We start from the raw sequence: 123460 nt of genomic DNA on the forward strand, positions 1-123460 counted from the left end.
TCACTCACACTGAGTGAAACACAAAAAGTCAGCACTATTACCAGTTTACCAGTATTTTACAGCAACTGGTTTGAAACAGGGAACTGTTTTTGCAAGATATTACAATTACATGGTAGAGGAGAATATACTGTTAGACTGACGTTAACCTTTACTTTGAGGAACATGATGACAGAAAGGTGAATAAGTAACATTTCACTGATAAGATAAAGAAAAGCTGTAACCAGTTTGCTATTAACCTGTATTTATAACAGAGTTATATACAGTATGGTTTACATAGAGTACTCACCATTCATGGTACCATATTAGAGGATTATATTAGCTAAATCACTATTTTCACTGAATATTTTGGCCACAGTTACTACTGTATTTTTATGGGTGTACACAAACCTTTTTTTTTAATCTACAGTCATTTCACTGTCAAGATGGTTTTACCATATAATAGAATCATAAATGTTTTGAAACAGCCATAAAAAAAAAAAAAAAATGGTAGGGCCAGTCTCCGGTAAGACCATTGGGGCAGCGGGAGAAGCGATGGGGAACATTGTCCCGCTACAAGATGATTTGTTTCATTCCCGGTTCTGCCCAAAGCAGCAGACAAGAGTCTACCCCATGACCTGCTTTCATTTTGTCTCAAGAATTGGGTAATGCCATGATGATGTCGGAGTCTAGAATATGTTTGAGTTCCAAGCTAAGAAACTGGGTGTGCATCTGCTATAGCTCAACAGTATAATTGCTCTGGTTGTCAAGTGGGTGGGGGAGTGTGTGTGGTGGGGGTCTAATTTAGAGGAGAATGGAGTTGCAAATGGAGTAATAGATAGGGAAGCTCAATAGACACTGGAGGCCCCTAATGAGTCCTGGCTTGCAGCCATTATTAGAGGCACCTGGGCCAATATATGAATCCAAAAGAGCACAAAGAAAACTGAACAGTAATTCAGTAAGGAGGTGGGCTACTTTTTAATTTTCTGTGATACTACCACTGTGTGCTTGGCTTATGACTAATCTCCAGCTATTTGATGTGTTAAGGTATGGTAGTTAATCATTGGAATTGGATGGGGGCATTGACCAACGGTACAACGGAGAGCCTGTCTCCAGATATTTATTCACATCACTCCGTGACTCAAACTGCAGTAGCGAATGACAGTTCAGGGTTTTCAATGTTAGCTCGAAACTATTAGAGATATAGTTAGTGATTCCATTCCAATCTTCCAATCAGAGACAGTCGTCAAATGGTAGGACAAAATCGGAAATAAATTCAAGGCTTCTGTGCAAAAGTAGTGGATTTCTTATTGAACTACATTTTGGGAAAACATCACTAACTGGTAATAAAGACACTTAGAATCTTTTTTTATTTCTCTACTTTTTGTTATGGCATATACTTAATATATACAGTATATAGCTGCATTTTTCATCTTGACAGTTATCCCAACTGTGTGTATCTCTGCAGGTAAAGGGAAAAAAGCAACACTGTGTTTAATTGATAAATAAACTTTAATAAAGTCTGGTTTGACAAATGGTGGTGCAATACAATCATGATACAATGTGACTTTATAATTTGTAAAGAAAGCGTTTTCACTATTACCCTATTGCCTTGTAATTAATGTATACTTTCATCTTCTCTTCCATGGATTCTAGTCATTTTCTACCATGTGTACAGGGAAGTGTTCAAAGTGCATTGGGAGACTGCTGCTTCCTCTGGGATTATGTGCTATCATAGCCAACATTCTTCTGTATTTTCCTAATGGAGAGGTGCTTGATGCAGCTAAGATAACTGATTTTGTCTGGTACTTCCATGGGATCCTAGGAGCTGGGTTAATAGTAAGTTCTCTCATTAATTACTTATTTTAAAAAAGTCTTATATTGCAACTAAACTACTGATTTTACTTTTCTACACCTGCTCTAGGTATATATATTAATATATTTTAATTTTTAGCTTACTAGAAATACATCTAAATGCTTTTTAGCTATAAAGAATCATTCTTTTGAGTGGGGTGACATTGAAATGGGCTAAATTCCACTGTTCTGAAATATACAGAAACTCTGCAATTTGCATAGCTTTCCTCAGCACTGTATACATGTAAATGGATGTTGGTAATTTTCCAAGGGATAAGCTGTACCTGGCAAAGAGGGGGAGTAACAGGTATTATGGTCTTGGTTTTAGTCAGCAGTGGTCTCAAGCCATTGATTCTTGAAATGTATTTTTTGTTTACGACTGTAAGTCGCCCTGGATAAGGGCGTCTGCCAAGAAATAAACAATAATAATAATAATAACAATGCCATCGATAAAATATTTGCAGACTGACTCCTATATCTCTTAGCCGTTTTTCTGTTGTGTCTGAAGACTGTGTCTGGCAGAATGTTTAGTTACCTGACAATTCCCTTCCTAAAGCTATTAGGGATTTAGGACCCACAATATATTTAAGCAATAATACATTGCACATAGGGCATTTGGCAGTAATTAGCCAGAGCTGAATGTGTACATGGTGTTAATTATGTTTTATTATTAGTATTAGTAAAGTCCCAAGGCAATTACCAGGGAGACAATTGTCTTGCTATTTTTTGGCCACAAGTATGTTTTTTTACAAGCTGTCATCATTGTTTGCAGGTCTATCTGCCTGCCTTTTTGATGTTGGGTGCTGGAGGGGATGGGTGCTGTGCAAACAGATGTGGGGTAAGAGCAGGAAAAAGGGTGGGATCAAAACTAACATTTGTAAGAAAATAGATACTAACACTAATTTGTTAGCAGAGTCATAATGCTGAAAAAATATTTATATTTATGCTTTTATTAATTAACCTGTTGAGAATTGCATTGTATTTACAAGGGGCTTGACTGGAGGTTAACATACAGTACTTTTGTATTATGATATCAAAGTATTACATGTTTTTTTCACATAATATCTTTTAAGTAGCAGTACCATAAAAAGCCAATTTTAGAATGTTGAGGGTTGTGGTTTTTAATAACTATAGATATTATGCTGTTGGCTTATCTGCCAAACCTGCAAAACCACTCCTTATCTACTGCAAACATGTATTTCTTGGATTCATGCTGGTCTTCACATACTGGAAGTGGTGGCTTATTAGGCCAAATTTATTCCAACTAAACCACTGCTATGTGGTTTTCACTGATGGGATTTAATTGTGAAACTTTGCCCTTAGATCATACTCATCTTACCTGCATTCTCCTCTCCTGGTTAACAATGCACTTTCTTCTGTCCTTGCATGCCCCTTGCGTTTTCAGTTTGTGTAACTGCATGTTCAGTCCTTAAGTCTTGGCTTGCTGCTATGAGTACATGCTTCTCATTCCCAGGACAAATCCTACTGGATAAATTACATTGTAGTGCTGTCAAAAGAAACCCTCTCATATGTGTAAAGTACAATCAGTACCCCAAACCAGGACCGACCACGGCCTGAATACAAGACAAAATTAGACAAAATAAATTGATTTGACCTGTGCAGCTTGTCCCATAGGATAGAATGACCAGATGAAAGGCTTCGGATCCCAACGTAGTCACAGGGAAAAACATTATAACAAATTGGATGTGCGCGTGACACCAGCTGAACTCATGAAAACGGAACCAAATCAGACAAGATGGTTTGGTCACAGTTTAAACGTTCACACAAATTTTTCAATTGCATTTTATTTGGGCTTCTGGCTTTGCATTTTATTTGGGCTTTCCAGCTTTGCATGAAAAGTGAGCTCCGTGGCACAACATGCAGGCAGCACAGCAATCACAACATGCAGGTAACTATAATGAGTAAAGGCAAGCACAGATTTCAGATGTTTTATATGCAGTTACAACTGGATATGTTGGACGTTTTCTTAAAAGGCCCCAATGAGACTTTACATTTAATGACAGATGGCCTACCGCACCTCACAAGATGTTCAGTATATGACTTCCCCCTTCCCTCTCTGGTGTGTGTCTGTCCCAGATGCTGTTGTCTATGCTCCTGTCTGCGATGGGGTTCTTTGGAGCGGTGTACTGCATGATCATGTCCTCTCTGGGTCTGGAGCAGGGTCCACTCTGTGACACAGGGGACGGGGACTATGTGTACCCCTTCAGAAACCAGACACTGGAGTAAGTGAGCCTGGTGATTGCATTACAGCGCTGTAAATCAATGTTATTTAGGCAACTGATTAAAACAAATTATAATTATGACATATAGATATGTTTAAGTTACTTAGAAATCCTAGAGAACTTTCTCCACCAATCAGGAAGCTCCATTTCATGTCGCTACTACACAGTAGATGAATATTGAAAAGCAAGACAACATGTCTAGCTTTAAAAAAAAACTACACATAAGCAAAGCATTAAAATAACATAAAGGCTGTGTCTACCAGTTGTAATAAAACCCAGATGATCTGGCATTACCTTGGTACTTACTTTCCTGATGCCATGAACTATCAGACAATCATGCCCTCTGATCAGGAATCAGTTGTTAAATTGAGATACTGATCAATCTACGTTATCAAAAGTTAACCACATCCAATTAATCATTCTGATTAATACAACATCCAAAATTCGGTAAGGGTTGGACAATTTTATTACAGGAGAGAGTTGTCTAGATTCCAGATCCAAATGATGGTGCAATATTATATCTGTGTTTTATCTGATATTTCTGTTACTGATAGAGAGAGCTACCTTTTTAATCAGACTACATGGGACATCTGTAAGAAACCTAAAAATGTGGTCCTCTGGAACGTCACCCTGTTCTCAATCCTCCTGGTTATTGGTGCACTTGAGGCTGTCTTGTGCCTCATTCAAGTACTTAACGGGCTCTGTGGATGTTTATGTGGCACTTGCAAGAGGCAAAGACAGGTAAGTGTTGAACAATAAAATCATAAAACAAAACAAAAAACAAAAACTGGATAAAGGTATTATTATTTTACAGGGTTAGGGATAGGAAAAGGGAACAGGAATATGATAGGGGGAGGGTTCGTTTTGGAGTTAAGGATGCATTTAGGGTTTGGGGTTAAAGGTCAAGGTGTTGGAATATGGATGAGGTGGAGATTATTCCTGAACCCCATAATGTGTGTTAATTATATTATAGGAGGGTAATAAGCATGTTACTAACATACCTTGTTTTCAATGCAGACTGATGTCGCGTGAAGGGATTGTGAGGATTCATTCAGCAGTGATGGATACTCTGTCAACAGACAGTACAAAGGAATTGTTTTTCATTGTATTTATTTCTCTCGCTGTGTTTTTATAAACTATGAACAGCATATTCAAATATTCATAATCATTACCCATGTTTTGTAACTTAATTTACAGTTTAATGATTGAATTATGCCACAACATATATATTAAAGTAAATCAATGAAAATCGTGTTGTGTCAGTATTTTGGGGGGTACTGTGCAGGGTATTACTCTCCTGGGGATCTCCTTCCCTACACTGTTCTTGCTCACTAGTGGACCTGCATTTGAACCCCAACTAGTCATACTTTCACTCCAACTACATTTCAACAGACTAGGCTACTAGTTACATTTACCCTATCCAAACGGCAATACATTGCCTCAATATAGGTTGAACAATTTGTGTGTGTGTGTGTGTGTGTGTGTGTGTGTGTGTGTGTGTGTGTGTGTGTGTGTGTGTGTGTGTGTGTGTGTGTTATAAGTAGGGTTTCCACCTCTGACTTACAAAAAAAGGGGACACCAGAGTCATTTCGTACATAAATAAATAAATAAATAAATAGATCATATACTTTGACGTTTAATGTCCTGGGATGTCTTACAGATTTCCAAGGACAGCTGCCTCAAAAAGAGAACAATCCAGGCAAAACCAGAACGGGTGGCAACCCTAGTTATAAGTGAAAAAAGAAGTGTTATCTGAAACAAAAACACATTGGCAATGTGAAAAAACACCAAGTTATCAAAAGTGCCCAGCCATTTAAAGTGGTGATATCAAAAACACAAGCCAAGCTTCAAGAAACCATTGGGGCAACCTTGCCCAGCACAAAGCAAATAGGCACAACCGTAAAACCGATGGGGCCTAGGTTGTCCCAACTGTTTCTTCTAACTTAGCTTGTGTTTTTCAGGCATAATAAAAGCGGGTTGAACTTGCATCAAAAACACACTATAATTTGATGACTACAGAACATACATTTACAAATTACATTAAAATGAGCTCTCCAACTACTTTTTTTCAGGCAGAGCCAGCGGATTTCGGACTGTCGGAAGACTTTTGATATTCAGGGCCAATATGCTTACAGAGTAAAAACAAATGTGCCCGTTGGCTGTAAATGATGGAAGCTGGTAATGTAAATAAACTTAAACCTGCTGTGCCATTGGCTGTAAATGATGGAAGCTGGTAATGCAAATAAACTTAAACCTGCTGTGCCATTGGCTGTAAATGATGGAAGCTGGTAATGCAAATAAACTTAAACATGCTGTGCCATTGGCTGTAAATGATGGAAGCTGGTAATGCAAATAAACTTAAACATGTCATGCCGGAGCAAACCTGACAAGACTCAGGCCATTTGCATAGAAGATGAGCTCCCACTTCTTTACACACACATCTAAAATCAATTGTTAGCGGTTTTAAGTGTCTGGAGGACCAAGATTAAGCACGGTAAAATTCGGGAGAAAATCAGTAAAAAAAACGGTAAGGATAATTTTTTAAAGTGGCAATTCATGGGTGAAAATAGTTAAATAAAAAAAAGAAATGAAAAAACCCATTAAAAATGGCTTGCGCTTCAGATTTGTTTTAGCTCTATGCGCCCAGAATATTGTGCAATGTTTTGAACTGTGATGAGCATATTATTAGCGCACTACTGTGGAAATAAATACTCTGTTTCAAAACACACTGGTTTAGTTAAAAACTGCTCACACCTATTTGTATTTATTGCTTTTGGAATATACAGTAGTTCTTGCATTAGCAACACAATGAGTGGCATTATTCTGCATTTGAACTATATGAAACAGCTGTTTGTGAAACAGGGCTCTAGTTTGTGTATAAAAGTACCCTACACTTTTACAGCAAGGGTGTTTCTTATATGTAAAGTTTTAAGCAGTATTGAGCACATTAGTGTAGTAATACTATTCTGTTTAAACCCTTACATATATCATTCCAATCACTTTATCATTGCAATATAGTTGTGGCATGATTCTGTGTTTTGCCTAAAGGTGCCTGTGGCAGAGCCCTTAAAAATACTGTCAGGGAAGGAGTTAAATTCTCCTCCCTGCCCAGGTTGATTGTGTCAGGTGGGAGCAATCAGTCAATTAATTATTCAATTATGGACTTAGCCACCTGGCATAAAAGGAGGCCTCAGCCTCCCAGTTGGAGGAGAGAGTTCTGTAAGGAGAAGAAGAGTGTTTTTGTTTGTGCTGTGTTTTAGTAGTTATTGAATCCAGTGAAGGCAATGCCCAGCCTGGAAGCCTTAATTTGTAAGTTTTGTTTTGTGTCTATTTTGTGTTTTGAAACCTTTTTGTTTGGCCCTCGTGCCTGTTTATTTTGAATTTTTGTTTATTAAAAAGCTTTATTTTGAACTTCAAACTGTCTCTGAGCTTCAACCTCTGCCAATCCTGTCACAGTACCGTTCATTTAAGACAGCTGTTTTTATATTGGCTAAGGTTACACTGCCTGAATTTCAGTTCATTTAATCCTATATGAAAAGGCTTGAGTATTACAGTGGTGATAATGTGAGATAACACTACTTTTAAAGTGTGTTTAAATGTTAAATATATTGAGATGTTTAAGAAGCTATTGGTAAGTTGTTGAATACACGTTAATAAATAACCTAAAACACGTTGAACAAGTTGCTGTTTATTTGCATCTTGACATAATAAAGTACCAAAATGTTCACATTGTTGAGAATTATAAATACTGAATTTCTCAAACATCATTGAGCTGATTTTTTCCCATGGATTTTCTCCTGGTTTTCAGTTGTAAAAATAAATTCTGGAAAAAGAGCGGTCCCAAAATGTACGATAAAACGTGTGTGAAAATAATTTGACTTGCTTTACAGCAATAGGGGTGTGCCATAACGCGATCTGGCCCGGCGTCATGGGCAGGCCTTAGAGGGTCTGGCCCGTCCAATTTAGATCCAGTGCCCCCCCCAGTTTCAGATTGTAAATTGATTCAGTACCGTCAGCTTAACACCTGGCACTTCCTAATACTTTTTTTTTATTCCCTTGGGTACAGCCATTAACTTTCTTCATGCATGTTATAATCTCTATACTCCTTTGTATTCTTTTAAATCTACTCTCAGAACATGCTGGCATTTAAACAAAATGATTCGTCTTCATTTGTAGGGAGTCTCTGTATTTGAAGATGGCTGTCAACATCCCTGGTCTGATCGCTGTAATTGTGTTTTATATACTCATTCTGGCAACTGGCATTTGGGCTTCAAGAAAAGCCAAGAAAGAAGAGAAGAAATGCACAGGAAACAAAAGCGAGGTGGCCATGGTTGGGGGCCGAAACATGAATCTCTGGGTTGGGATTTTCACTACGACCGGTAGGGTGATTTCTTATTGTTAAACAAACATTGACGCTTTATTTATGAAAGGTTATTAATATTATAAACTGTATCTGTTGAAACTTTCAAAAAGTTAAGGATGAAAAAGAAACTGTAGCAGACACAATTAGATCATATTCATAACATTTGAGGATTACCAATATAAAATGGAAACACAACTGGAACTGGAAACACAAACGCAACAGTTTGCTGACTCTTGCTTTTTTTCAGCAACGTGGGTTGGAGGAGGTTACATCATGGGCACAGCAGAAGTGGTTTATGATCCAGCAATGGGCCTAATCTGGTCTACTCAACCACTGGCATATGCACTTAGCTTGTTTGTTGGTAAGAAAAATACAGTCATTGATATTGTCCTCTTTAAATATGCAGCTTTATAGGATGTGAAAGTATTTTTTATTATTTCTTAGACAGAAACCCTTGTTTATTAAGGACTTGCTCAATAGTTGTGCCTCTGGGGTAACACCTTCCTGCAAGTGATCAAAGGTTTCTAGCTTTATTTCCCTAAAACTGAAAATGTTTAAGTAGGATGCCCCAGGCTTTCCCTGGATTGGCCTGGAAAAATTGTCCGTTATTGGTTATATCTTGATCTTAAATAGCTTTTGATCATTTACAGATTTTTTTTTTTTTTTTTTTTTTTTTTTTTTTTTTTTTTTTTTTTTTTGCTGTTTCTAGATTTGTGGAAAGAGTCCCAAAAAAACATTTTCATTCTTCATCTATTTTTTACAGAATTTTTTTTTTTCTTTATACTAGGTGGGCTTTTCTTTGCTAAACCCATGAGAGACAAGAATTATGTTACCATGATGGACCCATTCCAGATCCGATATGGAAATACGTTGATGAGTCTGCTTTCTGTTCCTGTGTTAATAGCAGAAGTAGCTTGGGCAGCCAACATACTTGCTGCTTTGGGTAAATGCATTTTCTTATAGTTTTCAAATAACAGAATGACAAAGAAGACTGAAAACAGCTGTCAAACTGGGTCTGCTGCCAGTTCCGTCTGCAGATTACAATCTAATCTGCATGGAGACAATACACAAAAGTCAAAGATAACCTACATGTATCATGTTTTTGGTATCATTTATACAACCATTTACCAACCTTCAAAATGTGCTCATTATTTAGATTGAGTTCTGCCAACCTGCAATCCTCACTGGATGAGCTGCTTTGCTGTAAATCTGCTGTTGATGTAAATTAACTAGTCAGGTTACAAATTTCTTTCCAGTGGCTGATGTAAATGTGGCATATCTGTCCATCCAATTATTATCATCTTTTTTGACAAAGTTTCCCTAAGGTGAGACAAGCAAGCTTATATTTAAGTCCCCCTTTTTCGGAGCACTTACACACTGAGGAGCACATTGGTTTACACACAATTTACACGCTGGAAGAAGGGCTTACATGCCCATATATGGTATTGTATTTACCATTCATGGGCATGTAAACCCTTCTTCCAGCACGTAAACCAAGTCAGAATAGACCAGTAAATGCAGCTGAGTTATTCTGAGTTAAGCTAACTTAGAACTTAATCTATAAAACCTACAGTATCTACCCTAAAATGTCAGTGATTCCCTACAGCTAGAGTTTTTTTTTTAGCTGAGACAGTGTAGTACTGGTAATAATGTTTTTTGACAAAACTGTATTCACCTGTTTGCACTGTGTTAACTGTTCCAGGAGGAACAATTTATGTAATACTGGGTATTGCATCCTATCAGTCAATCCTAATGTCTGGTGGAGTGGCAATATTATATACATTACTCGGGGGCCTGTACTCTGTATCCTACACAGATGTTATCCAGCTCCTCTTTATATTTGTCAGCTTGGTAAGTATTAATACTCAATTACTTCTTGAATAGTTTCCATTTTTTATTACCCTCTAGATCTGAATATTTTTTCTCAATTTGAAAGTGAATCACATAAAAAATTGGCCAGAACAATGTATAAAGTGAATTCAATAACACCATGTAACAAATTTTTTATTTTTTTTTGTTCCTGGGTAGTAAGTGTTATTTCCTAATTGCTTATGCCTCAAAAGTATAGAAAATGGCTATTCCGCACAAACTTTGCTTTTGTGACCAGGACAGTGATATTTTGAAATGTACCTATTTCCAATGAGAAAACGCTCGAATTTGTGTCTTTTCGTTCACATAAAGTCCGAAAAAAACAACATATGAATCCAAATTAACATGTATTTATACTAAAGTAATACAAAAATGACTACAAAAGATTTAGAAGTGAGTAGTTTTTCAAGATTTACGATTATACTGTAAATCACTTTCACGAATCAGCCCCCAAATGTAGTCTCCCATCATGTTCTCGTTATACTGTCCTTCACTGACCGCTCATCCAGGAGCCTCAAAGCCGTGCTGCTCCATAATGGTAACAAGTACCCGTCTCTTCCCCTGGCTTACTCGGTGCACCTCAAAGAGGATTACAACAGCATCAAGATCTTGCTGGACGCCTTGAAGTATGATGAGTACGGCTGGGACCCACGGAAGGTGCTGATGCCACCACTGCACATCAAATTGGGCCTTATGAAACAATTTGTCAGAGCTCTAGATAAGGAGTCGGCAGCCTTCAAGTACCTTCAAGACTTCTTCCCTAAGCTGTCTGAGGCAAAGGTCAAAGCCTGTGTCTTCGTCGGACCACAGATAAAGAAGATCCTAGAGTGCAATGAATTCCCCAAGAAGCTCACTAGTAAGGAGAAAGCGGCTTGGAACAGCTTTGTCAGAGTGGTTCGGGGCTTCCTGGGCAATCGCAAGGCCGAAAACTATGTGGAGCTGGTTGAGACTCTGGTGAAGAACTACGGCACAATGGGCTGTAGGATGTCCCTCAAAGTCCATATCCTTGATGCTCATCTTGATAAATTCAAGGAGAACATGGGAGCGTACTCGGAGGAGCAAGGCGAGCGCTTCCACCAGGATATACTGGACTTTGAACGCCGCTACCAAGGACAGTATAACGAGAACATGATGGGAGACTACATTTGGGGGCTGATTCGTGAAAGTGATTTACAGTATAATCGTAAATCTAGAAAAACTACTCACTTCTAAATCTTTTGTAGTCATTTTTGTATTACTTTAGTATAAATACATGTTAATTTGGATTCATATGTTGTTTTTTTCGGACTTTATGTGAACGAAAAGACACAAATTCGAGCGTTTTCTCATTGGAAATAGGTACATTTCAAAATATCACTGTCCTGGTCACAAAAGCAAAGTTTGTGGGGAATAGCCATTTTCTATACTTTTGAGGCATAAGCAATTAGGATATAACACTTACTACCCAGGAACAAAAATTGTGTTACATAGTGTAATTGGGCAGCAGTGTGGAGTAGTGGTTAGGGCTCTGGACTCTTGACCGCAGGGTTGTGGGTTCAATCCCCAGTGGGGGACACTGCTGTTGTACCCTTGAGCAAGGTACTTTACCTTTACCTAGATTGCTCCAGTAAAAACCCAACTGTATAAATGGGTAATTGTATGTAAAATAATATGATATCTGTATAATGTGATATTTTGTAACAATTGTAAGTCGCCCTGGATAAGGGCGTCTGCTAAGAAATTAATAATAATAATAATTGCGTACATTTTAGCTGTTGATATTTTCCAATCATATTATTCCCTATATGGGGTTTAAAATATATAAAGTTCAGCATCAGCTTTACATCAAGGTTGTTTTGCACACTATCATAAATCATGTATAAGAAATCAACTCATCACAATTACTGGTTTGTCAGAATTCCAGTACATCTTTTCCTGTGTACAGATCTCATACTGGGGAAAAACAACCTTTATACTTTTAATAGTAGTTCCAGAGTCTAATCTTCATCGTGTTGAGTATTTATTATAATATAACATATAATTTCGCTCAGCTTTGCTTCACAGTTCTCTCACATGACATCTAGTATAGAATAAGAAACACTCTAGAGTCTACAGGTGCTGTTTAAATGTATATCTTACCATATATACTTGATCTCTTGTTTTCTTTATTATCTTTTTCTGAAACCACAGTGGCTTTGTATTCCATTTCTCATGTTGAATCCAGCATCTACAGATATTATATATACCGCTGTTGACGAATTATATCAAGCTCCCTGGGTTGGGAAACTAGACCTAGTAGACCTATGGAGATGGCTGGATGATCTTTTACTAATGGTAAGATATCCATTGAGAACACAGTTTACCAGTGCAACTCCACAGTAAAGCTTTAGAATTCCCCTCCCCAGCCATTCTCATAATCATGTACATTTACAATAGAGTTACAATATATGTAATGATCATTGAATGCTTTAACTTTTAAGTACCCTGGTTGGGCTGGTTATGCTTTCTACAATAAACTACATTATATCGCAATTGGGAAATTCTACTGCTTAAAAAAACATTGAATAATATTCAATACAAAATACTAGTACACTTTACTCTTAATGCCAGCTGGTACACTAAACACCAAATGTAATGCATTATTTATTTTTTACATTTCTTCTTAGGTTTTTTCTAGTGTTTGTTACCAAGACTTTTATCAGAGAGTTCTTGCAACATCATCTACTGCACATGCTCAGAAAATGTGCTACGCTGCCGCAGTGTTTTGTTTTTTCTTAGGTGTCCCTTCTATGCTCATTGGTGCAATAGCAGCTTCAACTGGTAGGTGTTTGTTTGTTTGGTTGTTATTTTTGCATTTGGTATGTATTGGGTGTGTTGAGAGGGTCTACAGAGAAAATAGCAATTGTTTATCACCCAACATGTTCAAGATATGAGGTCCAGTGGTTTTGGCAAATAAGCAACTTTTGTATTAAGGTTGAGCTACATAGTTCATTCTGCGCTCATTAAAACAATGTTCACTGAATGATGTATTGTAACATCCCATTAATTCCCCATCCTGTTTTGATGTTTATTGTTTCATGTGTATTCTTATATAAAATTTTATTACGGGCTGTTCAGACCATTAGAAGTTTTGAATTATAAATATTTCAAGGTTGCATTTTTTAAGCGAAATAATGTCACCTTGCATGTCAGAAAAAAGATCAAAGGGGAAAAAGGCTATATGTAAGTCTCTATTGTATGTACAACATGTATGGTACAATAATGTCTAAAAGAGATTCAACGTCACATGAACAGGACTGTATAAAAGGAGATGTTCATTCATCTGCAGGCAGTCACCATGCTGACCATGAAACAGTGTGTTGCCCCCCAAAATATAATTTTTCATGATCCATTAATATTGAATTCTTTGAATCTTCCAAACTATTCATCTTTCAGACTGGAACCAGACAAGTTATGGTTTACCCACCCCATATGAGAAAGGGGAGGCAGGTATCATCTTGCCCATCGCACTGCAGCACCTGTGCCCTGTCTACATCTCCATAGCTGGGATCGGAGCAATCGCCGCTGCTGTGATGTCATCCATGGACTCGGCACTTCTAGCCGCCGGTTCCATGTTTGCATTCAACATTTATAAGAACATGTTAAGGAAAAGGGTGAGATCCTTAACCTGGAAGTACGCAGTTTACTATGTTTTACATAAAATGATAGGAGCACGTATTTATTGACATGGGCAATTATCTGAGAGGGTTAAATAGAGTACATAACTTCAACATACACACATGGCATTCAAGACATTCACTTTTCCATGCGCAGGCAATGGAAACAAAAGCTGGGACTTTTCCTCCAGGGTTTATTAGCCTGGCTTGGAAGGTGCAAAGAGGCAATTGACTTGACGGCAGCAACAGCGGCCATCTGCTGATTTTTAATCCTTCTGATTGCAAGTGGGACGCAGCTGAGTTGCAACATTCCATTCGGGCATTTCAAATTGTGTAGAAAAACTGCTAAAATGGATTTTAAAAAATGTATCCAAGTAAAAAAAAAAGCTTTGTTTTTCTACGCTAAAAGTTTCAAATGCATTATTTATCTTAAGTGTTCTGGACACCCTTTAGTGTTTACAACAAATGTAGCTGTGTCCTGTGGAGTGTATTCAGGGTGAAAGAATGGGAGAGAGACGGAGCTGAGAATCAAAACTAAAAGAAAACAATTGCTACGCGTGCTGGTTCAATAGTTAGTGTTTAGTTTTGTCTGTCTATTGTGGCCAACGTGGAAATTGTTTTGGCTGTTTAACTCTTATTTATAATTAAAACATGCTGTAGCGCTTTCATACCCCAGTGGAGTTTGTGTCTGTGTCTATCTACTACCAGCCTGTTCACACTTGGTGTCAGAATGGGATAAGCTCCTGTGCCACATGGAGAAGCCCCACCACCACCAGTGCCACAGCCAGAATACCCCACATCCCTGCCAACAATACGACAGGAGAGCAGCTGAGGGTCGAGAAAGATGTGGGACTGGCTGGTGGACACTGAGGAACATGAGAGAGGACCTCCTGTGATTGACCTGCTGTGGGCCCGAGATTGGGAGAGATGGAAAGCCTGGGAACAGCAACACGACCCAGCTTCCCTCCCAGACACTGGCGCCATGATATTCAGTTACCTGCCTGCAGATATGGGAGGGGTCCCTCCATCTCCAGTTCCATCAGAAGGAGCCACGCCTACTCCAGCACCAAGGCAGTAGGCACGTCCATGCCAGTGCCCAAGGGGGAGGAGCCAGTGCATCCAATGCCAAAGTGGGAGGAGCCCGAGAGTCCAGCACCCAGAAGGGGGGAGCTGGAACCCTGCCGGAGGAGCCTGCCTTGTAGCTGTCAGCCCAAGAGGGGAGAGCCAGAGCATCCACAGCCTATGAGGGGGGGAGGCCAAGCGTCCACAGCCCACGGAGTTAAAGCCAGCATGTCCAGAGCCCAAGAAAGGGAAGCCCGTCTCCAGTGACCGAGGGAGAGCCGCACCAGTCTGCAATGCCTAGGGCTACCATGTCTGCTCCGCCTAGTGCTGCCATGTCTGCAACGCTTAGGGCTGCCAAGCCTGCAACGTTCAGGAAGGCCTGCTCACCATTGCCCGGGGAGGTCAGTTTGCCGTCGCCTGGGGACGCCTGAGCGTCGTCGTAGGGGGATTGTGGTGTCCACCAGCAGCAGTTTCGCTGCCGGAAATTCTGTGGCGGGAGCCCAAGAAGAGGGTGCTGCTGGCGACAGAGAAGAGGGGGTGAGGTCAGGAGACCACCTCCACCAGCAAATGTTTCACTGCCGGAGATTCTCTGGCCAGAGCCGAAGAAGAGGGAGCTGCTGCCTACAGAGGAAGGGGGAAGGTCAGGAGACCACCACCACTTGTTGTTGTTTCACTGCTGGAGTACGACGCGCTGCTGCTGTCCCGTGCTGAGGGCAGCATTGCCTCAGCCAGCTCCACCATTGCTGCCACAATTGCCCCTGCTGGAGGAGCCAGCCTTGTAGCTGCCTGCATTTCCGCTGACAGCATTGCCACTGTCAGCATGGCGGCTGCCAGCGGCGCCCCTAGCAGCATTGCCACTGCTGCTTACAGGGCTGGAGGAGCCAGTCTTGCCGCTGCCAGGAGTTCCCTGGCTGGAGAAGCCAGCAGCAATACCAGCATTGAGCTGCTACGTGCACAGAGTAGGGAGGCGGTGCAAGGAGGCTGCTTGAAGTCACTCCCGGGTGGTGAATGCAGGAGCTGTAGTCTACAGAGGTTGCCACGGACAGGCTTCTGCCTCTGCACCAGTAGTGACCCCTTATCAAGGGATTCAAGGTATTGAGGGGACGCTCCTGGACTAAAAAAGAGATGGGGGTCTAGGGGTGGGAAATTGTGTAACAATTGTTTCATTATTGTTGGTGGGCTGTGGGCTATTTAAAAGGAGCCTGCAAGCTCATCGGGGCAGTGTGTGGAAGCTTGCCGTGAGAGTTGTGTACCACTGCCAACTGAATAAAAAATGGCCATTCTGGACCGAAACTACAGTGTCTAGTCTCGTCTCTTATACTTCGTTTGTTCCTGAAAAGCTGGTACACTACAATACATGCAGCCCAGCTTGCTGCAGTCGAATGAAAGTTACTTAAAGTTATTGTGGTGAAAGCTTAAGATATCTAATAATTTTACTTTTTTTTTTAACCTCCAGGCATCTGACAGAGAAGTCCTGTGGGTGATCAAGATCTCAGTGATTTTCTTTGGAGTTGCTGCCATGGGTATTGCTATGATAACCACTTCAATGTATGGATTGGGGATCATTTCTGGAGAGTTGCTGTATAGTATTCTTTTTCCTCAAACTGTTTGCATCCTGTTTGTCCCAATGTCAAACGGCTATGGTGCTTCAGTGGGACTAGTAGTGGGGTTGACCCTGAGACTTTTAGGAGGGGATTCGTTCCTTAACTTCCCTCCTGTTATTCCCTACCCAGGCTGCACACTCGTAGATGGCGTCTATGTGCAGCTCTTTCCATTCAAAACCTTGACTATGCTGCTTTCTCTGTTCAGTATTATTTCTGTCTCCTATCTCACATCACTGCTGTTTAAACGGGGCCTGTTGCCCAAAAAGTGGGATATTTTTTATGTAAGTAAAAAAACTGACATTATTCTGAAAGAAACTGAACTATCACCTATTAACAATGAAGAAGATGTTGGGGGGAAATGAAAATCAAGCATAAATGGAATGATACAGAGAGCTTAATGGTAAATCTCCTAGTGCTGGTCAGTTAATTTTTTTTTTATTTTGCGTCAACTACATTTGTCAGAAATGACCCAAAGAACCATCCTGTATAGACTGTAATTGTTTCACGGGTTTCACGAAATTCCCATTGCTGAAAGAATAGTGTAATTATACATGTTTATCATTTAAAAAACAAATAAAGCTGTTTGCCTTATTGCTGTACTACCTGTTACACTGCATGTAGGAACCTGGTAGATGGTTCAGTTTGCTTCCAGTAATTTTTTTTTTTTTTAAATTTTTTAATGTCTTAAAAGACAACAAGCTACAACAAAGATTGGTAATATTTCTGCTAAAGATCAGTACTACAAGGGGCCATTTCACGTGTTATTTTTACATCTTGTGTTTTTGTTGTTTGATAATTCACTGATAGTGAAAATAGAATGTCATTAAAAGGGCGACAGAAAAAAATGAAATATTTCACAATTTAGCAATTTCTGTTATTATGTTTAATCATTTTCTAGCCTTTTTTGCTCAAAGGAAGACATTTTGATTTTGTTGCTTGACCTCTGCATGTGATAATTGCTTGAAAATGCTGCCTACACGAATCTTAAAAAAAATGGTGTCATATTTCAGAGCCTTTACAGTTCTTTTTTTTTTTAATTTAGTGATCAATTATTTTTATTTGTTTTCACACAATTTGAAATGTCCAATTGTGTGTTTTTTTTTTCTTTTCTCCTCACTGCAGTGGGACCCCACACAGCACAGACATTCTGAGGGCATGTGAGCATCCTCCGATCTCATAAGCCTAAAGCTAGAATCGCTTTTACATCGAGCAATCGAGAGCAGAGGTGGGCGAGCTTCCGATCTCGGGGAACAGAGATCAACCCTGTTTTTTATCCACTGTAAACGTGCTCAGTGTCTGGCTAGTATGGTTTGCTGTTGCACGATGAGGAGAAGGAATCCCTGCCGGTTTCCCATCCCCCACCCCTGGGAGCGACAGTGCCAATGTGATGCCCCCTTCAGGGTCCCCAGCAAAGTTCGGCCTCTTTACACAGCCCGTATGTGAACTGGCGCCGTCCAAGCTGTGTGACTCGTCCTGCGCTCCCAGCGGCAGTGCTTTAACTGGATGAGTCACTCAGATCTTGTTCATTCATCTGCAGCCACCCTTTCCAGGCATGAACAGTCACCTGGCTTTGGGATCTTGCCCACTAATCAGCAGTAAAACAGCTCTTTCAGGGATATAGCCAAGTAATCACCAGCTTCTCTGCATTTCTGATTCTGTGAAATACACCAACCCCTTGTTATATCGCTTCTCGCTATACTGCGGATTCGGATATATTGCGGGCTTGGAGTTGGCGCCCAATTTTTACAGTCTGCAATATACATAGGCAATTGCATTTAGAATTACTGTTTGTTTTATTTCGGACTGCACATCACAAACAAAAATATACAAAACAAATAAAAACAAAGCATTAATATCATACTGTTATCATATACGAACGCATTGCACAAAAGCACAAAGCAAATCAAATATCTACTTACTGAAGCGGTTTTTATTTTAGCCAACGAGGTGTTCAGTTATGGCAGCAATGCACTAGCAAAAGTCATAGGGCAGTGACGTCAGCTCCCTAGCAACAAGTCTCGATGTTTGGAATGGGATTCTTTCAATGCAGTGGGTTTGTGCATTTGAGAAAGGAGAGGAAGACTCATGAAATTAATTGGAGACTTAAGTTGATGAGAAGCAATTACTCTTCGCAGTACAAATTAAAATGGTGTGCTGCTTTTTATATGAAAAATGAGAAAAAAACAGGTAGATGATTTATACTGGACCCTGACGCACCCGATAAAACGAGGGCGTGGTTGTACAGTATTTGTTATTAGCCTATTTGTTTTTCTATGGGTCTCTCGCTATATCGCGGCCCTCGATAAATACCGGATTTATATTGGACCCAGACACCAGCAATATATCAAATGGGTGGTGTATATACTTGTGTGGGGGGGGAATGTAAGATTGGCAGATTAAATCTGTCCCTGCCAACTGTCACATTTGTGTCCATTTCCCAATTAGGTAATTCAATGCTAATTGTGGAATGGTCACATACAGACGTGCTCAAATTTGTTGGTACCCCTCCACAAAAAACGAAGAATGCACAATTTTCTCTGAAATAACTTGAAACTGACAAAAGTAATTGGCATCCACCATTGTTTATTCCATATTTAATAGAAATCAGACTTTGCTTTTGATTTTTTATTCAACATAATATTGTAAATAATAAAACAAATGAAAATGGCATGGACAAAAATGATGGGACCGCTAACCTAATATTTTGTTGCACAACCTTTAGAGGCAATCACTGCAATCAAACGTTTTCTGTAGCTCTCAATGAGACTTCTGCACCTGTTAACAGGTAGTTTGGCCTACTCTTCCTGAGCAAACTGCTCCAGCTGTCTCAGGTTTGATGGGTGCCTTCTCCAGACTGCAAGTTTCAGCTCTTTCCATAGATGTTCGATAGGATTCAGATCAGGACTCATAGAAGGCTACTTCAGAATAGTCCAATGTTTTGTTCTTATCCATTCTTGGGTGCTTTTAGCTGTGTGTTTTGGGTCATTATCCTGTTGGAGGACCCATGACTTGCGACTGAGACAGAGCTTTCTGACACTGGGCAGTACGTTTCGCTCCAGAATGCCATGATAGTCTTGATTTCATTGTGCCCTGCACAGATTGAAGGCACCCTGTGCCAGGCGCAGCAAAGCAGCCCCAAAACATAACCGAGCCTCCTCCATGTTTCACTGTAGGTATGGTGTTCTTTTCTTTGAAAGCTTCATTTTTTCGTCTGTGAACATAAAGCTGATGTGACTTGCCAAAAAGCTCCAGTTTTGACTCATCTGTCCAAAGGACATTCTCCCAGAAGGATTGTGGCTTGTCAATATGCATTTTAGCAAATTCCAGTCTGGCTTTTTTATGTTTTTCTTTCAAAAGTGGAGTCCTCCTGGGTCTTCTTCCATGTAGCCCACTTTCGCTCAAAAAGCGACGGATGGTGTGATCAGAAACTGACGTACCTTCACCTTGGAGTTCAGCTTGTATCTCTTTGGCAGTTATCCTTGGTTCTTTTTCTACCATTCGCACTATCCTTCTGTTCACTCTGGGGTCGATTTTCCTCTTGCGGCCGTGCCCAGGGAGGTTGGCTACAGTTCCATGGACCTTAAACTTCTTAATAATATTTGCAACTGTTGTCACAGGAATATCAAGCTGCTTGGAGATGGTCTTGTAGCCTTTACCTTTACCATGCTTGTCTATTATTTTCTTTCTGATCTCCTCAGACAACTCTCTCCTTTGCTTTCTCTGGTCCATGTTCAGTGTGGTGCACACAATGATACCAAACAGCACAGTGACTACTTTTCTCCATCTTGACTGATTACAAGATTGGAGACATGTGTGATACTAATTAAAGAAACTAATTAGTTTGAAATATCACTATAATCCAATTATTTATTATCTTTTCTAAGGGGTACCAACAAATGTGTCCAGGCCATTTTAGAATATCTTTGTAGAATAAGCAATAATTCATCTCTTTTCACAGCTTCTTTGCTTTATTCTATGACATACCAAAGGCATGCAAGTATACATGATAAAATAGCTTTTAATTTCATCACTTTTCAGGAGGAATGAAGCATTATTTCAATGAGCTGTAAGGGTACCAACACATTTGAGCACGTCTGTATATAAAAAGGGGAGAAATCTTTTGCTTGGGAGAGGAGTTTGGAGTGAGTTTGTGTTGGTGTTGGTATTTCGACAGCTGTGTAGTGAAGGCGAATGCCAGCCTACACGTGTTTAGTCTTTTGTTGAAAGCTTTTATTTTGGCCCTCATGCCCTGTTTGTTTTGGTGTATTTTGTTTGTAATAAACATGTGTAACAACACTTCAACTGCAGCTTCTGTCTCTGACTCTCTCATTCCTGCCGATAACAGTTTAGGCCATGACACTTCCCTGTCACAACACTCTTGAAATAATTACAGAACATTATTAGTGCAAGATCCAGGAGTTATTATACTGTATATAAAAAAAAAATACGTGACTTGTTTCAATATTTATTAATATGTGTTTCTATTTAAAAAAAATAATAATAATCTGGGATAGTTCTGATAACATCTGTGAACATTCAAACCCCATCTTCTCAAAACCTTGCTGACAATGTAGTGCTTCCCTAAGGTCTACATTGTGTGCTGAGCCGCATAGTGTTACAGGTTAACCATATCAGTCATTACAGTTTTTCTTATTTGAGTTACAACCGAGCATGCAAATGACAATAATAAGCTCTTGTTACACAGGAACACAACAACAATAAAGGTTAATCAAACGAACTGCAAAAATAAACTGAAAAGCTGACAGTGTCTGGTTTCTGTTACAGTAAAGCACTGATAGGTAAAAACATTATAAAGTAAATTATAAACAGTAACAGAAGAATCACAAGCAACACATTATGTTGTCACACTATAGATTAAACTTACGTATAATAACATCACCTCTCCTACACCTAGTCACCCACAATTACTTCCTTTTGGCTTGACTTTGCCAGTGGACATCTTTATTAGCCCAGGGTAGGGCTACCTTTGCTGTCAGGCTAATAATTCAACTGCTTTACAGTTTTCACTTTGGAACCCCACCTCTTACCACAAAACCCTGGAATCATAGTGTGAGACAAGACAAACAGGTACAAGACTCACATCTGATCTTAAATATGCATGTTGTTAAAGAATGCTTATGCTACAAACACATTCCTTCCATACACAGACCTTTACACTACCTAGTGTTGTTATTATGTTTGGGATAACCTCAATCTTTTTAAAAATAGAGGATTTTTTTTTTTACAGTGTAAATAGTAATACTGAAAGTATAACATTCTTTTACAAATGTTTTAATTAAGCAAATTATTAGTTCAATTAAGAGTTTAGTTAAGTAATTGAGAGATCAGTTGGAATGAAAACCAGAAGACAGGGGTCCCCAGGACCAGGGTTGGGAAGCCCTGCCTTAAATGCTTTTCAAGTCTTACTGGAACAACCGGTACTTGAATGGAATGTGGTGATCAAGTCCTGTACTGTCTTATTGGTTTCAGAGGGTCTCATCCATTTGTACTTGAGTGCGTACACGCGAGTTGCGCAAATTAATAGAAGTACAAGCTGCTACAGGTAAGAACGTTATTTTATTTGTTTTGGGTGTGACGTTTTCATAGATTTTTTTAAATGAAAAAAAAAACAAAACATTTTGTTATTACTTATTAGGAGTGGTGTAGTCGTAAATCTGAAACGTACCAGAAAGCCAATTCAAATATAGATTTTTCACAAATAAATTATACGAATTTCACGTTCTATTTGTTTTATTTTCTGCATTTAAAAAAAAAAAATATTTTATATTAATATAATAAAGGTCAAGGATGAGAACTTTGGTAGAATGTTGTGTTTTTGAGTGTGTGAGTTAAATCCATTTGCTTCAAATCGTCAGAAATTCGGGCATAAACTTTCTCATTTCTGCCGCACGACTCCAGATGTTCCTGAACACTTCTATCCGCTCACAGAGAAGCTAAAGCCTTCACTTCTTCAGCGTCACAAGGCTGTACTTTTCTCTCATCACACTCGCTGCCCATGCGGCATGTTGTTTGTTGTTTGTCTGGAGTGCACTGACTGATGAAACGTAAATGACGAAAATCCTTAACCCCACTCCTGGCTCGGCTTGGCTCGCAGCCGGATTTATATGTCTTGTGAGGCTAGAGTTTCACGGTTTGGTTCTCGGTCTTCTCGACAAATAGACAGTTGAGAACCACCCGTACCCGTACCGTATATGCCAGTGGAAAAGGGGTACAAGTGACCCAATCAGTGAGACTTATGAATCTCCCTGGTTAGCAGGGTTTTGTGGGTAAACATATTCATGTTCAGCTATTGAATTGAACAAAGAGCATTCCCAAAATGTACAATAAAACCTGTGTTAAAACAAGTTTACTTGTGTTACAACAATGTCAATATAACTTATGAAGCACTTGGTAGGCCTTTTATTATTCCCATGGTGACAACCATTAACATTCATGATGTCTGTTATCTCTATTTTAATTTTTATTCTTTTTAAATCTGCTCTCAGAACTTGCTGTCATTTAAACAAAATGATTTGTCTTCATTTGTAGGGAGTCTCTGTATTTGAAGATGGCTGTCAACATCCCTGGTCTGATCGCTGTAATTGTGTTTTATATACTCATTCTGGCAACTGGCATTTGGGCTTCAAGAAAAGCCAAGAAAGAAGAGAAGAAATGCACAGGAAACAAAAGCGAGGTGTCCATGGTTGGGGGCCGAAACATGAATCTCTGGGTTGGGATTTTCACTGTGACCGGTAGGGTTTGTTTTGTTTACTACTAATCTATTTAAAATGTGCTTCTGTCTGCCAGTCAGATTCAGAACAGAGTGGTCACTATCCTAGACACATTTTAAACACTATCCTAAAGACTTTACAATCGTATTCAGTCAGCCTAATGTGGTACAGGTGTCAAAGTACCCTCTTCTGTCCTTGACTGTTGCTGGTGTAAACTGTCTGGTGGGTAACACCCTCAGTGAAATGCAACAATAAAATTCATTCTTCTGTAGTTGCTTTGCAAGCAAAGCCCTAAGCTGCATTCAGCAGTGCTAATTCTATATGAAAGAGCAGCTGACTATATCCAGTTTCCATGACATATTTATTGTTTTTCATTCACAAATATGTAGGTGTTGCAATTCTATTTTTTGATGTTTATTCATGTAAGCTAATGAAATAATTTACAGTGCTAAAGCTATAAATTACAAAACAATTACATTGCATAATTTGTATATACCAATTGCAGATGTAATTCTAGGTGGTAACTCCTACAACAACAGATCAATTGATTCACAGGCCTATGGATGATCTGAATGCCACTTACTGGCAGTTTTGTTTTTAGGGAAATGGTATTAACTGCTGTTTAGATCATCAAATTGGACCATCTGTATCTGCTATCACCTGTAGCACATAGAATTCAGTATTGAAATTGGGCCTATGCTCATATACTGGAGGTAATATGTTGAAGCCTTGTAGAAAGTGGCACAATTGTAAAAATTGGCTTACGGGTGATCTGTTTGTCTTTCTGTAAATAAAATAAACTGGAAAACCCATACTGTCTGAGTTAGCCAGCTCAGCAAATATTCTCTTAACCCACACCTTAATATTCGGACTCTTTATTTTTCAGCAACGTGGGTTGGAGGAGGTTACATCATGGGAACTGCAGAACTAGTTTATGATCCATCAAAGGGCCTACTTTGGGTTCATGGACTAGTTGCATTTGCATTTAACCTGTTTTTTGGTGAGATCCATTGGATATCTAGCCACTTCCTTTTAAATATATCCTAATGCGCAGGAAGTTTATTTTTTATTTTTTTTGTTTTATTGGTTCAGCTGGAAAAGTTTTTCAACCCAGTTTACAATACCCAGTAGCACCAACTTGACTTGACATACCTGAAACGTGTAACTTGCAGAAATATAGATTTTGTAATGTTTCACAAGGAGTCTATAGCACCTTTCACACTGGCGTGCTCTACCTGGGTCGGACCTTACCCAGATTGTGACCCGTTGTCATGCAGGTCAGCTATGCGATTTCACACTGCTTTTTGAAGAAGCAGGGTCAACCTGGGTGACAGAAGCGAGTGAATCGACGTACACATGGCCCCAAATGTTTCTTAGAGCAAATGTTTCTTCATCCCTGCTGCAATCTGGGTCATGGTGTGTTTCAATCAACAAAAATATGGCTGTTCTGTCTCGCTCGACCCGGGTCAAAGCATGTCAACCCAGGTACGTGGTTTCACACTACGCGGGATTGTGACCCAGGTAGCCAGAACCCAGGTTGGCATCCGGGTAGGAGCGCCAGTGTGAAATGGACCTATGCTAACAATGTGTGTGTTACTCACTTTACATTACTGTTTGATTACATTACAACACCAAATTAACTAATTAGAGTATAACTTAACATTTAATGTGTACATTTGTAAATCAGTTGTGAATGTCCAGTTTCTGTCCCCTTCTTTGATTTGTAATTTATTAAACTTTCAGCTAAGTTGAATATTCATCTGGATTTTGAATATTAAAACATGAAAAATCTGTGTCCATTCCAGTACTAGAAAATACAAACTTTAATTTAATAATTGGTAAGTTTCAATAGGATGTTTGGGATTCATAACTTTCTTTCTTTTCCTTTTTTTTATTTTATTTTTCTCCACCAGGTGGATTTTTCTTTGCCAAGCCAATGAGAGACAATAACTATGTAACAATGATAGATCCATTCCAGCTCAGATATGGAAATGCATGGACAGTTATGCTTTGCATTCCTGCAATACTGTCAGAAGTATTCTGGTCAGCCTGCACTCTTGCGGCTTTAGGTACAGTAAAGGCATTTAATTTCACATTTATTGTATTGTATCTTCAAACCACCATTCAAGTGTGCATGTTTCTCAATCGCTGTGGTCATTTGTTGTATTTAGTTACTTGGTAACGGTATAATAAATATAGGCTTGTGTTTAGCCATTTTCAAATAATAGGACCTGAATAATGATATTTATCCAGGCACGGGGTCGAGTAAGGTATTGGAAAGCATGTTCCAAGGGCAAAATTAAGACCTGAGTGCCACATTCAAACTTGTGTCCAGCTTAACTTTCTGTATCTTTCTTTCTTTCTTCCTTCCCCACAATCTGTATGTCAGTGATGTTCATTCCAGTATCAGGGAATGAATATCCATAGCTACAGATGGTGAAGGCTCCTGTAAATCTGTCCCTCTTAAGTATTTAGCATCTCTAAAGAACTGCTTTTGTAGTGATTTGGTTAGGATATTCTTGGGACAGAAGTGTCAGAATCCCAGAGATTTATGGAGGTTCATGTTTATACAAATTTAAAATGTGAATGCTTACATAAGGTTGATCTGTCATGGCTTTTTTTCTCTGTGATTGATGGCAGCTTTGGGAGGATGCATGGTATTGGTATAATTGTTTTACAGTAGACATCCAACTATTTGAAACCACTCTGTGTTTATTTTCTAGGTGGAACAATGAATGTAATACTGGGTATTGCACCCTATCAGTCAATCCTAATCTCTGCTAGTGTGGCTATACTATATACATTAATGGGGGGGCTGTACTCTGTAGCCTACACAGATGTTATCCAGCTATTCTTGATAGTTGTCAGCCTGGTAAGTACTGATCGCACTTCATTTTGTAACTTGTAAGGTGGTACTCCATAGAATTCTGACACTGAAAATCTACTAACAATTAAATGGTCAACTACAAACATTCCACCAGTAGTAAACCGCATACTGTGTTTAAAAGAAAGAAATGGAATAACAGGGTTAGAAACTCGCTCTAGTCCCACACCCAGTCCTGGGTTTCTGAACTATCCTCAATTTAAGTGTATTGTTTAAATGATCACGCGCCATGAGTTTGAGCAATTGGATCTGTATCAGATAATTGTTCTCCCCTATAGCTGCATGACAACCTACAGGTGTGGAGGAGACCTATTCATGCTGTGATAGATGCGATCAGTTGAGAGCACATTTGGTGTTTCTGAATTTCTAACCATGAATAATGTGAACTGGTTTTCTTTTCGGTGGTGGTGAATCTCCCCCTGGGGAGAGAGAAACCAAATGGTGCCGTGAATTTTAGTGCTTACTTCTCTACCCCAAGTTCTAGTTGAAGTTGTAATCTTATAATGTTAATACAAATTCAACAATGAACAGCAGTGTATGCTGTAATTGGGGATTAGTAATATTATTATTATTATTTGTATTATTATTATTTGTTTATTTAGCAGACGCCTTTATCCAAGGTGACTTACAGAGACTAGAGAGTGTGAACTATGCATCAGCTGAAGAGTCACTTACAATTACGTCTCACCTGAAAGACAGAGCACAAGGAGGTTAAGTGACTTGCTCAGGGTCACACAATGAGTCAGTGGCTGAGGTGGGATTTGAACCGGGGACCTCCTGGTTACAAGCCTTTTTCTTTAACCACTGGACCACACAGCATTGTACTATTTTCATTTTCATTTAATTGGTACATTGAACTTGTTTGTTTGGGTTAAACTATACTGTCGGTACATGGTGCCCTTGGCAACTGGTCAGTGAAAAAATATGACATCAAGACTCCTTGGTGGGGCTGTAACTTGCACAGTAGCACACAATGGTCAACTGTTGCTTCTGCTTTGATTAAGATTCTTGTACAGTGCACGCTGCCATCAAGTGCCTTATTGTTATAATTGCAGCTCTCATTGCTCTGTCTGTCCTTAACTATTTTTTCCCTTCCCGTTCTTTAACCACAGTGGCTGTGTGTTCCATTCCTCATGCTAAATCCAGCTTCTACAGACATTGTAAACACTGCTGTTAACAACGTATATCAAGCTCCCTGGCTTGGGAAAATAGACCTGACAGACCTATGGAGATGGCTAGATGACTTTTTTCTTTTGGTAAGGTATCTGTTTGTAATGTCCAGGTATTCATAAATAACTGCACTAAACACAACAATCCTAGTACAATTCATTAAATATTTTATCAGAAATAAATCTTAAAACAAACATTATCTAACAGTATACCCAAGACCTGGTCCAATTACGTGGTTTGCTCTATTGAGGGGAGTCATTTTCCAAGAAATGTATAGTGCTGAAATAATGACTGTATTGCAGCATGGCCAGTAATTCACGGGGCGAGAGCCAGGGCTGGAGTGAAAGGTTGTTACTTGGAGAGGTAGTTTGAGAAGTGGCCTCAGGGGATAGGATAGGAAAGGAAAGAGGTTTCCGACCGGCAGGAGCCTTCTTGGTCAGAGGAGAGAGAGCAGCCTTGGGAACCAGAAAACACATAAAATAGATAGAGCCCACGACAGGCTCTGCGGAGCAGCAGTCATGTAGGAGGAATAGGCTCTTGTGCTGAAGAACCTGGAAAAGGAATGATAGAATAGGGAGCTGGAAACAGAGCCCAGTCTCAATTTGAGGAGGATAAAGAGCAGGAGCTGCTAAAGGATAGTGTGTGGTCGGGGGTCCCCTCTGACTCACGCGGTGAGAACCCCCCTCATCGGTGGAGGCGCGGATGGCGGCAGCCATAGAGGTCGGGAAAGTGAGCCTCGTGTACCCCCACAGGTTGGATCCCCTGCTCCCCGCATATCCCTACACCCGTGGGACAAAAAATAGTTCATGTGCCAATGCATACCATTCATGAAAAGGAGGAAAAAAAAGACATACTAGACAAACAAGATGGATTCATTTTTTTTTGTTTCTGTTTTTTGACAAAAGAATGGGTAGAGTGAAATTATGTGTTTACCTGCTGCACAGGTAAACACATAATTCAAATAGGCATTTTAAATGCATGCTGTATTTGTAATAAATCTCTGTTAATCGCAGATCAAATGTTGGGCTTACAAATCAAAACTGTATTGCAACTTCTAATCTAATGAGCGACCAAACTCACATAGCATATTTAAAATGAATGATACAATGGGTAACCCAAATGTTTAAGTCTGTAGCATTTAGTTGTACTGTAGTGCCCCCTTTTAGTTTGACTGTGAACTTTAAACAGCCATTGTACTATTCGTTAATAGGCAAGTCTAGTCATTTTTAAGTAGAGTAAAACACTTTGTTTACAAAATGACAAACCCTGGCATATATTTGTATACTTGCACTAAAATAATATCTATCTATCTATCTATCTATCTATCTATCTATCTATCTATCTATCTATCTATCTACTTGACAATGCATTTACAGAACACAACTTATGAAATCTACACTAACCACAAATATGAATCTTCTTTTTAGGCTCTTTCTGGCGTTTGCTATCAGTGCTTTTATCAAAGACTTCTGGCAGCATCTTCTTCTGCACAGGCTCAAAAAATGTGCTATGCTGCAGGAGTGTTGTGCTTTTTCTTGGGTTTCCCGTCTGTGCTAATTGGTGCAGTAGCAGCTTCAACAGGTACTGTATGATGCATATGAAATTTGTTTAACATGTCATATCTGCAAGTATTCTTTCTTTGCATCCTGCTTCTTAGAAGTCAGACCATGGAGGTATTTGGAAACACAAGGTTCTGTAAAAAACAAAACCTGTTTACTACTGTTGTCATTCTAAAATAGTAGTTCTGTAATGACAAAGTCTACCCCCAACGCTGTCCTCAAGACCTATTCCAGTCCAGCTATTTGTTCCTAAATTACGTACTGTATTCATTCGAATTTAAGACACAGCCCAAATTTCCCACACTCAATTATGATGACAAAAATAAAGCCTCAAAAATAAAGATGCATTTACAAAGATACAACCTCAATTACGCATAATAGAAAACTACGTCTGGAGGCAGTTTGCGGCCATCTCCAGGCACACAGAGCATTAGTGGTGCGTTGCTTCCCTGTTTTTTCTTTCTTTTTGTTACCTGTGGTATTGCCTGCATTGTCAGTACACCCTCGCTATAACGAACCTGCTGGGGTCTAAGATTTTTGTTCGTTATATCGAGGGGTTCGTTATATCAAAATGACAATCAAAATGAACAATAAACTGTTGGAGTAATTAATAAAATGAGATTGTGAATACAAGTAGAATTACATGTACCTGTCCGTCTCATGTCTGCAGTATTCTGCCGTTGCTTTATCCTATTAGTTAAAGAATTGAAACGCAGTACAAAAAGCAAAAATCCAGAATTATTGAAGCTGAACTTTTATTTAAAATCAGTTTGCCATTAATTGTTAAAGTGCACCAAATCTTAATCTAACATGCACAAATCCCAAACTGATCTTTTATTCCAAATGAACCCCAATATGAAAAATTCATCAGATCCTCAAGTTTTTTTTTTCTTCATTTAATCAATTTTGCTTTGCAGCATGGTTGCTGAACAAGCCAAAAAAAGTCAAATGATCAATATGGTTTCCAGCTTTGTTGCAACATAAAATGGTTTTTGTTTAGGAGGCATAGTTACACAGCGCACGCTTTTTATTAAGACAAAAGAGTTGACTTCACTGCGGAGGTGGCATCCCGTGCGTACAGGGGCCAGGTTGGTATAATAAAGGGCATTATAGCGAGGGTGTACTGTAATTCCTCATGCAGTCAGTCGCGTTCCTGTTTGTGTACTCGGCCAGTCATGTCTTTTGTTTGCGATTTTTAATGCGTGCATCACTATAGTCTAATTTAAGACGCAGGCCATTTTTGAGAAGAAAAAGTGCGAAGGAACAGAGTAATTTTGAATTGGGTTACCAAACTAATATATGACTTGAGGCCAGTTTCAGGAACCACTGTTCTAGAAGCTAGAAGCTAAATACAAAAGGAACCTTTATTGCTAAATTGAGATTTTGTTGCTACCTCACCATGTCCCAAGCACTGAATGCTACATTATTAGTTATTAAATCTGTCACTATTGTATTTTTTTTTTTTATAACATATCAGGCACTTATATCTGTCATGAAGTATCTGACACTGACTTTTCTGCATAGTACTTCACTGAACTGCTTTACTGTTTATTACCAGTAGTTTACTGCATTGAACTGTAGTAATGCAGCATGAATATTACTGCATGGCCTGTAGCAGTAATGCTGTAAGAATATTATTATAATGAATTCCCCTCACATTTCAGACTGGAACCAGACAAGCTATGGTTTACCCTCCCCATATGAGAAAGGGGAGGCTGGTATAATCATGCCCATCGCACTGCAGCACCTGTGCCCTGTCTACATCTCCATCGCTGGGATCGGAGCGATCGCCGCTGTGGTGATGTCATCCATGGACTCCACACTTCTGTCTTCCAGCTCCATGTTCACCCACAACATCTATAAGAAAATCATAAGAAAAAAGGTGAGCCTGGTTAGAAGTTTGGATAGTCGTGGAGTACAGGTTGTGTCATACAATCAGCATAGGTTTTGTGTCCTGGCAGTGTACTTGGTGGTCTTTTCAGGGATACCAGAGACAGAGCTGACAGAGACTTTTCTCCTCACTGTGCTGCAATAGACCATACTGGTGAGCTCAAGCCAACATCTGCATGGCTAGCCTTTGTCCATCAGAGGCCCACAGCTCGCCACAGCTTGGCTTGGTTGTGGGACTGGAGGATGTTCACTGGTCTTCAGTTTTCCTGAGCTGTTGTGGGGAATTGCTGCAGTGTGTAATTTGGTACTTGATGAAAAGGAACAGATGGGTTGATATTTAAGGTATATTTTAAGTATTAAACATTTAAGAGTAACTGATACATGCTTTTGTTTTCATAAGAATGTTTTTGCTCAAGTGTGAAGTTGGTAAAAGTTTACAAATTGGCTTTGTTAAAGTCTGTATTGATGGATAGTAAAGTATGATGTTCATTAAATTGTTTTCATTTCATGGTACTCAAGTAATTTGAATATAAGTATTGTGAATATGGCTCTATGGGTCTTTGTTTTTGCAAACCTTACTCTTTAAACCTCTACCCGTATGATAAAGCTTTGTGAATAGACCCCACTGTGCGGCTGGTGTCACAGACTCTGAAGAGCATGAATCTTGGCCTTTAAGTACATATTATCACTTTGAGATGGGCAGCCGTATGTCTCTCACACACAGACTGATGGCACTAATTTTGTATTTACAGTTGTAGGTATATGTCACCGACATCATTGTTTATAAATATTTTATTTGTAAAATAACCTGTTCAATGCATTTCTGTGAAGAAGCCAACATAATATCCAGTAGTTTGATTAGGCAATTTTTCTTGAAAAATAAAAGCAACCAAAATAAAACAATTTACTATTTCTTTTGTTTTTCTTCTCCAGGCATCTGACAGAGAACTTGTGTGGGTGATCAGAATTTCTGTGCTTTTCTTTGGAGTTCTTGGCATTTGTCTTGCTATGACAACCTCTTCAGTTTATGGATTGATGTTCATGAGTGAAGAGCTAATATATTGTACCATTTTCCCTCAACTTGTTTCTGTCCTTTTTATCCCAGTGTCAAATGGCTACGGTTCACTTGTGGGATACGTGGTGGGAGTGACATTGAGACTTTTAGGGGGTGATTCATTCTTCAAAATCCCTCCTGTTATTCCCTACCCAGGCTGCACACTGGTAGATGGCGTCTATGTGCAGCTCTTTCCATTCAAAACCTTGACTATGCTGCTTTCTCTGTTCAGTATTGTTTCTGTCTCCTATCTCACATCACTGCTGTTTAAACGGGGCCTGTTGCCCGAAAAGTGGGATATTTTTGATGTAAGTAAAAATACGGACATTATTCTGAAAGACGTGAAAGAATCAGACAAAGAAACTGAACTATCACCTATTAACAAAGAAGATGATGTTGGGGAAATTGAAAATCAAGCATAAATGGAGTGATGCAGTGGGCTTAATGGTAAATCTCCTAGTGCTGGTCAGTTACTTTTTTTTTTTTTTTTTTTTTTGTCAAAAATGACCCAAAGAACCTCTTAAGGCTGTAATTGTTTCACGGGATGTTCTGAAAAATATCATATGAAGAGTCTGTTTTGGATTCAGTAATTACAATAACGATGTTTGTGAGATGTGATGAAAAATAAAGCATTAATGGACAGAAAGAGTTACATGGGCAATTCCATGATATAGTGACTGTGACCATGAAGAAAAAAGTTTCATATTTAAAAAAAGACATTCATCTCTATTTTTACTAAAGTGTGTATTTATGCATGCTGTGTTTAGTTTCTCGGTTTGTACTTTCTTTACAACCATTTAAAGGTAGTTTATAAAAAACCAAACCAGACATTCGGTAAATACACCTTTTATTCTGTAACTAGACTACAGATCGGCTTCCATGTTGTTGCAAATGTACACACCGTTCCAGCTATATATTATGTTTTAATTGTTGGTAAAATACATGGGGTTTCCATGCAAGTGTTTTTTTTTTTAACTCGAGACATTTACACAAGAAATATCTTGTGTAAAATGCTTTTTTGGGTTTCCATTCGCTCAGTTTATTTTACTCAAGTCATGCAAATGAATGGGAAAGGTGGGGGTTGATTTGTAAATTAGCTATTCGTAAAGTACTCATGCTGTTTTTGAAGATTACTAGTGACATTTTGTGAACATGTGGTTTCCATGCGCAGAGAACTGGTACACGAGTGAATCTAAGCTGCTGTAATAAAGCAAAATCCCCTGTGCCTGCTTGGTTAATAATGTGTTTTAATGCCTTGACCAAATTGTTTTTCAAATGTCAGGTGGGTTGGCTTGTCGTTAGTATTGAATCTGGTTTCAACTAATTTATCTGACGACTCATTAATTAAAAATTAACTCTGAGGTATAAAATGAATCTGACCAACACAGGTATTACAGATATACCATGGCTGAAAACCAACAATACAGCATATAGGGGATCAGGTGATGCTGCGTATACTACCCTGGCTTAGAAACCCTACCCATCTGGACGGCTGACAGCTGCTGAGGAAGCATTCAACACCACGTCGGTCAAGAGTCCAGAGCCCTAACCACTACACACTGCTGCCTAATACTATAACAAATGCATAACACAGTTCGTGGTAAATGGTTTTATACAGAACTGTAAACCCACAAGATATATACAACATGACAGACCAGACACAGCAAAAAACATTAAGGTGAACTACTCCACTGCTAACCATAAAATCGCCCATCAGCCACTACTTTCTGCCATCTTGGAATCCACAGTAACAACATGGGTTTGTTTTAAAGGTTGTTTGCATATTTCTGAGTTTTTGCATTTGGCCACTGTAATTTCTCACTGAAAACTATTGTTGATTTCTTATTAGGGTTATTTGATGTTTGCTTGTTTATTTTATCTTGAGCACTTACTATAATTGATATCATGTGGTATCACTGTTGGCTTGGTATGGGTCACCCTGGGTGTTCCCTCCCTCAGTGATCTAGTCCTCATCCTGCAGCCATCGTTGTTTCATCACTATGTCTGAATAAATAACCCTTCTCAGAATAGAGCAATAAGTGTGCTCTTTGTCTCTGCTTTTCATTTAAATGAAAAGGCTTGCTTGTAATTCCAGAGGTCACATTCCTCTTAAAACCATAGTGTGGCGTAGTCAAAGTTTATTGGTCAGCAGTTTGCCTCTTTTGGGTGCGCACCCCACTTGCTACATTCAACGTCACAATTGAATAATCCATTTAGTGGAGAAAAAAAAAGAAATTTAATTAACACAGTTTTTAATGGTCTCTGGATCTGTGTTTTATGCAGAAGCTTCAGAAATCTTAAAACACTGTCAATCCACTTAAAATGGAGGGCTTAGGTCGGCCAGGGTGTCCTCGGCTCACCGCGCACCAGCGACCCCTGTAGACTGGCCGGGCACCTGCGGGCCTGCCTGTAAGTTGCCCAGAGTTGCGTTGTCCTCTGACGCTGTAGCGGCCTGCAGTGTGAAAAAGAAGCGGTCGACAGACCACACACGCTTCAGAGGACAGCGTGTGTTTGTCTTCGCCGCTCCCGAGTCAGCGCAGGGGTGGTAGCGGTGAGCTGAGCCTAAAAATAATTGGCTATTCCAAATTGTGAGAAAAAATGATAAAAACAATTGGCGACTACTAAATTAAAAAAAAGAAAAAGCACAATATATAAATAAAAAAGTGGGAAGTGCAATCGAATTCTTAAACAGAGTGATCAGCCAATACATTCATTAATTTGAAATTCATTTTACAACTTAGTTTAAAAAACTTATGTGCTCAATGTGCTTAGTGCTGCTGGTGCATACGGTACATAGGAAGTGAAAAATGGCTGCCATTTCCACATATAGTTAAAAAAAACAAAACTGAGATTCATTGGTGGGTCATTAAATAGGGCTTCTGATTTTCAGTTTCAACCGATAAAAACACCCCTGTTTGAAACATTATTGTGTGGTAATATATTCTGAGCCATATATTATTCTATTTATATATCTCAAGTATTGGTTCAGCGTCCATGTTCCTATAATTTAAAACACCACTAACAATTACAACAACTTTAATAGTTTCACTGTTATTAACCACTAGAGGGGTAACAGTTCCAACCAGTACATGGTAAGTGTAATTGGGTACAATTTCAGTTAATGGAAACTCAACTGCCAGCTTTGAGTCCTTAACCTTTTGAAAACCATTTAGGGTTTTATTGTGTGTGCTCAATAAAAAAAAAAAAAAACCCTATGACTTTTTTAAAAGATGTATTACTCTTTTATTGATTAGGATACATGTTTAATAATGTATTTTTTTTATAAATAGGCACTTCATACATTTGTCAATTTTGCACAATCTGTATCAATGAACATGTCGTAATTAACAAGAATAAACTTTTAGTGAATGCCTTTTTTATACATTTGTTGAGAAACTTGTGTTCAACTACCCCCATACAACCCCCCCCCCCCACACATCCCCTACAAATATATATATATATATATATATATATATATATATATATATATATATATATATATATATATATACGTATGAATTTCTAAGGTCTAGTTTATTAACAATAATACTGTATATTTTTAAAGTATTTCTTTAATTGAAAAATGTGGTCAGCAAACATTGCAAACCTTAATTAACAATGTTAAACGAACATACAATGGTATATATATATATATATATATATATATATATATATATATATATATATATATATATATTACATCAATCATATATTTACATTCTAATATATACAAATCAGAAATCAAGAACTGATCTTTTAATGGAGCACATAGGGGTAATTGCATCACTTCCTGGTTTTGATTGACCCGTCCAATTCATATTACATTACTGGGTGTGACACTGGCAGCTGTCCTGCCACTTATTTGCTAGGCATGGTCCCCTCCCACTTGTCAAATGTACAAGAGGAATTCAGAGAAACCTGTTTGGATTAAGACTGTAAAAGCTGCAGGGCGCACTGACAGTAATTTTATATAGGTGTTTGTAGATGGACTGATTCTGATGAGTAAGTGGGAAAAAGACACTTGTGTACCGGTACTGCTGTTCATCCTGTTCATTGTGGACTACTCTTTACAAGGTAAGTGTATATGCTGTTCTGTTGAATATGCTGCATATGCATTCACATGATAGTCTTACCAAACCAGTCCTCTGCTATAGAAGAAAACCTATAAAGTTGCAATCTTAACTGGTGATTGCTGAGTTAAAAAAACAAACAAAACAAAAAACGATGCCTAAACTGAAGACAACCTAGCATTACTTGAAGATCAGCTTTAAAGAATCAGCCATTCTATAAAGCAATTACAGAATTTACAGTAAACTAGAAAAGAAAAAAAAATGCAAGTAGGATGAAATATTGATTAGATGTAGTGCCGTCTGTAACATTTTAAAAAGTATTCTCTATAATTGGCCACACTTTAATTTTGGTGCTGATTCGTGACAAATTAATGGGGATAAAAGTTAAACTATAAAAAAAAGTAGGTAACAATGAGCAATGAAAAGATGTTTACTTAATTTGTAGATTATTACATTTGAATTACTGCCACCTACCAGTATTTTATAACCGCTATCCTTTCAATAAAACCTGCAGGTCTTTGGAACAAAATTAAATATCATGTGTAAGAAGCTAATGAATAGAACTGTCAGAGTGTATAAATACAGAAACTAATGTCTACTGAAGTTAAAAGCTTCTTCGCTTTTAATCTTATAAAAACTGTGTGTGCACTGTAATCGGGGTTAATAATTAACCTCTGTGGGATTCACAATATTTAATTCAGCCAATTATCCACTCCCACATGTCCAATTTCACCAAACAGCCTACAGCAAAAACTCAAAGATTCTGTTTTTTTCATCTACTAAAATATAACAGTTTTTTACTGTACTGGTATACTTCAATGATCATAATATGATGCACAACTTGGTACTCCCCTTGTCAATATATTGGTAACCAGCACTGTTTGTTTCACTAAAGTGCAGTACTTTAATATAGAGGTTGTTTGCTTAAAGAGCTAGACTCATGTAAAGAATGTTTTTATTTAGAAACAGTACTCTCCAAGTAAAATACATTTACTATAATAACAATCAAATGTAAAAGGTCCAAAAGGTGCTGTTGGCCTCTTGTTTGTGCAACTGTTAAGGAGTGTATTAGAGAGACCATATCTGTTTAAAATTCCAGCGATGAAACCTATTTACCTATACTGTATTCCAGTGTTACCGTTGACAGGTCAGAAGATTTACATAAAAAAAAACAAAAAACACCCATGCTTCTCATTTGCTTGTTTGAAGATTTCCATGTGGTCTGCAAATATTATGTTTCTAACAACAAACAAACATTTGTGACTAAGAATAAGCTGTTGCTAAGGAAAAGATTTAAAACAAAGAAATATTCAATAAATGAACAGGCATTGTCATACAAGTCTTCAGTCCTATACATCTACGCTGTTTGCTTTTGCAGGTTAATAACAGTGTCTATACTGCTTCTGTTTTGCAGCCCAAGGAGTCACTATAATAATCCCTAACCAGGTTATCAATGCCACAGTGGAGGAAAGTGCTTTGCTCTCTGTTGAATACTTATGCCAAGGGACTCCCACAATCCAGTGGAGCGTTCTGTCAATATGGAAGATCCAAAACATCGTTGTCTGGGAACCAAAAAAACAACCGAACATCTCGGAGTCTTATAAAGACAGACTCTGCACATACAGTAATGGCTCCATACAGATTTTAAACCTGCGTGAAAACGACTCTGGTTACTATGTGGTAACTGTGACAGACCATTTTGGAACAAGCAAAGATGCTGCCATTTTTCTGAAAGTTGATGGTACGTCTGTTTCATTATAAGTTAATAACATAGACTTTTAAACATAAGTCGCATCCCCACTGGAACCTATTTCGCTGAGAGTGTAGATCTCACACTCAGAATATCACTGGCATTCCAAACATTTAACCACAGCAGGTTCTGTATAAACACATTTAAGTACGTTAATATCATAGATTTAATGACTTATAAGTCTAATCAACTTGATTAGAGGTAGCCACCGAACACTTATAGACATACAAAATATGCACTATTTCTATGAAGAAAAAAAATCATTGTAAAACTGAAATTATTGATGTATTTAGTTTGGGTTCAAAAAAGACTTCCAATGGAGGCCAAAGTTGTTTATCTTTTACATTTTTAGGTGAGGGACAAATAGGACACTATGGGTAGCCTCCGACTATGTTAGCCTCCAAAGTGCAGATAAATGACAATACACTGAATCCAGCCCTATCTATCTGACTTTCTAATAACAGTATCTGTCAATCATGTGAGAAAGCGTGCATAACAATGGTAGCCATAACCAGTAATAAATAAAACATTTTCTCTTTCTCTCCCTAGTGCACATCTATGAGGATTTACATTTTGTAGCTGTTATCCTTACAGTTCTGGTAGCCATATCAGGATTTTCTATGTTTTTAATTTGGCTGCTGGAAAAATGTGTGCAGATGATTAAGAGGAAGAGATGGAAACAAAAAATAAGAAAAGGTATTTTGTTGTATTTTGGTATTTTCAGCTACAAACAGGGAAGATTTGTTTTTGAGAGAGGCATTTAACCAGACACGCATTTTCTTCACCAGTATTGAAAGGTATCCATGGGTTAATGTCCCTGCTGTTTTTGCTGACCTATAACTTGCAAACAACCCCATGGAGATTTTATTGGATGACCTGGATTTTAACAAACTATTCAATTTGTCTGAAGACATTGAAAAAGACTGCTAGTCGAACGGTCATTGAATTTAAGTTTCCTTGAGTATTTCAGCCTGCAAAAAAGCACAAGGTACTTCCCCTCCATACCCCTGGGATCAGTGCCTGAAATTTCAGTATTTAATAGTTATGCCCAAGACTGGTTCAAAATTTAAATATTAAACAGTATTATCTGTATTCACTAACATCCTTTTAATGTTTTCTCCATTATTTTCAGAAGCTGAAGAAATAGAGCTGCAGTCTCTTTGATCAAACTGACACACTGTTTGCGTTTTCAAAGTCAGCAATGTTTTTTATTCCTCCAGAAGTGCTTACAAAGACAGATAACATTAATAAAGGGATAGTATTGTGAAAGACAAGAGCTGGAAGAGACAACACACAAGCTGAACTAAAATAGTGGGGCAAAAAGAAGGCTGTTTAACCATGACAGTGCACTGCATTACATCATACTGATTGAGTTCATTTGCCTCAGATGAGAGGAGGGAAGGGTTATTTGTTGGACCTCAGAAAATGACAGAAAGAGAATGAATTACATGCAATTTGAGGACAGCTAATATTCATTAGTGGGTCACTTCCTGTTTCGTTTCTGATCAAGCATGTTTAGTTTAACACTGCTGTTTTGTAAACATGTACACTTCGTTCCTGGTGTGGATATGCTGGATGTTTACATTCTTTTTATATATATATATATATATATATATATATATATATATATATAAAATAATTATTTCACTTACCAAGATATAGCATGTAGAGTTGTCAATACTTTATGCTTGTGATGTTTCATATATAGCTGTGAAGTAAAGCTTTACAGCTATATATGAGTTTGTCTGTTTTGATTTTTTTTACACAACACATTTTTATTGTATGAAATACCTGTTACAATTATTGTATGAAATACCTGTTACAATTAGCTAAATAAAACAAAAGTTGTGTGGAAAAAGAGGAGAAAACAAGAAATGTGGAGCAAAGAAAGACAAGATAAAGAGAGTAATGAGAAAAAGAGAGGGAACAGGGACTATGAATAAGGTCAGGTGCCTGACTGCAATTCAGAATCAGGAATATCAACAAGTGGGGGGACTAGGTGGGGGACTGTGTAATCAGGTAAGCAGTATCAAAGATGGGCATTCAAAATAGAGTTGTACTGGAACAGGACCAGTACACATGAACAGGGAGGCCAAAGCCTGCTTGCTTCAGTTTCTATTCGTTATGTAGGCGATCAAAGTTCGGATCCTGTTCTCACACAGTATTGTTTGCAAAGGAAAGAAAAAAAAAATAGGGGCATAGATTTTACTGTAGATACAATGCCCATATTGTTTGGATTAAATTCCAAAGGTAAGGTCTGCAGGTGAGTTGGGTAGCAACAAGTAAACTGGGCCACTTTGGTAAATATAAAGTCCCTAACTTGCAAATATTAAAAACAGGGACAGTGGAATCATTGTTGTTTCTAAGGTAAACTGTTTGCATATCAGCTGCTAAAAGCCAACGGCCACTCTGAATACAGGGGTTGGAGAGCCACCAAAGGCAGTTGCACATTAAGTATTTAGTGAGTTTTGGGAATTGAAGTACCTTCAAAAGGAGAACCAGCTTTCAATCAGCGGTAGGTTACCAAGATCTAGATTCTAACTTTGTCAACGAACTGCTAATCAACGTCCATTGGTTTGTGAGAGTTGGATGACCCACCTTGTAGGGGATGCTTAATGAACAGGACACAAGCCTGGAGGCGGCTGTGGAGCAATGGCAACCCCCAGGCTTAGTATTTCAACAGTTTTGAATATTCTGGTGACCTCTCACACATTGATGCAGGGGCCTTCACCCCTGGTCCTGGAGAGCCCCTATCCATCAGGTTTTATACGTGTCTTTACATCATCAGTGGCTAAAGATCTGGAACACCTGTTAATCTTGACTAATTAAACCAACAATTGGTTCAGTAAATTGGTTCAGAGATTGGTTGAAAGAAAAACCAGCAGCCACAGCAACTCTCCAAGACCAGGGTTGGAGATCCATGCATTGGTGAATCTTAAAAACCCACTCATGCATGGCTTTAGAACAATAGGGATCTTTTTCTGAGCAGGGCACAAGTTTAGACTTGTAAGAATAAAATAACTATGGAATGATAAATGCTGCAGTAAAGGTCAAACTGAACAAACAAACACAAGTACAACTCCAAATATCACTTAACTATGGTCAACTATACAAAGGTTAGGTAACATGGCCATTCCATTCGTTCTTTGTTCCACCTATGTCCTTATTTTTTTTTAATTCAATCATCTAAACACTGACCAGGTTTATTAATCCATGATACCAATTAAACCTTGAGTTAAATGACCCTCCAGGACCAGGGTTGTTTTCCTATGCTTTTGCTGGAATATTCTACCTACTTGGTTAATATACAAGGTAGTAAAAAGGTACAAAGTAATTGATGGCAAAGTATGCACTGTAAGGCAATGAAACATGATGGAAGGTTGATTACATGCCAATAAGAGATGTTTGTCAGAATCTTTGAATTTAAGGGATTGCAGTAAGAGCTTCTCAAATAATTGGCTGGTGAATGAAGGCAGGACCAGAAACCGCTTGGAGAGCTGCCAGTAAAATATTTGTTTAGTGATAACCAATAGTTTAAATATATTCTGATGTGGGGTGTGTAAAGGGTGAAACTGAACCTCACCAAAGGCTTTTGTGAAGTTATACATTACTTTTGAAATCATCATGACACAAATCTTGAACTCTTGAATTATGTTTCTGTGGACACGGCCCTTAACCAAACACTGTACAGTGGCTGCAAACTACATCTGCCAAGAGACCCAACCATATAAACAGCACACAATACTGTGCAAACAAATGAACTACCCACTCGAATACATCTTGCAGAACTCTTTGCTTTGTGATATTTATACTGGTAGAAGGCATGTTTTACACCAGTGCTGTATTTGCAACATTAAAGATCACTTTACAATACATCTCAGTTTTCAGCCTTGAATATGGACAACACAGCTAATATTTGTGAAGGCTCACTATTTGCCTTTTGAGTTTTTAGATTAAGCCATTACATGCATTGGGCACTAATGGGTTAATTGTGTTGCCTTCTTGTCAATACACAATATGTTTCAGTTTACAAAATGTGCCCGTGAAGTAAGAATTTCAAAGCTTGGTAAGTTATGTGGAGTAAACCTCCAATTACAAAACTAGAAATTGGAAATCACATTTTCGAATACATACTTAAATAACATCGCTTGAATGAGAAAATCAGAACTTTAAGTTAATATCTAGTTTTGAAAAAAAAACAGGCCCTATGAGGAAGAATGTGGTAACAAGACAATATGGAATTATATTAGAATTATTAAAATTGAGCATGATTTGGTAAAATTGCAGCTTCACACCTATGTCCTGAACTGTACCGTTTAAATTGTGACATTGAAACTGAAAAAAAATAATTTAATACATAAAACACCAATCACTGCCATATGAAAAATCTGATTTTATTCTGTAGCTTTTTAGAAAAAAAACAAAGTTACTTTTCTTTCAAACACATCAGAACAAAAACTAATCAAGTTATTTATCACCTTGCAATGCATCCCTGTCTGGAGTACAAACCAAAGCACTGCATGGTCTACAGGAGACTGAAATATAAGCCAAAGAATCAATCATGAGGAGTTTATACTGCCATTAGTAGGAGGTATTTAAGTCCTGTGTGATTTGCTTGCTTTAAACATTAACCTCTTTACATCTGGATCTTCTCTGTCCAATAGTTCCAGAGTGTCTCTACAGCATCAGGAATCATCAATTTCCAATACTGCACCGATTCAATTTAAATCAGGGTTAGATGGCAGTTTAGGATCTTCAGTATCAAAAAAACAAAATAAAAATGCTGTAAATCCACACTTAAAACTCCATGTTCCTTTTAGCATATGAATAATCCACCTATATTACATTTTTATGGTTTTGGGTGTAAACAACAGGTGCTGTGACCTGCCAGAGTAAGCCTGCTTTAGGGGCAAGGGGTAAGAGCCGCCATCAAAAGTTCCATTTTGTACACAAAGTTGCGTCCTTCCATTTTACTCCAGTGCACTTCTTTGTGTGGTCCGCGCAAGTAGTTCCATTTGTTATCTTGGATGACGTCACTCTTCAGAAGGTCTTTGCACTGGTTTCTAGGAAACTGCACCATCACTTTGCAGCCACTTTCAGGTCCGTTCCGCACTGCAATCGGACAAGTGTAAAATGATGAGGATTAGTTAAAGATAAAGAAAACAAGCATGGTTGATAGCCAATGTACATTAATCCAATAACAAACTTCAATAAATAAAATCACGTAACATCCCTTTCAGTCACTGAGTGCATAATTGTACCACATTAAGTTTCCTATCTATGTATCTTTTATAATGCATATGGCATTATAAAAGGCAAGGCAACTTCTCGAACTCCATAGAGTTCACACAAACATTTAAAATGTCAGGAAATGTTATAAAAAGCATTACCAAAGGGGATCTAGCTTGGAAAGATAACTCCACTCACCATGACTAACTGGTAGGTAATCATGTCCTAGGTATGCCTGAATAGAATATTTGTAAGACACCAAAACTATCTAGTTATCTAGGGGTTTTCTTTATATTCTCTTCCCTTACCTGAAACAGAATACTCTCCATTGGATGAAGCCACTGTTATTGCTGATGCATTTCCAATGCTCTCCACTGAACCCAGACCCACATGGTTACTGAAACTCAACACGTGCCATCCCATCACTTTGGCCAACTGCTGCACTGCATGAACCTGATGCTGTGACATCTGTGCAAAACATACATTTAACACATTTGTGTGTGTGAATAAGTTTGTTTGGGAGATTGATTTTTGTTGCTGTGCGCATAATGTTTAGATGTTTCTTTCCCTTTAAAAAAATTAAGTGTAGTTACAACACTCAGCCACTCTACAAAGAAAGACCATTTACATTATATAATGAACACGAGTCATGAGTTTTGATGTAAATACATTACTCCTCCCTTATACCTGCAAAAATGACTTCTGTTGGTAAAACTACAGACTCAGGTATGACCTATGCATGATAAGTTCAGAGCAGGTTTACTAGGGGCCTGATTGTTCAAACTCCTGGCACCTGGTCATTTCAATTCCATGCTTAAATAAGGGAAGTTCTGAAACCCCAGACTGGGTGGAGTCATGTACAATGCAGCCAAGATGCAAGTGTGCTTACCTGGGAAAGGAGGAAGTCCTGCAGCTCCTGCTCCTGGTGAGACAGTGTGATTACCCGTCCATCTCTGTGCACCACCCTGATCTGCTCCACTCCAATGGTCAGCTGCAGCTGAATGGACCTTCCAGAAAAAGAATTAGAAACAAGCTTCTATTTAAACTATCTTGGAGAGAACCCACGACACAAAGTCTCTTTTTAGTGTTGATTAATTATAATGCATTGTTTGGGTTAATTCCTTTTAATGTTTTTTTTTTTTTTAAGACATGTTACGTGCCCTGGATATGTGAACACATAATAAAAGTATACGAGGTGCATAAATAATCTGTATTTCTGATAAATGTGTGGAATGACTTAGTCAAATGCCAATCAAAATACCACCCTTTTCAAACCTGATTAATAAAGTCTTGGCTATTCACTCATGACTTACTTGCATATTTGCTCATAACCCTGGGAAGTAATTAACACTTTGACACTGGATTCGTACACATCGTTAATGTTCGACCAGTGGGCTTGGATCTGGGGATCTTCAATGCGGCTTGCCAAGCTATCAATGGTACGGGCAGTTCTGAAAATAAAACAGCATTTTAGTCATCTCAAACTGAACTGACCACCATGGAGTCCATTGAATTGAAACACACTATGGCAGAACTAAATTCTGCAGATGCTTAAATTATTAAAAAACTTTACAGGGTTTTAAAAGACAGTAATCCTCTCAAGAGATTCACATGTACACTTAGATATGTGATTTACATAACCTGGGTCTAATTTGAAAGATCTAAACTGTGGTGGTATTTAGATCCTACATATGTTGGATCCACTGAATCACCCATGTGTTCTCTTTCTATAATGCAAACAGCAAATTAACTGCAAATCTGCAGCGCTGACCTGCTCCTGAGGAAGATATGCTTTGCCTGCTTGATGATCTTCTCCAGAAGCCCTTCACTTTGCTGTAGAGAAGTGATCTCAGCTTTATCGTAGGCCATGGGCCCCGCCAGACGCATTCTCTTATTTCCAAAGGGGGCGCTTGCAGGGTGGGGCATCACTACTGAGCTCAATGTCTGTTTGTGGAACTGCAAGGGAAAAGGACAGGCAGTTTACAAATAAAAACCAGAAAACCTTCATGTCAATGAAGTGTGGATTATGTCTGAAAGGAGTAACTAATAACACGAGGAATGTAGATCTGACTGTACCTATCATTTGATTTTATTTAGGGTTCTGGAGAAAATTTTTTTTGTGGAGTAGTGGTTAGGGCTTAGTCGTGGGTTCAGTCCATGGTGGGGGACACTGCTGCTGTACCCTTGAGCAAGGTACTTTACCTAGATTGCTCCAGTAAAAATCCAACTGTATAAATGGGTAATTGTATATAAAAATAATGTGTAAAAAAATAATACCTTGTAACAATTGTAAATCGCCCTGGATAAGGACGTCTGCTAAGAAATAAATAATAATTATAATAATAATACAATTTTTTCCAGCTGAATAGAAATGCTTACCTCTCTCATTAGCTGATGAAGGTTGTGTTCAAGCACATAAAGGTGATCGTCTGGTTTGTTTTTGTCTGGAGTTGATTTCTGATTCTTTTTATCCCCAGTTGAGTGGCACAAGGAAATGGAGAGCTGCAAACCTGAAATTAAAAAGAAATAAAAAATAAAAAAAATCAATCTGCAATTGCTGAATATGGTTTTTAAAGAATGTATTTTAATATTGGGTCAAAAAGAAAATCCTTACATTTTTTCTTGTTTGTTAAATGATGTCATTCCATTTTCAGAAGTGGTTAAGCACCTTTTCTCTTGGCTTGGGTAACAAACGTTAATCTGGTCAGGACCACAAAACTACCTAAATTGGTACCACCAACTTGCATGGAAACTCTATGGGCTCTATGGAAATTTAGATTGGGATTGTCTGGTCCAGGAGTAGTAGCACTTTTTTATACAGGTTGCTGGTCCAGTACTCTCTTTAGTTCTGACTAGTGCACATGTATGTTGGGGATTCACATTTTTTTAAAGATTATTTTCAATTCCTCAAAATATTCATGTTATTCATATTCCTATACTTATTAATGAAAGCAAGCTTCCAGGCCTACGCATTTTACCTGGAAAAGGCTGGGAGATGATCTGATTCTTCACAACAATGTGAGGGATCTGGGATTTGATCTGCACAGCTTCACGGGAGAGCTGTGCAAATATCTCTTTACAGAGAAGGACATTCTGAGCAGCCTCCAGTTTCAAATGCCAGGGCTGGGTACCTGCCGAAAAACAATATAAAAGCGTTCATGAATGGAAGCACACTTTGCATGTCAGTATTATAGTAACAATGTTATTTATCTCAACTCAGGTGCAGAAAATTGTACAGTTTGATTTTCAATAAAGCCTTTTTAGATTTTAAATTGCAAACAAAACAAAAAAAACTATTTCTGATGTTTTCATTTTTAATTTACTTATTTGGTGGTACGAAAGCTCCACAAATTACCATTTGTTATTAAGATGTCAAGTACTTGATGTACCCTATTAAAATTGATAAATAATTAAAAAATGTTGATTTTTTTTTTTGTTTCCTGAACGTTTTGTGAGATCTATATTTTTCTTCGGGAGCTTTTTATTCTTATCCCAATATTGGTGTGGATCCGGGATAGATCTTTCCATGGCACTATGTGAACAATAATCACATTATACTTACAAAAAAAACCTAAGAATTAAAAGGTACACACACTATGGCTGGTTACAATACCTGATTTAGGTTTTAGTTGTCTTCTGAAAAGGTTAATGGTGCCAAGATCCCCAATATCAGGAGCTTGTTTCTGAATGGAGACCTTTAAATAAAAAAATTACAAAAAAAAAATGTACATCTTAAGACTCGATTCCTGAAAACTACTCAAGATTAGACCCCAGTTCCCGATCTCCAAACCCCTTTAAGTAGCTGCCCTTACCTTAATATAAGCCGATCCCTCCAGATCACTAGGAATCTGAACATCAAGTGGACAGTAATCTTCTGGAATCTTCTTATCAAGGTCAATGTCTGTATTCTTTATTACTTCAAAAGTGCCCTGGTGAGGGAAGAGCGACCCTGGAAAACACAACCATACCAAACCTTCAATGCCTGCTTTGAGCATTTTTACATTTGCATTTCAGCAACGCTAAAGAACCTGCAGTAAATTACTACCTGCGCTCCTGTAGCTGAGATCCCCAAGGATTTTGTCGCTGACCTTCCTCAGCTTCCACTGTGATCTCAGCCGGAGCAGCTCAGAGTTGAAGTCTCTTTGCCGCCTGTTTTCCTGGTTCTCAGCGACAGACTTGTTCAGCTTTTCTGCTCCTTTCAAAAGAAGCTGAGCAGCTGTTGCTAAGGATTTCTTCTTACCAAGGAGCTGCAAAACTGGGGGAGTCTAAAATAACACAGACCATAAATTTTATGCAGTAAACTCAACAAACACAAGGCTAGTTATTGCAATATCTCATTATGAAATGATAATACTTAATGACAACCTTGTATTATTATTTTTTAAACACACACTTGTTTATTCATGCATTTGTTAAGAATATCTATGTATTTTAAGCTTCAACATTAACTTTTTAAACATGTTACAAGAGAACAGAAATATGGTACCTTTCCAACAGTGCTGTCTTGGGAGACAGGATCCAGAGTCATGTACTTCTTTTCCTTAACCACACTGAGCACATCGTACAGCACACACATCTCAGTGAGGGCACTCCTTAAGTTGTTTCTCACAGAATCCCAGGGCCAGAGGGAAGGCTGGAACTTTACTGTTGCTGGAGAAACGACAAAAAAAGCAAGACTTCACTTTCGGTCTAGGAATCAGAAGGCGTAAGGCGGCAAAGATCTATTGAATTCTGAAAATATAGCAGGCAAATTAAGTTAAAGAAGTGGTGACGGAGACTTAAATAATGGCTAAGTGAGATGGGAGCATATCAATGTTGCGCAGACTAGTGCATAATGCTTCACCGATGAGCTTATGTGCTTTCTATATCAGACTTCAGGAATAGTTTTCTGGAATTGTTAGCAAGCATGGCAGAAACCCCTATAAAGAATCACCAGAAAGCACATCATTAAGTTATTAAACAGGTAGCGCGTAGCTTGGCAGTAGTTCAGGACTAAATTGAGGTGTTTAGGAGGTAGGAGGACCAGTAATAGAGAACTGCAATTTTAGAAAACTATTAAACTGACAACTCTCACCTTCATCCTCTTCTTGTTCCTGTTTCCCCCATTCCTGTCCCCTTGCCTCGCCCTCTCCTCCCTCGTCCTCCGAGCCGGATCCCTGTCCAAAGTCAATTCGCTGGGCAAGCTTGGCAAGGTTCTGAGACATTGACAGGGGCTGGACATATGTCTCCGTCCCATCCAAAGCCACCTCCTGCACCTGCTTCTCACAGGCCGATTCGATACTGATTTGAACCGCGGGACCCCCAGACATCTTCAACCAGTCTGGTGATTATATAATTATACTTTTAAACTGTAAAAGAAGACAGAACAGAAATCACACTATGTAGTCTTTAAAGCAACAGAAACAGGACTACTTCTAACGTAACTAAAGAAATAAACAGCCCCACACAAAACACTATATTTACTGGCATAAATAATATTTGTAATGGCACGAAGGCAGCTGATTTCGCTGCTGCCAACAGCTGCATACTTGTCTTTCTTCAGTCCTGATGTTAAGCTACTTCGCCCTGGATAAGGGCGTCTGCCAAGAAATAAATAATAATAATAATATTGACAGCACAACTTAGTCCCACACCACACAGCATGCTAACAACTTTGTAAGAGGTATTGTAAAGATTAATACATACATAATACTGTTTCCTATAATCAGCTCAATAGAGTGTAAAGTGAATTTGCATCACTATTAAATGCTTTAATTTCTTGTATTTGCATTCTTGCTCCTTATAATTTTAGAACCAGTATGAAATAGCTGATTCGACCATACCACAGCGACATTTCTCAGCGAAGAAATGCAACGACATATCGCATTGATAAGCAAAGGATAGTGGCAAATATTATAGTATATTTTTCTTTGTTTGCTTTTTCTGAAATTGTATTCTACAAAACATAAATATTTATTTGTAAATACATACAGCCTAAGTTTTAACATGCAAAACATCAGAGCCAGATGTGCAGTTTCGTCGTATATTTAACATCAAAAAGGCTATCGAAAGAAATGACTCGCATAATGTTACCCACATAACTAAGTGCAGCGCAGTTTACCCTTTGTATGTTCCAGTTTTTTTAAACTTTTTTATTCTAATAACATTAATATACTGTACTCACATTAAATTTAAACAACAATCCAATTCACATTCTCACAGCCACTCAGCTGCTTAATCTCACGAGATGTTCGTGTAACACGTGAATTCTGTTTCTCGCGAGATTGGTATATTTAGCGGTTTTAATAGAGGTTGTTGTATAATGTAGGAGTTTGTTCATTTCTTTTTTGAATATATATATATATATATATATATACTGTAATCAAACAACCATTTCCAAACTATAAAATTTGATGACCAGATGATATAGGTAATAACAACAGGACTACATTTCCCATGATGCTCTGCTTTTATGATTGTTCAGTCATTCGCGCTCCGTGCGAATTCAATCAACAGAACTTTAAAGTTCCAGAATTATTTTTACAAGCTGTGCATGAATTCAACATTTCAGATTATTATCGACAGTATTTTGTGAGGCAGAAAACAAACCAACAAGTAAAATAAAATCGAATACACTAAGAACATGCAAAATAACTATATTGATCTTTCTTTTGGGAAAATAATCACTTCAAACCCCATTCAAATGCAAATGAATTTACAGGAAACGACTGCAATAAACTGCAGTGCACATACAGTAACTTTTAAATACAGTAAAGCTACGATGTCCAAACTATTTAGCGGAACAGTCAGTGCCAGATACACCTTTTCCTTCTACACTACAGTAGTCACAGACACATTTAAATTATGATCTCACAACTACGGAACAGTTTCAGCGTCCCGCTAATTTCATTGCCATTAGCGGGCTGTTTAAAATGCAGGATGTGACATCATGTCTCCCCGACAAACTGCCGTTTAAAAACTACGTAGAAACAAGAAAGGACTGAAAGGTAGAGTATGTTTGGACAGTTGTAATTCACATTGTGCGTTTGGGAAATTCTGTATGTCTGCATATTGTTGGGCTGAAAGGCATGAGCTGCACATTGATGTTAGTGTTTGGTTGGATTTGACGAAGCTGAAAAAAAAAAAAGTCTTGGTGAGTGGGTTTGTAAAAAAATAAGAACCAATGTCTGTTTTTCTCTTTTTTTAAAATCTAGCTTGAGATTGGAATTCATTTTCATTGTAATGTGTAAAGTATGTGATTTAGAAACGGTACGATGACAATAAAAATAATAAATACAATATTACAGTAGAAGTTTGATACTTTACTGCTCTTGTACGTGGTAGCTATACGGTTACAAACCGGTAATGTGTATTATTTCAATGAAGTTGTTATCGGATCTAAATTACTGTTTTTATTTTTTTATATTTGCCTCACTGCAGCAACAAAGATGAAGAGGAAAGTGGCGAAAAAAGTAGGTAAATTACGCCTGAGTCCCAACGAAGAAGCACAGATTTTAAAAGAAGAACTTGAAAGACGAAGGAAACTGAGGTTACAACAGGTGAGACAGATACATCGAAGACAGAGTTATACAATTATGTAATTTATTAAAATATATATATACAGTAAGAGTCGTTGTCACACACACACCGACATTTAAAAAGCAGTTGGTTACACTGCACGTTCCCCATATTATTGTTGTCGGAATCAATATTCTACAGCCATGGACTATACAAACTAGTATACTGTATTGTCGATAAGACCAGTATACACATACAAATGCCTTGAGGTAGTTCTCGATTAAATGATCAATATAGCGACGTGGATGTAGGCTTGTTGTTGAGATGTTGCTGGATGTGGTCTAGCAGTTAAACAGTTTGGGAGTGTGGCAACACCAGTGGTACAGCGGCAGCCACGTTTTGGTATGTTCCATCCAGCCAAGTTGGACTTGGTAACACAACAGGGGTGACATTTTTCATAAAGTCTTTATGCACATACAGCATACAGGTTTTTTTTTTTTTTTTTAAAGTTAAATTCTTTTTATTCAACATGGCAGGCAACCCTTGTGGAAGGTGGTATTATTCTGCATTTCGCTACAAATTCAGGTGGTCTTTAAAATATATTGCTAGTACAGATGTTGCTGATGCCCCAACCAATAAAGTGAATGTGCATGTTTCCAAAAACAGGCATGCTGCCACCCTAATGTAAACCTGAAACTGCAATGGTGGAAGGAATATGGTACAGTAAGTAGGCATAACAGAAAATAACACTACAGTTTTAGGTTTGTTTAATGTTTGCAGCACTGTAAAATATTTGTCTTTGCTTATGTTAGTGCTGTAATACAACTGAATGTTGGCGCTATGTCAGTGTACTACAGTTGTTTAACATGTCCATGTCCTAGGTTCGAGAGCAGGAACGGTACATTGCGCTGCAGGTCAGGAAAGAGGTCAAGCAGCGTCGTGATCGAGAGCTCCAGAATCTAGCAGAGGAGCTGAGAGTGGAATGGCAGAGAGAACAGGCTGAGAAAGCCAGGGCACTGGAAACCCATTATCTGAACAGCCTGGAAGCTGTGGGAGAGGGTCACAGGGGAGCCAAAGAAAATGTAAGCAACGCTCTTTTATTTTGATGCACTTAAGCCAGTAAGCATAAAGCTAATTTCACCTCTACTAGCGGGCTGTTTAAATGCAGGATAATAAACCGAAACGGATGGATAATTAACATGCTGATTTTATAAAAAAAAAAAAAAAAAAAGCCCTTTTGGTAAAAAGTAAATCTGTTAACAATCCTGTAACCTTTTTTTTTAAATAGAAATTTGGTCGTCAGCAGTGCATTTTACTCCAATTATCTGTCAAATTTGGAATGCCCAACAATTGTTTTTATCCCGGTTCACCGCTGCAACCCCCCGGCGATTCGGGAAACGGAGGCTGAAACACGCGTCCTCCGAAATGTGTTCCTGCCAATCCGTCATTTTTTGCATTGCGGATCCACAGCGAAGCCACCAGACTTATAGTGACGGAGGACAACACAGATCTGAATGGCTCCACTGCAGACCCGCAGGCGCCCAATCAGCCACAGGGGTCGCTGGTGTGTGGTGAACCGTGGATTCTCCTATCGACCTAATCCCTCCGTACCCAGGCGGCACTCGGCCGATTGTGTGCCGCCCCCTAGGAACCCCTGGTCACGGTCGGCAATGACATAGCCTGGGTTCAAACCAGCGATCTCCAGGCTATAGGATGCATCCTGCACTCCACGTGGAGCGCCTTTACTGGATGCACCACTCGGGAGCCTAACAGTCCTGTATTTTAAGTCCTTAATGCTTTGACTAACCCTGCAGGAACCAGACTGGGCAGCCATTGCATGGAAAGTGGCAGCCAGCAATCAAAAAGCAGAGGAAAGACACAAAGAAGCACTAAAAGAGTTAAAAACACAAAGGCAAAAACAGCTGGAAGAACAAACTCGGTGAGCTGGAATATGCACTGATAAAATTTCAGTGTTTTTATTATTTTCAATGTTCTGGAAACTCCTTGTGCATAATGTAATCTTACTCTTTACTTTGACCTCCGATCTACGATGGCAGCCATATTGTGGTCATGTGACATTTTGGTTTCCAGGTGATGCACCTTGATACTTGTTGCATAACTGTATTCCAGTATTCCTGGGGTGAAGTCTGAGTTACATGAGAAATGCATCCTTTTGTGGCATTCATTTTTACAAGACTGCTGCCATTGCACTGTCAAAACCTTGATATTGACCTCCGAGCCAAAATGGCTGCTAAATTGAGGCCCTGCAACTTTATGCATTGAGAACACACTTTAAGATAGTGCCTTCTATAGCCCCTTTCACACTGGCGCTCCTACCTGGGTCCCAACCCGGGTTCTGGTTACCCGGGTCCCAATCCCGTGTAGTGTGAAACCATGTACCCGGGTCGGCAGCGACCCACAGGTTGTGGGTCGACACGCTTTCACCCGGTTCGAGCGAGACACAATGCATGATGGTGTTTGTAAACGGACTAAGTAACAAACAGCCACGCTTGCGTGAAGGGTTTCACTTCAGCAAGGAACATTTCTGTTTATTCTCTTTAGCCATATTTCTGTTGATTTGAGACGCAGCATGAGCCAGATCGCAGCAAGGATGATGAAACATTTGCTCTAATCAACATTTGGGCTGACCGATTTATCCAAAGAAGCTGAGCATATGAAAGGATGGTCATATGAATGTTGCTACTTCGCATTGAGTATGCGCATTGTGTACTTGCATCTGTCACCCAGGTCAACACTGCTTCTTTAAAAAGCAGTGTGAAATCACGTAGCCGACCCGCATGACACTAGGTCATGACCCAGGTAGAGCGTGCCAGTGTGAAAAGAGCTTTTGATTCTCTGGTATCATCCAATTAAAAAAATAGTTAGACATTGATTTATGTTTAGACAGTTGGCCTTTTATTTTTCCAAGTAAAACATGTATGAATATGAACGTGTTTGTTTTTTGTTTTGTAATTTTAAAGACACATTAAAGCTTGGAAGCAAGCATTACTTCTGGAAAAAGAGAGAGCTTCAAGAGTTGCAAGTCTACCAACTCCACAAGACCCCTTGGAAGTAAGTTTTGTTCATTAAATAAATGCAGAGAGTTATGTATTATTTATAGAATCCAGTAATATCTGAAGATTATCCAGATGTTTGTGTAGTTTGTAGTGTGTTTCGGTTGAAAAGTATTTTATCTCAATTCTAAACAGTAGTTTAAAGAAAGCCTTGAAAATGTTGTATTTTAAGAACGATTACCTCTTTACGTGTTATTTCACTGTAGTCGGTGCTGAATGTGTTTTGTCCCCAGAATATTGAAGTAAAGAAGCATCCTGCAGTAAAAATGTACGATGTCAACAGTTTCTCTGTCACACACTACCATCTGCCAGAGCCTTGTGTTAACAGGGAGGTTGACACAGAGCAGGTAATGTCTGTTCTTTATTAAATATTATATTGTATATTAATCCTTTTTGAGAATTTCACTTTCAAACTTTCAATTTCATGTGTTGGAGTGTCACAATTGGGACTTCTGGTTGTGTTAAGTCAGACTTTTGAAATCATGTACTATTGTTTTTAAAATTATATATATATATATATATATATATATATATATAAAAACATTTTTTGTTGTAAACTCAGTATCTTATATCAGTGCATCTCTTCTAAACCATTCATCAGCTTGATGAAGTGCAGTTAAAGGTTTCATTTTCTCCCTCGTAGTTGGATGCTCGTGTAGCAGCAGAAGAGGAGAGTAAACGCTTAGATGAGTTGCAGAAGGAAGAAGAGCAAGAGAGGCGAGAGCAGCTGGAGAAGGCCAGGCTAAGGGGTGGTCATGCCCTCCGAATGGTCCATTTGGCTCAGGTAAACGCAGGGATGAATCTGATCTTTCTTAATTTAATCAGGGGTGTCCAAACTCAAGTGGCCGTCTAATGTTTCGGCTTTGCTCAGCTGCATCTGGCTACCACTTACTTTTATTGTATGGATGGTCCTTACTTTCATCTCTGTTGTAAATGCTGTTGGACCAAAAAGCCAAAAAGATAAACGCCCAGCTCGTTACCAGCTCTGTCGGCTGAAATGACTACTAGAGCCTCTTTGTAGTAAAGTGATTAAATATGATGTAGATGTTTACTAACTAGGCCTCAGCAGTTGTGTAGGAGCGGTTGTGATGTTATGCCCTCTGCTGTTTTGCCTCAGGACAAGGAGAGGTTGATGAAGGAGCTGGAGCAGATGCAACATGCAGACCTGAACCGGAGGAGACAGGTTGTGGCACAGATGCCTCTACAACTGTTTGAACCACCGTACAGACGTCTGGAAATCAAAGAGGACTGGCAGCGAGACCTGGAGTTTGCCTTTGAAGACATGTACGCTGGGGACAAAAGTAAGAGCCCATTTAGTTTGATAACAGTATCAATTTTCTAAATATTTCTTATGATTTATAATGTGAAATGTAACTGGTAAATGTCTGTTATAATAACTGTTCAACTTTCATGCTACATGTTATTTAGCTAATTGCATCTTTTCAGTTAAAGTACTCCTAAATCCTTGTAGTACAGCACGTTGTTTCAGTGTTTTTGCTTCCGACTTGTTAACAAACTTTCTAAACTTTACCTACCCACCCCCCTCAGAGGTGAAAGGAGACCTGGTTCTGCGGTTGGAGCCCGAGCCTTTGCCAGCTCCTTCTACAGGATCACAGGATGAGGACTTGGATCTGACACTGGAACCTGAGGCAGCAGTCAGTACTGAAGAGGGCAGTCAGGAAAGTGAACCTGTCAGCCTCCCGGACAGAACAGAAGGTAGAAAACAAGGCCTGTTAAACACCATGCAGTATTACTGCAGTCATTCAGAAACTAAACATTTTAAAGCAATCAAGCAAAACTTGTAAAATCTTTCAAAATATACAAAATTGCATTGTTTTTTGGGCTTTATTCCAGACTTAATCATGAATGTAACCTTCACTAAGTATTTGTTGAATGGGTGACTGTTACAGCACACTATAAGCTCTATAATTCTTTTACCTTTCTTTGTTGATATTATTGTCTGATCTAGGTAATAACTTGTTTCTGAAAACATCATAAAGGTTTGTTCATTTCTTTCTGTAAACGTTAGGTCCAGACCAAGATCTGACTCGCCAAGCTGCTTCTAAGCAAGCATTGAAGAAACTGTTTAGCAAGATCAGGACCCAGAGAGACCAGTGGACATCCAGAAGTGAATCAGAGACGGCAAGTGAGGCCATGACAATTGATTCTGGCTCACTAGCTAGTCAAGTGGTACAACATCCAACTTCCAGCGTTCTGAGGAATGATGATCAGCTGCAGCATCAGGCTCTTATTCACCATCCTGAGGGTAAGTAGCCAGGGGTGATGGGAATCGGTTTCCTGAGAATATAAGCTTGTGTTTTTATATATATAGATATGTAATCTCTTGCCTGAGTACAGTATTACTAAACTGCATTTGCACCCAATCCCTGTTTCCTATACAGTTATTATACAGATCCAATTTTGAAGCCATTCTGTGGGTTGCAAACAGCAAGTTGTTAAATTGTAGTCTGTCATTAGTTATAGGATAATCATCTTCAGAGTGTAGTTTATAAAATTGTACATGTCTGCCATTGTTGTTATTTTATTTCAGTGCCTGAAACAATGATGGAGGAACCTATTGTTGCTGGCAGTACAACCCTGCTGCATCCTAAAGAACAAGCAATTCAAATCCAATCAGCTGCACAGAGAAAAAAACAGGTAAACAAAAAAAAGGAATTAAGGACGTGTAACATCAAATCTGAAATGGTTGTCAAACTTAAGCCTATAACTAAATTGAGACTATAATCCATTAATAGCATTCAGAGTTTAATAATGCATTTTATTATTTTAGGAGGAAGAGTTAGAATTGAAGAAGCAACAACAAATTGCTCTTCTTCAGCAGCTAGAGGCACAGAAACGAAGCCTGGAGATTCATTTACAGAAGGCTCAACTGGAGAGGGAGCAGATACAGGCTCAGATGCAGGATAATCGGAAGACAAATGTTAATTCCCAAGCTCCTTATGAAGAGGAACACGCCCCTTCTGTTGTAGTTCCTGAAGTATGTTGCTGAAAGTTCTATGAGTGCTCGTAGAATGAACAAAGGTGTGCAATTAAGTTTTTTAAAGGACCTTGTTGGAACAAGGTCCTAAATTGGAATGGACTGAAAGAGCAACACTCGGTACCTGATCTAGGCTGTCTTGAAGTTTAAGATCATCCTTTTATGCAAGGACAGGTTTTTCAAGTTTATAACCAGTAATTTCAAAAGCACAAGTGAAACTGTTTTGAAACATTCAATACCAAAACATTATAAAAAATGACATTCAAAACAGTGGAAAATATTCAACACTAGAAGGCACTACTTGCAGTAGAACAGACACCACTGCAGCACTCTGCTAATCATTAACTACAGTATAGCTGTGTATATGACTTTGTGTAATACACTGTCAAAATATTAGTTTTTGTTTTGCAAAATACATTATTTATTAATTGTACATTACCCTTTTAGCAAATGCAGGCCTTCCCACCATCTTTAGAGGATGACCATTTACAGAAGATTCATCATTATCAACAGCGTCTCTTGGAACAAAATCAGTTAGTATATTTTACAAAGGTGTTTTTGGTTTTTTTTGGGGGGGTGGGGGGTGAGGTTGTGTTAAAATGTTAATATTTGAAAGTATGTTAAGAAATACTGCTGAGCGAGCCGGTTTAGTTGGATTGAGCTCAATACAGAAATCGGGTCCTGACAAGCAGGTGATGGTGATTGATGTTGATTGGGCTAATTTACCATTACAGTGAAACAAGTAAAGAAGGGGATGCACAATATCTAGATTTGTAGTCTTTTTAACTGTAAATGTTGGTTCTTTGTATTGTATCTGTACTGGCATATACATGGTAATTAAATCCAAGTAGAATTTTTTTTGCCTCAGTGAGGTTTTGAAGACTGGTACAGTGCAATTGATGTGTTGGTTGAACCTTCTTAATTCATAAAGTAAATGTAATAATATATTAAACTATGAATATATTAGACCTTTAAATAACAGGTGCCACTGGTTCTTTTTGTTTTTGATCCAAAATGTAATTTATAACTTTAAATAAAACAGGTTTTCATGCCTCTCATTCCTTTAATGTAGGTCTTCTAATGACATCCTTAAATAACTTAAGTTATGCTAACAGGTTATGTTGGTTCTTATTGTATGACTTGTTGAATGACTATTAATGTAATGCTTTGATATTTTTCAGGCTGCATAAACAGTCAGTCGAAGAAGCCCGAAGGCGACTTGAGGAGTACCAGATAATGTTGAAGAAAAGGTATCCATCTTTGTCTACAGTACCCTTAGATCTCAATGCTGCTTATACTAAACCAGAAGTAGAACTGGCCTCAGAAAGAAAGCAGCCAAATTGGCCGGATTTTATTGCCGGGACAAAAAGACTAGATTGTTTGCCTCCTGGCCCTCTCAATTTACAGAAACCAGAATGGCAGGAGCAGCGAGAGGCGCTCCACAGCAGGCTCACAGCACTTGGAGAAAAACGTTCTGAATATTCCTTAAAAGGTGGAGAATTAAGAGGCATTCGCTTATCTCAAACAGAAAATCATTTACAGCCAGAAATGCTAACTGTACATCCAATTCCCACACCTCATTTTAACAATAGTGCCTTGGGGTCAGATTCACAACAAATGCAGACCCAGCTGTCTCGCTTAAACACTGAAAGAGCCTTGAAGGATGTTGGTACGGAGCAACACACAGAGAGACATTTAGAACCAGCCACGATTCCAATATCCCAAGTAGAACCAGTGCACATGGCCATACAAGGAACATCTGACAGTGGGATGACCGAGGTAGACATCAGACGCTTTATTGAGGTTTCAAAGAACGATGTGGTGCCTCTAGAAGGTCAGTCGCCTAAATTACTGATGGGTACGTTTGAACCTCGGTGCCAGAGAAACTTGATAGTATATCCTGAGGACAGTTCCTTCCCCAAGCCTTCGGAAACTCCCTGTGATCAAGAGAGTCGGCTGGCGTCCTCAGTGGAGATCCAGGCTCGGCAAGGGCAGCTCCGGGAGTTACAGGAGCAGCTCGATAGGCAGCGAGAGGCGCTGCAAAGCAGGCAGAGAGTTCAGGAGGAATCGCTGACCCACAAACAGGACCAGCTGAAGGAGCACATGAAGAGACAACAAGAGGCCCTGGAAATGTTTCTCACCGACAAGCAGGTATAGAAAACCTGCATCTATTTCCATATGTGTTCTAGATATGAATATAGATATATTGTAGTGTTATTGCAATTTTTAAAATTCTGATTATACCCTGCTTTGGTACACTCAGATTTAATGGGCCTTGGTATCTTTTTAAATAGTGTATATTAAAAAAAATCTGGTCCTTAACGGATTATGGCATTATAACTGAAGGTTCTATTATAAATGCAGTTTTTTTCATTTTTATTTGTGGGATTTATACATGGTGCCATCTGGCAGTAAGGATCTAAAAGGAAAATCTGATCTCTTCGACACTTGATTTAGAAAACTTTTCTATACATGTGTGCTGCTTATATTTTTTCAATTTTAGATATGAATCTTGTAATTTTGTCCTCGGCATTCACTTGCCAATATATCACAAATGTATTCATAGCCAGGTCTGCTGCTGTCAAAGCAATGTACTGTTGCATGCTCCTTTTTTATTTTTTATTTTATTTTATTTATTTATTTATTTATTTATTTATTTATTTATTTATTTATTATCTGCAAGCTGTGAGGGATGCACAAGGATCAGCGGTAATAACTAATTTCCCCTAGCTGTTTGGGAAGCGTTCACCAATTGCTTGTGCAAAACATCTGGTGCATTGCTGATCTTAACAGGACCTGCAGCGCTTCAGAATTATTTTAAATAGCCCTTTGATTTTGAACTTGTCTCTTACTGTGACTGAATTGGTGTTAAGGCTGTCTAGGTATAGTTTAGTTGTAGTGAAATATGTAAAAGTGTATGGGGGGAAAAGCAAATCTTCTGGGGCATACTAAACCTTTCTTCTCCTCTGTCTGGTTTAGTTTGAGCAGACGGCAGTAATGCCAGAGACCAGTAAAGCAGAACAGTTCAATCTGATGACTTCCCTACTGCAAGCATTAGAGAAATCTGATTGCACACTTGATGAGTCACACAGTACTGAGCACCAGTCTAATATGCCTTCACAAGAAAATGAAAATAAAATGCCTTCATGCTACCATCAGACATTTATGCAAAGTGGTAAGTTTATAATTGCATTTAATACATTCATACAATATCAATATCATTAAACATAGTTTGAATTTGTTTGATAGCCGTGAACTGCTTTAAGTTACTGCATTTGGATATATATATATTTATTTATTTCTTAGCAGACACCCTTATCCAGGGCGACTTACAATTGTTACAAAATATCACATTACAGATAAGAGCAGTTGTAAAGTACAATAAAATCAGTAGCAAATAAGATCATATTCAAGTAAGAGCAAAATAAAGAATACAGTAAATAATTGCATTGAAGAGCGAGTTCGACTAAGAGCAGTTAACTTATAGTAAAAATATTTGCTTATGGGTAAAGTCCAGTAAGAGCACGCAGTAAGTACGAGAAACGGATGAGAATGATTTCAAATAAGAGCAATTACAAAAACGTGAATATGGATACCTATAAGAGTAAAATAACATACAAGATACCGTAAGCAGTTCTAGTTAAGAGCAGTAGTAGAATATGGCAAGGTACGGAGCAGTTCAGTGCAAGTACAAGCTGATGCAAGTATATCTTAAGCCAGGTTTAAAAAATAAATAAAGAAATAAAACTGCTTTAATGACAGATAGGTTGGTTTCTTTGTTTGTTTACCTACCTGCCAAGAAGATGTTTCAGGAGAACTCTTGTGTGGTTGACAGTCTGCATTTTAAAACCATTGCATGGAAGTGAAATGTAATAAACCTTTAAATGAATCTAAATTTGGTTGTTTAACCCTTTCAGATTTTCACAATTTGTGGCACAACTAAAATCGGCCTTTTGTTGTTGTCTAGGTTTAACCTTTCTTTCTTTACAGGAACCACGGCTCAGAATGTCCGTCATGGCCAAGACCACCAACTCTCAAGACCACTGAAACCACCAGTTGCAAAACCCAGGCTAGGACTTCTAGGGGTCATTGAACAACATGAGCTCAGTGCAATACAGGAGGTTGAAACGCCTATAAGTGACAGCCTTCTAGGTAATACAAGGTGCAAACAACGTGTGTCTTTTTAGCTAGGGTTATCATTTTATGTATTTCTGGTTCTGCAGTGGTCACTAGTGGAGCTTCATAAATAATTTCCCTGGAAATTCACCATATTGTCCTGAAAAGACCACCCATCCATCCATTCCTTAACTCCTGTTAGATTGAAAGCTTTATAGTTAGTTTTAAAACTTAATGTGATCTAATCTAACAAACTTAGCATGCATATCTCGTAATTTTATCTTTATTTTGATACACTTTACAGTGTAAAACTCAAGTCACAGACACATATAAATCCAGGTAGAATAAGCATTCTTAATTATACAGTACGGAAAGGCATATATTGACTAAGTGTATGTGTTTCATTCATCCTTTTTGGAACAGAACTGGAAACAATGGGTTCAAGCAGTGACAAGGTTGAAATTATATATCTGTTTACATGTTTATGATGGTTTTTAATCCTTCTTTTTTTTTTTTTTTTTTTGGATTGATGAATCGGACTATACGAAATAAAATGAGTGGACCTACAATATGTTGTGTTGTGTCCGATTAACCTCACAGCAGAGATTATAGCTTACTGTAGCTCTGTCCGATTTAACTGGAAAGGCTGTTAAGTTCAACACAGGAAAACAAATTAGTTTTGTTGGTTCAAGACTGTAGAAATTAGGTATTGTAGGCAGAGTGCACAAGGTTAAGAATTCTTTTAAAAATAAAAACTGATGCACGGAGTAGAAAAAATTAAAAGGGATATGTGTGCAGTTAGATTTATAGCAGTATGTTTATAGGAGTAAGTGGAATAATGCAATCTTTAGAGAGGAAGAACAACTTGTTTGCATTTCCATTTATTCACCCCAGTTATCACCTGTCTATCGGAGAGTTAATGATGCAACAGAAACAAATGCACCCAGCTTTTACACATTGTATAGCAAACCAGGATTGTAAATAAGTGTTCATTGTATCTGCAATGAGTAATATTCCCCCTCACTGAATCACACTTAATTGATTTGAACAGGCGGAGATGATGATGATTTCAGTGTTGCTATGGATGGAGGTATGAAAGAGGAGAATGGAGTCTCAAAGCTTTCTCTCGGCAACAAAGAAGGAAGCTGTAGCGAGAGCAGTAAAAGTACTGGGCGCTTAAGCAGACTGTCGTGGAGGGAGATGTTGATGATGGAAACCCGCACGTTCTCAGAACAAGGTTAGAGGATAGAATGCTATAGTGTATTTAAAACCCTTGTTTGACCTAATGCTTATGGTCCAAGTCGCTGTACTGATCTGTTGTGTTTTTTTGGAAGTGTTCCAGGCCTTCTGGCATTGTATCCTTGATTTCTTAGTTGGGATACAGATAACAAATTTTCCCCCGTAAAAAGTTCAGATCTTTCCTTCTAAGAAATGGCTTGTATCCTCCACAGGCCTTAAACCAGTAATACAGTTTCCCATTAAACTTTATCCAATGCTATTTGCTTTAATGTTTCAGCTCCTTCTAGTGACCCCACACATTCAGTGGCTGTGGATCTGCCGTTTTACTCCGCTGATATTGGACGAGGTGTATTAAGCTACCCTGGACCAGTCATTTTAAGGTTTAAATCAAGTAATAAGGTCAGCAATTGCTTTTTGGTTGTATGTCTGGCCTAATGTTTGAAATCAATAATTTTGTAATGTTTTGGTTTTCTCTGAGATCTACTTTTTTGAATTGTGGATCAGTGATGAGAAATAGCCAAATCTGAGCAATGTGCATGATTCAAAAAGAGCCTGAGAAGCTTTGTTTTTCCTTTTATCTCTGTGCTTGTGTGTGTTTGAATTTACTTGTGCTTGAGCGTGTGTGTGTGTGTGTGTGTGTGTGTGTGTGTGTGTGTGTGTGTGTGTGGTGTGTTCTTGCAGTCTCATCTATACTGAGCTAGGATGTAAATAATATTGACTGAAGTGTATAGAAAAAAATATATATACATTTCGTGATGGTCTCTACACTTGAACTGAGCTCAGTGTTTATTTTTTTTTTCTAGTTGTGTTGATTAGAAGGTCAATGTTGTTATACAAATCTTGTTTGCTTGAAACCCACTGTAGGTGATGCATCCTCAGTCTGATCTGGATCCTCTTTTCATACCGTTCCATAAAACATCTGAGCAAGATTGCATGTCATCTACTACAATTTCTACTGGAAGTCTTTCCACCAATGAACAGGATGTCGGCTCCACTGGTAAAGTTCAGTTTGTTCTGGAATTCCAAAATGCACTTTCCTATATATACAGTCAGTTCTCATTAAAACAAACTCAGATTAGACAAATTTCCTGATCTATTTTCTACAAGGTCCCGGCAAGTTGTTATATTCTTTATAATACAAATTCACTTAACACAAATTCTGCTTGTGAGAATTATTCTGGAGCCCTCCCAGGGTAGAAAAATGTGAATAAAACTAAACGCCCTAGTTAGAACAGCCGAGTGTAAAGGATATTGGGGAAATGTATTGACTTGCATCCACATTAGCGCCTCTGTACTGTATTGTAGTGCTATTTGGAGACTACAGATCCTATGATGCATTTCCAGTTGCCGTAGTGGTCATGCAAACATGTGCACTGTCCTTGCAGACAAAAGGGGAGGTTTTGGAAACAATGGATAATGCACCACCGTACAAGAAAAAAAGGTGTTGCTACAGATTTCAACATTCCCACAAATACTTTCTCAACCATTCTAAAAAAACGGTTTATAATAATCCAGGCTTTTGAACAACAAACTCTGGAGGCAAGTTGTCAATGTGGCTGATTTGCTCAATACCATGATGTTGAGGACTCCTTGCTTGTTTTAAAAGTGCCAGTGAACAGGATGTGGCATGCAGGTTTCAAGTGCAGTTCATTTGCAATGTATGCTAGTTAAAAAGTTCACTTACAGCCGTATTTAATAAAACGCACAGTACTTAAATGTATAATGCTTTTCATTGTTCTGTAACTTCAATAAAAACTGACGGTATGCATTTGGCTTTAGATTTTTTTAGCTGGTCCCTTGATTGTAGTGCAATAGGAATAGTCATGTTTTGTGTTACAAATCATACTTGTATCTGGAAAAAAAGTAAAAAAAAATTAATTGTCAGGTATAACTCTTGCATGTATGTTTTTATCTTTTATTAGATGTCTCTCTTCAATCTTCACAACGTATGCAAGGCAGGTACTTGGCGGGTAAAGCAGGAAGCCACAGCAGCACTTCAGTATTCATGACTCCCTCTCCTGAATGTCCCGGTGTCATAGAAACCTCTGTTCCTGTGTCGCATGGAGCAGAATCAAGCCTCAATGGGAGTAGAATTCAGCGCATTATTGACAAATACACCAAAGAACTGAATCAATCCCTCGATGATGGGAATGGTAATATTGCTCAAATATTACATAGGGGGAGGCAATGGTGAAAATGGTACAAATAAGTACATTGAAAACCTATGGTGGTCATACTGGGTCAAAACTACCTAATTCAGCATAGCACCCAGCTACTTTGTATTATATTTTGTCAACAAATACAATGTAAGTTCACATTTAAGGTAGAGCTCCTTAAAATAGGCCGGTCTTTGCTGGGGATTCAGAAGGCAGCATCGCATTGGCTCTGGCGCTCCCGTGAGTTAGGGAGGTAAAACTAGCAGGGACTTTCTCCTCATCACTCAACAGTGAACTCTGCTGGCCAGGTACAAAGTGAGCTCGGAGCAGACACCTGCAGGGCTTGACTTTGTCCTCCAGAGGTCGGTAGCTCGCTGACATCTGCTCTCGAGTTCCTGGGTGAAAAAGGGAGCTGGCTTGGTCGTGTGATCGGAGGACGCCCACTGAACCTACGGGTCTCCTGAGCCATGTGGGGAATTACTGTGGTGAGGGGAAAAACGATTGGGCATTCCAAATTGGGAGAATTGTGGGGCTGGGGGGGGGGGGGCGGGGGATTATAATTGGGCACACTAAATAAAATAAAAAAAATATATATAATTTTAATGCTGCATGGATTACCAATGGTAACCATAAATTTCTTATGTGTGGTGTGGTGTGTGTGTTTTTTTTTTTTTTATAGGATCCCCAGCTGGAATGGATATTTCTGACTCTGACTGTCATCTTCCACTGCGGTTTGAAAAACCTGACTCCAGTCTGCAGTTTCAGGCTCTGGAACCAAGACCAGATTATAGTATTTCAATGTCCTCTTCATCTCAACAATCTAGGATGTTTGAGAATCATTCTGAGGTAGAACTGTTTTCTGAGCTTACATACTCCAATCTTTGGCATTTTCCCTTTTTTGCTATATATATCTCGATCGCCTCGAATATATCTAGCTCTATATCTATCTTCTTTACTCTCATCATTTATTATAACTTTTCAGGATTCAAATACCTCTACACAAAGGAATGTGACTGGCTTCAATGCAGAACAGTTGCACATTAACAGCCCCACTGGGCCAGAAGCAGAGGCCCCTGATGTAAGCAATGAAATAACAGTGGGGCGTATTCAAGGAAATATTACTTTTGGTAAGTTGTAAATTTTATATTGTTTGACAAATTTGGGAGGGGGGGTGAAGTGAAGAAAAGGGTCAGGGGCCAGAAGTTTATTATGTGGCCCCTTATTAGCAAATCACAGTCATTGATAAACTGTTGAACATTAAGCATAAGTTTATCTTCATGGCAATTTATTATTTGTTAATATGGACAGTAACAGTTCTTTGTTTAATAGCACCCCCAGCTGGACTGGATATTTCTGACTTCGAAGACTCACATTTTCATCTCCCATCTGATGTCAGACGAAATTTCCAGCCGTTGGAACCAAGACCTGATTTTGATATTTCAACCTTCTCTTCATCCATGCGATCGCAAAGGCACTCTGTGGTACAGTACATTATCTCAAGGTCCAGTTTGCAGTATTAATTTCACAAGAGTTAGAATGAAGTGTCTTCTGAATAATATCATTCAGTACACGAATATTGTACTGGAAAATGAACACAACTTTCTGTTCATGTTCAGTCTTTCATTGTGTGGTTTCTCTTGGTTTACTACTTTTGTTGAGCGTACCTTAAAACAAGAATTCCCTGTTTTGTTTTATAATCCTATTTACATCATTTTAAGTACTCAAATTTAAATAATGGTCTCCAATTGGTTAATAAAACTTCTGTATAGCATTTTCTCTTTTCGAATGTGTTTGAAATCTATTTTGTTTTTATTAGGTTTCAAATACCACTGCTCAAAAGAGTTTAATTGGCTCCAATACAAAGCAGGCAACCACAGAGTTGACAACAGAGACCCCAAATGTAAGCAATGAATTGACATTGGGCAGTATTCAGGATTACAATATGCTTGGTAAGTTGAACATTGATTATTTGACACATTTCTATATTTAGGTACCAAGATAAGCAGTTATTGGGCATTCCTGAGTTATGTAAACAGTATCACTGAAATGATATACAGTTATCTACACTTGAACTGAGCTCAAATTGTAGTGTGTGTCAGACTTGGGGTCAATTTAGAATTATTATAATTATAGCTGAATTGTTTGCTGAAATTACATTTGCACCAAAAAGTAACAAGCAACTACACACTATCATGTTTTACTCTATTTATTCTAAATGACCAAGCAATAATCACATTTACAAATACAGAAACATACTACATAGCTTCTTTTTTTTTCCCTTCCCTTCAAACAAATGGTCACCAAAAGTGGTTGAAAATACAAGAATGATCGAATGACAAATCAGTGCGTAATTGAACTGTAATCGTATCATTTTATGGTATAATTTCAATTACGTGGGTTTGTCAAGTTTCAACTACAATTGCTTTGTAATTGCAATTGTAATCAATTGTAGTTGATCTCGGATCTGATGTGTGTTGTATACTGAGCTGTGATGTAAACTATACTGTGACTGAAGTATACTTTATATAAGTATATATTTCATGATGGTTTCTACACTTGAACTGAGCTCTCTATTACTATGTTTTTCTAGTTAGAATTAGTTACTCACGAGATATGTCTATACTAATGTTATAAGAACAATTATGGAAAGACACTAAACTTATTTTGAGTCAATCTACACAATGTATGCAAGGCAGGTACTCAGTGGGTAAAGCAGGAAGCCACAGCAGCACTTCAGTATTCATGACTCCCTCTCCTGAATGTCCCGGTGTCATAGAAACCTCTGTTCCTGTGTCGCATGGAACAGAATCAAGACTCAATAGGAGTAGAATTCAGCGCATTATTGACAAATACACCAAAGAACTGAATCAATCCCTCGATGGTGGGAATGGTAATATTGCTCAAATATTTCATACTGGGGAGGCAATAGCAAATATGGTACAAATGAGTACATTGAAAACTTATGGTGGTCATACTGGGTCAAAACTACCAAATTCAGCATAGCACTCGGAAAACTTTGTATTCTGTAAACAAATACAATGCAAGTTCACATTTAGGGTACAGCTCCTTAAAATAATATAACAAAATATATAACTGCATACTTTTATGTTGCATTGATTACTGATGGTAACCATACATTTCTTATGTCTGTTTTATAGGATCCCCAGCTGGAATGGATATTTCTGACTCTGACTGTCATCTTCCACTGCGGTTTGAAAAACCTGACTCCAGTCTGCAGTTTCAGGCTCTGGAACCAAGCCCAGATTATAGTATTTCAATGTCCTCTTCATCTCAACAATCTACGATGTTTGAGAATCTTTCTGAGGTAGAACTGTTTTTTTGAGCTCACATACTCCATTCTTTGGCATGTCCCTTTTTACTTTATAGATCTCTCTCTCTCTATATATATATCTATATATATATATATCTATATATATATATATCTATATCTTCTTTACTGTAATCCTATGTTATTATTTTTTAGGATTCAAATACCTCTACACAAAGGAATGTGACTGGCTTCAAAGCAGAACAGTTGCACATTAACAGTCCCACTGGGCCAGAAGCAGAGGCCCCTGATGTAAGCAATGAAATAACAGTGGGGCGTATTCAAGGAAATATTACTTTTGGTAAGTTGTGAATTTTATATTGTTTGACCAAAAATTGGGAGGAGGGGGGGGTGAAGTGAAGAAAAGGGTCAGGGGCCAGAAGTTTATTATGTGGCCCCTTATTAGCAAATCACAATCATTGATAAATTGCTGAACATTAAGCATAAGTTTATCTTCATGGCAATTTATTATTTGTTAATATGGACAGTAACAGTTATTTCTGTTTAATAGCACCCCCAGCTGGACTGGATATTTCAGACTTTGAAGACTCACATTTTCATCTCCCATCTGATGTCAGACGAAATTTCCAGCCGTTGGAACCAAGACCTGATTTTGATATTTCAACCTTCTCTTCATCCATGCGATCGCAAAGGCACTCTGTGGTACAGTACATTATCTCAAGGTCCAGTTTGCAGTATTAATTTCACAAGAGTTAGACTGAAGTGTCTTCTGAATAATATCATTCAGTACACGAATATTGTACTGGAAAACAACAGCACCCCCAGCTAGACTGGATAATTCTGATTTCGAGGACTCAAATTTACATCTCCCACGTGACTTCAGCCAGAATTTCCAGACTTTGGAACCAAGACTTTCTTTTGATTTTTCATCCATGCAATCGCAAAGGCACTCTGTGGTACAGTACATTATCTCAAGGTCCAATTTGCAATGTTTTCAGAATAATATCATTCAGTACACAAATATTATATTGGAAAATGACTTGTGTACACAGATTTCATTTCATGTTCAGTCTTTCATTGCGTGTTTTCTCCAGGTTTAGTACTTTTTGTGGAGCATACATTTTAAAACGTAGAACTCCCTGTTTCTGTTATAATCTTCATATTTACACCATAAGTACTCAAAGAAATTGGTCTCCAAATGGTCAATAAAACTTCAATTCTGTATACCATATTTTTCGAAAGTATTTGAAGTCTATTCTGTTATTTATTAGGTGTCAAATACCACTGCTCAAAGGAGTTTAATTGGCTCTAATGCAAAGCTGGCAACCGCAAGCAAGATCCCAAATGTAAACAATGAAGTGACATTGGGCAGTATTCAGGATAACAATATGTTTGGTAAGTTGAAAATGTTTTTTGTTTATTAATTTGCCTTTTTTCTTTTTAAATTTTCAGGTATCAAGATTAGTAGTTATTGCACATTCCTGAGCTGTGATGTAAACAATATTGTCACTGAAATTATGTACACATAATTATCATGATGGTCTCTACACTTGAACTGAGCTCAAATTGTAGTGTGTGTGTGTGTGTGTGTATGTATGTGTGTGTGTGTGTGTGTGTGTGTGTGTCAGATCTGGGGTCAGTTATAATTACAATTACATCAAAAAGTAACAAACTAGTACCCACATTAACATGTTTACTATGTTTATTCTAAATAACCGAGCAATAATCGCAGCTAAAAATACAGAAACAAAATTGTGTAATTACAATTGTAATTGATCTCATGTCTGATGTGTGTTGTATACTGAGCTGTGATGTAAACTATACTGTGACTGAAGTATACTTTCTATAAGTGTATATTTCATGATGGTTTCTACACTTGAACTGAGCTCTCTATTACTATGTTTCTCTAGTTAGAATGAGTTACTCACAATTCCGTTAAAACAACTTGTTAAAGGTTTTAAATCTTTCAACATAAAATCCAATGACTAGCTATATCTAAAAGAATGTTATAAAAACAATGCGTCTTGCTTCTACCCCCTCCAGGTGAACTGCATATTTCTGATTTGCATTGCTCCAATCTTAATTCCACTCCTGACTCGAGAGAGCTTTTCCAGGCTTTGGAACCAAGACCAGATTTTGATATTGCAACCTTCTCTTCATCCCAGCAGTCACAAAGGCACACTGGGATGCACAGCTGCGAGGATCACTCAGAGGTATGTTTACATTAACCCCTCATGTCAGTCATATTTGAAGAACTACAGTAATGTCACTAGTTTAGAAATTTTGTGTACATCAATATTATGTGTGTGATATAATATTATTTATATATTTATATTATATTATATTATATTATATTAATTATATATATATATAAAAATAAATAAATAAAAAATGTATTTTTTTTTTGGAGAAAGGAAGTTTTACTTGTCATCACAATTGTATTTGTTATACCTAGGATTCAGATATCCCTATACAAAGACGTTTAATCTGGTCAAATGCAGAGCAGTTGCCATCAGGGCCAGTAACTCCAATCCCAGAAGTAAGCTGTGAATTAACAGTGGGGAGTATTCGAGATGACTCTACTTTTGGTAAGTTTTAAATATTTTTAGCTAACATTTTTATAAAAAATTCTTGAACTCGGTTCAATAATTGTGTTGTGCGTTGTGTTGTGTTAAAAATTAGATCGTTAGATGGGCATTTCGCGTTTTGCAAACCTATGAAATGGTTTACGCATTGAGAACAAATGTCTTGTCATACACCACATGCTTCTGACACACCCTCACCATGAGGGGCATTGGTTATAAAGCTCCTTTACCTTCACGGGACACCTACCCTGGAACCCTTACCTCCATGTGGTTTTATGTATCTAACACAGTGTTATTATCTGCTAAGTCTGTATTATCTGTTGGATCTCTTTTGTTTGTTTTTTAGTGGACCAAGCTTCAGACTCCTCCAGTCTGCAGCCAGACGCCCCTCTAAGTGAGAACAGCCAGAATGTGGAGTGCCCTGCTCCTGCAAGACTAACCGCAGAAAGATTACCAGAACAGGTTCGGCTTGGAAACATGATGTCTTCAGCCAGCAATCAATACCTTCAGCAAGGTATGGTCCAGGATGAAGAATTTGGTGTGCTGGCAGCAGTATCTCAGGATGATACAGAGTTCTCTCGGCTTTCTGAAACATCTTTGGAGCACCTGAGACGACAAAGTCTGGAACACCCACATGACCAACAGCAGGAGTCTTTCTACCAGTTGGCAACAACACAAAGTACAATAAGTGATTCAGTTCTTTGTGAACCCCAAATTGCCGATTCCTTGAAGTGTGGCTTTGCAGAGAAAGTCGAAGATGAACACCACTTGCATAATTTAAATGGTTTACAGAGTGACCTGTGTGACCTGCATGCAAATGATTACAAAAAGCCTGTTTCTCAGCAGAGTGTTCCACAGATAACTAGCTCAGAGAACACTGTTGGACAAGCTGCTAATCAAGATGAATTAAAACTCGAAGCCTCTGTAAAGCAACATTCCATCACGGAAACGTCAAAAGATTTAGGCACTTTCAAGTCGAACTTCAGCATACCTGTGTGGGTAAGTATTTTAATTAAAATCAAAAAAAGTTTACTACATAGTTTAGAGAACACGTACCAGTTGAAGTAACATTATACCTAATGAATTATTAGATGGCACAAATATTACAAACTGATTTTTTTGTTTGTTTTGTTTATGTTCATGACTTTAATACATGTGGTCTAAAACCTCAACATCTCTCAACTGAATAGCCTGAAATTTGCTCAACACAGTTTGTAGTTCTTTTGTTTTATAAGCAAAATAACCATCCTTACCAAGCTGATGTCCAGTTCAATCAATGGAGGCTCCGCCTCCCCTGTTCAAAGCAGGGAAAAAACAAAAAGCATTATAATATTATAATGTTCAATAAAATAAAATAGAATTTATTGGCTAAAATGTAAGATATTTTAACCTAACCGTAGATTCAACATTCCTAAATGAACAGCAATTCTGGCAGCTGAGAGACGCGCATTTACAGTACTAGCAGTGGCAGATGATGTTCTGGTCCTGGAGGAGTGTTTTATTTATGTTTTTTACAAAGGGAGGCTAGCCTCCCTTCTCCCATTTAAACACATGGTTAGCAGTGGCAGATTGTGTGATCTGAGCATGGGTTTTAATTGGAGGAGACCAGAGTTGTTGTTTTTTGCCTCCGATGACTAACTCCTGTCTGTCTGAAACACTAGTAGATTGGGTAAAGTTGCAAGGAAGTTAGGTAGTTCCCTGTTGTGGTTTTTTTTTGTTTTTTATTTACCCGTAATGACTGACTTATACAGAGAAACAAAAAAAACAATTTGTTTTGTTCGAGTGGAAAAAGAAAAAAAGTGGTGTGTGGTGTTTATTTATTTTTACTTATGCAACCCATTTTTAAAGTTTAACAATACTATTTTTTTCAATAAAAAATGACTCTTGCTGTACTCCAATGCACACAAACTCAAACCAAATGGGTGGAAAAAACATACAAGCCTGTAGATTTACGGTTTTGTGGTGTTCGCTGCGCCTGCGGTGTACATAAGTTCAATTAAATCAACCTAATTACGTTTTACAAAGGTAAACACTGAAATCAGAAAATAATAAAACTGATTTCATAGTGCCCTAACTTATTTATGAACCTGTTCTTACTTTAACTCTCTGTCAATTAATGTGTGATATTAAAGCTGAAAATCGTGTTAGAAATCCCCATTTCTGTAATGCTGATAATACTGAAAAAAACAACTTTGTTTAAATGTTCAATATTATTGCAAAAAATATAGTTATTGCACATTCTGTGAAAGTTTTAAATGGATTACAACCCCCACTTGTGCTTCCCCTGACTCGGAGGTCACCAGCCGCCGCCACTGAGTTCAGTTAATATTAGTTTATTACAGATTCTGTTGTCTAATTTAGATGTACTGTACTTTTTATAAATCATTGGTTCATACTGCATTGTGCCAGCTTTCATCAGGGTTCCTCTACAACCATTTAAACTGGACAAGTTTTACAAAGCATTCTAGTAATTTCAATTGGACTCATGGGACCATTCCATAATACTGGTTTAGAAAGCCATATGGGAGTAGTTGCTATATATGACTGTAGCTTCATTTTATGAAATTGCCCTGAATCTGTTTAGTTTTCCATGATGGATGGCAATAGTCAAGGGTAATTAACATAGCTTGGATCCTTTTTCTTTTTTTAAACCATGTGATTGTATGTTCCATTATAAACAGGCTAACCTTACAACCACCCAGCAGTTTCTAATGTTTACTATGAATGAGGACACCCTCTGCTACGTGTGTGGGTTTGGTGTGTGTGTGTGTGTGTGTGTGTGTGGATTTCAGTATTGGAAAAACTGGCAAGTTAAAGGGTGTATTAAATTGTTGTCAAAGGTCAAATATCCAGAGTCTGGGACTGGAATCATGGAAGAACCTGATCTGACTCTAATGAGCCTAAATGAAACCACTTTGCTAGAACAGGAACTATCCAACAGCAATAGGGAAGAAACCACAGGGAATAGAAGTGTGAAACCAACATGCATGAGTGAGAATCTACAGTTAGAAAATACTGAGGTATGTATCTCTTCTTTTGAGATGGTCTCTACTGTGGTAGTTTTTCACTTTTATTTTTTTTCTTTTGAATACCACCTTATTCTTCCCCCCCCCCCCACATAACATTTATTATTACCTAACAGTTGAGGAATAATGTTTTCAAATGATGGGAAGTTGTGTAGTTTTCTGTCTATAAAGCATTCACATTCTGCAACATTCTCAAATACAACCATTGTTGTATTTGATCTTTACAAATTGCTCTAAAAAAACCTTAAAGTTCACCTCGCTTTGATTTGGCTCATGTTGACACTGTGTCTAGTAGCGGCAATATTACTGGGTTTAATTTTTATTTTTCAGGTAAACAAATCTAAACCTTTGACAGAAGGATTTCAGAGTTCACAAAGCAAAACCTCTGGTAAAGACATTTTTGAAATCTTTGACTTTAGGGAATGTAGGAAATCGTATCTCTTCAAATACAAAACTTCATGTTTTTTTCTGTTTAGTGATGCTGCTGGAGTTCAGTTCCTCACCTGGAAGCTTGCAGAAGTTTTTTCTCAAGAAAAAAAAAGGCCTCATTCAGAAATCATCTAAAAGAGTAGAAATGATTAAAACCCGAGAGACACCACTGGCTGTAAAGACTCCTGAAAGTCTCGCAAAGGATCAGAACTCTCAAAACAGGGCAGAAGTGCCTTCCTCTGGTACAGTTCTTTTATTTTGCTTCAATGTATCTAATATTTGTGTCTATGCGGGGAGGGGGAAAGGGTGTCAAGTTTTCTTGCCTCTCCATTGTATTTTAACTTGGTACCCTTTTTTGCACAAGGAGCAGAAATGTGCATATACTTTCAATTTTAATGTGGTTTTAAAGATTGACTCAGATCTTTGTTGCTCAGGTCTTTGTCTCTCACTTGGTGCATCCTTAAATGATCCAACTCTTTCCAGACTTTGATTTCAGCTTGCTATTATGTGCTAGTCATTAATCTACCATGGTGGTTGTACTTCTGACAAGCAGCACTCCATGGATCTTGTAATTTTAATCTTGGAAACAGCTGTTGGACCCTTGCTTTCTGTAAACCGATTTGTTGTCTTGCTGTTGGCACTGTCTGAATGCAGGGCGACAACTGTGATGTGTTGTGTTGCTTCAACTTTTATTTTGATAAATTGCCAGTGTAGTGGAACAAATTAAACAATGTGTTGTGTTGTGATTTTATAATATGTTTTTATATTTATTTACATCATCAGTGTAGTGACTGCTCATCACTTAACTGACTTTCTGATGTTTTATTATTTTCATGTTAGCTCAGGTTTGTCTGTTGAAGAAAGTGGGGGAAGTGAAGGTGTGCACTCCAGAACAAAGAAACGCGAATGAAACAGAAATGTACCAAAGGACAGAAAGGTAAGGGGCTTTGGGAGTTGTGTTTTGTTTTTTTTCTGTTGCGGTTTTAAAAATGTGTATTTCAAGATCAAATAATTTTTACCACCTCTTAAGATAGGGCTGTTGAGCAGATTAAGAAAAGAAAGAATGTATTTTCTCTTTGGAGCTATTAAATTCAGTTGCAATACTTGGAGCATACTGTATTGTCAAGACAATGATGATAAATCAACAGGGCATATACCCAAGAGACACACATTTTACTATGCTAGTCTGTGTTCAGTGCATTTGCTGTACTTGCCAAAGCCAGAGAAGTATTGTTCCATTTTATTTACAGCCATTATAATCAATTTCTCCTGGAACTGAGTTATCCCCCGGGGGGGGGGGGGGTCGGGGTGTAGGGGGCCCCCGACTTGTGATTTACTATATCTGGTGTCCTGCTGTGAGGTTTGTGTTGTGTAGGCTTAATACAACAAAACGATTGAATGGCTGAATCAAAACGAAAGAACAACCTCAGTCGCTTTTTAGGGCTTGGCGTGGCCATTACAGCACTAGTGTCAATATGGTTTTTACTCTTGAATTACTCTCAAACACTAACTTGGTTTTCCAGCATCCCAGTGTTTTTTAAATTTTTTTTTTTTTTTTTTTTTTTTGTTTTAAACAAATTTTGTACCAGACTTTACCCTGTGAAGTGCTTACCACTTGTGCGGCAAACAGACAGCTGGTACATACAGTTTTTAGTTTTATTTGAACAGTAGTCGATCATGTAAAGGACTAATAGACCCGTGGAACAGTTAAGCGTCCGTAAGCAAAGGCACTAAAATAGATGAAGTCATGCTTGCTGCATCAGATATGTAATGCTGAAATCATTAGCTGCCCTTTTATTTTAACTTAATGTGTTCTACTTAAACATTATCCACTAAATTCTAAAGTATACTGACAGACTGAAACCAATGGAGATGAAATGTCGACAAAGAATTAGTCGCAATAGGATGGCCTTGTTGTATGCCTTAGAATTGGATGTGAATTACTAGATTTTGTGTTTTTTAGATGCTGCCTTCCAGTAAAGGTTAATTGAGTAGCATACATACTTTTATATTGAGCTAGCCTTTTAACCTTGTGCACAGAGTAAAGATGTAAGGGACATGTTTTAAAATGTGTCATTCATTGTGCGTTTTATAAATAAATGTGCAGTAAGATCAGTGAACTGTACAATTGTAACTCTGCTCATGCATGTACTGAGAAAATATACTGACTATTTTTTTTTTATTGTATTGTAGGTTGTATAATCAATTGGATGAGGTGAGACACAGAAAGGACATTAAGATGAGACAAGAAGCATATGCCAAAAACCGTGAAAAGGCAAAGGAATTTCAAAAAGTATGTGTTTAATATATTCGCTTTAGAAATGCTCCATTTATTTTTATTTATTTATTTATTTATTTATTTATTTTATTTATTTATTTTTTTTTTTTTATTGTAAATCAAATGTAAGAATCCCTTTTTATTCCCAAAGAAAGTGAAGGGACTGTGAGATGACAATCCTAATGGGTCGTAACACTTGTTGTAATAAGTTTGTTGTGTGTTATTTGATAATCAGGAGTTTTTTGACTTCATGTAAATCAAGTTTATAACATTTATTTTTTCCTCCCAACAGAAAACTCTACAGAAACTAAGAGCTAAACAGATGAAGTGTTGAGGATCAGACACTGAACTGCTGTTGCTAAATACTGAATCTTAGTTCTATTTTTTTTTTTAAATATCTATTTTGATCGTAAATTATGTTTGTGTATAGTAATGCATTGTAAATAACTATTTTCTTAAGTAATATTTATACTAATTCTCAGTATTGTATGTAGACTTGCTTGATAAATGCCAGTGTGTACAAAATTAATGTGTTTAAATCAGATTTTTGTTTGTTTTTATAATTTGGGTACATATTTATAAATTGAATACGTGAGAAGGATATTCTGAATATTTTCTCGGGTAATGTGGAAGTGTATTTCTACTCTAATTTTACAAAGTAGAATAACTACTGACAAAGTTGAAAATGAGTCCTATGTGGGTTTTTATATATTACAACCAAAAAAGAGCCCACACCAGCCTGTCTGTTTTGAATTCTCCAAAAATTATCAGCATTTTGAATAGTTTTAGTTAAATCGTGTCTATAACACTCACTTGTTGTTGTTTGTTTATATATATATGTTTATATATATATTATACACACACACATATAATTTAGTTTGTCTGCTTGACCCTGTTTGGTTCACTATCGTATGTCCCAAATGTATTTGAACTTTAATTAAACTCTATCATGTTGTCACAACCCCACCTCAATTAAAATACAGTGACGCTCACCTCAGGCCACATACAAGTTTGTTGTAAACCAGGCAAATAGGAAATGTATCGTATTAAAGGTACGCCAACAGTGTACCATTCCATTTTTCTGTTGTAAACATAGCCAGTGCCCTGCCAAATATATCCTCATTAAGCCAGGAGTGATTAACCTGAGGACCAATGAATCCAGCCATTTGGACCAACTCCAGGATGAAAAAGGAAAATCCAATATTACAGTACTGCGTGTTTATACATGCCCTTTTCAAACTGTCATTGGATGTAGCTTTAGGTAGTACAATAAAAATAGATGACTGTATATATTAGTTGTCTTCTCAGTGATTTGGCATAATGTAAAATTGTAATTGATGCCTATTATCCCAGTGGAACATCAGTCATTAGTTTTTGTCTTGGATACACTTTCTATCCAAAGTGCCGCCATGCAGGAATGTTTAGATAGACTACTTTTTTTATTTTACTAAAATATATTTTAAGATCAGTTGTGTTTTGCATTTAGCAGTGGCTTAATGCATTAGACAAAGTTATATTAATAGCTTAAACATTAAAGATAAGGACCTCATTTTGTGTGGTTTGGTATTGTGTAATAGATTTAATGGTGTTTTAGCTCTTTTTGAAGGTGAAGTGGGCAGCTTATCAAATCTAATAACTAATTTGCAGTTATTCATACCTGAGTCATTTTAGTTCAGTACATTATCACACTGTAATCAACTTTCTACTAGGGATAGAATGATTACTATCATTTGACACTTGTCACCACTTTTAAAATAGCGAAGCATGTATTTAATAATGTCTCATGCTCTATTACTAAAGCTACTGTTTTTGTAACACTTTCGTGTTTGTGCACTATATTTGTGTTTGGGCTTTTTTTTTTCTTTTTTTTTTTTTTTTTTTTTAAATATATCTATTAAAGTTCTAAATTGCAACCAGAACTGCACTTATGTCCGTCTTAAACCGCAAGCTTACATTTCATTTCAATGAAAAGTTGAATTTTTTTTAATCTAATTGCTTTTGTTTTGCTTATTTTGGCAAAAAGAAACCTGCAAAAAGACGATGAAAGTGAACTTGGCCTTCTCGCAGATTCACTTTTCTATTTGACTATTCGATACTACCCCAGCTTTTCAAATAACCAATTTAATTCACAGATTTTGCCATTTATATATTGATGGTCTTTAAAACTTGCAATCTGATTTGAAATCACAGGTCATGCAGAAGGGGATATTCCTAAATACACACCACAAGAACAGGAAGGGCATTATCTCCCTTTCACCTTGCATAAGAATACAAATCCTGATGTGAACTGAAAATCAAAGTATAGTAAAAATAGAATTAAGAAACATCAGTACCTTTACATCTAGAATTATAAACCAACCACATATTGACCTTCAGTATTGTAATGATTTTAGCTTTGGGAATGACAGCGGTGTAAACGGGTAGTGGCAGCTATAGCAAAGTATGTGATCTGTGAAAATAAGTACTACAACTGAATTTATTTGGTTTTCTTCGTTCTTTAAAGCCATGTCTTGTTAGTAAAACAAATGTAGGGAGTGGTTCATCATTTTTACAGTGTGGGCTCAACAAACTAATATTCGTTACAACAGTGTATGGCACATTTTAATTATCTAACACAAAAAGATCAATAGTAAATGTATACGTGACTTGTATAGTTTTTAAGAAGAAAAAAAAAAACAATGATGCTTTGATTCTTTATCAAGGCCAAATGGCGGATTGGGGGAGGGCATTAAAAGCAATTGCGTGTCAATGACCCGAAAACTCACAAAGCAACCCCATAGCAATTTGAGCCATTCCAGATTTTCCTGCGAGTTTTAATTGTATCATCTATACAAAATGTGAGTGGTGTATCTAATTAAACTCGCATTAAAAGTTAGAATGACGTGTACTGCTTTGAAATGGCAGTCAGTCCTTCATCCTTGATAAACCCTCTGAAATCAGAAGCTGGAAGAAATATCAAATTTTAGTAACTTTTTTTTTTAATACTTTCTGTAAAACCTAAAATACCATAAAAAAAATTAAAATGTACATTTTATACCTTCATTCACATATAATTTAACATGGGCAATTTCTTGAAATTACAGACTAGTTTGGCCAATAAATAAAAAATGATCTGTAGTCTCAGGTCATTCCTTTGTTTCTTTTGACATAGAAACTGAAATATGGGATCTTAAATACAATGGTGTTATGCATTCCTTTCTGATAGAAAGGAATGCATAATAAGAAAGGTGTAAGGGACGGAGAGTTTGATGGATGCTGTTGTCTAGAACCATTGATGGATGAAGCATTAGGTGACTGATTTTGGAGGGTGAGCATAATACAAAGTGTGTGCTTGAGTTTATGGAGGATGCTGTGGGTGTCTGGAAATCCTAAGCAGGTGTGTGCAGTTATATGGTGAGCTAAAAATCTTCCAGCATTAACGGTGTAATTCCCTAGTGGTTATTTTTATACTGGCATCATGACGACAATCCAGCTCAGGCTTACTCAGAGCCAAAAGTAAAATATGTCAAACAGACATACGTGCACAAACTGTAATAACAGGTAGTTATAATATATGTAAATTCAGACTGTATAACATGTTCCTTTAAGATTATAAGATAAATGGGGTTTAGATTTTATATTTTTCTCTAAAAAAATAAAAATAATTTTAAAAAGTTGACTGCAATTTGGATGGCACAGTGCAGCGCAGTACTAGTGGTAATTATAGTTACAGTAGAAGATTGAGAAAAATGTCAGTAAAATGTCAGTCCTTTCGTAACCCACTACCCACATATACCAAAAATAAATAAATAAGTAAGTAAATGGTGTGTACTTGTTGCCTAGAATATAAACAACAACATATTTTTAAAAAATCAAGGTTATCTACGCCAATATTGTACTGCCAGATACATCTTCAACACGCATCCCAAACCAACCTGTTGGTATTTTTTAAAATTGTTTATTTATATTTAACGCCCAAAACTTATCAAAATTAATTGGTAAATTATACCTGTGCTATAACTAAAAACATTCAGACACTGGCATCACTGTACGTTCCTCCAACTTTTATGCCATGTAGGGAAAAGATTTATCTAATAATGTTCGCTGCTCAGTATAACATCTATACCGCTCCTGCCCGGTAGACAGCGCTGCTCCGGTGTCAACTTCGGCCTCGCTGCGGGTGAGACTGGCTGCTCGGCTGCCACGTAATCCCAGAGACCAGTGATATACGGGGCGGGGGGGAGGCTGCAGCCTAAGGAAGGCAGACAGAGTGAGCTGGAAGAAGACATAGAGTACAGGGTTTCTGGAAACTGGTGTAAAAAAAAGAAAAAGGAGCCTTGAATACATTTAAAAAATATAAACATATCGCCCGCTTTTACAGCTGCTGCAGGTGAGTAGAAATGTCTGGGGGTTTTATTTCAACAACAATAGTTCCAAGAATTAACTATCACTGATCCGTCTTGTGTTTTTTTTTTTTTTGTGTATTATTGTTTGGCAAAACACAGGAGCTGCGTTTTACATGCCAAGCCTCAACTTTTTTTTTAACAGCTCTTTAGATTTCTGTGCTTATGTCATGTATGGGTGCGATACATTTAATTTTGAATTAAAATTCTATTCACTTTATCATTTCGACTTTTTCAAAGTCAACCAACAAAAAAACACGTAGTAGTCGGGGATTCGTTTTTGATTAACGTTTTCCAAACTCAAAAATATTGCTAACAAATGATGGTAACTCTAGTTGATATAAATCTCTTTCTTTGTTTAAACTACTTTGTGTATAGAAAGACATTACTGCAACAACAACGAACGAAACGGTCAGTGAAACTAATTAGAAAGCTTTGTGTTGCGAGTGTGGGTTTAGTTTTGTATTTACTAACATTAACGGAAAGTGGGTGGCTAAATTGTGAATAGTTTTAAAAATATACAGATTAACATACTGTCGATTTAATCGGTTTGCTTGTTTGTGGGTATAGTGTAGGTAATTTCCCAGGGATGAGAAATGAATTATTTGCAGCACGTTGCTGAAACGAAGGAGTTCTATTGCAAGGGATTGCATTACTCGCCTTGTTGCACTGCCTGACGAGGTCTATTGCAAGGAAAGCTACGATTGCAAAACTCGCCTTTGCATTGCTCAGCTCAGCTGTCAGGATTTAGTGCTGACAGCGACCGAGAAGCACGACTTATGTATTTTTTTTTTTTTTTTGTAACCGTACGTGTGCATTTGTTTATTTAAGGTAGTGACTTATGTGTAACTCAGGTTAAGATGCCAGATCTAGCATTTTAATAATAAATAGTGTGTGTGTGTTATTTGTTTGCCTTATAATCCCATGTTTAATAACATTTGCTGTTCTCAGTAGTATCACAAGTATAATTGTATATATGTACTTCACTGTGGGACAGTGGTACTGGAAGTCAATGGAAAGGATAAAGTTGAATGCAAGGCGCATTGTGTAAAACAATATGATTGGAATGCTGCCGGTTTGAATCACTCGGTGACAATGAAATGATTCCAATGCCACCAGTGTTGCCCTCGAATTTAACTACCATATTCTTTCACTTTGGTGCAAAGCAGACTCGGTATAAAGGTTTTGGCAGGGTGCCACATTCCCAGCAGCTAGTGTACTTTGTCATATCATTCACCCAGATATGTAATAGTTGGTCAGACTCAGGCTTTTCTAGTTACAAAAGTAAATAAGATAAATAAAAATGAATAGCGGTCTACGACCGAGATGTAGATAGTAAGGTAATATTTTGGCTTGGGTTTGAATCGAACATTAACCCCCCCTCAATGGATAACTCTTTTTTTTTTTTTTTTTCTTTTTTAAATTGAAATCTTCAGTTTTACAGTTGTTTGTGAAACATGATATGAGCAATGTGCCTCAAGCAAATCTGATGAAAGGCAAACAAAGGATCTATTAATTCAGTGAGACACTTTGAATAACTGATTCATAAAGTGTGATGCTGGTTCTGTTTTTTACAGGAACTTTTAAGTGTGTGAATTGGGATCTGCTGGGAACTATGTCTAGATTTGATTTTGTTTCAGTAATGAATGTTAAACCAGGAGAAACAGTACTACCCTCTTCATGATAGAATGATGAAGTTTTATTTTCTGGAGCACCTTTCAAGAGCAGAGCCCCTCGGGGTGTTACATAACAGCACATTGCTGTTTTCAAATGCAAGTTTGCAGAAGCCCAGTAAACAAAAGGATAACACTTAGACATAGAATAAATCTGCATTTCCTCATCCGTATCCCACAATCTGACTGCTGGAGGTGGCTGAATATGATTGTTAAAAGACATTTGGACAGAAAATGAAAAAAAAAAAAAAAACAATATTCTTAACAGCAGAGTAACACCATATGACAGCCATCAAGTGTTAAACATAGAGATGGGAAATTACCTAGGAAGGTGCTTGGAATCATCACCTCCACCATTAACAATGAGAGAGAGGTAGCAATTTTAATTTTTTTTTTTTTTTTTTAACCAATGCTTTTTACTACAGCAGTTCAGTTTTAATAACTAATAACCTCCAGGAATCCAGGTTTATTATTAGTCACATTTCCACATGAAATAGAATATAGAAACAACAGTATGTGGAATGCATTCATTTTAAAAATATTTAATTTAATTGCTCATAAAAGGTGAAAGACCAATAGTGCTTACATTAGTTTAGGTGCAGTTGAAGGCACAGAAAATACAATACTGTTTTGGCTTGAATGCTCACACCTTTGTGTGAACTGCTGTCCAAACTTGTTTGAATCAAACTGTAGTGTTTCAGCTGCATTTAGTGTTATGGTACAACATACTGATGAAGGCATATACTTTGGAAGGCATTAACCTTGTTCAGTGCTCTTGTTGATGCTTCAGGAACTGAAGGTTAAATTACGCATTAATGAAGGTCAATTGCTTTATACCAACCAAGCATAAGGGTAGTTGACAGAATCCTTTTCTGAATCTAATAATATGACATGAATCAGGAATGCATTTTTTATATAGGCCTTCACTTGAGAAAATAAATGAAACCCAAATCCATTTCTGTTCTACTTATTTGACGCTTTCCTTTCAGTTTAAAAGTGATAATGACCTCGCTTTCTGAAAGACTCTCCTTCCTTAAACTGGGTAAAGTGTTGGAATTATTTGTAATTACCTTCCACGTGTGACCTGGCATCATTACCGGGGCATTAAAAAACATCGGTACACCAGCAGTGCTGCAGTCCATTTAGTTCAATTGCTCTGAAGTGCTATCGCACTGTTAGGCAAAGCAAATACCTCTTCTGCTATCATGTTTCCAGATTTGAATGTCTGCAATTGTCTCCCGCAGTACAGCACTTCCTTTTGATTCCCCCCCTTGCTGATTATGTCAGATTATTGTCTGTGGAAGTGATATTAGCCTACTCCATTGTCACAATTGATATTCCTGTTCTGGAGACATTGACGGTGTTTACATGGATAAGTCTTGACAGTTTTCATCACAATGTTTTTTGCCGTACTTTTCAGGAAATACGTTGCTATGCTGTTGTGATGTTGGAAAAAAAGTCGTCCGTACCAATGCAGATTACTCAATTCATAGTCATTTAGGGGAGGGGATATTGAAATCTATGTGTCTGCCTAGTAATTAGGAAAAGAATGACTGAATATCGTTAGGAGAGCTTCGTACGCTGCATGAAGATTTAAAAAAATTAACAAGAGAAAATAATTAACTTGTTGTCACGCACATTAGGAATTATCACACATTACTTGTTTGTCTCGTTACCTTTCCAACACGCATGCGCACACACACAGAAAAGTATATAAAATAAAACTTCTAATAAGTACAAGTTTTTCTACTTAAAAAATAGATATGCGTAACATCTAAAAGTTTTATTTAATTAAAGTATATAAATGTAGGTTGAAAATATGGGAACACGGAGGGTTACACTATAATACAGTAAAAAACAGTATGATCCTTAGGCCTACATGAATATAAGATTGAGAATAGGGGGATATGTTAAAATACATATGTCTGCGGTAGAAGTGCCAAGCGCAGAATCCGCTTAACACACGCACATTATGATGAAACGTGGATGTCTTGTAATATAAACATTCAAACAAAAGTCTTTATTTAAAGCGATACAATACATTTATGTTGTTTGTTAACTACATCTGTTACTTATTGCACAATATGCCAATTGATGCTAACAGTTCATTCCAGTTGTGTGGTGGGAGAAGAGGTGGAGCTCTGTTGTTCCTGGGACATCTTAAAAGAATTATAGAAAGAAAATACGACTACCACTACTAATAATAATGGCTAAAAGTTCATTTAGTTGTGCTTAACAACATGCATTTATACAAACATTAATAATAGGCTATACGAGAGGTTTACATTTGCAGCGTCTTGTGTGTATGTGTGTGTGGTTTGGTACGGCTTTACTGAGGAGTAACGTGAGATTCCGCCAGTTAAACGGGATCTTGCCTGCTGAAACCTCGTGAGCCACAAGCACGATTCCTGCTCCGGTTTACATGGGGTTTTACAGCTGTTTTTATCATGAGAAAGCGATTGACCCTGCCCTTAAAGTCGCGCTGACCAAAAGACGTTTTTGCTGTTTCACGATGTATTCACGTGACAACGTCACACAGTCATGACTGTTGAGTCGGTTTTTCACATGCATGTAAACCCAACCATTTTCAGTTAGTCACCCAAGGCCTATCAGTTTATTTCCCATAGACATCTGTAACCTAGAACTGTTTATCAAAACTAAATTAATAGTTGAATATTGCAGGTAAACAAGTTGTATAGGAAAGGTAACTCCACTTAGGGTGCTCACTGTAGAAATATCATTTTTTGGAAAATAAAGATGTCATATGAATACAGTTGATCATGGCTAGGACCATTTTAGTTAGTTTGGCAGTACTGTAATGACATCATAATTGTGTGTAGTATATTTAGTAGTTACCACAATAAACAATTATACTGCCAACTTTATAGAAATAAAAAATATGCTGGACTTGTTCAAGTTAAAGTACCATTTTTCAATTTGAGAAATCACCTTTAGGAGCCAGAGTAGCTTTGACTGCCTATTCAAGCTGTCACTATTGCGAGAATTGCCATTCAATTGGTTTACTATCTGTTCAAGTCCCAGGGCTTATGTAGGTTATAGCTGTTTGTGATTGCTGCTTACTGGCACTTTAAATTAAAAGAAGTAATCTTTTTGACTGAGAGCTTAGAACCTGTTAACTGAGCAGTGAGATATATTGCATTTCATAGGAAGGTTATTAATAACAGGTTTCATCTGTGTTCCCTGTATAATGTAATAAAATCCACCAACAGTAGGTACTTTTGTAACTGCATCCCATAACTTTAACACCAATCATAAGATTTTCAGTAGTAAAAAAATTATGTATACAATTTGACCTGTCTGTGACAAGTTGGTCATTGTATAGGACAGCACTGAAACCAGTATGCGAATGATGCATACACTGTATGCTGATAAATCTAATTGCTACCCAGTGGATAGGTGTTTCGGTGGAACTCTGTGTGTGTTTCGTCCCCTTGCATTATGAAGGTATGCAGACCCCCTACACACCTTTTCAAATGAATCCAACATGCCATTTACAAGTTGTATAAGTCTCAAACACCTAGACAAGGAAGCAAGCACATAACAAGTAGTGCTAGAACATACATTGAAGTACTGTTTTTGAATAAACAAATATTGAGTGAAATGTTTTTATAGGCTAAAATTGCCTTGCTAAAAGTGTTAAATGTGACAAACACATACAAAAAGATATAATAGAACAAATGTAATCGCTGCCTTTCAATCACCAGGTTTTCTACTGACATCTCAAATAAATAATACATTTTACAGTACTGAAGAGTGTTTCTTTGTTTTATTGGGTAATTGGGGGGCATTATAATAATTGGTTTATTTTATTTTAAAAAAAAAATAGGTCACAATATAGAGCATAGTCCAGTGACATGCCTATCTTTGCATAATATGATCATAAACTAGACTCGGTCTTTGGCACAAATGTAAGGGTGGTGCTTGAATATGCATTAAGTGAGATGAATTTCCTTCCTTTTGTGGGTAGTGACCTGTTTAGCTGTAGTTAAATATAGAATATGTTGCCATTAAGTTGAGGCACCCTTTGGGAATTTGCTGGAAAGAAGCAGGAGCTCAGAACCCATAAGCACTGCATTGCTTTTTGTTCCTTTCAGTAACCTTTTTTTTACTGTTTTTGTGGTGTGTTTTAGTGCTCATTAAAAACCAAGGACAGGATGCTATCAGCTGTAGTTCGTGAACTGACCGTGCTTGGGATACCTTTTCTGGTATTTCAAGGGCAATGATCTTTTCTTTTATTGAGTTCCCTCTGCTGCATCAGCTTGTACTGTTGACACAGGTGTCTGCCATTTCCAATTGTCGTTTTTAGTTAGACGAGAAGGAGGCTGGTGACTTGTACTCAAAATCGTATACCCCGCATGGATAAGTGATTAGCTGTTTAAGACTACTGGCCTATATCTTTTAAACAAAAGCTGCATATTTAAGTCATGGAGCTGGCACCTGTATTATGAGTTCATGTATTTGGCAAAGGCAGTGTGTGATTATTAAAAAAAGTTTTCAGCTTGACTGACAGGTACAACGTTGTCTTGCTGCGTATTAATATCTAACCTCTTGCAAATTGGTACTGAAGTGAATAGAGTCGGTCCACGACACTGTACATCTCCCCCAGCAGTATTTGTAGGCTGTCGGAGAAATGGCTTTCTCATCTCCTCCATTCAGCAGAGCTGACCCCAGCAACCCTTTCCTGTTTGATCTCTTGAAAAAACACATATATACGACCTATGCCTGATTTAGTTATTTTAAAACTCAAAATCTACCAATTCATCATTGGTACATTACATTCTTGTTTTTTGTCTAAAATATGAATAAAAACAGTAAGAACAAAATCACAAATCCTGAGGCTGTTTTAGAAAGATTGCTTCAGGTTAACGTGACACTTGATATGTCTTTTTTGTTATGTTTGAGAGATCTTTAAGGGGCTTTAGTAGTTTCTAATTCCATTTGTATGGTTTCTTTTTTTATTGCCTCCTAGCATTTTTATTAAGTTTGAAATCCTTCTAGGCAGTTTTGTGTTCTGCTGTTTCAATGGCTAGTGTGCCATCCATTTTTAAGGTCCCCAGCAAAACTGTAAGTGTTGTAAATGTGTTTTTCACTGTGTCATTCATGATCATATGTATATTAAGATGCTTTTTTTCCCCCCCTGGCTCAAGGTAGAGTCCAACAGATACAGTTAGCAACCTGTACTTGCTGTACATTAAGCCAGAAAGAGAATACAGTATAATGCTTTTTTCTCTGTATTTCCAGCAAGAAGATTATTCAGTAGCTTTCAGATATATAAATGCTTATAAGAGAAACTGTGCCTAAGTGTCTGTGTATTCTACTCTAGTTTTTCTGCTTTCTAAACTAATAAGACTGTATTAGTCCACTTTGCTTTTGGTTTAAATCGCTGTCAGTACTGGTTGAGTGTCCAGCTCCAGGACTATCTCTATATGCAAGGGAGTAGTTCACTGTTTGCAAGCTAACAGACTGTATTTGCATGTGCTTTCCTTTTTTTTTATAATTATTTTTGCCAGCATGAAAATTGCTTTGAATTTATGGCCATCATTTACAAATTATTCCTCCCTCAAGTGTAAGCATTTTCTCTTAATAAAATGCTATGTCTGGCAATAACAGCTGTATTCAGTACGTGTGCATGATAAAACTAGACTTTTAAAAGAGTGCGTTGAATTTGCATAGTTTTGATATACTGTTTTGAGGTCCATGTTTATCCAATTAACCACAACCCAGTGAATTACCACACATTACAGACTGCTTTTTGTGGATGCTAATGGTACGACTATCTGGATACCCAGCTGCCAAAATGTATTACTATAGCCAGGTTTGCTTTTGATTAGGGGTTTTAATCTTGGCATTTTCTTTTAATGGATTAATCACCCCATCTGGACGATTAATCACACCTGTTTGCTATAATATGCAATTGTAGTGAAAGACAACTAAAAGTAACACTTGGTATTAATGCTATTTTTTGCAAGCTTTTCTTAATGACACCTAATGTTTTGCAGGCAACTTTTAACAATTTGACAATCAATGAATGTTTAATTGCATGTAATCTGAAGCCAAAGCAAGTCTTTTAATCTAACACACAAAATGCTGTGCCATGCGTTGCTGTAAATTAGCAATGGTACTAAAATGAATACTGTGTTGAATATGTTGGGCCATCTTTCGTATGAACTTGAAATTAACAGGTAATTTATTGAATTGAGTTAGTATAATTTAGTTAGCTGAATATGCCATATGACTTGGACCCTGTAAATGAAACAGATTTTACTATTATTATTAATGTTATTACAGTATACCTGTGACTAGTCTTTAATGTTAATGCAATTATGAATAGTAATTGTAATGTTTGTTCAGTTTATTTTTTTTATTACAACTTTAAGATTGTATTTGCAGAAAATCCTGTAAATTTAAACTAAAAGCTAAGCCCCTCCCTATTTATAAACTGAAGCTGTATCTAAATCTAGATTTTTATTTTTTAGAAATGTAAAATGGTCGTATCGTCCCCAAAAACTGAAATCCTGCACTAATGGTATGGTACAAAAGTCCAGAGCAGCTGAGAAATTGGCATTGCACCACTGAGGTTTCCCTTCCTCTTGATGAAGCTTGCAGTATCTGCCCCCATGAGAATGTAAATGTGAAGAGTTACAGAGCTCTCTCTGACCACTATTTCACATTCTGACAGCACTGTAATGATCTGCAGGGGTTTCTTTTTGCCTTGTTTATTAAATGCAGTAGTTGATCTCTCCAGGCTTGCTGAGTTTACAGGTTCCCGCTGTGATGAAATAACATGCCATGTAGAGAGGATCTGTATATTTTTTACTTGAAATAAAGAAAATGAGATTTTTTTTCTAGCCCAACAGTGTAGTGTGCTACATGTTCATCACAGACAGATTGACCAGTACCTATGAATTAATATTTGTGCAGTAATATTTTCAATACGTACTGTGTAAGCGTCTTACATCCAGTATTTCTCAAAATAGACTATGAGAAATGCATTTTATTTGGACTTTTGCTGAAATGCAGATGGTGCAGTAAAAAAACACTACTGAATAGATGTCTCTGTTTATTTCAGTATATTATCTTACTGTAGAGCTACAGTAAAATTAAACTGTACCCCAAGGCGATGTTTGTACAGCACTCACATTTGCCTCTTGATTTGCATGATGCCCTAATTTTATTTTTGCTGGGCTATTAAATTAATTGCGGTAATTAATGTAGGTGCAATATTTAGTTGTCCTGAGATTGTTGTAGTAGGTGACTACTGAGTTAATGTACATTGAAGTAAATACTGTAAGTAGTATACCACAAGTTTAGGTGCTGTGTTTGTGTGTGTGTGTGTGTGTCTGTAGATGATTGACCTGCTCATCAGTGTATTTCAGTGGCACGGATCCATCTTAAAGTAGCAGGAAGAGGGGTGGTGGAGTCATTATAGTCACTTGCTGCCCACACTAAACAACAATGCTGTCTATAATGATCAGGTGATCATATGTGTGAAATCAATATTTTACATGTGCTGCAGGTCTGGTTGAGAGGTCGAGCTGCAAACAGAGAAGGGAGAGGAATCAGTATTAATGGTGACAGTAATCCTGGGTGATTTATTATCTGAACAGTATCCATTTCTTCAATTAGGAGTACTGTGGGCAAGCAATGATTTCCTTGGGACTGACAAGAGACTTCAACTCACTTTAATTATGATTACATCAGCTTGATATGGTCATGCTCATTTTTAGGTAGATAAGCATCCCAAGGTGAGGGCAATTCATTTTAATTACTGATGCTATATTCCCCATATGATTGTGACCCCTGGAAAGGATCAATACCTGTAGAATGCCTGGGTTCAGAGCTGCCACCTGTTAAATAAATCATTTAAAATGTTCTCATTATTAGCTGGGAGATCAGTTTCATGAAACTGTCATTTCATATCTGCGATTACAATGTAATCCTGAGGTAGGCCTAAGGCTTCGAAGTGTTTAATAATAATAATAATAATAATAATAATAAAAATAATAATAATAATAATTTTCTGTGCTAACTTTAGTGTTAACATCTTGCGTACTGCATTGTCGCGACGGTGAAAATGAGTTCTCGAGGAACTGAGCATCTTGTAATTGATCCTCAGAAGCAGTCAGCCGATGCAGTGCAATATGTCAGTTTACTTTAAGACTTTTTTTGTGGATGCTGACAGTGATAAATGACTGACACAGTCTGATATGAGCCCTGTTACAAATGTGTAATTTTAACAAACACAGCCTAAACCCTCACCCATCCTTTGACTCGAAGGTTGTCTGGATGCCAGTTAACACAGAAGGCTGTTCTATTGGACTAAAAAAGTTCTGCTGACAACTGGCAGGGTCATTAATAAATTTCCCCACTCCTTGAGAAAATGGAGACCCATTTTGAATTAAGGGGAACAATATATATATATATATCTATATCTATATATCTATATATCTATATATATATATATATATATATATATATATATATATATATATATATATATATATAATATATATATATATAATATATATATATATCAAAGTGAATTCACAACATGGCGTTATGTTTCTTGTCCTTTTTTTCATATTCAAAATATGTTAAACTTCACTACAGTAACCTCCCTTACAAATTGTTTGAAACACTACAGAATTGGACAAAACACATACAATGTTGTGGTTTTAATTACTGTATGAGTAATTGTCAAGGTAGCTTTTAGTGAAGTGGCCCACCTTCCTGACCATTAGTGCTTAATTATAACCATAAAACAAGACCTGTACTATTATGAATGAGTGACACCGAAACACTGCTACAGTATGAACCCGCACCACTTTTGTCTATATTACATGACTCGGTTAACAAGCTTGTTTTGAGTGAAATACATAATCATTAATTCAGACATTGATTTTTTTTATTTTCTATCATTTCATTGGGAGTAGCTTTAATGGATGCATAATCTATTAATAGACCTTTTTATTTTGTTCTTACAGGCTTTTCAAAATGACACAATTACAAATGTTTTGTTTTTAAAAAATAATAATAATAAAAAAATAAGAATCATAATCTAGACCAATTAAGACAGGGTTGATGTTGCACAATAACGCTGCACTAAAATGTTAGAACTACTGTTGAGGCAGAGTTTTTTATTAGCAGTATTATTGTTGTCTGTTATTCACTGAGATTTGTTTGTCATTGGCAGGTGACAGAAGTGACAATTCAATCCTGCCATACACAAGACCACCACTTTGCTCGGTTGACAGCTTTGCGTGCCTGGTCACTGTTCTTTTAGCAGAGGATTCTTTCCAAGCCCTTGAGAGAACAATGAGGCAGCTAAAGGGAAAGGCCAAGAAGGAAACCTCGAAGGACAAGAAGGAGAGGAAGCAGGCGATGCAGGAAGCCCGCCAGCAGATTGGCACTGTGGTGCTTCCAACGTTGGCTGTGGTGGTGCTTCTGATTGTGGTGTTTGTGTACGTGGCAACCAGACCTGGTGCTATTGAGTAACACCAAGATACTCCCAAAACATAAACTCATCATTTCCCTAAAAGGAGCAATTCATTACAAAGTTCCTATACATCTGAATGTTTGCTGAGAAAATATTTCAAATGCTTGAAAGCATTAATATTTCCCTGTCATCTAGCAGTCTTTTACAACTATGCTTTCCTTTTCTAATTTGATTAAAAAATAAAGAAGAAAACAACCAGGAGTTAGCAAGTTTACCACACAGTATATCATTCTGTTCATACGTGCCTTTTGAAATTTCCAGTGAATGACATTGTCTTCGGGGAGGGAGATGGGGTGAAGAACAAATCTGTGTTTTGTGCGAAGAATGTATATTGTATCCCGTGTTAACATTTTGTATAGAGAAAATCATCTTGCCTGTATTAAACTGGCTTAATGAATGGTAGAATTGTCAAATTCATGCTTGCCAAAGGATTCTTCCTTCATTATGCGGCCTCTCTTGAAATATGAGTGTAATCTGAAATGTTTATTTTTGTGAATAAATCCAAAGTTTTCATTGAAGACACTACGTGGTCACTTTGTAGTCTGTGTATTTAGTTATACAAGTTTTTGTAACATTAGATTATTACAACTGGAAATTTACACACCAGGGATGTACCATTATATATAATAAATAAAGACAATCTGAAAATTTGAGAACCGTTTTATTCTTGTAAGAAAAAAAAAAAAGGTCCTGAAGCAATCTAACAGTTTATATTTCAAATGACAAAAACTACATAGTAAGTGTTACAATTGCAACATTAAAATAACATTAAATTAAATATGGTAAAAACATTATACTTTTAAAAAATAGATTTTTGCTGTTTTCGAAAAAAAAAAAAAATATTCTGGCTGAAATAGCTTTTGCACCAATTGTGATTTTACATAGCACATAATGCCACAAGGTGGACGAATACTGCATTGGAGGTTCTACAACGGTAAACCGTCAAATCTGTGTTTTTTTTTTTTTTTTTTTTTCTCCGTGCACAATTACAAATAGAAAGGAAGTAATGGGATTTAGTTACTGGAACATACGAAATCTGGAAAATGCATACTGCATTATGTTCACACTGCATATGTTTTAGAGGTATAAAAAAATGCCATGGCTTACTACGGTGCTTCTAAGAGGCTCTGAGATGTGCAGTAAAATCCAGTGCTGGGATCTCTCCAGGGAGCGCTCTCCTTCAGAGAGCTCTTTGTAAGAGGAGGTGTTGCTGCAACGTCCAGGCTGTCAGCTCAGTTTAGGCACAGTATGCTTCTGCAGGGCTTGCTGCGTGTTGCTGTTCAGTTTAGCAACATAGATGTCAAACAGCCGCTCAAGTTCTTTCGACTGCTTCTCTTCTTCCTGGAGGAACCATTCAGCTGCAGTTGAGCTCCGACATGGAGACTGGAAAACAAGTACACACATTATATATATATATATATACAGTGCCTTGCAAAAGTATTCAGACCCCTGACCAATTCTCTCATATCACTGAATTACAAATGGTACATTGAAATTTCGTTCTGTTTGATATTTTATTTTAAAACACTGAAACTCTAAATCAATTATTGTAAGGTGACATTGGTTTTATGTTGGGAAATATTCTTAAGAAAAATAAAAAACTGAAATATCTTATATATGTATATACGTGTATGTGTATATATATATATATATATATATATATATATATATATATACACAATGTTTTTGCTCAAAGCGCCAACATCCCAACGTTTCAGTATGTTTAACATACCTTTGTCAAAGGAAAGTGTGTTTGAAAATAAAAATTGGCTTTTGATGCCATGGTAACCACACATTCTGAACCCTCTCTTCCCTTTTCTTATAATCAAGTAGTTCATTCCTATTGAGTTTGTCAAGCTTTCTCAATTCTCTCTCAATAATTTGTTCTTTATATCCTCTTATGATTTATTTGTGATTCTGTTTTTTTGTAGTCATTTTCATCAGAACAGATTATTTTTATCCTTATACACAGTCCTTTAGGAATGGCTCTTTTTGTATGGATAGGATGTGCAGATGACATATGTAGGTACTGATGCATATCAGGAGGTTTCGAATAATGATCTGTTTTAAAAGATCATTGATCAAGTTTAACCAAAGTGTCCAAGATTTCAGATTTTGACCTTAAATCCACCAAAATGTTACGGTGGATATAATTTGCTAATACAAGAGATTCTTCACGTGTCCATATTCCAAGTATGTTATCCATATATCTTATGTATTCTAATATTTTCTTATATAGTTTACACAATAACATTTCCTCCCATTTACCCATATACGTGCTTGCAAAATGCATACCTAATTTTGAGCCTGTTGCTGTTCCGTCATTCTGTTTGTAACTTCTATTTCCAAATGTAAAAAACTATTTTCTAAAACTATCTTGATCATATTTATTATTTCTTCCGTAGGTATCATGTTCTTCTACTGTATTTTCCAGTGCCTCTTTACGTGCTTATAATTTTTCACGCCTGGGAACACTGGGGTACAAGGATTTTACATCCATGCAAAATAAAATGGTATTCTGTGGAAGTTTAACCTTTATATTATTAATCCTTTTCAGAAAATGTGTTGTATCTTTAACATAGCTAGGTAAACTTTCAACATGTGGTTGCAGCTCCAATCCTGAACTAGTAACAGATTACAAAGGTACAGATACAGCTGTGGGCTTAGTAACTGCCCCCTGGACATGTTTCTTCGTTCTGACCCCAAATTTGACCAGACAAACCCTTTCTACCTTCTAGCTCACACACCTCCAGATACAGGCAGACACAATTCTGCTGCATTCCAGTTCCACTTCGATGGGCTAAAGACGTGTAAGAAAACTCACCAGCAGCATGAATTCCTCCTCACTTTCTAATGAGCCCTGCGGATTTCCTAACATGTACACATCAGGCAACTCTTCATCAATGAAGCTGTTGCCATGGAGACCGGGCACACCCACAGCTGGAGACTGCCTCTCACAAAGTATTGACTCTTTCATGGCCAAGTTCCTGCTGGGCCTATCCGTGGGCCTGCAGGTATGTGAGTGTCTGGAATTGGAATCCAGTGCAGTGGCACTCCAGGTCGGTATGCTCCCAATCTCCCCTTCATCCTTCCTCAGTATGCTCTCCTGATTTAATTTTGACTTCAAAGATGTTGCAATCTTCCTTTCATTTTCATTCTCCTTTTGGTGTCCTGTGTCTTCACTAATGGAAAAAAAACACACACCACAAAATCAAGGGTCACAGAATAGATAAACAATGTATTTTGTTAAAAGAATACAGCAGTGTAATCCATATAAATATAGCAGGCAAAAAATCTGACTAACATTGGGTAGGTAGGTAATATATTTTCCCACTTAATGAAAGAAAAAATATATATACATTTGGGTGGAAGGTATCATTTCAAGGAGCCCCCCCCCCATGGTTGAAAAATTAAACCTTTGTTGGTTAATGATAGTTAGTAAGCATGGTAAATACTTATCTAACGTGAAACAAAAGTACTCTTGAGAACAATGTCTGACCAGAACTTTGACCTTTTTAAAAGACAGAAAATGCCAGTACAAGGTTCCCCTCATCCAAGTCTCGTACTGAGAACAAAAATGACTTCACTGTGATCTGACAGCAACCATCTGCTGCTGTTAAGGGATTAAACACATTTCCTCGCCTGCCGCTCTGAGCTTTCTTCTATTGCAATTCGGGAACGTGTAAACATTTACATGAAATGTCTGCAAAATGTGTTTAAACTGAGAAATGACACCAGATTAGTTGAATAGCTTTAATAGAACTGCCCTGCTGTTATTCATTTCTGAAGAGTGTTAAACTTTTTTTTTTTATTAGAAATACCCAAACACTGTGATTAAAGACTTAATTTGCCTTGTATTTCTTTGTTATTTTAAAGGAGTATGTGTGAAAGGTTTCTGTGACTGTGTTTCTTGCATTATCAGGTAGTGCTGTGCAAAACGATTATTTGATTGAGCTCTCCACATAAATCAGGTGCTGACAATCAGGTGGGGGTGGTTGGTGTTGATTGGCCAATTTACCATTCAAATTAAACAAGTGAAGAAACAGCTGCTTGTAATTGTGATGCTTGCTGCTTTTCTTAGACTGTTTGTGCAGCTCTGTTTTCAGGTATGGATTTGGAATGTATGTGTTTTGTTTTTTTTCTCAGTTTATTTCCCCAAGGGAAATTTTAGCTGAAGAGACACCTCCCCCCTCCTTTTGAAACAGCATCACTCTCTTGCTATGTGCAGCAGAAGTCTAACAGATTAGGTCTTACATAGATACCAAACTTAAAAAAGATACCTGTCACAACATTTGGTTGATAATTTAATTTCATAGCTCCACCGGACACTAGATCCAAGTTATTTAAGTAAAAGAGGACTGCAGTTTTACTGAGATATTTTTTGACTCAGGGAAAAGGTTTGGTATACCACCAAGTTGTAAAACCGATTGATTCTAAATTCTTGTTATCTTTATTAGATATTTAGTATTCATATTGTTGTCTGGCATTCTGCAATGATGATGCACAGCCTGCAGTTATTTAATGGGAGTCTCATTCAAATTCCACTCAAATAAACGCTTGAAGGACAGGATTCTATTTTCTTTCTTGAATAATATGAATATTGTCTCAGTTAGAGTGGAGGTTACTTTGTTTCTTTAATAGACCAGCATGTACCATTAGTGTAGGAATATAGAGGCCACTCCATGAATGCTCAAGGAGTCCTGTAGACGAGACCTTGAAGGATGCAAGTGGGTTGTTTACGACCTTCTTTTATGAGTGAAATAAACACAGCTCTCCATGCATGTTCATGCAGAGTATTCTGTTTATGTAGCAAGCAATATGTATGAAAAGGAAAGTACGTTTAAACCTCAATGAAACAGCTGATTTAGGCCATTACTTTTCTTAAATCGCATCTGCTTAGTAAGGCAGAAAAATTTGAAACAGTGCGATCCACCCAGTTATTGTGATGCTGGATTTGAATGAATGCAAGGAGAGATTTTTGAATGAACTCTACTGTTAGTATTAAAGCTATTAGGAAATGTTTCAGCTCACACTTCCATCAGTGACACAGTAGCGGTATTTGGGATGTTTTTGTACATTAGGTAGGGCAAGAATTGTTATTTTGTTTGTTCTTAAATAGATATTATCAGTCCATAGCTGTGCTAGTAAATTTGTTTTCTATTAGAGTTTGATTGATTTTCTGAGATGAACAAGCTTGATATAGAGTGTGAATGTTACTGTGTCAGAACCATGGACCCTTTAAACTTTGAACTTACCGGTCCTGTTGTTCCCTCCTCTCCATGGCTCCCTGCTCCACACTGTGTTTCCCCTGGGTGGCTCTTGAAGGCGTGTCCAGTTCTGCTTGCAGCAGCGCCTGGTCTTTCTGTAGTGTCTTGTTTTGCTTCTCTGCGTAACTGGTGGCAGGAATATTGCCCCAGAGTTCATTCAGAGAGTTACCCAAGGTCTGCTATTAGGAGGAGGGACAACAATTTTTTTTTTAGCATCAACGGGTGTGCAGATTATGATTTCAAAATCAACTTTCAAGATCCTCGTAGCATTCACAACAACATTTTGCACAGTTCTTGACAGTGCTTTCACAATGCTTTTACTGTGCTTTAATAAACTTTGCCAAGCTTTTTTACTGGTATAACGCAGTAAACCTGTGTAGAGGCTTTTGATAAGAAGTCCAGTATTTTAGCACACTACACTGTCGAAAGGACATAGCATTAAATGGAGACATTCAAAATGTATTCTACTGCAATTGATGAATGAATTAATCTTAAGTGTTCAATAAAACTCCTCTAGACTGGATTCATCAAAGCACACTTTAACCTAAAAAAAACATTTCAACCCAAAGATCTATACTAAAAATAATATGCCACCCTCTGGATTCATCATGAATCAATAAAAGATGGGTTCTCCTGCTGATGGTTACTTATTACTTATTTGCTTTACATCGGCTTCAGTCCCAACAGGTGGTCAGGCACTACAGACAGAATCAGAAGAACAAACTGGTGCAATATTTTTTTCAAAAATGATCAGATTTGATACCACTGTCAAAACATCCAGTACAGAAATGTACTAAAATAGATGAAAACCAATATTCATCACATTATTATTTTCCATACTTCTGCATCTGTACTTAGATAAGGTTTGCTTACTATGGATCTTACATTCACAATGTTCACAACAAGAACATTACAGCGAATATAATACTCCTTCCTGTAAGCTGAGCTAAACAGTAACAGTGACTTTCCGTAAAAATGGGAACTTCATTTCATCCACAATATATATCCCTGGTATAATAGATGTCTGAAAGCTTTTTAACTTGCTTATTTTTTTTAACTGGACACAGAAAAAAGAAAAATACACAACACTGTTGCATTACCATGTCTGTCTTTGCCTCCATTGTTGCAATCAGTTCCTTCAAATGCTTGTTTTCCAAATTAAGAGCCTCAAGCTGAATTTTGGCCACCTAAGGAGATGAACGTAGGTAGGTTAGTAAAATACAGGTCCATGTATGCCAAAGCATAATTTGCGTATCAAAACCAAGACAGGGGGTTTTCCATGACAGACTTCAATAGCTCCGCCAGACATCTATCACGAGTGAAAAAAAAATATGTGGGGAGTTATACCAAAAAATGACATCACTGCATTGTGATGATGTCATCTCATTCTACTCACTGTTGAATGGTGCAATACCAACAGTTTTTTGCACAGATACCTCCCCCATTGCCTTCTTGTATCCTACAAATACACAATCCATGCATTTACAATGCTTTTAATCCAATTACTAATCTGATATTAAGACCTCCTTTGATAAAAGGGGAATATATAGATCTGAGAGAGCTTTGCGCTGTGAAACTGATAATAAAATACATACTTGTATAAAAAACTAAATACAGAAATCTTCTTAAATCCCCAGATTCTGATACTCTCAGATACCTTGGTCCTAACCAACTTTTACCACAAACGAATAAGCACTTCTCTAGAATTATGTAAAACACATCAGGGCAATTCATTTCAAACCACACTGCCACATGTCGTTTCTCTACACCTGATAGTCGGTTGGTTTTCCTTTGCTTTGCTTCAGTTCATTTTCATGAGAGGAAGTTCTCTCCACTGCCGTCTGTAACGCAAACTCTCTCTGCTCAAGTTTCGCTGCCAGGTTTGTGAGTTCAGCCTGCAATCCTCCATTATGTAACCTGTGTGACTCCTCCAGCTGCAGCACTCTATCCCTCAGCTGTATAAGCAGACACACAGTTAGTTGCATGTGGCTGTTGATTTAGACAAATATCTCAACATTTTGAGTACAATGCTATTATTTGGCCCCTAATCAAACACTAATACAACTTGCCGGCTATTGTTTTAAGTAATGGAACCATGATTAGAGAGCACAGTTCATTTAATTACTGTGACAAAACACCTAAAGAGATGGTGTTTTGGTAGTGGTTTGAAAATGGGAGTGTCCTTTAGTCAATTATTGTTGAATTAATCCACCTGTTAAGATATATAAAGAGGGAGAGCTGGAGTGCTAGAAAGACTCCAGTTAAAGAAAGAAAATAAGAAGCTGACAGGATCAGCTCTGAACACAGCTGTGTTTTTGTGTTTGTTTTGCTTTTGTTTAGAAAAGTGTTTTGTCTGATAAAACTTGCTTAGCAAAAGCAGCCTCCGCACGACAAAGCAGCCTGGAGGTTCACAGGCAATTATCTTACAGTCCGCAAGGCCACCTGCCATTGAGCTATTAGTATGAAGTATGACTAGGGCTCACTCTGTCTCCGGTAGCACACAGACAATGTATTTTTGTACCTTGATAATGTCATTGTTCTTGTCCTCTTCAACAGCCTTTAGCCTGTGGACCTCCTTCTCGGTTCTTCTGAGACAGTCTTTGAGCTGCATACAATGGGAGTGTGATGCCTCGAGCCTTAGAAAAAAAAATATATATATATTTTCACAATTCAGTTTTACAGGCATGGCTCCTGTCGTCTGGCAGGCACTGCATTGCAAAGGTTTGTCCTTTATTGTGCTGGTTGTGGTGCAATGATCACATTTGACAATTAGACTTTAAGAGGCCAAAGAATATCACAATTATGCTTGTTACATAATTTTGCATTTGGTTAGCATCATTTTCATTGTTGTTTTTAATTTGCTGGTTTCGAAAAAAACATTGCATGTTTAAATACATTTGGCTTATTTCACAGGACATGAGAGCTACTCTGCGTGTGCTGCGTCCTGTTAGGCAGCCAGGGTTTCTGTTTCTTGTGATCCGAGGAGAACGAAAGACACTAGGCAATGGTGGGACAAGATCCCACAACAGATTTCTATCCTTCCTGTTGAGGGATATATTCCCTCCATTTAGTACAGCTCCTCTGTGACTGGTACTTGTTATTGCTGCAATAAGTTACTTACTGGAGGCTGTTTTTGTGAAACAATCACAGAATGTGTTGCACAAGAATAATGCACAGCTGTTCACATCATTTCTGGATATTTTATTTCTTAAAAAGTACACTTTCCCTGGCTTAAGCGAGTGCTGAACCCAGCTTAGTTGAAAAACTGGTCTTGATTAGGGCGGTATTTTTTTCACAGTAAAAAAAATGCTTATTTGACAGCATTTCAGTCTAAAAATAGGTATTTCAAGATGTTTCATGATTAAACATAATATTTATTAACGCAGAAAAAATACCACTGCACCATTCTGAATGTATCATGTTCTCTCTTCAACAAATGTTCCTAAATATTTAAATGCATATCTGAAAAACAGTTAAATGCTAAATTGTAGAATATTTAGTTTTTTAAAGACCTTCTATTTTCACCATCAGTGAATTATCAAACAAAATAAAAACATAACTAAATGTAAAAACAACAGACACATGAAATGTCCCCTTCTTGTAGTGGACAGAGGGATCTATAGCAGTAATAAATATGTATATTTACACTATTCTTTCAGAAATTATAATTTTCATGGGGAACTACATATTACACGGCAATGGGGAAATGTCATGAAAATCGTGAAATCTGTGATAACTGTGATAAAATACAGCCTTAGTCATGATCACAGTCCAAGGCAGTAACCTAACCACTATTCCATTGCTAAATGTGTGCCCTAAAACCCAATTTTCTTACCCAGATTGAAGCCTTGTCATCTCTGCTCTGAGTATCTGTTCCTTATTTTGGCTAGCTTGCAGCTGCTGACAAGTGCTTTCAAGGTCTACTTTCAGATTCAGCATCTCGGTGGCCATCATATTCTTAGAACTCTGCTCCTCCATCCTGCAATCAAATCAACACTGAAGATGAGACGTCTTTTTTTTTTTACAAGCACAGTTTGCCACCTGCGCAATTACATAACATAAGAAATGTTGTGAACGACATGAATATCAGTACCAGGCTGCAACCAGCAGAGGACAAACATTCCAACAAAGGAAGGGAGGATAGGTTGATCTAGAATTATAACAAAGATAAAAGAGAACTGTGATTTCTTAAAACTGTTCACACTATAGCCCCACAATATGGTGACATGTGCTGCAGCTGGAGAAGTCACACAGCTCCCATTGTGAGGAATTGCACACTGACCTTTCAAAGCAGACAGGTGCACTTGAGCAGAGACAGTATGTTTCACAGACAGCAGAGGAGAGAGATTCCATTCTCAGATTGTCTTGTTTAATCTGTCATTACTCACACCACCAGTATTACATTTAGTCACACTCCCAAGTACAAAGTCTTAAAAGTATTGCCACAGAGGGTCAGGAATATCTCTATTCCAGGATTGTAACTGCCTGTTTGTGCATTAGATTTCTTGTGCTCTGCAATTTTTTTCGCAAAGATTAGGTTTTGCGATCATATCCAACTTGAAAATCAATTCTAATGACAGCGAAGCTCCCTGACTTTTGAACGACTGCGGGTCAGCTAAATGGATCCCCATGCTTTTTGTAAGGAAAATAAATGTTTTTCATTTTTGTTTATGGAAAAAATGGCAAAATTAGTATTCACCAAAAATAAAAAATAAAAAAAAACATGACAAATGTTCAGGAGACAATCATATGGCATATTGGGGTACCAATGCTAGCTTTTGAGATTTCCATTATTGTATACATATTGCTGATGCATTAAAAGGTGTGCGGTAATATCCGTAGCAAACCATTCAACAGATCTTAAAATCCGTCTTACCCTCCCTGTGTTGGGCTAGCTGGCTTACCTGATGGCGCTCACCTGCTTGGTGAGCTGTTCTCTGAGTTTTGCCCCCTCCCTCCTCAGCTGCTTCTCCTCCAGGTCGGCAGCCTTCAGTAGGTCGTCTCTCGTGTGTAGCTCCTGCCTCAGTTCTGAGAGCTCTTCCTCCATTTTCTAAACACAAGGCAGAAGCAATGTGTTGGGATTATGGGGTAATTTATTTAAAGACTAAAGTTTTAGGACCGTACTAGAGTTCTGGGTAACGTAGAATTGGATCTCCTGTATTAAGCACATGGCGCTGTACCTGGCGCTGTGTGTGTGACTGCCGCAGGTCCTGCAGGAGGCGCTGTGTCTCCTCGAGATGCTCTCTACTCCTGGAGGTCAGCTCCTGCACATCGTTTCTCAGTTGGTCAATTGTGACCTCACTGCTCAGCAAGGTTTTCTGAGCCGTCTCCAACTCGCTCCTCAGCTGCCTGACCTCACACTGCCGCTTCTGCTCCGCCTCTTCCTGTAGCGCCACCCGATTGGACAGCTGGCTCTGGTAGTTCAGACAAGTTTGCTGTTTAAAATAAAGCATTGGGGTTCAGAAATAACTATTTTTTGAGACTATCAATTCCACTTTAACTGCCTCATGCTCAACTCCCTTAAACCATGGAGAGAGACAGTTTCCATGGTTTCCAAATCTTAAAACCTTGGGACACAGACAAGGGAGGTGTCTTTGATTTAAAGTATGTGTGAGATCAGGTTACAATCCTCAAACAACTCATTTGAGGCAGCCCAATATTCCCCTTTGTGCTCTGTGTCCCACTGGTTATGTTATTTCTCAATATAGGTAGGATGTGTTCTTCTTTATTGTGTTACACCTTAAAACTATTGACTGTTCCTAACAGTGAGGAGTTCTGGAGCATGAAATCCAATGCCCTGATATTGAAATGTGGTTTTCTATTATTAAGTATTAAGACCTGAAAAAGTTCACATTTGTCTGCCAGGCTTCTTCGATGGGACTCCAGCGAGGTCAGCGAGGTCTGATATACGGCTCTCTGCTTTTCCCATTCTTTTGCTTTAGCCCTGAATTCCTGCAACAACAACAAATATATTAAATCAAACACATTAATAACATATTTTCTTACACTTGTTCTTTCAACACAAAAGTATTGAGTATAGAGAATAGTTGACAGCCAGATGCATTCCAAACAAGCAGCAATGCTTTTAATAATGCAGCCACTTTTTTGTATAGATGTGCACTCTGGAAGATTTGCTTGCTATACAACAGAAAAACATGAGAAATTGAATGCTTTTCAATACTACAGCAAAGGAAAATAAGAAAACACTTTAGAACTCTCAAGTATATAGTCTTTTTTCAGGCCTGTACTTCACCTAAATAAAACAACCAAGGTCACACCTCTGCTGTATGATTATTTTTAAATTTGTCTAAAAACTAAATAATAATACAACATAGCACTCAGAAATGACCAGTGTGCATTTATAATATATACATTAGTATGCGTGGAAGCCTCAAAGTCTATAAAACACTTGGGCTGTGAATGCCCATGCACTGCAAATATGATTTTGAGGGATGGAAAAAACATATGTTACTCATGTAGCTCTTAACGTAGGATGCTGCTAGAGATGCATCCTAATGAAGGCTGGTTAGGCTTAGTCAGATTGAAACTCAGACAAGCTGTTTGTAATATGAGCCTTACCTAATACGCTTGCAAGGAAACATGGATCAATTCTTAAAGCTCCTTCACGTAGGATTAAGCTGCACTTGCCAGTATTAACTACATTTATAAGAAATATGAGAGAAAGACAATGACTATACTCTTTATTGTGAGCAGTCTTGTTTGTAACTCTTAGGAATGCCTTGATTTAGATGTTTTAACCCCTTCTTTTCTAGCCTGCTTCTTCTGGTTTGGCACCACCTGACGCTATATGTGTGGTGAATTGTCCATATAAATGCAAATTATGAATATCAAATTTTTTTAGAATTTATGATCCTTTATTTTTGAGTGAAACAGTGTTTGAGAAGTCTGGGAGTCTCTCCCTGGCTCAAGGATTTGGAGCGTGACATACGGGTATTTGATATGTCAAGGTGTCTCTTCATGGGCAGGAGAACTGTGAAGCACCAGCAGAGTCCAAAGCTGAAAAAATTCTTATACCACAGGAGACACGAGTAAGGCATTTAAATACTTGCACCCTCTGATTCTATATTAATACCCTTTATCTATTTAAATCAGGTTTCAAGAGGCGCTATGCTTCAATTCTGTTTGCTTTAGAAGGCATCTACTGGTGGGACATTGACCGCTCTGCTTGGAACCTCATTAGCTGAGAGGATCGAGATCTTTCATTAAAAGAGCAAGGGCTAGATTCTCAAAGCTATTTACTCCGAATTGAGATTATAAGTTTTTAATAAAAGAAAAACTTGCCTAGTAAAGTAGCCACACTAGAAATAAACAGCTCAGGCATTTCATTTAGGGTCTTGCAGGTTACAATTGATGTTGCGCTCATGACAGTTTGGAATAAATAGCTTTGAGAAGTCAGCACATAATATCCAAAATGAAAATACCTAGAAGGAAAACAGAGTGATTTCTGATCACACTTTTTCATTGGACATGTATATTTACCTCAAGCTTTCTGTTTAGCTTGCTAGTTTCAAACAGAGAATCCTCCTCCTCTGTTTCCTTGCTGGTCTCTCTCGCTTGTCTAATGTGGTGCCGCTGCAGTTTTTTATAGCTGCTCTTCAGTTTGCCAAGCTGTATGGAGAAAACACAGCCGTGCATAATACTGTGTTCCTTTTCTCTAGCTTAAAGAAGAAACAGAATATCTTGGTAACAGCTGCGATTATCGTTTTTAGCTTTAATTGAAACAAGATTATCAGGGATACTATGATTAACAATGATTTTTCAGTACAATAAATAATTAAGACACCCCACATTAACTGAGAATACCAAAATGAATGATTAATGTTCCAACTGAATTACATTAGTAATCAGATGTCTTTTCAATTTTATGAATTGTGTTGTGCTTTATTGACCTATAATAGCGCAGAGGTACTGAAATTCACCCAGAACTTCAAACCCTCACATCTCAATCTTATTACACAACACACAATTTTTTTTTTTTTTAATCAATTTAGTGAAAGTTGAGTTCTTCTGCGTCTGTCTGTGAGGTAACAGAAGATGCACACGTTCTTCTGTCACCAAATACACTTGTCTTGCAACCAGTCCTGAAAACTAAAACAATCAGGTCTCACCAATAAAAGTCCTCTTCAATTCCCTGAATAGTGTTAATAAGGTGAGGTATTCATTTTCTATTGTGAATCGTTTATTCCAGTTTCCAGGTTTTACGAATACTGAAATTTGGAATAGAAACCTAATTCCCCTGCTGTGTAAAGGTACTATCTGATAGACTGACTGACTGAAATCAGTGGACCTCTTGCAATGGGGATACCTCAGACTGAAGCCCATTGAGCTGCTCTTCATACTTCTGCACGGTCGCTTTATTAGACTTGTCCATCTCTTCCAGCAGATGGTGCAGCCTGCCAACCTACGAAGACATAAGCACAAGCAATTACAAATGGCAGATCAAAGCAAATGAGGTCAGTACAGAAACATATATGAAAACTGAGTCATCAAAGATATCGAGTCTTGCAAATAAGTTGCTTCAATAAGCAGGAATAAAACATTTTTGTAAATGATGATTTCCAAAACTACCTTCTGTGGATGTAACTATGGTGACTTACTCAATTGTTAGTTGGACTTATCAAGTTGTTAGTACTGTATTATTAATACAATTACCTAAGTGAAGGCTAATCGGTGTTAATTGGCCTACTTTAATTGTTTCAAATGGTTTCTCAATACCAAAAGATCATCTGATAATCCTCAGCTATACTTGGTTGAGGCTGAAAACAAGCTCACCATTTTTAAAACTAAGAAGAAGAAAAAAGGTCTGGATAAAGTGCCAATCCACCAAGGAAACAGACAAATGATTTCTTTTCAACAAAATAAAATAAGTGCTTGAAATTCCCCACGACTCTATCATTGATATTTGTTATGAATGGTCCTTACTTTACAGCCTGAAATGAAAGATGACAAAGGGGCTGGGGTGTTCAAGGACAATACTGACAGGAACAATAATGTTTCAATAAACTAAAGAGAACTGGCCCCCTGGCCCTCAAGAGAGGGCTACACTAACCAGCCCCTGTGGAATAAGGTGGCATTGGATACAAATATCAATTACAGCTGCAATCTAAAGGCCAATACAGAACAGCTGTGCCCGAGACACAAAATTGCTTCCAACATCACAAAACAAAATAGGGATGTACAATTCAGTGCCAATCAAAAGCCCAAAAGAACACTGCAACATGATGATTTTTTTTTCTAGCTTCATCCCCAGAGGCCTGCAGTTTTTACTTGTAAATAGATGAGCTCTGAAAACCTTGAGCTCAATGTCCCCTATGGTTTTAGAACCAACTCCTGGTAAGTGGAAGCTTATTTTTTAGATATCAGAGTGTCTTAACCCTTTGAAACCTGGCCCACACTGATGCCCAATCCTTTTTTTTTTCAAATGTTTCCTATTGTGTAAGTGCTGTAGGATGTCTGGAAGACTATATTGTGAAGCGCAGTGAACACTGTAAATTCATTAAAGGTTAATGGGCCTTGCAGCATTGCTCTTCCCCATTAAAAATAACCATACTGGTTTATAAAACACAAAAATTATAAAGCACTTTCCCTGTTTCACTTTTTTTTTATTTGGACACACCTGCTCCTCACTATTCAAGGGACATTACACAAGTATTACAAGAAGTTCATAGATCAAAACCTGGCAGATTATGACATCTGAAATCTGTTATAGAAAAGAACAGAGCCAGCTTTGAAGAAATACTGACAGGGGTAAAAAACATAGGGCCCTATCCATGAGCTAAACAGGCTGTTTTAGATTAATTCAATGTATTGAAGCTGACATGGTGAGCTGTTTATGTGTACTGTAGTATAAGCACAGAAGATGCTCCCTATGTTTCGGATGTTTCAACAGCAGGTAAATGCATGTGTTCAAATAAAAGAATGCATCATCAACTGCAAAATGATCATGGTCAACTATAAACAGGGCTGGAGAAGTGCATTGATAAGGCAAAACCTGACTGAGTTTGACCACAATTCATTTCACGTGAAACTGCTGATAATATTCAGCGGAATCAAATGGCAGGTTATGATATGAAAATGAGGTCTCCTTCTTCCTGGCTTTTGATCGCCCCAGTGAGTAACCAATAATGTTATTCTGGAGATAAGAAGTGTTGCCTGGTTTTAGAGGGATATACAAACGTGAGAGTATTTGCAATTGCTGAGTTTAAATAATACATATGATAAACTTTGAACCACTTCTGGGAATATGTGTTGAATCGTTTTTACTTGGGCCGTTGAAGGGTACCGACACAAGCGCTTTGCCTCGGGGTTCTAACCATTGCGTCTGAGCATTAATGAGCTCGGTAATCACATGACAGAGTGACGTCAAATGAGTGGCCGAAGTGGTCCATAGGGATTTGCTAGATTTCTGTATATCTTTGCACATAGCGCTCTACATAATTAAAGCTGCGAGGCACAACTTTAAAAATTAACTCTAGTGACCTTAGGGTTGGTGTCGCCAAGTTGAAGTAAGCATGCTAAAGTATTTGTACGTATCTATCTATAGGTGTGTAGTCTGTATGCTGATTGCTTTACCTGGCTCCATGGAACTTGCTTAGGAAGTCAGCTGGTCAGTACCAACCTACCACAGAAATAAATATCGTCTCATGAAAAAAAAGTTTTAATTTGTGTCATAAAGTCGTTTTTTTGCTGACATGTGTTTTGATATTTTAAGCCTTACCTACCGATATCGTACCTTAACTTGCTGTGATATTTGTAATGCTTCATGCTAACCTCATTCATATAAACTGAAAATAAAGTTATCACTGCCTTTACCCAAGTCATCGCTTCAGCAACCATTTAACATCTGAATTCAGCATACTCATTTAATATGTTTAACTCAATTATTAATATCAAGTAAATTAATTAAAACATGTCTTGTTACTATGTGAACAAATATAATTAATAATAAATGAAATAAATACATTTGAAATAAAGTTTGCCTTGCTTTTCTTGTGCATATGCTGTACTGTTTTCGGGTCTCTTTTTTTCCCAATGCTGTGTGGTAAGCTTTATACTTTGTATTCGGTGACATAAATTCAGATACTAGCATTTTTGTTTTTACAGTAACTTACTGTAGTTTTTCTGCTTTCTTTAGACTTGCATGTTTTCTTGTGTCTATGTTCACCACTTTCTCGGATTTGTAAGCTTCTTTTGATTTGTATACTGATATATTAATAAACTTTGTTCTGTGACCGTGAGGTTGGTTCACTGCACAATTAGGCATATTTAAGAACATTTTTTATATAAAAAAATAAATAAATGCTGTTAATTTAGTACTCTGTATTTATTCATTCATTTGATCGCTTGTTTGTAATTCTAGAGTACTACAAAATGAATATAATGCATTTGACATGGAGGACAAGTACGTTTTGAGTAGCCACCGTAGCCTAACTGAGTTCAGGGAGTAACTCAACCAGAGATGCAGTGACAACAATACAAGCTCATCAGTCAGAACAAGGCGACGTTCAATGCCTCAAGATGGCTTCACGTGTACACACATGGACCTCTCAGAACTGCATTTCCCATCATCCTCCTGTTCACATATTTAACTGAGATGGATTTACCAGTGAGCAGGAGGATGATGGGAAATGTAGTTCTGAGAGGTCCATGCGGGTACATGTGAAGCCATCTTGAGGCAGGGAATGCAATTTAAGAGTTAAAAAACGTGGTCAAAATGTAAAAAAAAAAAAAAAAATGTAAACAATACACGCACCTTACGTAAACAGTTGTAGCAACACATGGGAACATGTAACACAATAAAATAAAAAGGTTAATCTCTTGGCACAGAGGTACCGCTACTCAGACCTTATTACATTACAGATTTACAAGGGATAATTAATACCATCTGCATTTTCAAAATCTTATTTTAGTAGTGTTTTATTTAATTACATTGTAATGACTGAATTATTAACAAATGATGTATTCTCTTACACAGTAACTGATGTGTAACTACATCATATCTGACTTGTGATCAACTTGTTACCTGATGTAATATCATGGTTACATCATGGTGCAGGCCATTTCAATGTAATTATAGTAACCATTGGTGGCTCCCTCGGTATTACCATGTTATGTCTGACGATGTGGTCATCGCTAGCTTGATAATTGAATGTGGTGACTGTTAGGCGTACTATACCGAAGAAAATCCATCTGAACTTTGAAATAATATTAAAAATAAAAAAAATAAACATATTGGTCATGTATACAGGCCAGCTCATGTCTCACCTCCTGGTTTTTGCTGTCGAAAGAGTAGCGGGTGTTCAGCAGCTCCTGCTCTCGCACCTCCAGCCGGGCCTCCAGCGTCTGTCTCTGCCGCTCCCACTCACACCTCTTGTGGCTCACCATGATGTCGATCTGGTGCATGAGCTCCTGCAGCTCTGCCTCACAGGGGATAATCCTGGGGCAAGGGGAACAGGAGGCTTGAAAAACAACTGGTTTACAACAATGCACTGGAACAAGTGTTCAATTGACCCTACCTGCATATACAAGTTGATTGTTCATGAGTTAAAGTCAATCTATCTCATATATTTAAGGCACATATCAGAAACTCTGTGAGAAGCTGGGTCAAGTTTAATGAAAATATGCTGCAAATCTTATCAACACTAGAAAGGAATCATTTTGTTGTACGAGGAAGCACATCAGTATCTACAATTAACTAGAGCAGAAGTGTTGATCCTATTCAAACCAGATGCCAGTACTGCCCACACCTTAAGGGCTGTAATGTGAGTGTGTTAGCTACATCATTACAATGGCAAAAAAAAAGATGCCAGCACAAAAACACACATCGAATGGCCTACACAGAACTTTGGAAGGAGCAAACACCAGTACCACCAGTATAGTAATCGCTGCTTTCAACAATGAACTGTTCATGCCAGTTTTCTGAAGCTGCACAGGATTGTGTTCTAAAGTTCTTTCTGACCTACTTCACTTTTGACCCAGTTTAAATTTCCCTCCCCTCGAAGGCCTTGTGTTTTCTCTCCACCTGACTGATGGTCTATCTCTCCCCCTCTCTGTATTTCCTTTTCTTCCTCTGTCTCATTGTTAGATTTGGGTTCAATGCACGTTTTACTGTTATCTGTTCCCCCTAGTAAACAGCGAGGTATAACAATACATTAGAAAGAAGCTGAGATCCCCTGGTCTAGGTGGCAGGGTGCGATGCCTGCTCAGTACCTGTCTTGAACAGCAGTGCAGCATATCCTTCATGATTACAAATAGGGCCGTGGGAGCTACTGCTTGCATCAAGGACACTAACTCTGTATTGGAAAGCCCTTTGGTAGTCTATCTACATATGCTGCTGGTTCTCTTTGCTGCAGAACAGTAATAAAACACACATGCGTGTTTCATGTGTAAAAGAAAACAATATATAATGTGTAATACCCTTGAAGGTCACGTTGTGCAACACCTTCAACCAGAGGGTCCATGTCAGGGGCTGTGAAGATAACAGGGGAAAAAAATAATAAAAAAAAACATTAGATACGGACAGACTTTCTGTAATTTCCCATTATTATTATTATTATTATTATTATTATTATTATTATTATTAGTATTATTATTATTAATAATAATAATAATAATAATAATAATAATAATAATAATAATAATAATAATAGTATTGCTTCTCAAGCAATACTTCTCCACTTTCACCCAAATATTAGGGACAATATAAGCCATATATAAGGCCAATTCTGCGATGTCGTCACTCTAAATTAATTCATAAAATAGAAAACCTTCCAACTACAGGAGCAACCGAAGCAGATTTACAACAGTCTTTTTTTGTGGCAGCCAAGTGGCCACTGTACAGATTGCAAGAGAACCACACAAAGATCTATGAAATTGCCATGGACCTGTGCACAACGGTATACTTTTACTGCGCCAATAAACCAAAATATTACCCGGACGTACACTTTACTTATTGTGGGTATTGATATATAGCTCATATTTCTGTTTAGAATAAACAGCCAAAACAATATCAAGTTATAATATTTGTTAATTTGCCGACAAATGCAACTTTTTGTGTTCGGTACTGACAAGAGTTTGCTTTAGTTTGCCACGATCGCAGCATAACAATGGAACCAAAGGAATTTGAAATAAAATACAAAACGCGTTGTTTCAAACTGTAACACAAAGGTGAAACAAAATATTAAACTTCCACAGTTTCACTGGTACTTACCAACCAATACCCTGCAGCAGAATTTAAAGGACAATACAGTGAAGCTAGTATCACTCAGTAAATAATGACTTTGTTATTTCTTGAAAATCTTCTCGTGCGCAGTCATATATAGCCTTCGTATTCGCCTCTGAGAGGCAGACCTCATTAAAGTTTCCAGACTCCTGGTCAGTTTAAACTGATGTGAGAATAAAAGTCATCTGTTTGTGAAGTTAATAATACGCTACCTTCTTTCAATTTCCCGCTGTTGCTGCATTTCTTGGCGCTGCCACTTTAACAAAAAAAAAAAAATACACAGCACAGCGTGAGCAGGTGCACATAATCCACAGCAGATGGCGCTGGAAACAACGAAGCATCGATCAATACAATAGCTCGAAAAAAGCCTCAGTATTCCGCGAGGTCCTAAATGCCAACATTTGCTGAATTGCAATCTGGCAGTAGGGTCTAGTAAAGACATGTTCTATACCAGCTTCCTAGCATTCCAGTATAGTTAACATCATTGTGACGTAATGGGCAAGGTAAAGCACCAGTGCTATTGGTGGATGCAGGTAGGAAATTCTGACTTGGGTTTTATACCGCAGGAAACTCTGTTTTTCTATTACTTAGATGCATGGAACAGCTGGTAGCCAATACAGTTTACGTGTGCGCCAATCCCTAACACTTGCTGTTCACCAGCAGTTGCTTGACTTGCCAGAAAATGTAAAGTGTTACATTTCAACTAATGCAGTGAAAAACACCTTCCGTCTTGTCTTATTCTAATCTTAACCCAGTCAGAACAGTTAGTACTGTAAATCACACAGAAAATAGACAATGACTTATTCCTATTCTAATAATCAAGCTCTATTTACCTAAAACTGTCTAATTTACAGTGGAACTTTTGAACACCTTTTTTCTTGCCTACTTAATCGCAAGCCTGACAGAAAGCAACTGATTTTAAGCTACTACTTAGGATCAGTGCAATATTGCACTCTAGTGGTGGACTATGGTACTGCTAGTGTCATTTTTAAATTCAGTTTTCACACAAATTATTAGGTGAAGCACTATTCTTACTGGGCTTTTTTTGTTGTGTTGAGGATCTTTTGTTTTCTTGGCCACTTCTTTATAATTCAGGGTATACCGATTTTAACTGTAGATAAAAACAACAACATGGCAGTTTCCTTACAGTGGTGCAATGAACTCAGTTATTAATACTGGATGACAGGGAAAAGTCTGTGGTAAACACTGTTCACTGTACGACGGTAGGAAGAATCAGAAGCAGAGGCCTGAATTTTCCCCTTCATTTGGGTTAAATAACCCAGTTTAATGGACATACAATATTAAAAGAAATATAAATAATAAAAAAGGAACTATATAACTATGTAATTACAGACTATAACTTCAGGTTTTCACATTAATAAGTGTAATATGTCATTCTTTAAAACTAAAACATAATGGGGCCCTATATTGTTTATATCTTGATCAAAGGATTAAAGTATGGGGATAGCCACAGCTACAGTAAACAGCTTGCCTTGGTTGTCTTATGCCAGCTATCCATGCTACTGAATAATCATTTGGGCATGTTTTTGTTAGCAAGGTCCTGGCGAGATATTCCTTTGCATCATGCAGTGATTCACTTCCACTGCTGCACAGCCTCCACATCTCAATCCAGCTCAGCATCTGCGAGAGGAGCTGCAGCGTTGAATTTGCCAGTGACTTCTGATGTAACATAGTGTAGGCTAGGTAAGAATCAGCAACTCCCCCATTCAAGCGTTCTATCCACTGCACAACAGGCCCATGGTGTTATAGAGCACACCACCTCATTTCACCAGCAGGGGTCAGCAGTACATCACAGAACACTGCATCTCTGACACACCACCACAGAGAGTTGAATGGGGTGGTGTTCTCTCCCAAATCTGCTCAAAGGAACCTTGGTGGATCTAAGCCTCACTATTTGTTCAATTTCAACAAAAACTGGAATGTGCCCAGTCCCTGACCACATTCCGGCGCCTCCTTAAGACTCACCTCTTCAAAGAGCACCTGTAGAACTCCTCTGTTTGTATCCTGGGACACTATCACCCTTCATGTAAATGTGCTTTATTTTGCTCTTATCTGCCCCTATTTTACTGCATTTAATCCTGTACTTCAGAATACTGTAATCTGCCAAGTGTTTAACCTGTAGTACTTTGTATTTAATCATATCCTGATGTAACTATCACTATTTAATCATACCCTGATGTAACTATCACTATTATCTGCTGTATTATTGAATTGTGGTTGTCACACTTATACTTTGTTTGAACAAAAGTTATTGTATTTCTTGCTCTTATTGTATTACTTGTATTGTAACACTTGAAATGTATTTGCTTACGATTGTAAGTCACCCTGGATAAGGGCGTCTGCTAAGAAATAAATAATAATAATAATAATAATTGTTTTTACATACAGGGAAGCACTATCTATCTCCTACTTTTGGATTTATTAACATCAACACACTCAATTCTCAACTGGTTTAATTAAGCAAGACTGTTGCACCCCCATTACATTTTAAATCAGCCATTTCAAAGCCAGGGGGAGTCTTTGAAGAGACTACTTATGCATGGAGGCATTTGTATCAAAGTAATGTGAATTTTATTGAGCTGACATGTAACAGTTATGTCCTAAACCTAAAGAACAGCCTAGCTGTGAAGCACCAAAAGATATGGATTTTTATGGTGTTAGCCTAAAGACATGGAAGCGTACACTGCAGATTAGACTTCTAAGCATCCGTTGGCTTCTTTTATTATTGGAAACATTCAGTTCGTTTACATGACAAAGCGTTTTCTAATGTTTTCGGAAAACTGAATCAGAAAACTGATTTTCTGTATTTACTGTAGTCTAATTAGAATTCAACTGTATACATGGATTGAAGTTTTCAGAAAACGCAGGATATTTTCGCACGCAAAGTACTGTAGTACCCTAAGTACGACTTGAACAAACCAATGCAATTAAAAGCTAAATTGGCGTTATACAACGGAAAGATTATCTTGTATGTACTGTACTGTGAACATGAAATGCAATTTAGTTAAATTGGCAATTCATATTCTACAGCCGTTCTTGAATTATATTTGATTAATAAATGCAGATTACTTTTCTCTGGCTCAGGTCCAAGAAAATAATTTTGTATCATTACCCGCCACAACATATATTTTCCTAAAAAACTGTAGCTGATACCACCTTCCAGCGGATGTCATCAGACCTCCATTGTTTCTGCTGCAATCTGCAGCAAACACCATGACATTTATGACCAGGAGTTTAGAGAAAAAATAAACACATAAATAAATAAAAGCAAAAGATAATAGAACAAACGAGAACAAAATATAATTTCCTATTGAAAAGTCAAGGTCAAAGAGGTACAGGTCCTCTAGCAGGTAATTAATGAAAGTTTGGCAAAACTCTAAATTGTTGCCTTTTATATGTGTAATTCTGAAGAGTGGTTTTACATACAGAATGTCCAATGCATTGAAATGTTTAGAATTTTTTCTTGGCAAAATGTAGAAGTGTACTTGCTGCCAATAGGTTATAATGGTGACATGATTTAAAATTGTCATTTATTCCAAGGCAAAGTACCTAGTCTCTGCTGTTGGAACTGAACGAAAAATTTGACATTTCGAAATGTAACATGAAATATTGTTCTACTTTTATGGCTTCTGGTAGACTTTTGCAATTTCATTTTGTAGTTTCTTTGATTGCATTACTTAAATAAAATATCTCAATTATGTTCACACACACACACACACACACACACACACACACACACACACACACACACACACACACACACATATATATATATAAATCCTAAAATTCTAGGTGATGCAAAGCTTTTGGTCACAGCTGTAGTACGCCTTTAATAATAAATACAAAGGAAATGTGACATTTCCTAGAGAATTCTTTTGTTCTGCATGTTTTTTGGAACATGAAGTCCCCAAAAGGTGATTGTATTAATTGTCCTCTAAAAACCCAATCACTTGTAACACATGAGATGCAAGCACAGCCTTTATTTCTGACTGATCATCCCTAACATAGGTAAAGGTTGTTTTTTTTATGTTTTTTTTGTCCATTCTTCCAGATGCCACATGCACATGTTGTTATTCAGATATTATGTGTTGCTTTTTAATATGTAAAAGGTACTATACAGACACCACAAAAGAACAGGATGAAAAAGGCATTTATATTTATAAAGCTGGAACAGCATGAATTATATGCCAGGTTAGGTTTGGGCTGAGTATGTCATTACTGCTCAAGGGTAAATCATCTGTCTTTTTATTTCTAAATGCAAGAACAACAAACAAGGGTTTCTCTCAAAATTATCTCTCGTTATTTTGCTAAACACAACAAAAGGTACTGCAATGTGCTGCACTATTTTGAGCTGTAGGTTTTGTGATGCAATCTAAGGTTCAAAGCATTTGATAAAATACACAATAAGAAAAACAGTATGCAGCTTTTTAAACTATCATCATCAATGCAAGTAATTGAGTCTCGTCATTTATTACATGTACTGCAAGCTACACAAGTTGAAAGGTGGGGTGTGGACACAGGGTGTAGCACTCTGTAGCACTCAAAATACGATATGAAAGGACTTTAACCTTAAAAATGGTATATAATGCTAGAAAATGATATCGTAAAAGTGTACCGGAAGCCACTCAAGTAGTACACTATTTCATGTCAGATTTTTAAATTTGTGTCCGCTTTTCGTTAAGTATATGGAAAACCACAAAGCGGTATGTAATTCAATATGTTAACGTAACATTATTCAGCAGGTTTCATTTGACTTTATGAAGCAAAATGTGTTAATTCTATAGGGTGATGCAAAACTTTCAGCCATAGCTGTGTATTATATTTGATGCAACAAAATTCAAAACAAAGTAACTTGAATTGTTTTTTCTACTTGGATTAAAAATATATACATACATACACACACATATAATTGAAGTGCCAAGATGAAATTTAACAACACATGTTTACATAAGAAGGGTAAACTATGGTTGCAGGGGCTGCATTGAAACAGTGAGACATTGTAGAGCAATTGATTTCCAACTACTACCAGCTGTAAGAAAAAAAGAAAGAATGATGTAACTCCCATTCAGGAGCGTGCTGATAGCATAACCTCAATTCCACACCTAATTAAAAGGTGGGCAGACTTTCAGGGCAGCTCTTAAAGAAGCGTGGTTGTTGTAGTGAGACATCAGTGGTCATTGTAGTTAAGTAGACTTGAATGGGCAGGGTGGCGTAGCTCCATATTGTGAAACCAGGTCATTGTCAATTGCATTGACAGTCTAATGCTTAACCTATGAAACAGCATGAGCCAGCCACACACCCCCGCTTTTCGCACAGACAATGAGGAAACTATTTCTAATAGATCAGTTGTCTCCTGAATATCAGCTTGCGATACAATAGCTCATTGTAAGCAGTGGAATCACACATCATCAAATCATCTTATTTATCAAATCATAGATGTGTCTGAGATAAGATATGACCTGATTAATTATGCAGTAACGATAGTGTACTGAAATGCAAAAAACGCAATTTTCATATAGATTTTCACGCCTACCTTTTTATAATGTTATGTTCTTCTAATATTGAAGTGTTTTTTTTGTCTTGTTTTAATAAATTTTCTCTATTGCTTAATCTGATCTGAATCTAATTGGCTCTGTTCAATTAATCATACAAAAAAGAACTGAATAAAATGAGTATTATTTTTACTTTTTCAGGAAATGTACTATTTCACTAATTGTATCAAACAATGATGCTCTTGGGGTGTACATTCTTTGAAGCTAAAGACATTTCCAGCCAAATCTACTGAGGGTTCCTTTGCTTTGAAGTATAAACTCGGAGATGTATTTTAAAGCTCTGTTTTGAATATTAAAATAATTCAGTTTGGTTTGTAGGGAGAGCATTGCTAAGTCTAAAACTTCAAAGGCATAGATTTCAATCAAGCTTAGGCACTAACTCAGGATTCGTTTTAACCCCTTTACTTCTAAAAATGCTATTTTTTAGTACCACTAGTGTGTAACACATTTCACTCCAAGAACAATCTGTTTCTGGTAGATGAAAATAATAGATTATACTGACATATATATCCCAATTTTATTGTATTCATAATATTTGTTTTTTGCAGTCTTTGGGAGCCCTTAGTCATTTCTGGGTTACTTTTTAAATCCAAAATAAGTATAATCTCTTTTTATAATATACAGTACATGCTTGTATTTATAACTTAATCAAGTTGATTTGCATACTTCTGGGTTGACAAACTAATTAATCTTTAAATGGATGCTTTTATAGGTGAGAAATTTTGATTTAGTGTGGATGGTAGATGCACAATACTTTGCAGATTAAAAGCCTTTTTACTGTTGATATTTGGCTCTTGGCAGACCATTTAGGGGTTAAGGGACAAACATCTTGTGTCCTTCAGGTGGCATTACATTGCCTCAAACAATACAAAAAAAACCTTTGCTGTTGAGACTTTATTTATGCAATTTATTATTTACTTTTAGTAATTTTAAACACCAATGAGTCCAAAACCAACCTTCTGAGTTGCTTGTTACTTGTTTTGTTATAATATTTTCTTAAATATTCAAATTTCACTTTGATGTAAAGACCTTGATAAATCTGTGCCATTGTGACACAAATACTCTACAGCTTAACCAAGCTAATCCCAGGCAGAAATGACATGCAGAAGGATCGACAAAGACACAATGGCACTCCCCAGTCCTGAGGCTGTGCCAAAAACAAATCCTCCTACTCAATTGAAATTCTTTTTTTAAGCAACAAAATGTACTGCTAAATGATCATTTGACCTGTTATTGATATGTCCATCATGCTGAATGCTGTGACACACAGGGTTAATTGTGTCTTGAAGTCTCCTGCTTTGTAAAAAGGGTTCAATTCCTTCACACCCCCTCTCAGACCTACAGATTTGCCTGTAATAATGATCTGAATCATGCACACAACACCTACTGTAAGTAACACTGTAGGAAGAGATTCAATGCAAAGGGCCAGGTGCTTTCAAAGCATTTTATAAGACGTGTAGATGGGTTCTTAATTACGAAACAACTACCCAAATGCTTCAGTGTCATTTGTATGTTTCAGGGGACATAAGATAGGCCTACTGGTCTATCTTATTAAAGTTGATGATTCAAATAGATTATCATCTTCTGATCTGCATTTTTTCCCCTGTTCATTCCTTGAAAGAAGACTAGTAAAAAAAAAAAGTGATTTAGAGTATATTTGATTCACCAAATGATCTGTGGTACTGTGGTATTATATTTATATTTTGACATACTGTAGCAATGAATAACAATACACCCTGGAATTAAAATGCAGTCCCATGGCAGAATGGCAACCTGCACTCCAGTATTCAGACAATATGTGGAATATTTGCCATTGCTGATAATGCTGTGTTCGGGTCTGCTAAGGTTTTTCACTTGTATTTTAAAAAGAGTTTTCTGATTATATTACTCAAATTGATTAATGGTTGTCAGAAGTAAGCAATATGTATTAGCTGTACTTGATAAAACCCTAATCAAATCATCACATTGAGAAAATATATTTTTTAAGATACAAAATAAATTAATGATAAAAAAGTGAATTTGCCGAAATAGTATAAGAAGCCTAACAGAAGCAGCCAAGCTAATAAAAGTTAGTAGTAACCCAACTTTGATCCTGATATCCTCAAGGTCATAGCTATCGAAACAGATCTTACTCCTATCTGCTTTGTACCTTCTCTAGACGCATACTAAATAGAATTTGTGATAGTTATCCTGGACTGTTTGACCCTCTCAAGAACATCAAATCCACATACAAAAAGACTACATTTTATTAACCCCTGCGTGACTTTGAAAGAGCTGGTGGCTCCACTCCCAGCTTGTAGGGTTATCGCTGCTCATGCAGTTGTTGTAGCGAGGTCCCGCACTGTAGCTCAGCTTCTGGGATGGCAATGGCTGATTCAACTCCCAGTGAGATAGTGGCACTGATGGCTGCTCCAGCTCCTTAAACAGGCACCAGCCGGGGCCAGCATGGCTCCTCTCTCTCGGACCGCGGCAGTGGCAGCACTACCCCTGGCTTTTGAGATAGCGGATCTTTTCAAAATATTTTGAAAAGAAACTGCATTTAAACTTGGTCATTCGTTTACTGCAACTTTAGCTGACACAACGGTGTCACTCATTATGCCCCACTTCCAAGTGGTATGGGTTTGTGAAGAATGCTGCGTGGTATACAATGGGCAAATGGAAATTAAAAAAAAAAAAAAAGTTATAGTGCCACTGATTGCAAATAGAAGAAAGTAATCAATTAGAAATGATAAGCTAATTTTGCAGTTCACTGGTATCGACAATTTCTTTGAAATCTAAAGTGCCACTTTACACAATCTAAAAAAAACAACCTTTTTAATTAAAATCCCACCAGGATGAACAGAGCTGAAGCATTTTTAATCAAACACAATTCATTTTGTATGCAAATGTGATTCTGAATCAGGCAAGGTTTACAGCATGTCCTATTTACTTTTTAAATTTCACCTGCCTTTGGGATGTAATTAACTACTATTCAAAAGAAGAGACAGGTATTGGTTTGTCTCCGGGGTAAATATAAAATCCTAACACCATTTTTTGAAAGAAACAACAAGAACAAAAAAATTAAGAAAAGAAAAGTTGCTTTGATGTTATGAGTTTTGTAACATAGTGCAACAGCATTTTGGCTTAAATATTTTAATAAATCTGCTCTATAGTCTTATGAATTTAGTTTGGCAGAACTAAGACCACAGAGAACTAACCATGTTTGATTAAACAAAGGTTTGAATAAATCAAAGCTTCAAGAACATTGAGGCAAGTTGTGTTTGTCTCATATTAAAGACATACTATAAATACAGCCACCACCTCTCCCTTTTAATATCTCAGTTTAATAACAACTGAGCATCAGTCCTTAATGTTCTTGGGAAGATTAATTCATTATCCATAAATACTAAGAAATTGCTATTAACTTGTAAACCATGCAATTATATTTTTGATGTTTTCAAACAGTGATTGTTTTCCAATTGTTTTAGTTTTTTTCAAATGTCATGTACACTAGCTTGGTATCCAAATGCATCTACCCTCCAACACCTTACCACCAGAATTTCTGCTTGATAACATGAGCCTTTTTCTAGGTAATATGATATGTTCCTCTGAAGACAGAAAGAAGCTATACACTACAGGGAATAGGAACCCTTCCTCACAGGCCACTTGACGAGTCACGCTAATGTCCTGCCCATATAACACCTGTTCCTCCGCTGATTCTAAAGTTATAGCATAGCATCTAGACAACACTTACAATTACAATAAACTAAAATCAATACAAATCATTACATAAAGTTTAAAATATCCCATGGCTTTGGAGAAGGGAATCTCATTTTTTTTTATTTCGAAAGTTATTTTTTAAGCTGACAAAGGACTCCTAGTACTCGTTTTTAAAGTAATTGTAGCTGATAAAATACTACCATTAATTTTACCTGTTTTGTACTTCCATCAGCTACAAAGAACTCAGCTGTGTAGTTTTGAATCACACATACTGTAGCAAGCATGTATTACCAGCATCTGAAAGATTACTATAACGTACTTCTTTCAAAACTGCACATTTGAGCCTTGAATAACAAATGCAAGAGTACAACAGGTGAGATTTATGGAATTCTTCTGTTGGCTGCGATCACTTTTAATAGCTTCTTCGAGCAAAGTAAGGAAGGAATTGTCTGTGTACTCTTCTTGCAGTCACTTATTCCCTCTCCTCCACCCTTCTGCACTTATCTTCCTAAATGGAGATTAATTTATTACTAATCTGAAGATGGTCACATATAAAAACCTGCAGTATTTACTCATCTGTGTGGGTGTTTTTGGAAGGAGGAACGAGAGAGACGTGACAAAATGACAGCGAAACAGAATGTAAACATAAAAATAATACAATTGTGCTGGAAGTTCCAGCATGGTACTTGTTGGTGTCAGTTTGTGTTTGAGATTTGTTTTGGTTTGACCATTTATTTTGCCCTGTGAGCAGTGTTTTTAGTGTTTTGCTTATTTTTGTTTAAATAAATACGCGCGCACCAGCGCTTTTCAACCCCGCAAGTACCTGTCTGCCTCTGTGTCAGCTTCCTGGTCTCGGGACGTCATCACTCAGTTGTAAAATACATTCAGTTATATCATTATGCTAAGTTATTCAGTGACATTTATGTAAGTAACATGAGTAGAGTAGACCAATGTAATTACATTAACATTTCCAGTTAAGATCAATCACTGGCTGGTATACGCTTTTTAAGATTCTGGACGAAACAACTCTTGAGTCATTATTCAACACAAAATACTGCATCACTTCCCTTGATCTTCATGCTTGACTTTTTGGAATAATGTTTGTACTGGCTCAGATTCAGATTAATTAATCACCAACAAATTAGCACACCTTCTGCTTTTTAGATTTTAGATGTGAAAAAGTTGAAACGTATATAATACATTTAAATGGCTGATCCAGTTTTTTGTATTAAATTATGTTGCAGTTATTGAAAATAGCCAGTGACTTTTTCAGCCAGTTATTCCAAAAACAGCAGATTCATCGTGAAAACGCTCTTTAAATAGCAGGCATCAAGACAGGCTTTGGTCAAATGGAAATGTACTTTAAATATACTTTAATGTAAAATGCTCTTATGTGAAATCCTAAAAATATTACACAAGAATGAATCTTTGAAAAATCCTATTAACCGTGCCAGTCAACATGCATGGTTAAAAAAACTGCATTAAGGGGCTGACGTAAGGATAGCCGTAGTACAAACAATTGCAGCTGCAAAATCCAAATTGCCTAGCAGCCAGGCAATTATTTGGCACTGCGACCTATTTAAGCTTAAGAGCAACGCAAATTACTTAACACGCACAAATAATGAGCTGCAATCATGGTAATGAGGGTCGCAATGAGCGCCGCCTGTGCATCGGGCTATTTAGCGGCCACACTTACAGTCCAGAGGTGAGGTTAGGAGTACAGAGAGCAGTAGGTGCTGTATGAGATTTGTGGAGCATGAAAATCAAACCAAAAAAAATAAAAAAATAAAATAATATGTCAGAGGAAGAGCAGCAAAGTCCTCTTGGTGCATGGAAAAAAAGTTTTCTGAGGAGGAGCTGAGAGTCCTTACGGCTGAGGCCACTCAGCATGAAACTTTGAGTTATTTGGAAAAACCTCAGCCAACATCCGTTATGCTACCAAAGAGGCCATATGGAGGTCTCTATGGTGGAGTAAGTCAATGCTGTCGGTGTTACCGGGAGGACAGTCAACCAGGTGATGAAAAGGTGAAATTCAGCTATTAGGTCTAGGTGATCCTGGGTTTGAATATGCAGGGTCTTCTTCGTGTTGCCCTTCTCTAAAGGTTTTCCTGCCTGTCATCAACAAGAGTAAAGTGTTGCTGTACCAGGAAGTGCACCACAGCAGCCACCCTGAGGCCATTGACAGGTCTCTGAAGGTGTGTGGTTTTATACAGCTCTTAATTACTCGCCTACAATGGTTTGCACCTTGTAAGAGGAGGTGCAAAGTTTTTGGAGGGTCAGCAATTGCTCAAGTGCAAGGAAAAATCCTTACATCTCATTATAATGTTTGTGCCCGCTTAGTATTGTAGATCCCCGCCCAATTCCATGCTCTTTTCTTTACTGAATACATTTCAGTATCATTTAAATTATTGGATTAATCATGACAAAGTGCTAATTTGATAGCAGGTACAGAACGCCAGGTGAAAACCATTCTTTACATATGGTGCATTTTTAGTGGCCGCTAAAGTCCCACTTTATGGCTGCTAAACACAGTTTGCACATGCAAAATGCCGATTTTGGTCACAATATGTGTGTTTAGCAGCCGCAAATCACTTGGCACATATCTTTCCATCAGCCCCTAAATGCGTTAGTCCATGGAATCTGGAGAGAGTACCAGACTCCAAAGAATTTTACTCTAACCACATTATGATGATCTACCATTAAGTTCATGTTTGGAGAGGGACTCATTTAAAGAGATAAGCTTCTTATCACTGGTTATTGTATAGGGCAAAACCAGCTATAAATACCACCTGACTGTGGAACATTATCTTAAGTGATGAATTTTCATCACATTTTTCATGTTTATTTGAACTTAGAGCACAGGCGAATGGTAAACCAGTGTCAAGCATGGCAAAGCATTGTAAGAACATTGATGACCTAAGAAAAGCAGTCAATGCATAGTATAACATAGCAATGACACAGGAAACTGCTAAATCACTGCGCAAATTACAGTGGTAAACCTTTATAAAGCCCAAGGGAATCACTACCAGCTGAAACTATGATAATCATTCTATAGATGAGATGTTTTTGTGAAGTATATTTTATTCTATAAATTTATGTAAATGCCTGGAGAGGACAAACAAGCTTTTAACAAATAACTGTAATGCTAGTTGTGTCATAGCACTAATGATACATCTCTAATTAAGGGTATCTTTCCCTAATTAATAATTATGGGTTTTAATTTTTGTTATGGTTTTAAAATTGCAGATGTTGTAAATGACTCTGGGCAATCATACAGGGTCTTAGCTCTACATAATCCCAATAGTTTAGATTATATTATTTAAGCAAAACACTTTTACTTACATTGAGAAATGCATGAGGCAGAACACATAAACACAATTACTAACAATAAATAGATTGTAAATAATTACAAAATACTGGAGTTCAGAATATGACATTAAAAAATCCTGTGCCTCCCAACAACGTTTGTTTTACCCC

General features: G+C 37.5%; 8 protein-coding genes and 1 non-coding gene across 21 annotated transcripts; 7 read left to right on the plus strand and 2 right to left on the minus strand.

Moving 5' to 3' along the window:
- Window positions 1-1110: 1110 nt before the first annotated feature.
- On the plus strand, window positions 1111-5309 carry LOC117405611 (transmembrane 4 L6 family member 1-like). 3 transcript variants are annotated; one of them, XM_034924067.2, is made up of 6 exons: window positions 1112-1319; window positions 1633-1815; window positions 2603-2668; window positions 3928-4073; window positions 4628-4814; window positions 5091-5309. In XM_034924067.2, the coding sequence occupies exons 2-6, from the start codon at window positions 1645-1647 to the stop codon at window positions 5103-5105; spliced, it is 585 nt and encodes a 194-aa protein (XP_034779958.2). In that variant the 5' UTR covers window positions 1112-1319; window positions 1633-1644; the 3' UTR covers window positions 5106-5309. The 3 variants fall into 3 exon arrangements, with proteins under 3 accessions (XP_058887096.1, XP_058887095.1, XP_034779958.2); XM_059031113.1 differs by lacking the exon at window positions 4628-4814 and having other exon boundaries at window positions 1111-1319; XM_059031112.1 differs by lacking the exon at window positions 5091-5309 and having other exon boundaries at window positions 1111-1319; window positions 4628-5071.
- Window positions 5310-7268: 1959 nt separating this feature from the next.
- LOC131738047 (high-affinity choline transporter 1-like) lies at window positions 7269-17197 on the plus strand. 2 transcript variants are annotated; one of them, XM_059031114.1, is made up of 9 exons: window positions 7269-7382; window positions 8250-8452; window positions 8684-8797; window positions 9224-9379; window positions 10139-10287; window positions 12475-12618; window positions 12951-13104; window positions 13720-13937; window positions 16459-17197. In XM_059031114.1, the coding sequence occupies exons 2-9, from the start codon at window positions 8269-8271 to the stop codon at window positions 16966-16968; spliced, it is 1629 nt and encodes a 542-aa protein (XP_058887097.1). In that variant the 5' UTR covers window positions 7269-7382; window positions 8250-8268; the 3' UTR covers window positions 16969-17197. The 2 variants fall into 2 exon arrangements, with proteins under 2 accessions (XP_058887097.1, XP_058887098.1); XM_059031115.1 differs by lacking the exon at window positions 12475-12618.
- A 4808-nt stretch (window positions 17198-22005) lies between these two features.
- Window positions 22006-32876, plus strand: LOC117406280 (high-affinity choline transporter 1-like). The gene is made up of 9 exons (XM_034010222.3): window positions 22006-22169; window positions 23156-23358; window positions 24224-24337; window positions 25251-25406; window positions 26061-26209; window positions 27334-27477; window positions 28819-28972; window positions 30615-30832; window positions 31774-32876. The coding sequence occupies exons 2-9, from the start codon at window positions 23175-23177 to the stop codon at window positions 32314-32316; spliced, it is 1662 nt and encodes a 553-aa protein (XP_033866113.1). The 5' UTR covers window positions 22006-22169; window positions 23156-23174; the 3' UTR covers window positions 32317-32876.
- Window positions 32877-35833: 2957 nt separating this feature from the next.
- On the plus strand, window positions 35834-39244 carry LOC117407171 (V-set and transmembrane domain-containing protein 5). Its single transcript, XM_034011868.3, has 4 exons — window positions 35834-35968; window positions 37379-37705; window positions 38264-38410; window positions 38847-39244. Exons 1-4 carry the CDS (start codon window positions 35893-35895, stop codon window positions 38876-38878), a joined length of 582 nt encoding a protein of 193 aa, XP_033867759.2. The 5' UTR covers window positions 35834-35892; the 3' UTR covers window positions 38879-39244.
- A 2850-nt stretch (window positions 39245-42094) lies between these two features.
- Window positions 42095-49212, minus strand: LOC117405457 (mediator of RNA polymerase II transcription subunit 17). Of its 2 annotated transcripts, none has more exons than XM_034922509.2 (13): window positions 49107-49212; window positions 48018-48291; window positions 47430-47593; window positions 46989-47208; window positions 46756-46892; window positions 46557-46638; window positions 45922-46074; window positions 45323-45453; window positions 44715-44899; window positions 44257-44394; window positions 43833-43950; window positions 43252-43411; window positions 42095-42826 (listed from the first exon to the last, which is right to left on the minus strand). In XM_034922509.2, the coding sequence occupies exons 2-13, from the start codon at window positions 48250-48252 to the stop codon at window positions 42618-42620; spliced, it is 1932 nt and encodes a 643-aa protein (XP_034778400.1). In that variant the 5' UTR covers window positions 48253-48291; window positions 49107-49212; the 3' UTR covers window positions 42095-42617. The 2 variants fall into 2 exon arrangements, with proteins under 2 accessions (XP_034778400.1, XP_034778401.1); XM_034922510.2 differs by lacking the exon at window positions 49107-49212 and adding an exon at window positions 49020-49038.
- A 592-nt stretch (window positions 49213-49804) lies between these two features.
- Window positions 49805-76174, plus strand: LOC117972816 (centrosomal protein of 295 kDa). Of its 6 annotated transcripts, none has more exons than XM_059031118.1 (37): window positions 49805-49929; window positions 50363-50481; window positions 51322-51522; window positions 52255-52379; window positions 53422-53512; window positions 53748-53861; window positions 54158-54298; window positions 54638-54815; window positions 55063-55230; window positions 55544-55780; window positions 56066-56172; window positions 56306-56512; window positions 56960-57045; window positions 57694-58663; window positions 59492-59687; window positions 60503-60664; window positions 61680-61865; window positions 62145-62266; window positions 62732-62864; window positions 63790-64020; window positions 64703-64869; window positions 65006-65150; window positions 65353-65504; window positions 65840-65972; window positions 67182-67348; window positions 67508-67652; window positions 67863-68014; window positions 68584-68707; window positions 69356-69525; window positions 69768-69900; window positions 70244-70896; window positions 72738-72917; window positions 73254-73311; window positions 73400-73594; window positions 74193-74289; window positions 75546-75645; window positions 75923-76174. In XM_059031118.1, the coding sequence occupies exons 2-37, from the start codon at window positions 50371-50373 to the stop codon at window positions 75962-75964; spliced, it is 6579 nt and encodes a 2192-aa protein (XP_058887101.1). In that variant the 5' UTR covers window positions 49805-49929; window positions 50363-50370; the 3' UTR covers window positions 75965-76174. The 6 variants fall into 6 exon arrangements, with proteins under 6 accessions (XP_058887101.1, XP_058887099.1, XP_058887102.1 ...); XM_059031116.1 differs by having other exon boundaries at window positions 49806-49929; window positions 54632-54815; XM_059031119.1 differs by having other exon boundaries at window positions 49806-49929; window positions 54632-54815; window positions 70253-70896.
- Window positions 62366-62425, plus strand: LOC131738078 (small nucleolar RNA U2-19). Its single transcript, XR_009329608.1, has one exon. It is a non-coding gene; the product is annotated as a small nucleolar RNA U2-19 (small nucleolar RNA).
- A 3566-nt stretch (window positions 76175-79740) lies between the features above and the next one.
- On the plus strand, window positions 79741-91724 carry smco4 (single-pass membrane protein with coiled-coil domains 4). The gene is made up of 2 exons (XM_059031123.1): window positions 79741-79999; window positions 90900-91724. The coding sequence occupies exon 2, from the start codon at window positions 91022-91024 to the stop codon at window positions 91199-91201; it is 180 nt and encodes a 59-aa protein (XP_058887106.1). The 5' UTR covers window positions 79741-79999; window positions 90900-91021; the 3' UTR covers window positions 91202-91724.
- Window positions 91725-92033: 309 nt separating this feature from the next.
- LOC117972857 (centrosomal protein of 63 kDa-like) lies at window positions 92034-111019 on the minus strand. 4 transcript variants are annotated; one of them, XM_034923226.2, is made up of 15 exons: window positions 110924-111019; window positions 109907-109958; window positions 108755-108926; window positions 104796-104891; window positions 103970-104098; window positions 102308-102421; window positions 101650-101904; window positions 101374-101519; window positions 100305-100448; window positions 98991-99105; window positions 98239-98424; window positions 97570-97656; window positions 96458-96648; window positions 94027-94384; window positions 92034-92585 (listed from the first exon to the last, which is right to left on the minus strand). In XM_034923226.2, the coding sequence occupies exons 2-15, from the start codon at window positions 109948-109950 to the stop codon at window positions 92430-92432; spliced, it is 2193 nt and encodes a 730-aa protein (XP_034779117.2). In that variant the 5' UTR covers window positions 109951-109958; window positions 110924-111019; the 3' UTR covers window positions 92034-92429. The 4 variants fall into 4 exon arrangements, with proteins under 4 accessions (XP_034779117.2, XP_058887108.1, XP_058887107.1 ...); XM_059031125.1 differs by having other exon boundaries at window positions 101650-101883; window positions 110700-111019; XM_059031124.1 differs by having other exon boundaries at window positions 110700-111019.
- Window positions 111020-123460: the final 12441 nt, after the last annotated feature.

The sequence above is a fragment of the Acipenser ruthenus genome, chromosome 9 (genome assembly GCF_902713425.1).
Source record: "Acipenser ruthenus chromosome 9, fAciRut3.2 maternal haplotype, whole genome shotgun sequence".
Classification (NCBI taxonomy): domain Eukaryota; kingdom Metazoa; phylum Chordata; class Actinopteri; order Acipenseriformes; family Acipenseridae; genus Acipenser; species Acipenser ruthenus.

What these genes read in the sequence shown, in the direction of transcription:
- LOC117405611 (XM_059031112.1), top strand. Translation starts at nt 1,645, where the DNA reads ATGTGTACAGGGAAGTGTTCAAAGTGCATTGGGAGACTGCTGCTTCCT. An exon ending in TCCTAGGAGCTGGGTTAATA is followed by an intron (nt 1,816 to 2,602) that starts GTAAGTTCTCTC and finishes CATTGTTTGCAG; the next exon opens with GTCTATCTGCCTGCCTTTTT. An exon ending in GCTGTGCAAACAGATGTGGG is followed by an intron (nt 2,669 to 3,927) that starts GTAAGAGCAGGA and finishes TGTCTGTCCCAG; the next exon opens with ATGCTGTTGTCTATGCTCCT.
- LOC131738047 (XM_059031114.1), top strand. Translation starts at nt 8,269, where the DNA reads ATGGCTGTCAACATCCCTGGTCTGATCGCTGTAATTGTGTTTTATATA. An exon ending in CAACATACTTGCTGCTTTGG is followed by an intron (nt 9,380 to 10,138) that starts GTAAATGCATTT and finishes TAACTGTTCCAG; the next exon opens with GAGGAACAATTTATGTAATA. An exon ending in AGAACATGTTAAGGAAAAGG is followed by an intron (nt 13,938 to 16,458) that starts GTGAGATCCTTA and finishes TTTAACCTCCAG; the next exon opens with GCATCTGACAGAGAAGTCCT.
- LOC117406280 (XM_034010222.3), top strand. Translation starts at nt 23,175, where the DNA reads ATGGCTGTCAACATCCCTGGTCTGATCGCTGTAATTGTGTTTTATATA. An exon ending in TCTTGATAGTTGTCAGCCTG is followed by an intron (nt 26,210 to 27,333) that starts GTAAGTACTGAT and finishes CTTTAACCACAG; the next exon opens with TGGCTGTGTGTTCCATTCCT. An exon ending in AGAAAATCATAAGAAAAAAG is followed by an intron (nt 30,833 to 31,773) that starts GTGAGCCTGGTT and finishes TTTCTTCTCCAG; the next exon opens with GCATCTGACAGAGAACTTGT.
- LOC117407171 (XM_034011868.3), top strand. Translation starts at nt 35,893, where the DNA reads ATGAGTAAGTGGGAAAAAGACACTTGTGTACCGGTACTGCTGTTCATC. An exon ending in TGTGGACTACTCTTTACAAG is followed by an intron (nt 35,969 to 37,378) that starts GTAAGTGTATAT and finishes TCTGTTTTGCAG; the next exon opens with CCCAAGGAGTCACTATAATA. An exon ending in CATTTTTCTGAAAGTTGATG is followed by an intron (nt 37,706 to 38,263) that starts GTACGTCTGTTT and finishes TTCTCTCCCTAG; the next exon opens with TGCACATCTATGAGGATTTA.
- LOC117405457 (XM_034922509.2), bottom strand. Translation starts at nt 48,252, where the DNA reads ATGTCTGGGGGTCCCGCGGTTCAAATCAGTATCGAATCGGCCTGTGAG. An exon ending in TTCATCAGCTAATGAGAGAG is followed by an intron (nt 44,900 to 45,322) that starts GTAAGCATTTCT and finishes TTTCCCTTGCAG; the next exon opens with TTCCACAAACAGACATTGAG. An exon ending in AGGACTTCCTCCTTTCCCAG is followed by an intron (nt 43,412 to 43,832) that starts GTAAGCACACTT and finishes TGTTTTGCACAG; the next exon opens with ATGTCACAGCATCAGGTTCA.
- LOC117972816 (XM_059031116.1), top strand. Translation starts at nt 50,371, where the DNA reads ATGAAGAGGAAAGTGGCGAAAAAAGTAGGTAAATTACGCCTGAGTCCC. An exon ending in CCTCCCGGACAGAACAGAAG is followed by an intron (nt 55,231 to 55,543) that starts GTAGAAAACAAG and finishes TGTAAACGTTAG; the next exon opens with GTCCAGACCAAGATCTGACT. An exon ending in ATGTACCAAAGGACAGAAAG is followed by an intron (nt 74,290 to 75,545) that starts GTAAGGGGCTTT and finishes ATTGTATTGTAG; the next exon opens with GTTGTATAATCAATTGGATG.
- smco4 (XM_059031123.1), top strand. Translation starts at nt 91,022, where the DNA reads ATGAGGCAGCTAAAGGGAAAGGCCAAGAAGGAAACCTCGAAGGACAAG.
- LOC117972857 (XM_034923226.2), bottom strand. Translation starts at nt 109,950, where the DNA reads ATGGACCCTCTGGTTGAAGGTGTTGCACAACGTGACCTTCAAGG. An exon ending in AGTCACACACACAGCGCCAG is followed by an intron (nt 101,520 to 101,649) that starts GTACAGCGCCAT and finishes CCTTGTGTTTAG; the next exon opens with AAAATGGAGGAAGAGCTCTC. An exon ending in AGGAGGAATTCATGCTGCTG is followed by an intron (nt 92,586 to 94,026) that starts GTGAGTTTTCTT and finishes CTTGTTTTCCAG; the next exon opens with TCTCCATGTCGGAGCTCAAC.